Source organism: Protomyctophum bolini, assembly GCF_963924005.1.
Source record: "Protomyctophum bolini genome assembly, chromosome: 15".
Lineage (NCBI taxonomy): Eukaryota > Metazoa > Chordata > Actinopteri > Myctophiformes > Myctophidae > Protomyctophum > Protomyctophum bolini.
This window is the reverse complement of record NC_137876.1, coordinates 9,420,378-9,532,939: the sequence shown is the minus strand read 5'-3', so window position 1 is coordinate 9,532,939 and position 112,562 is coordinate 9,420,378. Positions and strand designations below refer to the sequence as shown.

The 112,562-nt window shown below is 40.9% G+C and overlaps 6 protein-coding genes and 1 pseudogene across 13 annotated transcripts; 5 read left to right on the top strand and 2 right to left on the bottom strand.

Moving 5' to 3' along the window:
* The first annotated feature begins 21,108 nt into the window (after window positions 1-21,108).
* nek9 (NIMA related kinase 9) lies at window positions 21,109-36,633 on the top strand. Its single transcript, XM_080784531.1, has 23 exons — window positions 21,109-21,762; window positions 22,231-22,408; window positions 22,500-22,555; window positions 22,635-22,705; window positions 22,896-23,001; window positions 24,344-24,475; window positions 24,588-24,698; window positions 25,085-25,149; window positions 27,993-28,043; window positions 28,735-28,927; window positions 29,629-29,773; window positions 30,160-30,360; window positions 30,691-30,737; window positions 30,908-31,069; window positions 31,188-31,296; window positions 31,396-31,557; window positions 31,932-32,099; window positions 32,197-32,250; window positions 32,445-32,632; window positions 32,857-33,018; window positions 33,581-33,685; window positions 34,658-34,711; window positions 34,815-36,633. Exons 1-23 carry the CDS (start codon window positions 21,577-21,579, stop codon window positions 34,986-34,988), a joined length of 2,880 nt encoding a protein of 959 aa, XP_080640657.1. The 5' UTR covers window positions 21,109-21,576; the 3' UTR covers window positions 34,989-36,633.
* Window positions 36,634-43,274: 6,641 nt separating this feature from the next.
* On the top strand, window positions 43,275-50,355 carry mlh3 (mutL homolog 3 (E. coli)). Of its 2 annotated transcripts, XM_080784706.1 has the most exons (12): window positions 43,275-46,607; window positions 46,785-46,886; window positions 47,062-47,141; window positions 47,266-47,370; window positions 47,476-47,560; window positions 47,672-47,740; window positions 47,925-48,033; window positions 48,880-49,039; window positions 49,158-49,181; window positions 49,287-49,365; window positions 49,829-49,980; window positions 50,228-50,355. In XM_080784706.1, the coding sequence occupies exons 1-12, from the start codon at window positions 43,508-43,510 to the stop codon at window positions 50,306-50,308; spliced, it is 4,146 nt and encodes a 1,381-aa protein (XP_080640832.1). In that variant the 5' UTR covers window positions 43,275-43,507; the 3' UTR covers window positions 50,309-50,355. The 2 variants fall into 2 exon arrangements, with proteins under 2 accessions (XP_080640832.1, XP_080640833.1); XM_080784707.1 differs by lacking the exon at window positions 46,785-46,886.
* A 70-nt stretch (window positions 50,356-50,425) lies between these two features.
* On the bottom strand, window positions 50,426-52,829 carry LOC308330063 (transmembrane emp24 domain-containing protein 10-like). Of its 2 annotated transcripts, XM_080784709.1 has the most exons (6): window positions 52,548-52,829; window positions 52,284-52,404; window positions 52,004-52,077; window positions 51,657-51,783; window positions 50,910-51,060; window positions 50,426-50,575 (listed from the first exon to the last, which is right to left on the bottom strand). In XM_080784709.1, exons 1-5 carry the CDS (start codon window positions 52,734-52,736, stop codon window positions 50,939-50,941), a joined length of 633 nt encoding a protein of 210 aa, XP_080640835.1. In that variant the 5' UTR covers window positions 52,737-52,829; the 3' UTR covers window positions 50,426-50,575; window positions 50,910-50,938. The 2 variants fall into 2 exon arrangements, with proteins under 2 accessions (XP_080640835.1, XP_080640834.1); XM_080784708.1 differs by having other exon boundaries at window positions 50,426-51,060; window positions 52,548-52,826.
* A 664-nt stretch (window positions 52,830-53,493) lies between these two features.
* LOC308329528 (protein c-Fos-like) lies at window positions 53,494-56,481 on the top strand (annotated as a pseudogene). Its single transcript, XR_013966236.1, has 4 exons — window positions 53,494-53,770; window positions 54,389-54,619; window positions 54,966-55,073; window positions 55,182-56,481. The product of XR_013966236.1 is annotated as a protein c-Fos-like (transcript).
* An 860-nt stretch (window positions 56,482-57,341) lies between these two features.
* On the top strand, window positions 57,342-64,014 carry LOC308329258 (jun dimerization protein 2-like). The gene is made up of 4 exons (XM_080783471.1): window positions 57,342-57,490; window positions 60,205-60,422; window positions 60,805-60,909; window positions 62,608-64,014. Exons 1-4 carry the CDS (start codon window positions 57,400-57,402, stop codon window positions 62,791-62,793), a joined length of 600 nt encoding a protein of 199 aa, XP_080639597.1. The 5' UTR covers window positions 57,342-57,399; the 3' UTR covers window positions 62,794-64,014.
* Window positions 64,015-77,754: 13,740 nt separating this feature from the next.
* Window positions 77,755-103,899, top strand: flvcr2a (FLVCR choline and putative heme transporter 2a). Of its 4 annotated transcripts, XR_013965427.1 has the most exons (12): window positions 77,755-77,789; window positions 82,974-83,637; window positions 87,043-87,184; window positions 92,170-92,310; window positions 93,576-93,643; window positions 93,962-94,065; window positions 96,308-96,418; window positions 97,031-97,136; window positions 97,610-97,721; window positions 98,834-98,898; window positions 100,063-100,181; window positions 101,606-103,899. XR_013965427.1 is itself a non-coding variant. In XM_080784532.1 (10 exons), the coding sequence occupies exons 1-10, from the start codon at window positions 82,981-82,983 to the stop codon at window positions 100,129-100,131; spliced, it is 1,575 nt and encodes a 524-aa protein (XP_080640658.1). In that variant the 5' UTR covers window positions 81,627-82,980; the 3' UTR covers window positions 100,132-103,899. The 4 variants fall into 4 exon arrangements, 2 of the variants coding, with proteins under 2 accessions (XP_080640658.1, XP_080640659.1); XR_013965428.1 differs by lacking the exon at window positions 77,755-77,789 and having other exon boundaries at window positions 81,627-83,637; XM_080784532.1 differs by lacking the exon at window positions 77,755-77,789 and having other exon boundaries at window positions 81,627-83,637; window positions 100,063-103,899.
* A 508-nt stretch (window positions 103,900-104,407) lies between these two features.
* Window positions 104,408-107,503, bottom strand: erg28 (ergosterol biosynthesis 28 homolog). Of its 2 annotated transcripts, XM_080783137.1 has the most exons (6): window positions 107,380-107,466; window positions 107,271-107,294; window positions 106,654-106,801; window positions 106,327-106,417; window positions 105,767-105,885; window positions 104,408-104,692 (listed from the first exon to the last, which is right to left on the bottom strand). In XM_080783137.1, the coding sequence occupies exons 3-6, from the start codon at window positions 106,784-106,786 to the stop codon at window positions 104,604-104,606; spliced, it is 432 nt and encodes a 143-aa protein (XP_080639263.1). In that variant the 5' UTR covers window positions 106,787-106,801; window positions 107,271-107,294; window positions 107,380-107,466; the 3' UTR covers window positions 104,408-104,603. The 2 variants fall into 2 exon arrangements, with proteins under 2 accessions (XP_080639263.1, XP_080639262.1); XM_080783136.1 differs by lacking the exon at window positions 107,271-107,294 and having other exon boundaries at window positions 107,380-107,503.
* Window positions 107,504-112,562: the final 5,059 nt, after the last annotated feature.

The following is a 112,562-nucleotide window of genomic DNA, read 5'->3' as shown; positions in this document are numbered from 1 at the left end:
TGGTGGGTGTGTCCCACCAAATTCTTCCTCCTTATAATAATAATACCTGATGATCATGGTTTATGGTGGAAAAAAATCTTTAACTTACTTGAACATTTCAATTTAATTTCTTCTACCAGGGATTCACAAACTGTGGTGCATGCTGCCTCTAGGGTGTGTGTGTGACATTAATAGTGTAAAGGCTCATTCATAGTCTGGATTTTTCGGTGGTGAGGTGACCACCGGAGCTGAAATAACGTTGAGTGGTGGTGAGTAAAAATAGAGAGAAGGCAGTGGTTTGCTCTTCACCGTGGCTTGTGACATCATGTTGTAGTTCGGTGGTCACCTCACCACTGAAAATCCAGACTATGAATAACGCTTAAGGGTGTTACTGGTGTTATATTAAAAAATATTCATATACATTTCTCTGTACATTGATCTTTGGTGACATTTTACTGCACCATGTTGGATAAATCTCACTACACAACTCAACACAGGTACATTAGAAGCTGTCATGGTTGTAAAGTTCTCACCAATTAGAGGGAGGTTTGCCCTTATTGCTGCATTTTCTCCCTGAATCTTTAAGATCTGGTCATTGTAGTCTCGCCACCTTCTCATCTGGTGCTCCAGATCCCAAAATATGATGTCCCGTTGATTGATCTGTCTTGTCAACATTACCCTGGCCTCATCTCGGTCATGTGTTGCAAACATGTAATCATCTTGGAGCTGTGACAGTTCATTTTTGATGTAGGATACATCATTAAGACGAAGGTATCGGTCTCTCACTTTGCTGTCTGTCAGTGATGAAGACACATATAGCGTATATAGTCACTCACTGTATTTAAGAAAATCATGAACTCACGTTTTTATAAATGTCAAAAAAATTAAGTACAGCGTACTTCGGATTTACAAGAAGCACACAAATAATGTCCCATAATCATGGTAACAAAATGAAGAAGGTAATCATTTTGCCTATTAATCTGACTGTGTTGATATCTTTCTCAGCCTATGGGTCATTATAACTCGTCAATTCTGATATGATATCTGTGTTACAGTATCAATCTTATATAGAAATTAGAGGCCAACATCAAAAAAAGAAAATGCTAAATGACGGAAAATGTAATCTGATGGTCTATATAGAGAGAGACTAGCGAGACAAATATTGTTATTGTATGATCTAGGTTTAAGAGCTATTGGCCAAAACATTAAGTGGGTTGTTGTAGCGCCATCATGAGTCGGATGTGAAAGATTTAGGGTGGAGGTTCTTCCTTGGCCTATTGTGAGTGTGCATGCAAAGTTTCACAGCAATCAGGAGCTGTATTCTTGATTTGTGGCATTTTGTGCAAAACAAGCCAGTCCTGCAAAGTTTGAAAGGTAATCAAAGCCAAGTGGAATGGAATGAGATAAATCTGACAGATACACCTTGATCACATGACTACAGGGATAGCCTATATGGTGTACTGATTTGTCTGACATTTGTCCAAAATCTGTGGAGTAATTCAATGTGTGTGTGTGTGTGTGTTCACAATTTCACCCGATCAATCCAATGGAGATTAAACAAACGGACAGTCTGGACTGGACAGACACACACACACACACACACACACACACACACACACACACACACACACACACTGCACATACAGTCACACACACAGTCACACACACACACACACACACACACACACACACACACACACACACACACACACACACACACACACACACACACACACACACACACACAGGTCAGACAGACAGATGGACAAAGGCAAACTTTTATACTCTTGAGTATAAACCGAACTTGTCATACACTTCCAAATGCCTTGTTTGTAATTATACAATGTAAAACATTATTCTCGTTTTCATGGATTTCTACACTTAATTCCTTCAAAGGTGCCATAACCTTTTGTGTTTTTGACATTGACTTACAGTAGATGCTTAAGCTCACATCAACCAGCAGTAAAAGCACACCCAGCAGCTCCAGGCACAGACACGGACACGGACACTGGACACAGAGAGGTCAAGGATTAGCGAAAACATCAGAAGAAGTACATTTCTAAATATTATATCTTATAATATGCATAATAATATAATATAACCATATTGTTGTCACATATTTGTATTTAACAAATTACTGCACTTTCCAAAGTAATTGATCAAACACAATCCATCTTTTAGTTTTTAGAATTACATTCAGTATATTTTTATAATTATTTTATGCTCACTATACCTTGATGGTCAGAGACAAAAGGATCATCTGTGCTGTCCTGAGCAAACCATTTGTAAGAGCCATCCAAACCACTGTCTGAAGTCCCTGTGTTCTCCATTATGACTGGCAAGATCACAGCAATCACAGAGTGAAGAGCTGTTTTGTAAGGTTATTGCACTGTCAACCCTTGCAAAATAACATTGGTGGAGAGTATGCGTGAGTGCGTGCGTGCGAACGTGCTGTGTTTTCAGTGCAATGAGCAAGAGCACTGATAGACATAATTAATTAAACAAATTTTTATTATTACAACTTGTAAATTGTATAATAACAAAATATGTTGAGTCTTAATTCATGTTTTTCATGCGTTTATGAGGTGTGTTCATTAGACCCTTTGGTGTAGTTATGTGCAATGATGTAGGTTGGAGGCTGAAACCTTTACAGTCGAACGTGCCAATGAAAAATAGTGATATAGTGACATCACAATACCATCCCCTCCCCTAATCCCTCCCCCTTCATACAGCAACAGCTGTGGGTTCGGCTTCAGTTCAGATGAATCACCACCCATCACCACCCACCAGGCAGACCAGGCATAGTTAATGAACTGGTGGGCGTGTCCACATAAAAACGACATTTTAACAAATACTGTACACTTTTTTGAAAATAAATCTTCCTCCTTATATAATAATACCTGATGATCATGTTTTAGGGTGGGAAAAGAACATGGCACTCCATCTTTAAAGATTATCTCTACCAATCTTTGCCATTCTATTGATATTATCAGTATGGTTTGCTCACTAAAACAGTGTATTTCCAGAGTTAATCAATAGTCATTGTGAATTAAAGTCAAAGCCTGCTTTAATACACCTTTTGAGAATAGAATATTAATATAACTCAATTCTAAACAGTGTCAAGAAAATAGAAAACCCAATTAAAAACAAAACAAAAAAAACAATGACATATAGTAGAAGCTGAGTAGTTCTTACAACAGCAACAACCTTTGGATACGATACATTAATAATAATAATTTGCAATGTATTAATTTTCATCTTTAATATACTGTACAGTATATTATATCAAAAACCATCATCATACAGCAGACTCTTCCATTTCACATATCCATCTGTTGGGATGGCCACAGGGGGCATCATTCCAGGTCTTCAGTGGATTCTGTCTGGCATAAGTGGCTGCACATTTCTCATTGACCGAATTGGGTTCTCCAGGCATCCAGAACCTAAACAAAGCCAGGGGTTTCCAAATTGTAAAGTTTGTGCTATTTGCAGATGACACAAATATATTTTGCTCATAGGATGGGGGGGGGGGGGTTCTGTTTTTGTGTGTGTATGAAATAAGTGTATGTATGTGTAGAAATGTAATATTTTTTTTATATATGTACAAATATCACAGATGTAGTTATTGCGAACGCAGTGAGCACTTACTATGAGACCTAGCAGATCATGTCTGTCTGTCTGTCTGTGTGTGTGTCCGTCTGTCCCGCTATCCAAATATGGAGTGTGTTGCATCAGCAATCACTCAGCTCCATATATGGGCACAAAAGGGGCCAGGTCCACTCAGCTCCATATATGGGTACAAAAGGGGCCAGGTCCACTCAGCTCCATATATGGGCACAAAAGGGGCACCATATAAGGAGTCCCCAAAGCAGCTATACGTCCAAAACCCAAATATGTACGAGCTGCGTTCGCTTCCCGCGTTTGCACGTCTTACTCGTATAAGTATAGAGGGTATGCGCATGCATATAGTAAATGGCAAATCGAGTGGCAAATCGAGTTGCAAAGTGACAGGCAAAGTGAGTTTAACATTGTTTAATGTCATTTAATGCAATTAGATATGACTTTTCTGTTTGTATGTATGGACTGTCAAGGCCAGAAAGTAGTTTTTAGCCACTAACAGCATAACTTCCTGGTTTGATGATGATGTCACGCGCATAGTCGCATACCCTCTATTTGGAATAGATTATTGACTGATATTTAGTATTGAAGGAGAAGGGGTGGGAGCTATAAGCCATGCTTCTTTCAACTTATTATTGAATATGCTTTTTTAATTAAAAATGTTGTACTGTTATTATGAATTATTTATTTACTTACTTAATCATTTGTTACTTTATACTTTATATTAAAAATAAATATTTCAATCAATCAAGCCAACTGTTTGACTCAAGACAATGCATATAGCTTTGAAACATTAAACTTGCTTTATACTTAGTTGCACTCCAGGTCATCTTGAGCTTGTAGATCGTCTACTTTTTTTTTGCCATCCAAGTATAAATCATGCATTAGTTCTCACCCGTTAGTGAGTGGGTTCCCATCGTGCCAGCTCCATGTTCCTTGTTCTTCTGTCAGACCAATCCAGAACCCACTCCAGGTTACAGATCTGGAATGTACCTGGTCCTCATTCATCACCTTACTTATTGACAACTGAAAACATGAAAACATTTAAGAAAGTCTGAATGAGTCCTTTCAAATCCATTACTTCTTGTGGCATTGATTTTTACATTTCCTGACTGAGCAATCGGATAAATTGCAGAGAATGGTTATTGATGGCGTGCTGAATATTGAATATTCCCACCTGCTCTTCTATACTATCTATGATGGCCAGGTCAGCTCCATGGGTTCTACAGTGTTCCCTGGCCTCACGCCAAGATCTCTGCGTCATTGTGCTCGAGAAAGGGAAGTAGTAACACTTTGAGTTCAGATGAATCCACCCTGTCATGCAGCGTCTACAGCTTTCATCTGTCACAAAACAAAATGGCCACATAATCCTGGGGTGATCTGTTTTTGCTACACATAATCATAGTCAGAAACAGTCCATCTGTAGGCCCTATCTGGTTTGGAAGAAATATTGACTCTGCTCCCAAGACCTGTCCTAGACAGTGAATTTGGTAATTTATTTAAATCGACTGGATCTAATAATGGTGTGGTTTTCATGTGACAACACACAGAAAGACAAACAGACACTCTTCTAGGTGATTCGGCACCTAGGAGCCACGCTGTAAAAAGTCATGTAACTTCGGAGAAGAATAACAATAAAAGCTCTCGTAGCCTGCAGCTTTTATTGAGAAAAATCGGTTTGAGGGAAAAGGAAGTTCGGGTTTGTTGTTCCTGCCTGTCGACTACAAAACAATACTACAACATGACATAACGATATCATCCGTTCCCGCCCGGATCATATACCAAAATGAAATGTTGCCCAAGCTAATCCAGACCAACAGTGGGGAGAATTGGGTGTGAAAGGGAGTGCAGGCAGTAGCCGCAGTATACACATGGCCCATGGGGTAAATGACTCAACAATTACTAAACTGGGGAGAATGAAATACAACAAACACTTAAAAAAAATAATGAAGTGAAAGTCATACCAGCGAGAATGATCAGTGATTGTAGAGCTGCCTTCTCACTGTTAATGGCTTCAAGCAGCTGGTTATAATCATTACTTCTCCTCTTCTGGTGCTCCAGGTCCCACTTGCTGACCTTGTGGTGTTTGAGCTCTCCTGCTAACCGTCTGCTGGCCTCATCTCTGGTTCGTAGTGCGGTCTCGTAAGTATCTCTGCATTTGGCCAGCTCAGTGCTGATCTGAGTTATGTTGTCTTGGAGGGGAAGGTGATCATCTCTAAGTTTGTTATCTGTAAGTATTAAAAATCTATTTTGACATTTGACTATTTCAGAATCTCTTGAATATGAATAGTTTGTGGATATTGAATGATCTTAGTTAATACTGGACTCACAACGAACCACCAGGCTGATGTCAACAGCTATCAGAACAACACTAAGCAGACTCAGGCACACTGCTACCAATCTGTTGTGTCTCCAAGTTTCAGCTCGCACTGAGGACATTGACACTAAACAGAATCATCATTATCATAACAAGAACAATATTTTGATTTAATTGATAACCCCCCCACACACACACACACACACACACACACACACACACACACACACACACACACACACACACACACGCACACACACACACACAGACTGTCACACACACACACACACACACACACACACACACACACACACACACACACACACACACACACACACACACACACACCCAACATACACATGCAAGCGTCACATGCAAGCATCATGTTTGTGTGTGTGTGTGTGTGTGTGTGCGTGTGTGTGTATATATATAGTTTTTTATATATTAGTTTCTTTTAATTTCACAATTTCCGAGAAATATCTATCACAATGCCCAGTCATTGTGATTTGTACGAATATTATATTACATTATACTTTTACTTCAATTTGATATAATCTAATGCAATCATACCTTCAATCTGTTCTTCGGTACAATCATCCGGATTAATCAATTGACTGAATCCTTTGAAAGTGTTTTCTGTATTCTCAAAAATCTCCATTTTTTCGTCTCTCTAGAGGAGAGGAATGGCTGAGAGTGGAATGACCAGGTATTTGTCAACCAGGTATTTGTCAAGCGATTGTCTTGTGTCAACATTTGCCAAAAGAACATTCTTGCCAGCTGTATTTTGGTCTATGTCATGCAGGTAGGTTACAGTTTGACAGGTCAAGTGAATTCAATACTCCTTTTGTATAGTATATGTACAACAGATAAAGATTACAAATATCTAGGTAATAAGGTACAGGTATGATAGAATTATGAGGATAAAATTATTATTTAACACTTAAAATAACTTGGCTCAGGCTGATATTATTTACAGTACGAAAGAACTAGCCAGTGCAAAGATACAAGAGAGAGGGAGAGATCTTTTAAAATGTTTTGTTGTTTTATTTTGAAGAAAGCTGAACACCGTGAGTGGTAGAAAAAGTATACTGTTGTATTGGATTGATTAATAATAAAGCATTAATGCGTTCTTCACTTTAATATTGCTGCTGAAGGTGGGGCTGATTTTTATTACTTTATTGCTGCTGGGTAGCAATTAACCTATATAATACTTCACAAAGTTCACAATTTATCAGTCAATATGTTTTGTAATAATTATCTAAATCTGAAAAGTAACTGCTAACTAAAGCTGTCAAATAATATAGTGAAGTAAAAAGTACAATATCTGTCTCTGAGATGAGGTGTAGACGCTGGATACTTTGTTGACCAGTGTTCCCCAGCGGTCTATACTAGGTCCCTGCACCTTTTCACTCTCTACACCAAATCTCTTTGCTGAAAAGAACTAATACAAGCTCACAATGTGTTTCAATGCCAAATGTTCGCCTCATAGGGACGCTAGGGTAGGCTACATAACATGTGGTTAAAGTATCAAGAAAATTGGAAAAGTAAAGTCAAATTCAGAATTGTACTCAAGTAAAAGTGAGATCAATTACCACCCCCCTGTCCTGCCAAAATGTTGCTAGCCCAATCCTGGCGCAACTACTGGTGTGGGAGTTCTGGCACTCCTTATTGCCACTTCACAGATCCAGTGATATTTATGATGGTTGCATTTGCCGTCATACCATGTCTTCCTTACGTCACTTCCTACTGTACTCCCCCTGAAATATGTAGCTGCACAGTTCTCCCCCTGTTCTCCATGGTTGTTGGGTTCCCCGTCTTTCCAGAATCTATACAGGATAAAACAGAATGTGTTAAAGAAAAATGCAAATTGTAAGAACAATGTAGCAGATCTGTTAGGTATATTCTCTTACAATGGTGCAAGCTGGGTCACATTGTTCACCCAGACCCATGTGCCCTCTACAGCTATGTCAGTAAGGCCAATCCAGAATCCATTTGCCCACCAAGCCCCAGAGGAACCTGTTTTTGGTAAGCTGTAACTCAGAAGTATCTGTGTAAAAAATACAAACAAGTTGATTATCAAAATGGTGAAGCAACTGAATTGTTCCTAGAATATAGATTGTTACATTAGTGCTACGAGATTGGTTTGTTGTAGAACTTCCATCTAAACTTCATGGATTCAACTGACCTGCTCCTCCCAGTCATCAATCACAACCAGGTCAGCCCCACGATTAATGCAATCTGACCTACTCTCCGGCCATGACTTCTTGTCACTGCCAGTAGTGCCAGACTCAGAGTAAGAAAAGAAATAGCAGGACGAGTTTATTAGAAGGAATCCAGATGGGCATTCGCCACAGCTTTCCTCTGTTGGCAAGGACAATGGAAAAAGCAAATGACTGTTACTTGATTAATTAAGTGAGTGGTTCTCACTGTGGAGTCCAAGGAACCCCGGGGGTCTTTAAGGGGGTTCTAGGGAGTCCTAAATGATTGACTCCTAATCGTCACCATTATACAAGTAAATACAATTTGTAATACTAGACCGGTGCCCCGGCTGTAGAGCATCAAGTCAGAAACGATGGACGTTGGAGATCCATGCCCCACTCGGCAATGCAATACCCGGTGTACCCATTCCACCCATCTGTCTGTGTCCCTTTTATGCCCATATATGGAGATTTCTGTATCTGTCTCTCTATGTCCCTTTATTCCTATATATGGAGTTCTGTGTCAGGCATACCCAGATATGAAGTGTGTTGCCTAATCTCAATGTGATGTCATGGAATCTACAGGTGAGGGGGCTTAAGCTCAGTAGGTCCACTGGCAGAGTCTGACCAGAGCATTTTGTGGTGGTTCTGGTCAACCGTGTATCCGACCGACTCGACACCAGACACTGCACTCCCTGCGGTGGTGTGGAACGTGTGTATCAAATTTGAAGTTGTAACTCGAGATCCGTTCGCCCCACCGACTTCAGATTTGACACACGCGTTACACACCATCACAGGGAGTGCAGTGCCCGGTGTCGAGTCGGTCGGACCCACGGTTGTCCAGAACCGCCACCAAATGCCTCTGCCCGAACTCTGGACAGGGCCCCTGCCCAGTGTCCATATATGGAGCTGGCCTGTTAATAAATAATATTTAATAAAATATTCCATATTTGAGCACGCCTGACACAGAACTCCATAGGAATAAAGGGACTAGACAGATACAGAAATCTCCATATATGGGCATAAAAGGGACACAGTCACAGACAGATGGGTGGAACAGGTACTCTGACAAGGCTACAATGGTATTGCATAGCCAGGTGAGGCATGGATCTCCAACTTCCATCATTACCGACTCTGTGCTCTACAGCCGGGCATCAGTGGTCTAGTGTCTTAAATTCCAGAAGGCTACATAGTCAGTAAAGGCATTCTGGACTAAATATGACAGACATACAGTATCAGACGAAATAATCTCTAACAAGAAAATGTTCTGCTTTCATGGTCCAAATGACTGAAATGAGAAAAGTAATTAAGTTAAGTCGTTTCCCTCACCGAGGGCAGTTTTATTGGCCTCCAATTTTGATTTGACAGCTCGTAATGTTTCAATTTGGAGCTGAAGCACGTCATTTTGTGTCTTCTCCTTTTCCACGCTTTTCTGCAGTATCGTTTGGTCGTTGAGCTCTCTCATCAATGCCTTCTGAGCCCCCTCTTTAGCTTCGAGGAGCTCACTGTGGTTGTTTTTAAGATGATGCAGCTCAATGACGAAGGGTGTTGCAGCTGAATGTTGAGTTGGACTCGCACCACTGAGTGTGCTACCTGTGAGAAAAGAAGATCACATTCACATTGAAAATCATCCAGTTCATCTGGTCTATTTCAAAGGGGGTCAGATAGGCAATTTTTCCAGAAGTGGTTTGTCTCAAAGTTACTTTGAAATTCTTTTTTTTGGCATTCAGAACATATAGATCAGCATGTGGATAGAATTACTCACAGTAAGCCCCGATAATGATAGCAGCCAGCAAGAGAACAAAGTCCAGCAATGCGAGACACAGGATAATGAGTCGGTACTGTGGAAAACTTAGCCCACCTTTTATTGCAAAAAGAGACCCTGAAAGTAGAGTACAGTACAGTATAGTATAAGACAGACAGACCTTTGTAACTCTCAAGAGTGTAGAAATGTAACCAAATCGACTCTTGCAAGTCCAAATGAGTGTACAAATAGAACCAAAAGGAACCTTGCGAGTCTATTTGAGTACATATTTAACCAAATGGAGCCTTGAATTGCAAATCAATTTGGGTACATTTGTACACTCTCAGTTAAACAAATTTACTGTGTACTGTAACAGAAACACTGGCTCAATAAAATAAATCATTTGAATAATTTCAAGGATGCCTGCACAAGGTCCCTGACTAAAACGTTGCGAGTAACTCAAATTATTTTCTTTAGGCAACTAAAAACAGTGTATGGGTGTTTTTATTCTTTGATCTGTATATAATGTGCATAATAACGTACGTAATGCTCCACCAGTGCACCCGTCGCATTGATTCCATTCAAGTGTGCATAAGACTGTGAATTGACTGCACTGTAAATACAATGTTATTGTTGTCTCTACCTTGTCCAACGGTCTGCTTCTGAGCATGGGAATATCCATCCTTGTAATCATCATCTTGAGAAATCTGTCCGGTGAATATTCTTCTCTCCGGTTTCTGCATGGCTCTGTCCAAGATGTGTCTATTGATCTGTTTGTCTGCTCTCTGCTCTGTGCCCCAGGCTCTGATGTACTGTGTACATGTGAGGTTTGTTACAAACTGTAGGCTACACGGGCTCCCTTTCACCTCCTCCATTTTCTATTTTCAGAGAACAGAATAGCAATGATCTATAAGCAGATTGTTTAATTGGCTGTCATGTATTGGGTCTAGCAGAGGACACAATTGTTCCTGTCACTTTTCTTGTGGTGGAGTGGTCAAGTGTGATATAAAGTTTATCAAGTTCCTTTCTTATAGAAATAAGACATTTGACTTCATGTTATTATCCTTGTTTATTTTTATTTATTTTAAATACATAAAAGCCACCATGCATCAATATTTTAAATTAAATTAAATTCATCAATTGTACCTCTCAGATTGACGAAGACATGCTCCAGTGGCATGCATGAACAAAACCAGAAAATAACCTTTACAGATAAAAAATACTGCATTTATTCTTTTAATAGCTGTTGTAACGTTTCTAACTCGATGTGACGTGGCTAATGTTGCCTTCCGGGCCTGTTCAAAATTAGGAAAGAAGTAAGTTGTGTAACGGTTTCCTCAGTAGCTTGGGGTGCCAGGCAGGCGTGTACCTACCAGAGAGGACTTAGCCTCTCCTTTTTTATGTGTAGCCAGGTGGTGTCAAGGAAAACGAACAAAGGACTCAATAAATTATAAAGAACCCTTCAATTAGATTGGAACAGTTTGTATTGAATGTTTAGAAGCAGGGATGGGTTAGATCACAACATTGGCTTTCAAAGAAAATAACAAAATCAAACATAGATACTATAGCATTCAATATTCTGTCATAAACTCCTAAATCAAAATATACTCAAGTTTTCACTCAAACTCAAAAACCTTCCAAATTGGAATAATTCAACCTTCAAAATAACCAAAATGAGTCTTCAGGAAATAAATCAGTTCAGGACTACCGGTAAATCAGTTCAATTCAAAACGAAGATCCTCAGTTAGTGAATGATATAGTCTGTTTAGGTAGTTTGCTCCGTCACAGTTGTAGGCTTTCCTATACAATGTCCACTCCTCACGTTTGTAATAAAACCCCAAACAACTCACAAAATGTAGCTTTAAATTATCATATTTTATTTATTTTTTTGATACAAGAGATGGAGATAACCAGGATATAAATAACATATATAAAAAGTACAATATTTGCCCCTGAGATGTAGTGGAGTAGAAGTATTGAAATTTGGACAAAGTAAAAGCACCAATTGAGACATTATTAAGTCCAGGTGTGCATTGGAATGTTGTGACAACCACACATTATCATTGCAATATTTATGACTATAGAAAAGGTTATGAATTATATTTCGATTTACTATAGCAGTAGGCCTACTTTGTTCACACTCATTTGCCAATACAGAGGCAAATTCTATACCCGATTTTAGTAAATGCAGATAATTGAATAAACATTTGTTATATAACAATGATTTTTGTAGGGAAAACATTTGACAAAATTTGGTAAGAAAATGGAAACATGAATTCCAGGACTATTTGGGAGGCATCTCACATAGCCATTCATACCGGTTTTTTCCACAATGGGCATCAAACCATGTTTTCCTCGGATTGCCCCTGTTGAAAACTACTCCACAATCTTCACCATCACCATGGTCATTTGGCTCCCCGTCTATCCAGTACCTAAAGACAGTACACCAGACCAGAGGTCATTGGTAAGACACTATAAATATTGTCAGAGATTAAAGGACCGGTGTCTACTCTAGATACATAAAAATATAGACCCTTTCCTGTTAATGGCTTTAGATTTAGCAGTTTTCTCCAAAGTCATACAAATGTTATGTTTAGACAACAATTGAGTCAATGTTGGCGAGACCTAATTGCTAATGGCTGTCTGGATTAACAATTTAAATATATCTTTTATCCAGGGACTATTCTCAGCGAGATTTTTCAAATGTATCTGTGCTTTAACATGCTTTATAACCCTACAATAACATTACTTTGACAAAAGAATACCTTTCGAGTCAATGGTCTAAACATGCTTAACAACTGGTATCGAACTTTCTGAAGGCTTTCTGAATGATTCTTAATATTCATCCACATTAAAGGCACTCATGGCAATTGAAATATTGTCTATGACTGTTGAAAAAGTCGATGAAAAAGAAGCTGTGCAGATATGAAGAATCATGACATTGTGACATTAGTGTACATAGTGAACCGACTATACTAATAAAAACTAATGCTGAAGGTATATGTGATGAAACATGGCACATGGCTCTTACCCGTCTTGCTGAGTCACATTATTGACCCATACCCAGATGTTCTCTGATTTCATATCTGTAATACCAATCCAGATTCCTTTGTATAATCGCCACCATGGGTGAAAGGATTGAGCCACTTTTGGCAGGTCCTCAAAGAGAAGTTGCTGGATAAAACATATATACATGCTTGTTAACCACGGTAATGTTTGCTTAAAATGATGTCATCAAGAGTTCAAGACAGGTAGCATTAGTGTTTAAATTCAAATGTTTGCAAATTTCTAATTTATTTTTAAAGATAATATGCACATGTGCTATATAAATCTAATGACCAAAAATCTCTGCATAATGCAGAGAGAGAGAGAGAGAGAGAGAGAAACCAGGAGCTGATTCATGTCTACATGAGCAACATGCCATCACATTTTGGCTTTGGTTTTGTATCATTGTTGCTAGCTTTGCCACTCTTTCTTTACACCACTGGCTGAAACACAGTGAAACATGTCAGTTTTTAATTGTTCAATAATGAACTTGGCAATCAATTAATCTCTTTTGTACTACCACTTTAGGCTTTCAGATTTGTTCCAATCCAACATCAATCCCCTCCAAAGACATGATTCCGCTATACCATTTGTGTGAAGTAGGCTACCCCAATGAGCGCTTTTATTTTCCTTTAGGATAAAAACCTGGATTCAACACACCTGTTCCTCCCAGTTATCTATCACAGCCAGGTCAGCTCCTCGACTGATACAATCAGCTCTGCTGTCATGCCAGTTCCTCCTCTGTGCGTCAGCATGGTAGTAGCACGACGAGTTTAAAAGATGCCATCCTGATGGGCAATGGCCGCAGTTTCTCACTGTTCCCAAAGAAAGAAAATGGTAGAGTTTCACAAAAAGAAAGTAGGCCTAGACAGGTATTCTTAGGTTCTGGCTATGTATATTTTCATTCAAGTGCAGTGCAAGTGTGCAACTGGTTGTCGAATAATGTCACATGTTGCCTTGCCTGAGGAAGGTTGCATGTGACAGAAACATTATCAATACATTTTCATATAGCGTGCAAGTCAAGCAAGCAGTGTGTGGGTAATTTATTATTGTTGATATGTCAAGGACTATGGCTGGAGACCCCCATCTGAAAATTAATTGTGCAAGGGATACAGTATGTCAATATTTTTCAAAAATAGCCAATGTACAAGCTCACAACGGGTCACCATTCATCTATTTTCGAATAGATGAAAAGGGGTTTACTATTTGCTGGGGACACCCTGGGAGCCCCTCATGGATCCCTGGATGTCCCTGGACCCCACTTTGAGAACCAGTGTATTGAGAAATACAATTGCAATATTGTCTCACTAATGTCAGATTTATTGGACACAAGCTTTGTTTTCTCCAGTCTCTGGATCTGGATCTGGTGTTGAAGGCCATCATTGATGCTCTTTTGCTGCTCCGACTCCAGCTTCGTTTGCTGATGGCTGGAGACCTCTGTCTCCAAGGCACTCTGGTCCACCTCTTGGGCTTTGATCAGAATAGTGTGCTGGGCTTGAACACGGTTTAACTCACTCAACAGCTCTGTAGCATTTTGTTGTAGGGGAGCATATGCTTCATTGACTTTGCCACCTGTTGGCAGAAGACAGTTGTAAGCCACATGCAATCTTAAAAATCTTAAAATGTCAATGTGATATTGGGAGAAACTTTTGATCATACGTATAAGCTTAATAAATCTGATGATATATGATTAAATTGTGTCTAATCTACCATTACAGAACAAATTAATCAAAAGGCTACTACTGGAAACCATCATTACAGAATCATTGGTGAAAAGGACATAATCCAATATGAGTCCAATGTAGAGGGGTGAAATTGTACTTGAACTTACAATAAAATCCAAGAGCAATAGCAGCTATGAGTAGAATAACATTCAACAGCGCCAGACAAAGAATAGCCAAAGGACTATGCAGGAAGATATGCCATCCAGCATTCACTGTGATTAGGAACCAAGGAAGAATCATCAGTGTGATCTTAAAATGGATTGCAGGTCATTCTCTAGAAAACATTTTGTGATGTGTCAATGAGGGCAATTTAGAATTGTGTATAGCCTACCTCTTTTTCTTGCACTATGATAGAATATATATCCCTCTGTTCGGTATTTGTCGTGGAACGGCATACTTGTAGGCTACTCTTTGGGTGTTCAGAGTTTTACCTTGAAATAGCCATTGCTTCACATCACTAGTTTGTGTCCAGTTGAGGTTTATCTGTTCTTTTGTCTGTTTGCAGGCTGCTATGTCAACATGACTACCGGTAAGTGTGTGTGTGTGTGTGTGTGTGTGTGTGTGTGTGTGTGTGTGTGTGTGTGTGTGTGTGTGTGTGTGTGTGTGTGTGTGCACACACATACATGGTTGTGTTTATTTATGGGTAATTTCAGAGAAAATAATTAACAGAAAATGACACACGCTTAGTCCAGCACGAATGTGAGTACTGTAGAGAGTTTATCATGGGGATGTAATCAAGACACTCAAGATCACATTATGTCTGACTAACAGGGTGTGTGTGTGTGTGTGTGTGTGTGTGTGTGTGTGTGTGTGTGTGTGTGTGTGTGTGTGTGTGTGTGTGTGTGTGTGTGTGTGTGTGAGAGAGAGAGAGAGAGAGAGAGAGAGAGTGTGTCAAGTCTCCTTGGCTTCGGAAGGAAGCCCAATGGCAATATGGACGTACACTCTGGTTTTGGTGTCTGGTCAAATTACCCTGACCTTAATGACCTCTGTGCAAGATCTAGTGAATCCCTGCATGACTGTGTTAAGTAGAGTGAAAGAGTCTCAGAAAAGGTCTATCTGTCATAGATGCTATATTGAACAACATTTAGCAACCAATGCAACACTGCAGTTCACCATTCAATACTGGAGAATGTTTCAGTTGAAAAGGACAACAATTTTCACAGTTAAAGCTAGATTGCTGGCCAGCCATAGAAAGATAGGTTGTCAGTTTGCACCCCATGCAGCTCACTGAGTCTAAGTCTATGCGTGTAGATTTATTTTCAGCTAATAGATTTTGTGTAAATGGGAGAAAGGAGTGGACCAAGTATAGACCTGTGGCCGTGAGGAACCCCAGTCAATGGAATCTATAGGGTTTAACCCATTCTGACCTGAGATCAGATTCTAAAAACGTCTTCTACATCCTGACAGTTTTCTGAAAAAGCTATGTTTCTATGTCAGTCGTTCTTCGATTTTTCAAAAATAGCAGACCTACAAGCTCGTAGTGCGCCACTCGGTGGCACGCTATGAGCTTGTAGATCTGCTATTTTTCAATAGCTAAAGCATCATTTGATGCTAACACCAAAAGGGGTTCCCGCCCAGAAAGGGTTTCATCCAGTCATTGAATATATATCTGTCACATATATTTTGAACGGCACCTACAGGAGATAACAAAGCATGACATAATCGAGTGTATATAGTGTATATAATCTCACATGCCAGTTAGAATCTAACACTGGCAACAGCAGGGCAGCCCAGCAATGCCCAAGTCAAATGTGTGTGACCGCAAATTGAGACAATGCCATTAAAACAATGTGATCTTTAACATTTTTATTGAGCATCAAAATATATTAACAGGGTAGGGATATTAAAAATTCATGCTGTATCTTTTCTTGGCCCATTAACAGTTCACATAATAATATAAAACATAAATATACATTCTAAATAAATATACACTTTTTTCCATGTTACATTGTTTTTTCCTCAGTCATTATGGTAAGAGAATCATGCTTAGTAGCCTAAATGGTGATAAGGTCCCAATGATGATGCAAGCCGCTGAATTGGTGAGCGCTGTTGACAGTAAAGATGATTATAAGATAAGATTGATGGTGAGTAGATGACTGGAAGTGATGAATGTGTGAAGTCATATTGGTACAGTTCTGGTTCCGGTGACTCTTTCCCCCCTTCTTTCTTCCACTTTGTGCGTCTGTTCTGGAACCATATCTTGACTTGGGTCTCAGAAAGGTTTAAGGTAGAGGCAATTGTAATGCGATCGATCACAGACAGGTAGTGACAGTTCTGGAAACTGTACTCCAGCATCCGGAGCTGTTCCAATGAGAACGCTGTGCGGATCCGACGAATTTTGGCAGAAGATCTTTCAACTTTTCTGCAGCATTTGGCATTTTCCGAGGGCACATCTTCTTCTGAACTGTGACGTTTGGTGCCCGATATGGGTTCATCTTTCTGACTTGGAGCACCTATAAGAAATAAAATGTATATTGTGTTAAAGATGGGACAAACTAACATTTCACGTTTTGTTCAGGTCATACATCAGGTTATATGGCTTCAAGTAATGTACAGTAGCAGTGGTTGTGTTAATTGATTCTTATGCCCTCAACAATGTAGATCAAAATCTAACTGTAAAAGAGTAGCTGTAGCCTACTTAAGTACAATTCTGTGGTAGGCCTACTTTTTGATAGGCTGCTTTATACTTATACTTTCAGAGGCAAATATTGTAGGCTCTTTTTTCCCCTCCAGTATATACAATTGTTTTGACAGCATTGTCACTTTGAAGATTTTGATGAATACAAAACATAGTATATACATCAACTGATCAGAATGTAGAAGATGTAGCCTAGCTACAGCCCCACCTTTACCATGCTGCAATATTAAAGTGATAAACATGAATATTCATGCATTAAGCTACTATAATATTAATAAATAAATCCACTGGCCCATAGCCCATGTCTTCTTGAGTAGGCCTACTTGCCAGGCTATGTTGGTGCCAATAAAAATAGAAAGCTGGCTTTTCTGCATTTTGGAAGTGATAGTAAGGAACGTGCACTCCATGAAACAGAAAAATACACCTATTACATTATTGCTATTTACCTGATGCCATTGCCAGTTCGACTGCAGTTGAACTTGTCCATCGTTGTCTTTGTGTAAATTTTGCGGGGTCCAATATATCATCAACAGAAAAAGCTGTTTGCTTCATGATATTATTTGGTAAATTGTAAGACTGCATCTTAATTTCTTGTGAAAACGAAAGAGACAGTGAGTGAGGTCGAGTCCCTGCATGCAGTGTGCTTTCGCTCCTCTCTGTCACACTGTGCCGATGTGCCCAGACTTTTATAGCTACACGTCCAGCACACACACACATATCATTTACATTTTCATTTAAAAAAAACTTTCACCAGTGAGTGAGTGAACCATTATGCAGATGCTGTGCGAAACAATTGCACGAGCTCTCTTCCAGTGCAAACACACAACACGCTCCGGCCTCATAGAACCCCTGCGCAGGGCTCTTAAAAATGCTAATGCGCGCGCTCTGCTGGGGATACACTGTTCTGTTATTTATTGCTGGGCATCTGGTTAAAATGTTCCCCTTTCTTTACAGTCATGTAGCTTTTTGTTGTTTGTCTTGTCATTATTTGCAAATGTGAGATTTTACGGTGGTAAGACACGTGAACGCTCATTGTGATGTTAATTTATGGGGTCCTATTGCTCCTCATTTTGCGTCTGAATAGAATTACAATAGTTCCATTGGTCGTGTAATATAAGTGTAAGTGTAATATAATCACAAAGCACTTTGGTTTATTGAATCCCACTAACAAGTTTATTGGAGTAATTGCCCATCTGATCAGTGGCTACTTTTCCCCACTGTGCCACCCATGTGCCACAATTAAAGAGTTGTAATATTTACACGCACAGCAGCATGTCAACGTTTTATTTGACTAGAACCAGTTGCTCACTATAGGCTAACCACTATATGGGTGTTTGTCAACTTTAGGCTATAGCAGCAGTGATCTAGACACATTAAAACTGAGTTGAAGCTTAACTGATTGTGCTTCAAAGTTAATTCAAAATAGGCCTATAATCATTAGGCCTACCAACACAAAATAAAGGTTTAATGGAATTCATGCACAGTAAACTCCAGAGTCTTCACTTCTCTGAGAGTGTACAAATGGAACCAAATAGACAAGGGTCCATTTGTACACTCTCATAAGTCACAAATAAATAAATCTACACTGAAGATGTGTGCACTACTCCAAAAAGGCTATTTTAGGAGTTTGATAGAGGCAAGTTTAAGAACAAGGCAATTCTAAGTGCTTTTTTAACATTATAAGATCCAAAAGAAAAGAAAAAAACTGTATGAAAAGGACATTTAAATCGAATAAAAATTAGATAAGAGATAAGCTCAAACAAAATAGATAGAAAATAAAAAGTTATGCCTACAATGCAGCACAATAAATTAATAATAATAAAAAACTCAACAAAACAAGCAAAAAGAGTTATACAGTATAGCTTCTCTACATTTTATTTCATAAAGCAGATGTGTGACCTGAGATTAATGTAGCCTACAGGGTCATCGCCATGCATGCTTGCTGGCTTATGGACATTTTTGTCAAAATATATATTTTGTTTTGCCACAGACAGAAAATGAGTAGACAATAATATTACCACATAAAGGGCTATAGCCCTGAATGACCATAACAGATCTGTAACTCTGAGAGTTCAAATGGAGTTTACAATAAAATGTGTAAAAAAAAAAGAAAATCTAAAATGTGACATGCATAAGACCATGCATATTGATGACCTCTGCTATACTTTATAAACCAACAGTAGATTTTTTATCAGCCTCAGTCAGATCCATGCATGTAAGGCAAGCGATACATTAGTTCATGAATCACTGAAGTGTGCCAATTCCTCAACATTGCACTCCTTGGTAGAGCCGAGGGGCGGTATGGGGCAGGGTAGGGGGTAAATAACCATGTCGTAAGCCATAAAGATATTGTAAAGTGCCAGCTGCCAGTGACCTCCCAGCAATAGATGCCCACGGAGGGACTGGTATTGAAAGTACGAGGGAGGCAGGCCCACCAGGACAATTAGCAGATGTCACCATGCAAACCTGACCCACTCTGACCCATGCAGGCTTTTGTTCATCACAACAGAGACACGGAAGGACTCAGGAGGATACTTTATGTGGACTGAAAAGGTGAAAGATGAGAAGAAAGAGTTGAGGAAGGAACTATACCGAATCAAATTGAAGAGATGGGAGGACAGAGACACAGAGAAAGTGTTAAAAGAAAGGGAAGGGGAAGGCTTTTTTTTTTTAAATTCTGACTTGCAAGAGATTCCTTGCCATTTCCATTGGAATGTTTCTTGTTATTTTGGGATGTCCTCCTTTGTGACAATCATATAACAAAATAAAAAACATGTTTGTGCAAATAAACATTATAAAATGAGTTATTATTTGTAGCTATTGTTTCATGTATTTCGGGGACCACTAGCACACAATTGCATATATAGGTGATGGTATGTGGGATATAAAATGGAAGGAAGAAATATTTAGTACAATTTAATTTAGTACAATTTAAAGTAGGCTATGTTGTAGAGGTAATTTAGTTGATTTTTGAGGTTTGGAGGGTTTTCTCATCTCTAAACCATGCATGTGAAGATGATCAAAACCCTTTAATTTCTAGTGCTTAACCAAACATGCACCCTTAAATCCCCATGAATTTTATGCACCCCTTACTTTTTTCAAGCTGGTATTTTTTAAATAAATTATATTGACTTCATGGGAAATGTCAAGGAAATAAGTGAATAATAATAATAATAATAATAATAATAATAATAATAACATATAGCTACACATGAGCTATATAAAGATGTTTTAGATTTGGTTAGATGTGTTCTTCATGGTCTAATTCTAATATTTGGCCCGGAATTAGGACTGTTTACAGTGAAACTGTAATCTGTATTCTTTATGGTTAATAGCATGTGTAAAAAAAGAAAATCTAAAATGTGCACAAGACCATGTATACATATTGATGGCCTCTGCTATACTTTATAAACTAACAGTAGATTTTTTTTAAAGGAGTCTACTTTCCACCACTGGTTTAGTAGCAGATATCATCCGCTGGGGACCTCATGGAACCAATAAACCTCTCAAGGACCCCTGGCCCCTGGCCCTGGGGGTACCTGGACCCCACGTTGAGAATGGTTTACAGTTTACACTATTCCTATTCGACACCCTTCTTATAGAAATTGTTCAACAATTTGGTTTACTTAAGTATTCATAAATCATACTGTCATGGACAGCAATGAACTATATTTTATTTTAACCACATTTAATTATTTGGCTAATTCTTTTTTTTTGTACAATGTAAAAGAAATTCGTCAGACAAAATATGAACGCTCTCCTGCTGATGAAGTTTACGTGCATAATTATGATGCAGCAGTGTAATCTGAGAGTGTTTCCGGGTCTGTGCATGGAAATAGAAAAGATGGAGTCCTTCTTGTACTGCGGTGGACTTTCACTGTAACGTTCTTGCGTTAAACTTGGTATCTGTGCGCTCAGAAAAGTCAACGTAATCTAGTTAAACCACTATTTGTCTATTTCTGTCAGCAGTAACTTTATCTGGGTTTGCGTTGTCAGTACGTGACAGTACACAGGGCTTATTATTTTGCGTATAAACAATGTTAATGTTTCGAACGGGATGAGCTCGAGTGGTCTGCATGCGACTTCCTAAAGTGCGGTGGCAACATTGTAACTGTTACGGTTACTTCTATTGTTCTTCGTGAGACTTGAACGCATTATGCTGTGTTTATGTCATAGAAAACAGCGATTTTACTGAATAGAATTGACATTTTTATACACGCGTGTATGCGACTAATAGTGTTGCTGTTGTTTTCAAGAATAGTTGCCATTTAGGCCTTGTTTATCATAACCAGTGTTGCAGAGTTTATGCAGAAATGTCACTTGAGGATTATGAGAGACATTATGCGTCGCTAAATTCAGATTTGGGTAGTGATTCGGTCGCCAGTGGACGATCCACGCCTGCTACTTACAGCGGCGAAGAGGAAAAGTTGCATTACATTCCTATCCGGATTCTTGGGAGAGGGTCGTTTGGGGAAGCGACCCTTTACAGGAGAACAGAGGTACGAATAATTCAGTTTGAACAGTCATAATGATCTGTATCACGAAATAGGCTACTGTATATTGTAGATCAGGCCACTGTGATTTTTCTAGCTGTGGTTGGATAATAAAGTTCTATTCTTTTCCAAATAAGAAACATGCCAGTGTTATTGCGACTGATTTTGCTTCTGACAACTACAGTGGCTTTCTGTTCCATAACCTTGTGAGAAATTCTTGTGTCAGAGCGAGATAAATGACACCCTCAATACCTCCCTTCAATGGAAAGACAGACAGACAGGCTGGCTGTATGTAGGCTACACAGTAAAATCCTAATTGTAATCTTAACTCTGAGAGTGCACTAATTTGTACACTGTGGGTGTGGGTTTCAATTGGATACATTGATGGTGATGATTTACAGTACACGTCTACATGTCTACTAGTCTATTATTACTATACAAATATCAGACATTCCTTCTATGTGATGTTCCCAGGACAACTCTCTGGTGGTTTGGAAAGAGGTGGATCTGAACTGCCTTTCGGAGAAGGAGCGCAGAGATGTTATGAACGAAATAAGCATCCTGTCCATCCTCCAACACAACAACATCATAGCCTACTTCAACCACTTCATGGATAAGAACACCCTACTCATCGAGTTAGAATATTGCAATGGTATGAAACATATCTCGGCTTTATTTGACCGATTGGTTTGAACGTTGGTTCACACAAGTGTCATAATTATTGTATGACTGCTCCCTTTCAGGAGGAAATCTGTATGAAAAAATCACCCAACAGAAGGGAGTGCTTTTCTCTGAGGAGGTATGGTGCAACACAAGTGTTTTACACATCAATGCTTGGTAATACAATATGTCTTCATCATTGATCTTATTGTTCTCAGGCGGTCATATGGTACCTGTATCAGATTGTTTCAGCCGTGGCCCACATTCACAAGGCTGGGATCCTGCACAGGTAAACTGCTTTAAAGTTTGGACTTTTAATATACTTTTATTATATTATTATGGTAATGTTTATAGTTGTGTTAGTTCTTATGTTGTTGTTAGGATAGCTGACTGATTATTTTGTGACTTAGCCCACAGTATTTTGACCTGGCAGTGGTACCACTATGTTTTCTGTCCCTTCCCTTTCCCTTATCTCATAGGGATATCAAAACGCTCAATATCTTCTTGACAAAGACTGACCTCATCAAGTTGGGTGATTATGGACTTGCAAAGAAGCTCGACTCCCAGTTTGCCATGGCTGAGACAGTACGTTTTTATTTGTTGCCCAATGCCCATATTAGCAAGGAAAATAAGTTATTTTTGTTGTTGTTGTTAGGTCGTCAGGCGTAGAGCTGTGTGTGGGCTTATACACTCAAGCCCTATATACTGTATACTGTAAATTCATTGAATGTCAAGTAGCGGAAATTTTCCATCATGATTGTGAGTTTTCAGATCTGCTATTTTTGCAAAACGTTTGCCACTTCACCTATTAAAATGGTAAATGGCACATTTATATAGCACGACACGTACAACGAGCATGGCAGCCATAGCGCATGACACTGAACCCCTGCACCCTGAGCCACTGCCGCCCCTATTTTCACCAACTGTTAGCCTATTTACACTAGAGAAGCATGCTAGGGTTCAAGTTAACGGGCCAGGGCTCACAAACATATTTATCTTTTAATTTAATTTAATTTTGTATTAAAAAGATAATTTAAGTATACACAATAAAACATGTGGAATGGCTTATCAATCAATCAAACAAACTGTCGCTGGCGCTTTGGCATGGGGGGTCAGATCAACATATTATGGAATGAATTCTGTACTGGCCATATATGGAGTGTGTCTTGAGTGTAAATGGTTTGATGAGGTCAGATCGGCATAATGGAATCAAATGTCAGAACAGGTCAGCTCCATATATGGAGATCTAAGGGTAGGTCAGATGTAGAGTTGCTGGCTGGCTACATATATGCAGATCTAGGTGATGATCCAGTCTTCTCCGTGTATGGCTATCCATGGTTTGATGAGGTCAGTGTCGTGATCTTCATAAATGGAGACGGCCATATATGGAGCGTCGGCCATATATGGAGCGTCACCATATATGGTGGTTTGACGTGTCACGACTCACGAGGCGTGATGTTTGTCACAAGGTACAAGTTGTTTAGTATAATGTGAAGGGCTAAGTGATTATGTGCACTGTGCACTGTGCACACTGCAGTTAAAAGAAGAGCCACTAGATGGCAGAAGGATACTGGATACAGCTTCAGTTTACTGTCCTGTAAAAAGCCACCAGGATGAGAACTGTCTTCTTATTTCTGCAGTGTGGTTCACAAAGTTAAAGTTGAAAGTGAAATTGAATCTTGGATTTGGAGAATTGTGACACCCCTACGGTTTCAAGGGGGAGTGGTTGAACCAGGCTAAATCACGACCATATTATGAAGAAACACCATCTGATGGGAGACACATTATTAGAAGTGTCTGTTTCTAATTGTCTGCTGTGACCTCGGCTTGGTGCTATTCTGGTCTGATGAGGACCACAACAGAGCAAGTCAGAGGGACTATATGAGTCTGCAGTGAATTTGCTTAATTATTATTTTTGCTTTCTTAGTGTGTGGGAACCCCATATTACATGTCACCTGAACTGTGCCAGGGTGTGAAGTACAACTTCAAATCAGACATCTGGGCCATGGGCTGTGTCATCTTTGAAATCATGGCTCTAACGAGAACATTTGATGCCACGGTAGGTTTGTTATTTGTTAGTAGAGTTTGAGACAGACAATTTCATAGAATTACGTCAAAATTATTGTTGGCATTGTTATAACGTTAACATTGTCCTGTTTGTGTCCATCCAGAATCCTCTAAACCTGTGTGTGAAAATAGTCCAAGGCAACTGGACTATGGAAGTGGACTCTAAAGTTTATTCTGCTGAACTTATCAAGCTGGTATATAAGTGCCTAGATCAAGTGAGTGAAAAGAAAGGGCAAATGTCTTCTATCAGACTTTAGAGAAAGGAATGGCCCAATGCATGCCATGAGCTAATGCTGATGTTTAACATAATGCTTCACAAAAGTTAACCTAACAGGTGTTTAATTTAATAATCAAGAAGCATGTTTATTGGAGATACCAATATCAGAAACCAGAGAACCAAACAATTAACCACAATTTTATATGCCATAGTATGCAAAAAGGGCAAATATGGGGAAAATAGCCAATCTTCAAGCTCACAACGTTGTGTGAGCTTGTAGCTTGCTATTTATGAAAATTCTATATTTCATAGATTATATTTTAATAATTAGTTGGTTGAACTGTTGCACCCCCGTGTAAAGTGACTGATGGATTCATCTCCCAGGATCCTGTGCAGAGACCCACATCGGATGAAATTCTGGACCAGCCGATCATTTCCTCCTGCAAACAGTAAGTTGGTTGCCAGGGAGAGAATGTGGTTAACATAATGGCAAGCTGCACTGCAGAATATTCACACTTTACATGAGTGTTTGTACACTGGTTGTACCAAATCACTGAAGCTCATTGCACATTATTTCATCTTGGTCGATAGTAAGTGATATGTTTATGTTAAAATTAGTGCTCCCAAAATGGCAAAAGATCGACGTCTCGTGGGTACCCGTGAGGCCGCGACGGCACATGTTGACTTGGGGCGATATGAGTTACGATTCTGTCCATATCGGGACATCATTCGAATGTTGCTCAGTCGGCCTAGTGGCTCGCTCGGCATTGGAGTAATGGAAGTAATGACACAAAGAAATGAGCAGACAAAATTGGAACTCGAACTCTATCAAATTTAAGCTGATAAATATGTACACTCAAACGATTGGATGAAATTTTCTGTTCATTAAGGACCACATAAAATTGGTCCTCACGAATGTTCATGATAAAATGCCACAATTGTTTTCTACTCTGTCTGTCTCATTCATGGGAGTGCTGTGGGCACCCGTCCACCAGTGACATCATCGATGGGAAATCCAAGCTATTAAAAACTGCAGGCTTTCTATTCCTGAAAAGTTGCAATACGATAATGGAAGCCATCGTTCTCACGATAATAAAAATCTAAATCTAAATTTAACAAAAAATCGTGTTTATAAAAAAACAAACTACCTTACGATGACGTCACTGGTGGGCGGTTTCTGAACTGCCCACAGGCCTCCTATGAGACACAGACTGAGTAGAAACAATGGGCCTGATTCACAACGGCGTTTACGGTGATAACATGACGTGAAGCTAGCGGAAAGGCATTTACGTGGATTTCCCACATTAATTTGGAATTCATGGAAATGGCCGTGAACTTGACGCTCACGTACGTTGGTCGGAAACTCCGTCAATTCCCACGGGACGTCTTTAGGTGGCGGAGACGGCCCAGACGGGAGACATTTGCGGAAGCATACACGTGAGATTTATTCAGAAGGCTTTAGTCTTCATGCTGAATCAATAAATTGTTCCCAAATCTCAGATAAAATATGTAGGCATGTGTCCCCATGACATATTGGTCGATCAGCACAAAATAAATGATAGCCTATATAATAAAAGCTGAGTGCACTTGTATGCCTAAATGCATGCATTTCCCCATACAGAAACTGCCCCTGCAAGCCCGACACCTTTTTATTTATTCATTAGGATATTACTATAGCATGCGCGATTGCGCTTCTCACTTGACAGCTTTCTACTCGCAGTGCAACGGTTGTGAGCTTGTAGATCGGCTCTCGCGCATGTTAAAAAACAAACTCACAATTATAATAAGAACACATAGGCTTATCTGCATTCTGCACTACGAATCCAACATTGTTTAGTGTAGTAATGCCTGCAGTAGGCGGCAGGCCTATTGAAATTGTTTTGTTACGGAGCTCCTTGAGTCAGTTGACTGTCGGTCGGTGTGTGTGTGTGTGTGTGTGTGTGTGTGTGTGTGTGTGCAGTGTGTGTGTGTGTGTGTGTGTGTGTGGGGTGGGCAGACAGCAGCGTGCTGCCGATCCGATTCACATTGGAAAATGAATGGGCTATATAGCCCTGTATAAAAAATAGAAGACCACATTAGCCTGGGAGGCGGCCTTTTTTCCGACAGCATTCTAGCCGACGGGGCAACGGTCCGCTCCGCAGCTCCACATGCGCTGCTCCCGTGCTTGCAAATATGAAGGACAGACTTTATAATCATGTATTGATATTGATCACATGCATGGATGCCACACACAGAATATAGTTTAACTCACTGGCTAAACTCACTGGATTATAATTTCTTAAATTCTTCAGACAAGAGGATCCCAATTATTCACTTATGAATGTATAGGCTTGTAGGCTACTGTTCTTTATCGCGCAAGCCATGCCCTCCTCTCTCTCTCTCTCTCTCTCTCTCTCTCTCTCTCTCTCAAAAGACGACTTTTGCATTGACATATATCTGATATTTTAAATATCGGATAGGATAGCCTATGTTTTACCTCTGACTGCAAAGTGCAAAGGTATGAGTGCAGCACCCGCCTTGGTCCCGAACTTAATTAAATAAATTATAATTATATTGTTTCAGCAGCGGAGCACGCACCGTTGTGGACATATTAATAGAGTGCGGGCTATATTCATGCATTGACCGCGGCTGTGAAGCCGCATAGTCTGCGGCTGCAAAGCCTTTTTTCTTTTTTTGACAGACCAAACTGCTGTCTGCTGAGTCATGCTTGAAGCCTTTTATGGTGCGATATGGGGCGTGGATCAATGCAAATGAGGTTGTCGGGTGCTTTTCCGATCACTTTGCACCCACTGCATTCAGTATGACATACACCTGCGATACGCCAGCGCACCTGTGGTACACACCGCTCTCTGAATAACACGTCATCTCAACGTAGCTTGATCGGACGGATAAATACGATATCTGTTTCCACCACAGTGTAACGGTGGCGTATTTCTTTTTAATGAATCAGGCCCAATGTGTGGTATTTTATCATGTAGTAGGGGAGGCTGAACAAACAGTCAAAAACATTAGTGAGGACCAATTATATGAAAAGTGGTGAAGTGGCCCTTTACAGAGCTGGAGAGACAGGGAGACCCCCTATTACTGAACACGCACTACTACAGAAATGATTACTATCTGAATGAGACATGAGGTTGAAACTTTAAAATAACACTTAAACTACCTTTTAATAGGTTTTCAATCCCTCGTGTGATTTAGACAATCATATTAACGGTGAAAATGTAGTGAAATATGTTGAAATGCAATTGATAATGTTGACATGCTGATTGTCTGTCATCAATCCCTCATGCAGGGAGCTAGAGGAACGAGTTGCCTTGCTTAATTCTGCAATGAAGAAACCAAAGTAAGTTGACTTCTACATTGGACCGTCAGTGTTGAGGATAATCAGTTGCAACACTTTATATAATAATAACACAATCTGGGAACCCATTCAGTATTTTTGCTTCTGAGTTAGGGCTTTTCTTAGTCCACTTCCTCCCGGGTGCTTCTGTGTTTATTTCTACTAACAACAATACTACATGTTTCGGGCAGTGGTGCTGACAGATTGAGCGATTAGTAACAGTAACATGTCTTGCAATAGTATATCATTACTTTTACAAACTGTGTAATTTATTATTGTTAATACCAGTATAACAAGTAACACATTACTTTCAGAATCACTTATTTATACTTTGTAAGCTTGTAATGAATTCATTTGTCTACCATTTGCAACCAATACGTGTGTTTCATCATGACATGAACTGTAGGCTTCTAAAATAACATTGTAATACTAACAACATTATTGTGGTATTGATAATCCATATAGCCTACTCTCTTCCATTTAATATTATGTCTAGTCCCTTTGCACTTAATTTGAGGCTGTTTTGAGGGAATAATGTAGTAATATAACATATTACTTACAGATTATGTATTTTTAAAGTAATACGTAATATATTTCATTTTGAAAATAACTTCCCCAACACTGTTAACTAGTCAACATTTACACTGTGTTGTGTTTTGTTTCTTTATGGGAAATGTTCTTTTTTGCATTTTAGGCTGAGCACAGCGACAGAGAGCCCTGTTGCAGTGGTGACCACCCGCTCCAGGGAGGTGTACTTCTGGGGCGGGGGGAAGTTCACCCCACAGAAAATGGACTCGTTCAAAGGGGGAAGCATTGCCCAGCATGTGTGTGCTGGAGAGAGCCACTTTGCAGTGGTTACAGTGGAAAAAGAGCTCTACACCTGGGCTGTGAGTGAATTGACCCATTTCAGTCAGATATCTCACAAATAGATTGAACAAATATTTATTATACAATTACAATTTACAAGTTAGGCATTAAGCAGACGCTCTTAATCCAGGCATTTAGCAGACGCTCTTAATCCAGGCATTTAGCAGACGCTCTTAATCCAGGCATTTAGCAGACGCTCTTAATCCAGGCATTTAGCAGACGCTCTTAATCCAGAGCATGGCAATACATCATGAAACATGTGTAAGATAAGAACTATATAGTATATACTATACTATACTGTATAACATTTTATCTTGGCGTTCGGCTCTGCTATATTTTTCTCCCTGCTCGGCACAATTATACAACCATCATTAACCATTAAAAGCAGGGAGATAGATATACACGGATAAGTGCTAGTATGGTGGTATAAATTAGTGGTTCTTGGGACCCAAAGGGTTCCTTGAGGGGTTTACAACGGTTAACAACTTCTTACAAATAGCGAAAATAGCCAGTCTACAAGCTCAAAAATGTGTCACGATGCGACACGTTGTGAGCTTGTAGATCAGTTATTTTAGCTATTTTCGAACATTCATGAAAATGTTCGGGGGCTGAGGCATACATATCGATTTGTGGGGTCCTTGAAAATATTTGAGAACCATTGGTACTATAAATAGAATGACAAATTGATCGTACAAACTCCTGCTCTGCTCTCTGTTGTCAGAATGTCCAAGGAGGGACCAAGATGGTGGGCCAGCTAGGTCACGGAGACCAGGCCTCGTACCGGCAGCCAAGGAAGGTGGAGAAGCTGCAGGGGAAGGCCATCCAACAGGTGGCCTGCGGGGCTGATTTCACAGCCTGTGTCACTGGTGAGTCTGAATGGTGACCAAAGTAGAGAACAAAATATTAGAAAGGTGTAGTAGTAATATTTCTTTACTGCTAGGAGAGTGAATATATGCCCCTGGGGGACCCTGGTGAATGAATAGGGTATATTTGGTTGCTAAATAGCTTTTTATCTTGCAAAACAACAATATATAAATTAAGCCTTATTCTCATGGGCCGATGAAACTACAGGCTACACACACTTCCGTGTTGTTGTCTTATCCCTGGAGTCTTTATTCTAGCACTAGCTGCAAATACAGCAAAATGAGATAAATCTTATTTGATCAAACAAGGCTAATGTGTGTGTGTGTGTGTGTGTGTGTGTGTGTGTGTGTGTGTGTGTGTGTGTGTGTGTGTGTGTGTGTGTTTGCAGATGAGGGTCAGATGTACATGTTCGGATCAGACTACTATGGCTGCATCGGAGTGGAGAATGAGGAGGGCATGGAGGTTCTGAAGCCTGTCCTTCTGGAGTTCTTTGAGGAGCGGCCTGTTCGCTGGGTGTCGTGTGGAGACAACCACGTGGTGGTCCTGACTCACAGTGGAGATATATACTCCTGGGGCTGTGGAGAACATGGTACAAAGCAGACAGGGCTGTTTCCGCAGTCCCTATTTTGGGCATGTTATTATAGTCAAGAATATTCCAGATATATCTAAAACATTTTTTAAATGACCCCAAATAGCAGATCTATGAGCTTGTAAATGAGATATTCACTTAAGTGGTTAAAACTGCATGTAAAATTGCAGATTTCAAATGATTACACTCTGCCAAACTCACTGTTTTTGTGGTACTGGCACTGACCAGCAGATAGAGGCTTTGTTCATTCCTTTTGATGCACAATGAAAGTTCTGACCCACAGACTGTTGGTTGTCTACTTTTAATGATTTCTATGATCTCCTGCCACAGGGCGTCTTGGCCTGGAATGTGAGGATGATTTCTCTTCTCCGATGCAAGTAAGAGACCATGTTCATATTGCTATTATGTTGCTATAATATTTATTGGAAAAAAGAAAAGAAAAATAGAAAAAAGAAAGAGGAAAAAATGTGTAGCCAAGACAATATTAATCACATTTGTTCTTTCTACATTATGATGTCCTACGTTCCGTCAACATTTTTCCGTCAAGGTGGAGCTCCCTAAAGGAGCCATCATTTCCTCTGTGTCATGCAGCAGTGATGGAACCTTCTTTTTGACAGAGGCCGGGAAAGTTTTGGCCTGTGGGAACAATGAATTCAACAAGCTTGGCCTAAACCAGGGTATATCTGGCCTCAAGAACCACCCCGGAGAGGTACTTTGTCATATAATAATTACAATCAATCCATCTCTTTAAGAGAGATTCATGTCACAACCATGAACAATTAAGTCAGAATAGTCCATTCTTAAAACACATGTTTCTGCTCCATCAGGGCTTCCAGGCCATCCCGTATACCACCACACTGACCTTGGTAAAGCAACTAGCCCGATTCAAGATTCTCGCCATCTCTCCGGGGAAGAGCCATACTGCCGCTATCGACGGTATTGCAAAAGAGAGTCTCTTTTTTTTCGGAAAGTACATATTTTATCTCACATTATGATGTGATGAATAATAATTCCAGATGATCTTTGGCCTTTCAGAACGGGGTCGACTGATCACCTTCGGCTGTAACAAGTTTGGCCAGCTGGGAGTGAAGGACTTCAAGAAACACCAGTGTGTCCAGGTCCTGGTGGGACCGTTTGGAGGGAAGGTCGTGACCAAAGTGTCCTGTGGAGACGGCTTCACCATTGCAGCCATCGAGGGTTAGATAGATATAATGTTATTTTATTTTTGGGCGATGTCCACCTTTTAGCGTGTGTGCTAACACAAACTTGCAACAATGAAATTGATAAAATGGTCAACACAAGTTTCTCCATACTGTATTATCCTATATGGATGGCCCTGTAGCCTCCAGAGCAACAATGCAGTACACTCTGACATGGTTAATATCAGTCTCTGATTCTGATCCGGTCTGGGAAATAACTTCCGTCATCAGGCGGCCGAAATCTGTGAGGGTTCCCCTAGGTTAAAATGTGTTTAGTTTGGTATAATCGTTTCGTTTCTTTTGGTATAATTTTGGCCCTGTGACAGTAGTGTCTTTGGATCAATACGAGTTATTTCTGTGTCATCCTTGCAGACAATCAGATCTTCGCGTGGGGAAATGCAGGAAATGGCCGCCTGGGGATGCCCGCTGACAAAGGCTTTGGCTCAGAGGTTTGCCCTGCATTACCCAGGCCCATCTTTGGTTCTCTTCATTATGTTCCAGACCTCTCGTGTCGTGCATGGCACACCATTATCATAATGGGTAAGACATCACCTCCACTCACCCCTACTGCAGAAAGCTGGCCACAGCTAGCAGCTTATTGTTTAATAAAAACAGTTGCCTTTGTTCCCCTTTACAGAGAAAGTTCTCAACTCTAAGACCATTCGCTCTAACAGTAGCAGCCTTTCAATAGGTAATTGCAAATTATTTTCAATGAGCACCACTTTGTGTATTGCTGCAAATTCTTCTCTCTGTGAGCTAAATAATCTTCTGAGCTTAGTCTGCATTTGTGTGTGTGTGTGTGTGTGTGTGTGTGTGTGTGTGTGTGTGTGTGTGTGTGTGACGCGCGCGCGTCCGCTTGCACATGTCTGGTTCCGTATTATTCAGGAGCGGGCCAGGAAGCGTCTACATCCACGGTGGATATGGACATGGAGCCGGGCGCAGCAACAGCGTGTCGTGACCGGGTTCTAGGGGGCACAATGGAGGCTGACACCGAGGGCCTCCGCAGGGGCACCTCTATGATGTCACTGGGAAACCAGACCGGGGACAGCTCCTGTCCCCTCTGGCTTAGAAAGGTGCGTTGCCCGGCCTATAACCACAGAATATTGCCAGATTGGAAAGCTTCATTCAATCCACAGGGAAATAATTGGCCAGATTCTGACACCTGGTATTTTGCTCTTTATGTCACACTCGTGGGAAACGTTACCACCTGCCTGAGTATGATAGATGTATGTAGAATGTCACCATGTGAATAATGGTCTCTAACCTCTGCCTATCGTCCACTGTTTCTCCCTGCCAGGAACTTCAAGATGCAGAGTTCATACCTATGCCTGTGGATTCCCGCGGCTTCACAAAAGACCCGCTGTCTTCATTCAAAGACAGTGTGACTCTTCCCTATGATGAGCTACAGGAACTGAAGGCTGCTGCAGCCGCAGCAGCTTCCATTGACAAAGGCCTCTCTGTAAGATTAACACACATGGTGTTTTTTATAATGTCCTCATCTTCTAGATGACATTGTAACCCTTAATCTTTTGCATGTAAAGCTGTCAGTATTTTATAAATAAATTTGGATAAGAAGGTCTGAACTTAAGTCTAGACAGGTAAATTGGACAACTATATCAGACCAGTAAAAGAAACAGGTTTCCATAATACTAGTGTTCTATATTTAATTTCATTTATTGAAATCACCATAATGTTACAGTAGGCCAGGGGTCGGCTGGGGACCTCCAAAAATACTTTGGCCATGTCTCACATCCACTGCAGTAGGCTGTGCAACTTGCATTAACCCATTCTGTACGGGAACCCCTTTTGGTGTTTTAACTATTGAAAAATAGAAGATCTACAAGCTCATAGCGCGCCACCGCGCTACGAGCTTGTAGGTCTGCTATTTTTTTTAAATCGTGAAAATGCGGCACAAATCTTTGAACATACCGTATATTCTTTAATTATTTCGCTGTCAGGCCTAAATGGGTTAAGATTAAGAATGTTTAATTTCTCCACTTAATCCATGGGTTTGTTCACAGACTAAACGGATGGAATGTGACAAGGTCAATGGGTTGGAGGAGACTGGAGGCTGTAGGAAAGGAGAATCCATGTCTTGCTGTAAAGCAAGCAGTGTCGTAGCACAGGTCTGTTGCACACGCACACATACACGCACACGCACACACACACACACACACACACACACACACACACACACACACACACACACACACACGCTCACGCTCGTGCACGCACTGCTCTCTGGGAGCATCCAGGCTGCACTCTGACCGATCTTGAGTGAAAAGCCTGGTTGTTCCGAGTGTCTGAACAATGGCAGAGTTTATCATGGCAAAATGCTACGGTTTGTCAGCTTGTTTGGTACTCTGTCTGGACAGTATATTAAACACACATCTACATGTAACAAAACAGGTAATAATCATGCTTATACTACATGGGATGAACTTAATTTGAATTAATTTTAAAAGATGAAAATGTTAACGTTTATAAAGACTATGTACTGTGACCGTTCATAGATAAGAGTTCTCTGTGACAGTGGATTTCAACCCTTTTCATATCAAGGCCCATTATTTATTTGGCCTTTGAGCAACGGACCACCATTGGATGAGATTTAGCCTCGCAGACCGAAAACTAAAGAATATTTTGTTGTCGTCAAGGATAAAGATTTTGTCCACAATTCCATGCTTTATTGATGTGGTACCATAGGAGAGATAACAGGCAAATGTTGATCGAAATAACAATTATTTTATATATTCTAATTGTGTAGAGTTCTTGTAAATTAAGTAATGCAGATGTTTAACAATAATTTAACTCTTGAGAGCATACAATTACGGATCCATTTGTTTTCATTTATGCTCTCAAGAGTTAAAGATCTATAAGGGTCTATTTGGTTACCAACTCTCCGTCATTTAACTGGGGACCACCTGGTACCCCCTCAAGGACCCCAGAACACTGCTCTATGACATCAATACTCTGCCATTGGAACAGATTCTCAGAGTGTATTTCTGAACGCACACACGCACCCACGCACGCATGCATGTGTATTGTGTACACACGCTAGTACGTTTGAGTTAACAGGTTTATGCCTTATTGATTTACAGCTGCGAGAAACAATCAGTTGTCAAGAAGTCAAGATTCAGATGCTTGAGAAGCAGGTGGGATGTTCATTCTCAAATGCCATTATGCCACTATAATGCCGTATTTGACCTATTTGTGTTATCTATATGACCATAAAATGTGTGTTTTTGCTCTGAACAGGTAAATGACCAACTCAAGGAAAACGAGAGGCTCTGGGCAGCCATTGGCAATCTAACGCTGAGAGAATCGGACAGTAACGGGCTGTACCGCTCGGGTCGTGCGCTTGATGATGGTGGAGGAAGAGGAGGGGGATTTACAAACCATGGGGGGAGATCGGCAGGGGCTAGTCCGTGAGCTTCAACCTGCAGATGTTCTGATTACTGAAGAAGAAGACAGAGCTCTTTGCACGTGTCAAACCACACAGGATATGCCTGTTGGGTGGTGGAGACTGGGCTTCAGTCTGGGCAGGACTAAAGGCTAATTTATACGGAATGGCCGTGTAGCTTGACAAAAATGACAGATTTGAATAACAACGCATGTTTTTTCCTATTGAGAATCCGTTGTTTTCGCCGAGTGACAAGGTAGTGCCATGAAGCACAGTATAAATTAGCCCTAAGTTGTCATGTTTTAGGGATGTCGGAGATGAGGTGCAGAACTCAGTACTCAAATATTACTTAACACAAGGTAGGCTAATGTCCACTCACAATGCGTTACACCATACACACTCAATGCATGATGTTTTATTTAAATATGTAAGACAATACTTTCACGTATGTCACGTTTGTACACATCAATAGAAATGGGTGCAGTGATCTGGCTATGCAGTAGTTTTCACAGACAGATGTTGGCTGGATTCAACATTAATTAAAGTGACCCTGACACCTGCGACAGGCAATCTGACTAGTGTTACTTAGCAATGTGAATTTAACAGGGTAGTACAGCATATCAAAATAGCAGGGGAAGCATTTTTACTAATATATATATAGGCTAATACAGAGTAGGTTTATTATATTCGGCTCTTGAAATAAGAATGATTTATCATACTATAAGAATGACAAAAGCTTGGGTGACCGACAAAATGTTCACATTTATCTAATTATTCATGTCAATGCCGTCATGTGAAAATATTACCTTTTTAATCACTTTATTTTAGATTTACAATTAATGTGATGAGTCAAAATGCCAAATACAGTATAGACTTACAAACCGTCTTGTATTGATATTAAATATAGCTTATTTTGATACAAAGCCATATTTTAACTTTCCTTTGCCGATATTAACGTTTTTGCATGTTGCTATATTTACAAAAGGCGTTTACGTGAAGCATAAGACTACTGACTAACTTCTGACACATTTTATCATTGCCTTAAATTCTTAATTATTGTTTTAAATCAATGATGTCTTCTTGGTGACATGGTTGTGTGAACACTTAAATAATGCTTAGACTGTGCTAAACGGTGCCTTGTGAGACATGGTATATTGTTGTCTACCATATTTCTGTACTGTGTGGACGTTTTTTACAATTTTATTTGTCTTTGGTACCTGTGTATGTTTCTGAAAAATGTGTTATGGCCTTTTTGCATAATTTGTGAAACCATAGTATTAATCACATTTTGTGTAATTTTCAGTGTCTTATTTGGTTTTAGGCTTGCGTGTAAACATCAAACATAAATTTTAAACAGTATTTTATAAGCTATCATGTCTTGTTTCACAGCTGTAATATCAGACACTAGAACTCTGACAATGTTTCCATTCAGTGCAACACAAATGTATTCATGGTTCAAGTGCATTATCCCATTTAAACAAAAAACGATATAGTGCAAGTATGGCAATGTACCGGTATGAATGTTTTTTTTACAGTTTGTTTTCAGCCTCAGCATTTCCTTTTAAACCAAATATTGAGTATATGTTGCAGTTGTCTATAATGATCGCCATTTCAAAGATATTATTTTATTGTTCTTTTATGCTATTTTATGCTTTCATTAAAAACATAAAAAAACGCATTTGCGTCAAATTAATCGATTGTTGTTCACAATCAGAAATTTCTTTATTGCCATTTGCCAGATGTGTTTGCATTATACAGTATAGCGTACTAGGAATTTGTCTTAATGTACAGCATGAACAGGTGTTCGCAGAAGTCAAACAGAACATTACACATAACCATGAAACATTAATAGACCGAACCTTAAGTACAGCGATGTAGACAATTGCAAGATACTAATATAATACTGTAAGTAACATGTAGACTACTGAGGGAGGTTAATATTGTCCAGAGGGTAGGTGTGTAAAACAGTTAGTAAAATCCTCTGTGTGTAAGAATAGAAACAAATGAACTATAGTACTATTCAATATTGACCTTAAAATATCTTCTAAACTAGTAACACCACATCATGGTTGTGTATGCCTCCATGCACCAACTAGTTGTGTAATGAAATTCCCTCGACGTGTTCCGGAGACATCGCCTTTCACAAGATTGGAACAGACATGAAGCCACAGTGACCCTGAAGTGACCTTGACCTTTAACGTTTGGCCACTCACTACTTCTAATCAGTTCAGCCTTGATTCAAAGTAGACATTTGCACCAAATATAAGATTTCCACAAGGTGTGTGTTTCTGACATTGCGTTCGGGACATGGTTGCCGGCTGGCCAGACAGACAGACAGATGGACAAACGGACTATAATAACAATAATAATATTGCTGATGGAGGCATACACAAGTTACACAACACACCAAAGAAGAATGTGGGGCAAAATAAAAAACAAAAAACGCGCGTTCCTAACTTAAATTAACTGAACTTTACCATATTAATGATAAACGTATAACCGAAAACACTATTTGCGACAACGGGGAGGTGGGGGGCGACTTTTGATGTTCTGGCACATTGGGATGTGTCGTTCTGCTGCGTTTGGGGCAAACCGGCGTGTACAGTGAGGGCAGGTCACGTAGACTACGTAGTCGGGGGTCATCTGGGTCATCGGCTGATGTTTCTGTTTCCGCTTGCTCTTCATCTGGAAAATAATCAAGATTGAATGTTGAGCTTTTCCTTTGAAAAGGCATAAATTAAATGGAAAACAAATTATATGTTTTTAAATTTGACCCTATTATGTGTCTATGCTGCCTTCTTGGCCAGGCCCCCTTTGAAAAGTGATTGAAATCTCAATGTGGTATTACACTGGTTAAATAAATGATATAATAGCCTATATAAAGAAAGTGTAATATACAGTATGTTCAATAACTGCAGCTGAAAGTTTCTTGGCCTAACAATACCTCTGGCGTCTTGCTTCTTGTGTTGGTCTTCAAGAACTCCTCATTTTGTGTTCCCTTGGCCCTGGCACTGTACATGTCATAAACTTTGCGTTGAGACTGTTGAAGCTTTTTGCAGACTGTCAGGTGCTTCTGTAATCGTTCAGCCATAAACTTTCTACTGCAGATTTCGCAAGGGACAAGCTGAAGTTGCTTGGACGTGTCTGGTCTCTCTCTGAGGCTGTGCTCCACCTCCTCTCTGTTGGTGCGGTACCGTGACCTGTCCTGATTCCTCTCGTTCAACTTGGTGTCCTCCTCGTCTTCCTCTGATATCCTCTCAGCTTGTCCTCTGCCTTTTGTTTTCTGTCTTCCACTGTGTGAATTATCTCTCGTTCCTTCCCCTACCTCACTTTTATCTTTCCCCCTACTACTTTTTCTGTTCTGTTCTTCCGCATCTCTGCGCTTTGTTTCCCTTCTTCTGTCCGGTTCTCCGTCCTGCTGTTGTTGATGTCCCCCAGTGACCTCCTCCTCAGCTCTCCTGTCTCTTGTTGGCTGTTGCTTCTTCACAGTAACCCTCTCTTCTGTTCTGCCTCCTCGTCTGTTCCACTCTTCTTCACGCACACTCTTATTCCTATCTCCGTTCCTTTCCACTTGCTCCTTCTTTCCCTGCCGTCTCAAGTCCTCTGGTGTCTTTTCATATCTGGACATCTCTGGTGTCTTTTCATATCTGGACATCTCTGTGCCTCTGACTGATTCTCTACTCCTTCTTTCAGCAGGAGGTGCCATCGTTACTTTCTGCCTTCCCTTGTCCTGCTCTCGTTGTCCGCTGTTGTGCCTCTGACTCATTATATCCTCACCTGAGGCAGCTCTCTCCCTTTGGACATTTTCTCTCAATTTACCCCCAATTCGGCATAGCTTCTCGTACATCATAACCTTTGTGTTAAGTATTTCTTCTTCAGTAGACAACCTGTGCAAGTCTCTTTTTGGCTGCTGGGATATAGGGACATCTCTGTAATTTGAAAGAAGCTCTCCTTGTTGGGACAATAAAGGACATTCCAAGGGCTTTTTGTTGCAGGTTTTGCCACTGTACTCATTGTTACCTCTTGGCTGTGGAGAGGGTTTTACTAATTGATGTGGATTGAGTGAGCCTTGTGTTCCGAGGCAGAGAGTTCTTCTGTGGTAAACAGGCTTCACTGGAAATGGCATGTCTACTCTGTGTGCTTTATGAACTGGTACCTCTGTGGAAACTTGTCTTACAGAGTTGTGCTGCCTTTGACGACTAGAATGTGACTGATCAGACCTCTCATCTGTTTGCTGTTGCTGCCATTTTTTACTTCCCATCATCTCTTGGTGTCTGTTATCCGAGATGAAGCTGCCCTGGTGCTCCATGGATTGGCAGGAGATACTTGAGCCCTATTTGGACTCTGGGGACTGCTGGAGTTTTTCCAGGAACACTCCTATTACAAAAGAAAATACGTTTTAACCCACTTAAAGACCTGACGTCGAAATTTAAAAATGTTTTCTAAATCTGAAATACCTATGTTTCTATATCAGTGGTGCTCAATATTTCATGTCAAGGACCCCAAAAAAGTATGTAATTAGCCGCCGACCCCATCTGAAAATGGGGTTCGAGGTTAAAAATGTTCGCTCTGAATATATATTCCAAGATTTACGCCACATTTATATAATTTTTCAAAAATAGCAGATCTACAAACTCATAGCGTGGCACTTGGTGCTGCAATATGAGCTTGTAGATCTGCTATTTTTCAATAGCTAAAGTATAACATATCGTTATATAACGTGACATGGCTTGCTGTAATTGATTAATGTTGTTAGTTATGTCAACTTATAGATACATTCACAATTGTGTCACAGATATTCAAGTAGGTAGTTTGTAGCTAGCAATAGCCATTCAATTGCAGTGTCTCTCATCTACTTACAGCTCTGAGCTCTCCCTCTGACACTTGTTCTCAGTTGTACAATTCAGCTTGCATGTCCACTGTTAAACGAAATCCAATGTTTTTCATTAGGAAGAAAATACCAAAACTTTCTTTTGTTAATTGCAATGTGCCGAATAACAAATATATCTTGCTTGCTTATGAACTGCGTCTGCAACCTGTGTTGTTGACGTTCGTTGCCTAGAGACCATAGACTGTAAAGCTAGAGACAAGGCGTTTTAAAGCCGTCTTCTGATTGGACTACGTATCACTTCCGGTAGCAGAGTCCCGTATGTTTCAAACAGAAGTGTCAGAGTGACAGAAAAATCTGGATGGTCATCATTACACAGTTTACTACTCTGTTCTTACTCATCACATTTAGGTAAGGATTTGTTTTATGTAGCGAAATATAATCGTTTCATGAATTAATACAAAGTCATTTTTCTTTAGCTCGGGATGTTTTTGAAGTGCAAGTGATCTATACTCGAGTCATTTGATATAGGGGGCGGCTAATGGCTAATGTAAACTGCATAGCATAGCCTGTGTTTAGCCCTATATTATGGCTGTGATATTACAATGACATACATTTCATGTATGTATTCCAATGACACATGTGATGTATGTCACAGCCATTGATTCTAGGGCTAAGCCTGCTGTGTGCAGTGCATGGTTGTTAGGTCAGATATTAGTTTTTATAACACTGTCACTCACTATTATTATAACATCACCAGCAGCAAAAACACATCATTCATGTTTTTGTGTTGTTCTTTTTTTTAGGTCCATTATGTCCTGTGAGGAAGACCTAATTTCAGTAGATTATGAAATATTTGGTAGAGTGCAAGGGGTCTTCTTCCGAAAATTCACACATGTGAGTTATCTTATCTCTCTCTCTGTTGCTCTCTCTCTCTCTCTCTCTCTCTCTCTCTCTCTCTCGCTCTCTCTCTCTCACACACACACACACACACACACACACACACACACACACACACACACACACACACACACACACACACACATAATTCAGCAGAAAAAAGTCCATCTGTCATGATCTTTATGTCTAATTCAGTTTGTTTGATTTTTTTAGGCAGAAGCGAAAAAACTAGGCTTGGTTGGCTGGGTGCAAAATACGGACGAGGGAACCGTTCAAGGGCAGATGCAAGGCCCAAGCTGTAAGGTGAAACAGATGCAGGAATGGCTGAAATCCACTGGGAGCCCAAGCTCAAAAATCACAAAGGCAGAGTTCAAGAATGAAAAGAAAATTCAAGCTCTTGATCATTCAACCTTTAAAATAGTTCGCTAGATGTATTATTTATTTTTATTTATTATTTTTTATTGAATGGAATGTACTGTATCACATTTGCTGACTGTTATGGTTCTTATAGTAGCCTAAATATAGGCTAATAGCCAAAATGAAAGGGGGGGGGGGGATAAATATAATTAAATGCAATAATACATCAATAAATGCATAATTTTTGGGCTCTATACTTGGTCAGCTCGTTTTTTCCATCTACATCAAATCTCTTTGTCAAAAATAGCCAATCTACAAGGCAAACTCGCCTTGTGACGTGAACTTGTATAGCTAATATCTACTATTTTCTGTGAATGTTTGCCCCGGGAATCGGGATGCTAGGACTGGTTAATAAATAGCGGTGAAAATAGAAGATCTACAAGCTCACAACACGTCATGATGCGACACATTGTGAGCTTGTAGCCTAGATCTGCTATTTTCACTAGTTTGGTTTCCGAATTGAGTTTTCTTTGACGGGTGGCTGACATCTCCCTTAGAGAAGGTGAGAAGTTCAGTCACACGAGAGCGACTTGGAGTAGAGTCGCTGATTCTTCGCCTGGAAAGGAGCAGGCTTAGGTGGTTCGGGACTTTGGGCATCTGGTTAGGATGCCTCTCGGGAGGAGACCCCCGGTCAGACCAAGGCACAGATGGAGGGATCACATCGACTCACTGGCCTTGGAACACCTCTGGATCCCCCACCCCAGGATGAAGTTACTAATTTTACTTTTTTTGTACAATGTTCCTTTAGAAAATCTTGAGGGAAACAAAAATAAATGTATATTTACTTAACCAACCCATAAAAATGTGTCTGCGACACAGAAATAGGTCTCGACACAGTGTTTGGTAACCAGTGCTATAGTAATCCTACCGTCCCTATTCTGAGGTGAACATGTGCAGAATGTCCTAATAGGATAGAGTTTAGGACTTTGACTGAGCTTTGCTTTGACCTTGGGATCATTGTCCAGCTGAATGGTGAACATTCTTTACCTTACTGACTTTATTGTCCTTCTAGCAAAATGTCTTTTCTGTCCAAAATGTACATTGCCGTAGCAACAAAGAGACAGCAGACACAGGCTGGCTGTCCAGCATGATGCTGTCACCGTATGTCACAGCAGGTTGATCCTGTGCTCCAAACACCTTAATCTTGTAGCCTTTTTTATTATATTAGGTTTTTTTTTATAGACATGACAAAGTTATTAGTTTTAATCTTGTAGCCTTTCCCTAATACTTGCATTTGTCTACGATTATGTCAAACATTCAGAATGGTTCAAAAATAGGAATTGGAGAAAAAAAATCCCAAAATATGGTAGCATTTTATTTATTTTGTATACGTATACTGGATTTTGGGTCTCGTACTCCACTGAGAAAAAACATTAATATATTTTAAGTGCTTTAAATTTACATACAGGCATAAAAGGCCTTTGGAGGCATAATAGGCATTTTTAAAGAATATAAGTTGTATTAGTTCTTAATGTTAAAGAATAGAACTTTATTAGTTCTTAATTAGTTGAGACTACCGGTATGTTAGTCTCAAAGGGCTCTACATGCCCACATAAGTAACAAAGGAAACGAAGTAACGGGTTTGATCCAGCAGGGCCTGCACAGTCTTTGATTGATTGATTGATTTTGATTGAAATATTTATTAACAGTTTGCAGAATTACAGTACATTTCAAGCACAACTCAATACAAAGTCTGTGTGTCAAAGTATCGGTGAGGAAGACACTTAACCCATAAATGCTCCCCAGCGGCAGTGTACAAATAAAGTAGCCACTGCTCATTACAGTTAGAATAGGACATGCAAATGCAGAGGACAACTTTCACATTATGAGCAAATTTACAATGACAAAGCATTCATAGTGAAAATAGCCAAACTAGATTAACTATTTTCACACATAATTCCCCAAATAAGGACCCCAGGATGAAAGTAGTTTCCTTTTTTATTTTTTATTTTTACATTCAACCAATGTCCTTTTAATTTAAATCAATAAAAATGTGAACTCAGATTAAATGGCTGACTGGTGTCATCGTTGACCACTCCACGCCAGAAGGTGGCAGTGCTTGCTAACTGTAGCGTCTTAAGCTAACAAGTTGTTTTTGTCTTTCAACTGTAGAAGTAGAACCTAGAACGGAAGGTAAACACTGGAGCACCGTGGGCATGCAGGACTGATGCAGGATGGTTCGTTAAACGTTGTAGAAAATAGTAAAATACATGATCATACAACTACTTTGGACGTGGTCACCCGCAGTAGCTCAACCGAAATGTTTTGCCATTTTGATCTGTCCAACACCACTGACGACCAAAACATTTCTGTCGGTTGGGTAACGTTACGTTACGAAAAAGGAGACAGTGCAGGGACCCTTTCGACTGAGATCGAGGACATTACTTCCATCTGATCTGAACAATGATTAAGCGTCTGTCTAAAGAGGTACAGGGGAAACTTCGTTCCGGAGTCGCTATTTGCTCTCTTCAGCAATGCGTTGAAGAGCTTCTTCTCAACAGCATTGATGCAGGGGCGACATGCGTGGGCGTGAGGATGGACCTGGAGGCATTCAAAGTCCAGGTGATTGACAACGGTTCTGGGATGGACCTGGAGGATATGGAGCAGGTTGGAAACCGATACTTCACCAGCAAATGCTCTTCTGTGGAAGACCTGGATAACCTCAGATTCTATGGATTCAGAGGTGAGGCGGTTGCCAGTATAGCCTCCCTTGCCACGCTTGTTGAAATATCATCACGGACCAAACGGTCCGTGAAAACACACGTGAAGGTCTTCAAGGATGGCAAGGGGCTAGATGTGTTCGAGGCTGACGCCACTCGACCCTCTTGTGGGACCACCACTGTGATTTGTAACTTCTTCCACAACATGCCAGTCAGAAGGAAGAGGATGGACCCTGTCCTGGAAGGTGAGCGGATCAGGCAGCGCGTGGAGGCCATCTCCCTCATGCACCCTTCTGTCTCCTTCACACTGAAGAATGACTGCACTGGCGCCATGGTGGTGCAGCTGTCCAAAGCTAGAGACACCTATAACAGGTTTGTTCAAATACACGGCTTAGGGCGAGCACAGAGACTTGGAGAAATCAGCTACACTCGTGGACAGTTTGAAGTGAGCGGTTACATAGGAAGAGAGGGCCATTACAACAACAGTGTTCAGTACTTGTATGTAAATGGCAGGCTCCTCCTTAAAACACGGATCCACAAACTGCTGAATGTTGTTCTTCGCAAAGTGAGGAGTTCAACTAAAAAGAATGACAGTCCAGATGTGCAGTCGTCTACCAGGAGTCCTAAGCACACAAGAGGCCATGATTTGCAATGTGGTATGTATGTACTCGACATCAAATGCCCCTACTCAGAGTATGACATTTGCCTTGAGCCTTCCAAAACTCTCATTGAATTCAAAGACTGGGATGGTGTTTCACTCTGCATCGAAGAGGCAGTGAAAATATTCCTCAGCAGAGAGAACTTGGTGAGTGAGCTATCACCAGAGGATTTGGAATATACAGCTCCAAAACTGTTTGGGATAGCAGCCACAGAACAAGAGGAGCATGACAATGGTGACCAAGGCATCCAAGCAACTTTAGCAGAGTCCCCATTGGAATGCAATATTCGGAGGACAGTAGCATCTGTACTTGTTCATCGCAAATGTCAGGAAGTCTCTGTTCTTGAAAACAACATCGGCCTGACATATGGTGAAATCGAGCCCAAAGTAGAGGTTGATGAAGAAAGGCTTGGAGCAGAAAGCATCCTGTTGAGGGATCTGGAAAGGAAACAAGATCATAGTTATATAGACAAGGAATGTGCGTCAAAATCAGATGAAACTAGCCAAGAAGGGATGCAGTACGATTTAGTCACACTAACTGACAATAACATTACTAACATCGATATGTCAAATTCCCATGACAAGAGGGAAGAGTCACAGAGTATTGAATGCATGCCTAGTTCAGTCAGCAGGGCACAGCAAAGTGAACAGCAGAAAATAAATAAAGACCGACTGATGATAATGAACAATATTGTCACACAGGAAATTCAACCCAATTCAAGCTCTTTCACACAAGTTCGACATCATTGTCAGGACACAAATGGACATGGACAAACTTCAGTAGATCACAAAAAGATCAGTTTATCAGATCCATATGTGCATGATATTCTGCAGGCTCGGGACAAGGGCCAGTACAGTAGACCACGATTTCAACAGCACATTTCAGCATTGGAAGGAATGGAAAATTCCTTCCCATCAAAACGAAAATTCTCCCTTATAGAAGGCACAAATCATAGTCAAGCTCAACAAGCTTTTGAGGACCTTCCACCTGGCATGACCTCCAAGATGCCAAAGGTTACATTGGGTCAAAGGTTGTCTTTATCTAAAGACCCAGGGTCTCTGGACCAGTTCAGAAGAATATATGGAAAGTTTACTGAACTGAAACCATCCTCTGAGGAGGCTAAATGCAGTGGCTTACTATCTCATGCCAGAGTGTCACAGACAGACAACTTCCCTTTGAATCCACAGAGTGTTCCAGTCAGCCAGGAAGAGGTACAGGAGAGTGATATTACAGAGACACAAGAAAAACAGAGAGACTCAAAAAGCCACATGTCTCTTTCTATGTTCACCAGGATAAATCCAATCTCAGATCGGAAGAGACAAAGTAGAGCATCCTTAGCAGCAAAACTCTGTAATTTAAAACGACAACAAAAGACCAATGTCAAACAACGTGCCCTCAAACATAATGCAGGTACCACATCTGAAAATAATGTTTGTTTCAGGATTGCAGATGACAATATCCATGATGGCAACAACAATGATCAAGTCTGTGGTATGGCATCGAAGGCTGAGTGTGTAACAAGTTGCAGTTTGAGTCTGGATCAGTTCAGAAGAATATATGGAAAGTCAACTGAACGGAAACCATCCTCTGAGGAGGCTAATTGCAGTATCTTAATAACTCATCCCGCCGTGACACAGACAGACCATTTGCATTTGAAACCCCAGAGTAATCCAGTCAGCCAGGAAGAGGAACAGGAGAGTCATATCACAGACACACAAGAACAACAGAGAGAGTTAAAAAGCCCCCTGTCTCTTTCTATGTTGACCAGGCTAAAGCCAATCACGGATCAGAAGAGAGACAGTGGAGCATCCTTGGCATCAAAATTCTGTCAATTTAAACAGAGACAGAAGACCGGTGTCACTCAAAGCACACCAGTGAATGATGTTTGTTTCATGAATGCAGACGACAATATCCAAGATGGCAACAACAATGAACAATCCTGTGGTACGGCATCAAAGTCTGAGTGTGTCACAAACTGCGATGCAAGTCCTCAGTTGGCTGAGAAAGAAGAGCTCACAGCATGGGGAGACTGGCTGCATCATTATGATGATTCTGTAGGGAAAACAGTCTATGTTAACAAAGTGACCGGTCTCAGCCGATATGAGGACCCATCGACGGAAGAGACGCAGGTGCGCTGCACATCAGACATCACCAACATGGCGGTCAGTGTCATCTCTAAAACAGGTAAGTGATGCTTTGCTTCTAGTTTGTTTGTGCTTACAGAGACAGTAGACTTGATGATAACAGGAAATGGCTATAGAAGAATGATTGCCAACCTGAACCTACACAGTGGATATAGTTTTTTTTGCTGTGAATGTTAGTAAGTGCATGTGTGTCCTTGCTCTCTTTCCTGCATTGTAGGGATGGAATACAGGTGTTACCCTTTTCAGATGGATCTAGTGTTTCCCTTCCTTCCTAAATCCAGGGCAGAAAGAGTGATTAGTACAGGGCCTGACAACAGAGGTACACTTAGCAAGAGTATTGGATCAGAATTACAGTACATGGTATACTGTTAGGGCCAGCCACACACACACACACACACACACACACACACACACACACACACTCTCTAGTACGTGAATACATATTTACATGTGAATGTTTGTATTTGTAATGTTTTTATGTTGTGTCTTCTCAGAGGATGATGCTCAGACTGTGAACTCGCTTTCCTCAATGTACTCAGAATGGAATAATCCTGTGTTCGTCCGACCTCCTATGGTAAAAGAAATCTTGCTTTTGTCTTTTTGTCTTTCCAATGTTATTGCATAATTTATTTAAATGATGGTGCTTTTCAATGGGCATAATCATTAAATACATGTAACATGGGTCATTGTTTCTCTAGGTTGGTATTGATATATCAAGTGAACAAGCTGATGGATTGGCAGTGAAAATTCACAACATCCTGTTTCCATATCGCTTCTCTAAGGCTATGGTGCACTCAATGAAGGCAAGTTTGAACTTCCAAGTACATTTAGTACATTTCTCTTTTTAAAGCTCTGGCTCAGTTAAAAACACTAAAGTCTGTTGCCATGATGGTTCCATTGCCATGTAGGTTATTAATCAAGTTGATCAGAAGTTCCTTGCTTGTCTAATCGATACGAGAGACCAAGGGCCTGCGACAAACGGTGAACGTGAGGGTACGTTTATTATTATTATTGTTATTCAAAATGCATCTTCAACTGTTCGCCCACACTTTATGTTCAGTACATTTAAAGATGTGCTCAAAATTCATATCCATTGAACTTTAGGAAATCTTCTGGTGTTGGTGGATCAACATGCGGCCCACGAGAGGGTTCGACTTGAGAATCTAGTCGCAGGTAAAAAAGCAGAACACAGACCATGGGTTGTTGATGTCAACAACGCCGGACAGTCACACTGCTGCTGTTGTCCTAGCTGTATCAAGTCGTAACTTGGTCGTCAAAACGACAAACCCACTGTTTTACACATGTCAATATGTGATGTGACAATAAATTAGATCTGACTGTCTGTGGTTTACTGTAGATTCCTATGAGGATGACCCAGAGGCACCGGGGGAGAAACGTCTGTGTTCGTCAAACATTCTGCCACCATTAGAGATCAGTGTAACAGCGGAGGAGCTGAGACTGCTCAGGTTTGTGACAAACATGCCAATGATAGAAAATATAATATAGCTTAAAGGAGAGGGAAGAATCTACTCATAATATCTGTAGTAAAGTAATGGTAAAATCTGAGACTGATTACATTTTTTGGGACTTTCTTTTAGCTTTTATATCCTAGTCATTGCTGTGCACTAATCATAGGGGTTTTATTCTAGAAAACATACCTATTGTATGTAAATTAAATGTATTACCTTATCAATAATATCTTATTGTGGGCTTTTACACATATAGCAGTATGACATCACAAAAGGCTGATCAATCTCTCAAACTGATCAGCTGCACAAGGAAATGTCTCCTAGAAATGTCTATTTACTTTAGCTTATTGATTATTTTGCCTAAACGTAACAATCTCTAACGAAGAAAATTAAACCGTATATGTAAACTTGACCACCCATAATAACTATTCATAACCATTAATTTATATTAAAAAGAAATCTCTTGAAGGCACCAAATACGTACCGTGATCACAGGTGTTTCTAACTGAACTATCTGTAAGCTATAACCATTTGATCGGTCAGGGGCGTTGAATGCCAGGGTGCTATGAGTCTGAGAGCAGTTGTAGACTTCTAAAAATGTGATACTCCTTGTTGGTCGGTCAATCAACCAAGCTTTCTTTGAAGAGCAAAGAAATTGAAACCTAGCCTACAGAATCAGACCTGCTAACTCACATACATTATTTCAAACATTACAAATTCAACTTTCTCACAAAGAAATTCAAACTTATGTGCACTAAATCTATCAATTTCACCAGCAGATGTCACTGATGTGCACTGTGCTGAATGAATCTTCTGTGTTATGTATTGTTTGTGTGTTTCTAGGTCTTTTCAGTCATGTTTGAGAAGGCTAGGCCTGGAGGTGGACTTTACAGAGAACGGGGGTCCACGGGTGCTAGTGGGGAAGGTCCCACTGTGTTTCATAGAGAAAGAGAGCAATGAACTCAAACGAGGGAGACCGTCCATCATCAAGTCCATAGTTGAGGTAAGTCAGTCACATACAAGCCTCTGGCTAAAGGGTGTTTTATCAGTCAATCATGATATGGCGGCTGGCCTAACAAATGTATTGTCTTTTAAATTTTCACTCTACAAATTCCCTTTAGGAGTATTTTCAAGAGCAGACTGAGGTGAGTCATTTCTCTTTACTCACTTAACTCTTAATTACTTAACTTAATGTGAGGAGAAATGTCTATCGATCAGATATGGGTAATTCTTTGGCCTATTTCTCTTAGTTTCTCCGCTCAACTGGCAGAGTGAGGGGAACACTGCCACTCACGGTCCTGAAAGTCCTCGCCTCTCTAGCATGCCACGGTAGGTTTCACATACTTCGCTATCCTCCAATAGAGTGCTACTACGGGTATGTCTTATTGTAGGCTAAATGGAAGTTACTCCCACCATGAGATGCTAGTGAATTTGCATTCAGTTTTGGATTCATTAAGAAAATAAGTAGCGCTTATGTTACCTTTGTTCAACAAAATTTCCACAAATCAATACGTAATTTTTGATTATTGAACCACACACACACACACATGCACCTAGCTACTGGATGTAATTTCTTTTGTAGAACCAAATGTTCTCTTAAGCTTATGTTAATCACAAAATTGAAAACCCCGAATCTCAATCTGATGAGGGAACCTATTGTGAACTCATTTCAGTTTTAAGACCACAAACTAGCACTCAATGAATCTTTTATGTAGTGAAATTACACTGTGTCAATCTTGTGTACAGTCCATATATTGATACAACCAGTTGCTATGCTTGCGTATTGGAACAGGTGCTATCAAATTCAACCACAGTCTGAGTAAAGAAGAGTGTTGCAGCCTGATAGGATCCTTGTCCTCCTGCCAGTTGCCTTTCCAGTGTGCACATGGTCGCCCGTCCATCGTCCCCCTGGTGGACATCCTCCACTTGGACAACGATCAAAAGGTACATCACACAGAAAAGACCTCACTCAGTAACTCTGATTCTCTCTCTAGTCTAAAGGGAGTAGTAAACTAAGGCCTGATAGTTCAACAAAAATAGCTTATCTACAAGCTTAAAATGTGTTTTGTTGTAGACTGCCTGTTTTTGGCACACAGATAGTTGCAATATCCACAGCAAAGTTTGTCTCAGTCTGTGCAAAAGATAACACATGTAACACTTAGTCAAAACTATGTATTTTTTATCCCCACAGGAATTACCAAAACCAAACCTCCTAAAATTGAGAAGGATGTGTAGAGCGCGGGAACTTTATGGAATGAAAGAACATTTTTAGTATATATTTGTATACTGTCTGGTCAAGATTTTACTTATTCAATTTCCTTCATTAAATGAGACAACTTGTTAAAAGCTCTACTTTCCTTGTGATTTAGACAACTCAGACTGGCACATATTTAGGAATATTTTTTAATCAATGTGAATCTTATTTTACACTTATAACTGGAAATTATTTAAGTATTGACAAACTTGGTAGATATACAAAATTACATATTCTTGCCATTGTACAACAGGAGAATTGTCACTGTGTTCAGCATACACTTGCCTTTAAGTAAAAAAAGAAAAAGCATTAATTAAATAATAGTACAACTGCACTGGAATAAAACGGGCAACCATTGCAACAAATTACATTGGTGGTTTTCTTTTTTTAACCACTTAAAATGCATTTCAGAAATGGCTAAAATAGCTAATTTACAAGCTCACGTGTTGCATTGCTACACATCCTGAGCCTGTAGATTAGCTATTTTCACTATTTATTTAATTTGTACAAATAATTATCACATGCCATAAATAGGGACACCAGGTTGAAAGTTGTTAAAGGGGGTGGATGGTCTGAAAAATAGAAAGGTGTGCCTCAAATTGTCCAGTAAAATGTTTACCGAATCTCCAGTCGACTTGGTTATCAATCTCACTCGATCAACTTCTTTGCCTTGAAGAATGTTCTCAGATAGAAAACTTGCCATGTCGCCAGACCAATCAAGCAGCACATAGAGAAGACGCTAAAGTACAGCACTCGAATGTTGGTGGATTCTGTAAGACAGACAGAAATTGACACCTTAATATCAGTAAACCTTGGGCCACCACTAGATGACTGTATAGTGTGTTAACTACATATTTACATCCCCAGTTTGATTCCAAATGAAGACCATGTCTTTCTTTTCCCCCTCTGACCATTTAAGTTGTAGGTTTACATACATAAAACGTATGGGCATTACAATAATTACAGACCCTGGCATTTATCCAGGCGTGAAGTAAGGAACTAGATTAGAACATACTGCAGTAAAGAGTGACTTTCAATTGTTCACAGAATGGCTGGCATTTTTAACCAACTCACCCACACTGGTGGGGAATCACAGCAGTATTGCTGCTTGACGGTAACATTGATACATTCAATTACATTGATGACCACTAGTATTGCTGCTTATTGACCAACGTTGATCCATTCAATTAAATTGATAATCAGAACTTTCTTGTAGTCTGTAAATAAGGGTTGGGTATGAACTATGTAATAAACTACCATCTGGCATTTGCCACTCAGGACCCCTGTGTTCAAGCAACGATGATAATCTACATCTGTTTTTATTTATTATTGAACCTGATGCCATTGGGCATGTTAAGAACCACACCGTTTGTATCTCGCATCTCTTCCTCTCGCTTCTTCATATAGGCAAAGTCATTCACGACCGACTCTGACAAATCCTCAAGACGTCTCAGCTCCACCTCCAGGGGCTTCAGCTTCTCTACTTTTGCAATCTGATAAAGATGTTACAAGAGAAGAGTTTAATTAATTATGCCAGATGTTAATAGATTATAGAATGACCAAAAAGACAGACATGCACAGCCCAGGTGCTGAGTGAGGTCAGTGCAGGATTTCACACACTGTAGGGCTCCAATGATAAAGTGCTGTATTGTATTGCACTGATTTACAGTGCAAGCGTTCTATTTTTTCTATAATTTCTCAATTCGCCCTTACCGCCTCATAGTTCTTGGCCTCCACTCCATGCTTCATGTCCAAATTGACCAGTTGGTCTGGAGGTTTTACTGTGCCTGATGCCAAGAAATTATGTAATTAGTTACAACACAGGAAATTAGTAGGCATACATTCTAGTAGTAGCCTCATCTCTAGTCTCCAATGGGCCACAACACACACAAATAGAAAGTTTATTTTGTGTACATTTGTGAAGTGAACTATACAGTGCCATTTTGAATCACATTAAGTGCTCAAACACAAACAAATATGAAGTTAAACCCACCCATTTGAGATTTACTTTCAAAGCAAACCTCAAACATGTCATAATCCTCTGTTGTAAAGGCAAATTTTCCCTTTGAGGCGCCCTCCTTGGAATACAAAGTGTGGCCAGCCGAATCTGTGATCTGGAGGAGAGAACAGCGGTTTAGTTATCTGGAAACGACAATCTGTTGACATGCACACATAACATGCGCAACGGCGATCCGTTAATAATCCAAGATTTCATTAGGGTACACTGAGATACTGCACTGGGTGAGCGACGTGTTACCTTCAGATTGGTTCTTGTGTCTGGCTGTTCGCTCATTTCGTATTCGCCTGTAACCAGCACGTTTTTGTGGATCTCTTCTTGCACGCATTTCCGAATATTAGCCGGCAGGTAGAATGTGATGGGAAGCGCAAAGTCAAAGAGAAGAAGAGGAATCAAAATCAACACACACATCCTCGACATGTTGTCCATTGCTGTATTGTTGTCAGCAGCAGCAGACGCGTTGGCAGTGTCACACTCGCTGTTTAATACATAGTTCAGTTCCGGGTTGTATCACGTGATTTCACCGCCCACACGAGGATGAGTGGGTGTTGCTTGTCAAAAAGAACAGATCTAGTATTCTACACATAGGCTGTAACTGCCATGCATGCTTTAGTTCGCAAATCTGTTGTTGGGCAAGCGGCAGCGTCGTAAAGCAGACATTAGATTGAACATGCCTGAAGTTAAGATAATATCCCAAATCTGATTGCATGGCACACGAGCAGGTGTGGCGAAATCGCCCTATAAATGCCTTTGCTTACTGTGTTTAGATTTACGAATATTCAGATGCTGACTAATCTGTATTGCTTTATTATAATTTGTATCACTTAAAGCATATTCACTTTTTTAATGTATTATAACTTCATGCGAAATTGTCTGTAGAAGTGAGTGTGCACTTAAACAGGCGTTATAGCAACTATTAATTGGTAGTAGAAACCCTTTGTTTTTCATACGCCCACGTTCATTGTATACTATAGCACACTTCATTTCGAATGAAGCTGACCTGATTGTGCATGGGCTGTCTGTCAGATCTGATCTCAGCAGTTTTGTTAAAGCCAATGGTGTTTGGTCGCGCTGTACACGGCAGAGAATTTCCTAGGAAACTAAAAATGCTTACATCTCAGGATGAAGGCCTATTTTTTGATATTTCTGTATTTCATTCATGCGATGATGCGACACCCCCCTGCAGATGGTACAGCCTCGGTTCATTCATAAAATTCTAGCAGAGTATAAAAGGAGGGGCTTGCATTCTTGTCATCCAGTTACCAGGTATATACCTGGAGAAAGACCCTCATAATTTTGTTTAACAAAAGAGGAGGATAGCATTATTCCTTTAGTACCCCAAAAACCTGACGCCTGACATGGATACAGACTCCACCTGCAGTATTGAATCTCCTGTCGGGGACTCTTGCCAGCAGACTCCAGACGCAAGCTCACCAGCGTCCTCCTCGGAGAGCAATGCAAAGGTATGGATGGCTTGGAATCTTGGATCATTATAATAAAATATCAATGAGAGATACAAATCGATGTAGCACATGGGGGCTGTTTTTGTCTTAAATTAACGCGGAATAACAAATGCTATATATCTTGAAAGTGGGAATACGCAATTCGATTAAATGACAATGTCCTAGTTTTTACCCAATCTAAATGTTATTGTTTGATTATTGGATGATTGATTCGGACAGACGTAAGGGGGAAATGTCGGCTCGGATTGTTGTGATTTCAGCGTCCTGGGACCAAACAGGAGCGTGTCGAACTGTCGATGCAGCGGTTCATTGAGAAAAATAAATCCATTCAGGAGACTCCACAGCATCTCTGCGTCAGTGTTGACGTCAGAAACTATGATAAAGTCAAATATTGATCCGGAGAAAGCTATTTTGGGATGGATGTATTTTTAAGCTATCCATATAGCCTATACACCATGTCTTTCCTGTAAGTTGTGATTTACATATTAGCAGGTTGATTCATGGGTCATTATCGTATAGGATTTATATGAGCGCACTATTGTGGAGCAACAGTTTGGTGATTAAATGATCCGTGATATATATATACTGTATATATATATATTGTATTTATTTTTTCAGGACCTCTGCCAAGATATTATGAACATACAGGACGCCCCTTTTGTCCCAACGGTTACTGCGATTTCCTCCACCCCAGATTTCCAGTGGATGGTCCAGCCTACCATCATTACATCTGTCTCCCCGTCTGTGGGCAGCAAACAAGCCAATGAAGCACAGAGCAGTCACCAGGCAACACCCAAAGCAGGCGGGAGCAAGGGCAGAAATACTGCCAGGAAAGGGAAAGCAGAGCAGGTAGGTTATAATATAGCTCACACATCATGAAGCATTTAGCTTGCTGTAGCCACAGAGCACATTTACATGCAGTATGTTATAGTCTCAGTTTGATGTGTACAGTGGCACTTTCCTGTGCATGCTCCTCAGGAGCTGTTTGCTGGTGGTGTGCCTTCCTCACAGGCAGTCAATTTGTATTCAGGTCACAGCAAGTCTGCAACAATGGTCTATTTTTAGACGCATTGCAGAGAAAGATGCTTTTGCCACTCTTCAAAGGGTGAATTGGCAGCGAATGTGGTGGACCAACAGATACAAAATGGCCAGATCTATCAAGGTAATGACTGGATGCTTTTCCTAAACCTCCCAGCTCTCTCCAGAGGAGGAGGATAAGAAGAGAATAAGGAGAGAGAGGAATAAAATGGCTGCAGCCAAGTGTCGCAACCGACGGAGAGAGCTCACCGATACACTGCAGGCTGTAAGTAAACAAAGCTGTTTGTTCAGCTGTTATTTGTCATTTCATATTATTGAACTGTACTAGCTATACTTCCTTTTTGGCTAAATTTGGATACTAATCTTTTTGAAGGAGACAGACGAGCTTGAGTCGGAAAGGGCAGCCCTTCAGACAGAAATAGCCAACCTCCTTAAAGAGAAAGAGAGGCTCGAGTATGTCCTCGCTACACACAAACCTGTGTGTCAAATCCCAGAAGAGCTGGAGTCCATGTTCCAGGATCCCACTGGGTCCCCAGAGCTTCAGCCTAATCAAGATGATGACAAGCCTCCAGATGATGGCACCCAGGAAGCCCCGTCACTCCAGGACATGGACATCCCCAGCGACCCGTCCATGGCCATCTCTGGGAACTCAAACATCTTGCTGTGTGCCAGTGCCGAAATCAACATCTGCGACCTCGAACCGTCTTTGGACATGAAGGAGGGTTTGCTGGACAATCTGATAGCCAGTGTGGAGGAGAGAACCCCCATGGAGACAGCCCGGTCTGTCCCAGACATAGACTTGAGCAGCTCTCTCGGGCTTTCGGACTGGGAGACCTTATACAAGTCTGTTTCAGGTGATCTGGAGCCCCTAAGCACTCCTGTGGTCACCTCGACCCCCACCTGTGGCAGTTACTTGTCTGTATTCACATTTTCGTGTTCCGAACTGGACTCCCTTGCAGAGGAATTAGACAGTCATAAAGGTGGCAAGGCTGAATCTGTTGATATCCTCAACTCTCCAACTCTCCTTGCCTTATAATTTACAGAGGGAAGCTATTGGTCTTATCGCTGTGATTTATTTTTCTCTCCGATTCCTATAACTTTGAGATTATATTGATCATATATGCCACACAGTATGCTGTAACACTTCAAGGAATACATTCATGAAATGTCTTGTTTGAGACTACGCAAAGTATAAAGTTTCTCCTGATACATACTGAACGATGTAGCTCAAAGCATGGCAGTTAATTTGACAGATGGGGTTGAAATAAGTTATGGTTTTGATCGCATGCTGAGAAATTCAAATAATTTTCAAAGCTCATATATCTATATATTTGATCTATTATGAGATCTAGGCTGTATTGTGGAATTTAATGTTATAGTATGGTTTTGTGTATTGATGTCAATAACATATTGATATTTGTGGATGTTGTGTTAAAGAACCCATGTTAAGTACATGCATACCTCAATGTCATCGACTGTGGTTTTACCTCATTGTTAAAATGTTTAGAGTTTTCCATGAAAACATCCAGTGCTATATCTATCAAGATGTAATTTATGATGATTTATTTTTTTACCTTTCAGATTTTGACTTATTTGTCAAATTACAACAAAAAACAAAAAAATGTTAAATGAGCATTGATTGCTTATTTATGCTGAATAATCACAATAAAGCATTCTGAGTGATGTATGCATTTGATGCTGGCCTTTGCAATCTCAGTTTCAGTTAAAGGCTTTATTCATTATAGCTTTATTACATTATAGATGGTTTAGAACTTTAGGCAAATGCTGTTTGTTAAACTTGTATAATAGGTGGAGGGACAATGAACCAGCATAGCACCCTCCCTCCATAAAGGTTATTCAAATATTGATCTTTCTTTCAGTATATCCATCTTTATATAGCTTTATAACTATCACCATTTGTCTATTTAGGTAAATAATAACATAGTTATTACCTCGCTTACGAGGGAAAGGTTGCACCAGACCAGGCATTCAGTGGTGGAAGGTAACAAATAATTTTACTCAAATACTGGACTGCAATTTTACTTGAGTATTTAGATGTCTTTATACTGTATTCACTATCTCAGAGGTAAGGTCATCTAGGGGTATAAATTAGGGTCCTTCAGGCATCGCACAAAGAAGTGCATATCTGATTGTGAGCATATAGCTTCATAAAATGTATGTCTATACCTTGGCTTTCAGATCAGATATGAGCATGTACTCACTGTGCACTTTGTGGGCTGCCCCCTTTCCCTTTTTTGGAATCATCAAATTAGGTTAAACAATTTATTATGATGGGATTTTCTGCACAATGAGGCTTGAAACAGTTACTGTAGGTCTAAATACATCTTCACTCCATGTCCTCCAGAGCTGGCACTGGTTCATCATCCTAGACTAGAGTGACATTGTGTGGGTGCGTTTGTTTTGTGTTTCTATGGGAGGAGGAGCGGTAGGACTTCCCTACTTTCTTTCTCTGCCCCCACTTCTTCTTGTACTTTAACATCCCCTCTCTCTTACGTTTGGTTGGCATCACTAACCGAATTTCCGCATTCCCAAATCCTCCCAGGCTGGGATCACATTTTATAAACGCGCTGATGCAACGATTTCCACTTTTTAAAATCTACTCTCGACCTTCTTCATCCGACCAGAAGAGAGGACATCTGTTGCACCTGGGATCAAAGTCAGGTCGGTGACAAAAACTTCAACTGTCTGGCTGCAACTAAAATAGTTGCGATCTTGAGAAAAACCCAGTGCATGTTGGCGCGCCACGGTACGCATGCACGGGTCCCACTGACTGAGCCCCATATTAAAAACAGCACCGATGACCGATCTCTTGTTTTGCATTCAGTGCATTCATCTGATCTGTGTGAATTTTCGGCGTTACAGCAACAACATGCTCTTCTTGATCTTGGAGCATGCTGGAGTGTTGCATTTTCTTTTGTTTGCAAGCTGTTACATGTGCATGACTCACTCACACTATATTCTGTACAAAATGTTCTTATTCCGTGTATGTGTTATGTGTCGTGGTATTTGGAAGTCGCTTTTCAGGATGCGATCAGCCAGCCACGGAGGAGAAAAAAAAGAATCCCCCGAAACAAGAGCCTCTGACGGGTTTATGGCTGCAGATCAGCTCTCGCAGGGAAAGACAGCCCGATCTATACTTCGTCGCTCGCCAGTGTCGCGTGACGAAAATAGCCGATCTACAAGCTCACAACGCGTCGCGGTGCGACGTGTTGAGTGCTTGTATACCGGCTATTTTCAGCGCGCGACACCGGCGCGACACGAAGTATGACTCAAGCATTTAAAGTTACGTAAGATCAGATGAATGCAGCACTGAAGAAAAACTTCCGCTTTGAAATTGACCCATGACTCAAGTCTGGCGCGTTATAATAGTGCTGTTATCCTTATTATAGGACTGTTATGTATCATGTCGTATTGTCGTTGACTCGTTGTCCTTAACTTTTTAAGATAATACTGAGGTGGAAAATTATTTGCTAAGTAGGCTAGGGGAAAATCAAGAATCAGCAAAAAAAAAAGAGAGCGAGAGACATACATTCTTTTAATTTGAATGTTTCATATTTCCTCCCGCCCGGCGCCCGCCACCCCAGTTTGACCAAGTTTTCACTGGGTTTGCTTCACCTTTATTTTGGTGAACTTTAAAAAGACATGTTATTATGTCAGATAATTTTATTCTGTATTATTGATTGATTGAAATATGTATTAACAGTTTGCAGAATTACAGTACATTTCAAGCACAAACTCAAAGACTGTTAACTGTGAGTGAACGACCCAATTAAGCATTACACTTGTTTACAAGAGGGTCCACCTTGTTCAATTCATCAAAACATTTAGAGACGTAGGCAATGAATAGACACTTCTATATAGTCAAAGAACAGGAATGAACAGGAATTCATCATAAGGGAGGTAAAAAGGGAAAAGAAACATATACAGTGAGGGGAAAAATGGGTGGGCGGTGGGGATTCAGATTTGACAGGGGCCAGTTTATTGCAGCCGTCCGTAGGTGCCCTTTGAGAGCAGTTTTGAAGGAGTCAAGGGATTTGCATGTCTTAATGACTGTTGGTAGGGCGTTCCACATTTTGGTGGCGAAAATAATTTAGTCCCTTGTTTGTGCCGAATCTGGGTTGTACATGGTTCGTTGCACTTCTCATGGTGTTGTGGGTGTGGACTTCGTTAACATTAAGGAAGTAGGCTATCTAGACAGGTACATGGGTATCTTGGTGGTGTATTGAATTTTGGCTACTGTTTTACAGCTAAGAGTTATAAGCAATTCAATTAAGTAAAGTAAAAACTAAATCTGACATGAAATCAGGATAAATGACTTTGTTGTGTATCAAGTGATATTTGAAAAACTTGAACTGTAGCACAAGCGTCCGAATGGTTAATAATAATAACCTAATACTACTACAAATCATAATAGTTTATTTTATTTTATTTTTTACAAAACAGGAAACATAATTTATTCCTATATCCTGTTTACCTCTTAGTTTTCACACATTTCTCACTGTCTCTGGTCTGACTCTTGGACCTCTTGGTTATAAGGAATTAGTGTCTTGAAATTAGGGCATTTCACAGCTAAAGTAGGCCAATGTGTGTAAGTTTAAGCAGGTGCTATAAACCCTGTAATTAATAATTGTGTGTAGGTTTGAGCCGAGCCCGTTGAACTGAACTCTAACTCAATTCTATAACCATAGCATGAACTTTGTTAGTAATTTCTTGGTATTAAATATGGCATATTATGCTTTGGAACCATTATCCTTTATTCCAGCAGCCACATTCCCCTTCCCTGACATGAAGAGCCGGCCTCACAGGGAGGAAAACATGGGTGACGGTTGTTTCTTGGCAAGGACCATGCTTTAGCCCTCTATGGGATAGGGGAATTTGTCTGAGTGTACTTTTGTGCAGTGCTGTACATCTCTGTCTGGGCCTCTTTGGGGATAAAAAAAAGGTAAACCTTGCCAAGATCTCTGTAAATGGAAGTATACATCCATTCCAGAAAAAAGAGAGGCAAAAATAATGAAATGGCCTAATGGGAGACAGCCTCTGCCTGCTGCTCCTACAACAGGACAGCGATTCATTAGAGTATATGGCCAGTCCGACTGCCAGGAAGACTGAGTGTACCTTGGAAAGAACCTCCTTTAAGCCCTTTAACAGAGTGAAGTTGAAGGGGACCGATTATACCTGGCTCCAATCCCATGTCTAATCCATGTACATGCATGCTATAGAGATAAAGGTGTACATTAATAGCAATATTGTTCACAGTACAGAACTTTGACAGTGACACGTTAGTCAAAGGAGAGCATGCAGAAACACACCTTTTTGATTTGGCACGTTGCTGGTTTTAAGTGCCTTACTGAAAGTTTCTTCCCATTTTCCTCCAGCTGTGGTCACGACCGAGCCTGACACGATGCCAGGACAAATCCCAGATCCATCAGTAACAGCTGGCTCTCTGCCCAGCCTGGGTCCCCTGGCTGGAATCTCAGCCACTACGTTGACTGACCAGTTCAAATTTGGTGACCTCCAGGAATTTGGGACCATGCTTTCCCCTCTGCACTTCTTGGGCAAGTTGGGGAAGAGACCCCTGGCCATCAAGACAGAGGTGAGGAGTGCTTATTGTAGCTCCCTCTAGTGCGTGCAGCAGAGTATGCCTTGCCTGCACACTGGGGATATAAATCAAGTCTGGGTTAATGGCATGGCTGCAAGATTATAACTGTAAAACAAAAAAAATCACAGTAGATATTAACATTGTTTCTGATGTCAATACCAAATAACATATTTCTTACACAGACAATATGCTATTAAAACTAGGCCTGCTGTGACAGTTATTCTGTTTTATGTGAAAATCTTTGTTGTCAGAGATGTCTGATATGAACCAATAGCACCACATACTGGGCAAAGGGAGAATTGCGACTAACATTTAGTGACATTTTTTATCCAACTTGTATATTACATCTTGTGACTATTTGATTTGTTCTTTTTAGAGAGATGAGGAGGAAGATAGGAGAAAACGAAGGCGAGAGAAAAACAAGGTGGCTGCAGCACGATGTCGAAACAAAAAGAAGGAGAGGACAGACTATCTACAAAAGGTGAGAAATTAATATTTTTGTCTTTCTGCTCCCATTTTGAGTACAACTGTTATCCTCTTTAACCAGCCTTTATTTGCCTGTTGTATTATATCTATGTATTTTTTCCCCGTACCTCCTTGGTCACATCAAATCAAATCAAACTTTATTTGTATAGCACAGCCAAAGCTGACCAAAGTGCTGAACAGAGTAAAACAAGACAGTAGAGCATAGCAATATAAAACAATGAAAAGAGAGACAATAAAATATAAAACAGAGCATACAATAGCACAGAGCAGGAAATCAATATACAGGTAGTGCAGTTAAAGGCTAGGGAGAACAGATGAGTTTTGAGGAGGGATTTAAAAGCCCTGATTGACTCGGCAGAAATATGGAGGGGCAGCATGTTCCAGAGTTTTGGGCCCGCAGCCGCAAAACCACGATCACCCCTGCTCCTCTTACTAGTCGTGAGTTCGACCAGCAGCAGCTTGTCCGCAGACCTTAATGCTCTAGATGGGACGTAGGGCGCAATTAGGTCAGAGAGGTAGGAGGGAGAGAGACCGTGAAGTGATTTAAAAACAAATAAAAGCACCTTAAAATCTATTCTGAACTTAACAGGGAGCCAATGGAGAGAGGCCAGAACTGGGGTGATGTGGTCTCGTTTATATCTATATCTATTCTACCCTTTGAGAGCGGATTCTGCCAGTGCATTTCAATGGGAATGGAGCGGTTTTCTGCCATTTGCAGATTCCTGCAAAAAGACGCTCCATTCCATTCCATTGAAATGTAATGGCAGAATCCGTCCTCATAGGTAGAATAACAGTGAGGTGTGACTGTGCCCTAAAGCTGCAGTCTTTTATGACTTACCCGGGATTCGAAACTTCCAGGTCCAGTCAGATCCCCATGGTCAGTGGATAAATTACACCTATGAGCATTAGGCAACTCTACTCTAAAGATCACCCCCGTGTGAAGTGAGGGGCGCTCGCCGCTAATATATTAAAGTCTAACTCATGTTGATTAGGTGATGTAATGGTGATGTAAAACAAACTGTGCAAAAACAAAAATTAAACGCCATTAACAATAAAGAGACAATTTGACGTAAATGACACATTATGACGTAAATGTTCCCTTCAATTGTCAATGCGTCACAAAACAAACATTGAACCAACTAGAACTGCACTCTAACGAGTGCCTACTTGCTTGTTGCACACAAGTAGGCCATTTAGGCCTACTAGTGCACAAGCAGAGCGCGCAAGTACTGGTGACGTATATGTCGATCAGTGTCGGGTGGATTAAAGGAAATGCCTCTATGTATATGTAATTTGTAAGTTGATTAGCGGTATACTGTGGTTACTTTGCGTATGCGTATGTATCGTAGCAGCATATGACGTCAGGGTATAAATCGTATAACTAGCTCTCAATGATGACGTAATAAAGATGTGAATTAAAGGACCCAATGCCAGGGTGTAATAGGTTTTCGATGGTGACGTAATGACGATATGTTTTAGTGTCGGGAGGATTAAAGGTAATGCCCCTATGTATACATGTATGTAATCTGGCACCACTGCCGTATCTGGCACAAGTAGTCATTACGTCATATGCTGGGACGGTGCATACGCATCGAACATCGTCCTGGGCGAAACTAGTACTTGCGCGCTCTGCTTGCGCAAGTAATTACCTTCAGTTTTGGTTCAATAATTATTTTCCTCTGCCATGTGTTAGGAGTCAGAACGACTAGAGATGATGAACTCTGACCTAAAAGCCCAGATTGAGGAGTTGAAGCACGAGCGACAGCAGTTGATCGTCCTGCTTAACCGCCATCGTCCCACATGTATTGTCAGGACGGACAGCGTCAAAACCCCAGAGAGCGAAGTAAACCCCTTACTGGAACAGCTGGAGGCCAAGTAATGCTTTATTTTTGCTCCATCATTTGATGGCATCACACAACTAATATAAGTATGAATCAGGCTTTAAAGTGCGACAATTCGCCACAGGTTCTGTTTAGAGTCAAGAAACAGCACTTATCTCCAGGTCTTGGCCACAGAGGAGGCCCAGCTACTGTAAGCACTCCAGCCTTGAAACACAGGTCTAAAACCACATGAGATCAGACACTGTACTGGCAGTTGAAAAATGTCATTCTTTCTTTTGCTGTTCAGTGTGGTTCTCATTCAGGGTCACATAACTTCACCCACTGTCAATTTAGCCTGAGTAGTAGGCTGAGTCAACGGGCTATTTCATTCTGATCTTGCGTCACTTTCCGTAGTTGTGGAAAGTGGCAAGCCTGATTTCTATTTTGAATGAACCAATCTGTTCCGGTCTAGAACCCACATACTGTATCCGGTAATTTGCACACACAGACACATAAGATCTAGACATGTCAACCAATAGCAAAGAAGAGTGTGGATGACCCCACTTGACTGTCATTGGCTGCTGTTTTCTAAGTGAGCGCCCTTGTGTGTGAGCAACCACCACATCCACTCAAAAGGACTACAAACCAGTCAATTGATTTCCGTGTGTCATATTCTGCACTGTCCACATTCAGCACGATATGATAGGAATTTTGCCTCGACGGGCAATGGTCATTCACCTGTCGCAGATGTGTGCCTCTATCTCACATCTATCTTTGTTCTGTCTGTGGCCGTCTTTCTGCAGTGGCTTTCAATGGGAACGGAGCGGAAAAGCCTTGTAATGGTAGCAAAGAGCAAAAAAATCCGTTTGCATTGAAAACCATTGCAAAAAGACGGACACAGGTACAGAGTTAGGTGTGACCATACCCTAACTCAGTAAACATACCAAATTTTCAAGCACAATTTATCTAGCCCATAAGCACAGTCACAACTATTATTAGACATACAGTCAGTCAGTCTTTTTTCTTTTGGCCTTTTGTGGTACATTGATTGATCAGTTGTTTTTTGTCTATCTTGAATGACGCAGGCGTCATTTATGCACATACTGTATGTACTGTTTACATTATAGTAGAATTTATTCCTGTTACCATATCTTTGCTCCCATGTTTATGATTTTTTATACTTTTTGTATATGATGTCATATAGTCGTATAAGCTATCACAAGATGTGATGCATTTTGGATTTCTGCAAGAAATAAATGTATATAGTTTCTTTTCTACTTGTTGATGTTGTTGACTGGCTAATTGATTCTATTGACTTTATGCTTAGAAAATGGATGTCACATACAGTGCTGCTTTTGAATTATTTATTTTCACAGGATCAAAGGTTTTATGTTGATTCTAGGCTTAAAATAATTGATATAATATATAATACAATATTTTTTTAAATGTGGGAAAAAAATGAATGGACGATTTTTCAGTGGAACCGCCCGTTTTAACAGCCTGCCTGTGTCCCTTTTGTGCCCATCTCTGTATCTGTCTGTCTGCCTGTGTCTGAAGAGTGCCAAGAATAGTGCAAACTTAACCGACTGTGAAAAGTGGGCTGGTAATCAAAGGGCAGGTGTGTGGGGTTGCCGCTTGCCACCATGGCAATCAATTGGCTGTAGCTACAGGTGAGGGGACTTATTTCTCATTAGGTCCACTAGTCTGGCAGAGCCAGCCTGGCCAGAGCTTTTTGTGGCGGTTCTGGACAACAGTAACTGATCGACTCAATACAAGGCCGGGCACTGCACTGGTGTGGAACACGTGTGTAAGATTTGAAGTCGGTGGGGCGAACGATTCTCGAGTAACGAGTTACGTGGATTTTCAGACCTACAGATGTAGGCCTACACAGTACACACAGAGATACGTGGTGCATTTTATTGTAAGATTAATAGCTAAAACAGTCTACTTAAAACTTCCAAGATGCCAGTAATTGATGTCAAGGAACAAATTGAAAGTACCAGCATCGTAGGGCAGAATGACTCCACGGTCACCACTCTGTACAAGAAGCGATGGGTGATTGTGTTTCTGTTCAGCGCGTACTCTCTGTGCAACGCATTCCAGTGGATCCAGTATGGAATAATCAACAACATATTTATGAAATTCTATGGCGTCAACTCTTTCGCCATAGATTGGTTGTGTATGATATACTTTCCCACCTATATCCCGTTCATTTTTCCTGTCATATGGATTCTTGATAAAAAAGGACTGCGAGTTATTGCGCTTGTGGCGACCGCAGTGAATTGCGCTGGAACATGGATCAAGGTCGCCAGCGTGAGACCCAACATGTTCTGGGTGACGATGCTCGGACAGTTTGCGGGAGCTCTCGCCCAAGTGTTCATCCTTGGGATGCCCTCGCGCATAGCATCGGTCTGGTTTGGCTCGGAGGAGGTGTCCACTGCTTGTTCCATTGGAGTCATGGGGAATCAGGTGAGGTTATAATGATACATCCACATTTAAGACATTGGATCCACGATTCCACGTTTATTTGGCTATGTGAAGTAAGAAATGAATTCAGGCATTCGTTGACCGATTTTGAAGTATATACGCATGTGGACGTCTTGTTGGCTTTATGCGCCCGGCTTTACGCACGCATGCCATAGTTTGTGAGAAACGTATGCGTATATCAAATAATTTGAAATGGGTAAATTGCTATAGGCCTAAGTGTTCTTAAAACACAAATATATATGACTGAGTAAATGGGTAAAACCATTGAAACGGTGATGGCCAATCTTGACTGACTGAGGTTTTGCAGGTTGCGACCTCGCAACTATTATTCAATGTAGGCCTAATAATAGCCGTAGTAAAAATGTAGCCTACTATTTCCAGTGAATATCCTATGCATATACTTTCATCACCAATTCATATTTGGATATCCTATGTATGTATCTATCTACAGTCTATCAGCAGTGCACTAATTAGGTACAGTGTCAGCCGGATTTCAACAGTGGCTGTGGATAATGTCTGTATACTGTAGAACCTATAAACGGTGCATAATAACTTAAGACAATATACCAACAATGAATGCGTGTCTCACAACAATACCCTTAATATTGAGAGGCATGATGTCATGTGTCTGTCATGGATCAGCTGGCTGAATGTACAGTATATATGTCCCCACTACTAGCTAGGTTAGGGTCCTGCATGCTTCCTCTTTATCCTCCCCTCTAGTCTGTCCAGTTTAACTCCAACTATGAGCTATAGCCTTCCTTACCATCCCTTGTGTTGACCACCTCTCCCAACAAGCCCCTGCAAAGAAGAGGACACATGTGGCTATTGCAGACCGGTAGAACATAATGCAGCATGCCTGTTGCACAAATTGAAGAAACAAGGATTGAATTGCATAGAATAGATATAGATTTTTTTTTATTATATAAAAAAATATATAAGCCATATAATCTATTATAGGCCTACTCTAAAAGTGCAATAAGAAAGTGAGTAGCCTACTACGGGATGGCAGGCTGTAGCCAAAAGGAAGGGAGGGGAAATACTGGCATAACACAACCAGGTGCCCTGCACACACACACACACACACACACACACACACACACACACACACACACACACACACACACACACACACACCTTAAGAGGAAAAGCTTAAAGATGGAGTGACATAGTTTTGTATTTTTCTGTTTTGTATGTGTCTATATGCAAAAGAAACAAGGTTATATTCACTGTAATAGGACATACAACAGCGTATAATGAGTTTAAATACTTTTTGGGGGAAATACAATAATTGTTACAAAGAATAAACCATGTGTAAAAGTAAGTTGCACTAATAATGGCCACCAAATACTAAAGTTGAAATAAATCGTATCAATAAAACCCAAACAAAAACAGCAGTGGTAGTATCTACAAAATAAATGTATGTACACATTACATTAGAGTCTAGAAGCAGCACTTATCTCCAGGTCACAGAGTAGGCCAACCACATGAGATTGGACACTGTACTGGCAGTTGAAGAAATGTCTTTCTTTCTTTTGCTGTTCAGTGTGGTTGCCACTCAGGGTCTGGGTCACATAACCCACTGTCAATAGTAGCCTGGGTCAACGGGCTATGGGCACGGTCACACATGTGCGAACAAAATATCCTCCTCCTGTTCACTTTCGTTCTAATCTCGCATCACTTTCCGCAGTAGTTGTGGAAAGCCTGATTTTCTATTTTGAATTAACCAATCTGATCCGATCTAGATTAGAACCCACCTACTGTATCCGGTCATTTGCACACACGCATACCACAGACGCATATGACCTAGACCTGTAAACCAATAGATAAGAAGTACCGTATGTGGATGACCCTACTTGACTGTCATTGGCTGCTGTTTTCTAAGTGAGTGCTCTGTGTGTGACCAACCAACACATCCACTCAAAAGAACTACAAACCAGTCAATTGATTTCCATGTGTGTCATATGCTGCACTGTCCACATTCAGCACAATATGATAGGAATTTTGCCTCGACAGGCAATGGTCACTCACCTGTCGCACATGTGTGACCTGACCATGTCCTAAGGGTGCAGTCAATCTAACTTTGTTCTGTCTGTGGCCGTCTTTCTGCAGTGGTTTTCAATGGGAACAGAGTGGAAAGCCGTGCAATGGTAGCAAAGCCCAAAACACTCCATTGAAAACCATTGCAAAAATAAATGTACCAAATTCTCATGCACAAGACATAGGCATAGTCACTCACAACTATTCTGTGGCCTTTTGTGGTACATTGATTGATCGGTAGTTTACATTTACATTATAATTTTGTTGAATTTCCATATCTATGCTCCCTTATGTTATAATAACGTTTTGTATATGATGTCATATACAGTAGGCGTATATGTTGCATTTTGTATTTTTGCAAGAAATAAATGTTTAGTTTAGTTTCTTTTCGACTTGAAGAAGGTTGTTGAGTGACTTTTGTGATAATAGAATTGACTAGTGGTCAATAGCAGCATTGGCCAATTGATTCTATTCATGCTTATAGAAAATGGATTTCACGTGCAGTGCTGCTACAATAATAGAGTCAAGATTGTAGCAGTTTAACCTTCCCTCCACACTGGGAGGGTGGGATAAGTGTTGACTCTTGAGTCATACAAATATTGATATTGTTCCTCTTTGCTGAAGTGCAGGCCAACAGTGTCATTAGACCAGAAAAACAGGAGTAACCAGGATCAAGCGATAAAAAGGTGACTATAGTCAAAAGTATATAAACGTTCAAGCCATAGAAAAAACAGATGATCCGGGCACTCAGGTAAAAGGAGGAAACTGCTATCAAGTGATCCACTGGGAAGGTAACTAAACGAAAGTGATACAACTTGATTTGAAGTCATGGACATTATTGTGGTTAATTTTTCAGTCTGCAAAACAACCAGTTTAATTAATAGACTACTGTAGACTTTTAAAAAAAAAAGTACCTACAAATTTCAAGATGCCAGATAACCCTGACGTTGAGCACAAGGATGTCAAGAATGGTTTGGAATTGGGACCAAAAGAGGCTAAGAATGACTCCCAGGTCACCACTGACTCCACGCCGTCCACGGTCACCGCACGTCTGTACAAGAGGCGATGGATGATTGTGTTTCTGTTCTGCGCATACTCTATGTGCAACGCATTCCAGTGGAACCAGTATGGAATAATCAACAACATCTTTATGAAATTCTATGGCGTCAGCTCTTTCACCATAGATTGGTTGATGATGATATACATGCTCACCTATATCCCGTTCATTTTTCCTGTCATGTGGATTCTCGATAAAAAAGGACTGCGAGTTATTGCGCTTGTGGCGACCGGAGTGAATTGCGCTGGAACATGGATCAAGGTCGCCAGCGTGAGACCCAACCTGTTCTGGGTGACGATGCTCGGACAGTTTGCGGGATCTCTCTCCCAAGTGTTCATCCTTGGGATGCCCTCGATCATAGCATCAACCTGGTTTGGCTCGGAGGAGGTGTCCACTGCTTGTTCCATTGGAGTTATGGGGAATCAGGTGAGGTTATAATGATGCATTCACATTTAAGACCGACATCCGTCATTGTGATCCACGTTTTATTAATTGAAGTAAGAAATTAATACAGGCATTCAATGCTGCTGTTCCCCTAGTTACAAAACTCCAGAACAAAAACCAAGAGCATTAAGTGTATGCAAAAAGAAATTGGCATTGTAGAGTAGTGTCTTTTTTTCCAAAGATTTGTTTATTGACAATGCAAACATTATCGACAGATTACAGAATCAGATTTTACGGGGGCCAGTTTCGAATTGCAGCCGTCCATAGGTGCCCTTTGAGAGCGGTTTTGAAGGAGTCAAGGGATTCGCATGTTGGTAGGGCGCTCCACATTTTGGTGGCATAGGAGCGAAAATAATTTAGTCCCTTGTTTGTGCCGAATCTGGGTTGTACATGGTTCGTTGCACTCCTTCTGGTGTTGCGGGTGTGGACTTCGTTAACATTAAGGAAGTATCTAGACAGGTACATGGGTATCTTGGTCGTGTATCGAATCTTGTGGACCTGACCCATTGCAAGATGCTGTACTCTGTCGTCAACCGTAAGCCATTCCTGCCTGTCAAAGTGGGCAGGAGTGAGGTGGGTTCGGGGGGTGAGGCCAAGTAGGAGCCTGACCAGTTTGTTTTGGGAAGTCTGGAGCCTAGTTTTAAGGGCCTTTGAGGTGCTGTGGTACCAGGAGGTGCATGCATAGTCAAAGAAACCTTGTATGAGGGCTCCTGTTATGGTCTTCAAGGTGTTTTTGTTTACCAGTGAGGAGATCCTGTAAAGGAATCTTGTTCTTTGGTTGACTTTTTTGATTACGTTGGTGGCCATTTTATCACCGGAAAGATTAGCCTCCAGGATGGAGATGGAGGCTGACTTCACTGACTATGAAAAGTGGACTGCATGGTTAAGTAATCAAAGGCCAGGTGTGTGTGGGGATGCCATGGCAATCAATTGGCTGTACAGGTCAGGGGACTTAGGCTCATTAGGTCCACTAGTCTGGCACAGGTCTGGCAGAGCCTGGCCAGAGCTTTTTGTGGTGCTTCTGGACAACAGTAACTGATCGACACAAGGCCGGGCACTGCACTCCAACTTTTTTTAATAACGTTTTGTGTCATATACAGTAGGCGTATATGTTGCATTTTGTATTTTTGCAAGAAATAAATGTTTAGTTTAGTTTATTTTATTTTCGAAGAAGGTTGTTGAGTGACTTTTGTGATAATATAATTGACTAGTGGTCAATAGCAGCATTGGCCAATTTATTCTATTCATGCTTTTAGAAAATGGATTTCACATGCAGTGCTGCTACAATAATACAGTCAAGATTAAATATTGTATAGCAGTTTAACCTAAAATCTTGAGTCATACAAATATTGAATTGTTCCTCTTTGCTGTAGGTCAACAGTGACATTAGACCAGAAAAACAGGAGTAACCAGGTACAGTAAGGGATAAAAAAGGGTGACTATGGCAAAGTATATAAAAGGTGCTCACATGGATCAGACGTGATCAAGCTATAGAAAAAACGGATGATCCGGACACTCAAAGGTAAAAGGAGGACACTGCTGTCAAGTGATCCACTGGGAAGGTAACTAAATGAAAGTGATACAACTTGATTTGAAGTCTGGACATTATTGCGGTAAATTTTTCAGTCTGCTAAACAACCATTTTTCCCCCTCAATTTGGTTAATTAATAGACTACCTTTAAAAAAAAGTACCGGTACCTAAGATTTTCAAGATGCCAGATAACGCTGACGTTGAGCACAAGGATGTCAAGACTGGTTTGGAATTGGGACCAAAAGAGGCTAAGAATGACTCCCAGGTCACCACTGACTCCACGGTCACCGTGCGTCTGTACAAGAGGCGATGGGTGATTGTGTTTCTGTTCAGCGCATACTATATGTGCAACGCATTCCAGTGGAACCAGTATGGAATAATCAACAACATCTTTATGAAATTCTATGGCGTCAGCTCTTTCACCATAGATTGGTTGTCTATGATATACATGCTCACCTATATCCCGTTCATTTTTCCTGTCATGTGGATTCTTGATAAAAAAGGACTGCGAGTTATTGCGATTGTGGCGACCGGAGTGAATTGCGCCGGAACATGGATCAAGGTCGCCAGCGTGAGACCCAACATGTTCTGGGTGACGATGCTCGGACAGTTTATGGCTGCTCTCGCCCAAGTGTTCATCCTTGGGATGCCCTCGATCATAGCATCAACCTGGTTTGGCTCGGAGGAGGTGTCCACTGCTTGTGCCATTGGAGTTATGGGGGATCAGGTGAGGTTATAATGATGCATTCACATTTAAGACAGACATCCGTCATTGGGATCCACGTTTAATTAATTGAAGTAAGAAATGAATACAGGCATTCGTTGCTGCTGTTCCCCTAGTTACAAAACTCCAGAACAAAAACCAAGAGCATTAAGTGTATGCGGAAAGCAATTGTCTGTCGGATAGCAGCAGGGACATGGCCCCTTATGGGCCTGGAGGTTATACGAATACAACAGGATCTCGTCATCATGACATGGGCTGCATGTTCACCTCTCCCCTCTATTCCTGTTAAAAAGCTCCAAGCAAAGGTCTCCCTTCCACACTCCTCCAACCTTGCCTAGACATGTATATTCCCCATAAGCGTGCCACGCTCAGAATCTGGAGGCTGGAGCTTATCAAATCTGTACAGGGGAGAGAGACAACCCAGGACTCCCTCTATTTACAGCTCCCTCTCACCCCAACTCCCCTCTATCCACCTGGAGTGGGCCACCTCACCCCTCCCAACAGTTCTGACCCCCTCACTGACCTTCACAACAGCACCCACCCCTCACCTCCAGATGTAGCATGCCCTATAGGTGACCTTGACTTCTGAGGCAATTGGCATTGTGGAGTAGTGTTTTTCTTTTTATTTGTTTTGTTTCTTGACAATTCAAACATTATCGACAGATTACAGAATTACAGACAAACTGAAAAACAAAAACAGCAAAAAGAAAAACAAAATTACAGAATCTTTTTTTTCTTCTTTTTGTAAGAAGACAAACTGAAAAACAAATGGCAACAGGAAAAACAACAGTTTTTGAAAAATGCAGTTCTGAAAAATGTAGTTCTGAAAAATGCAGTTCTGAAAAATGTTTACTTGTGATAGATGCAAATAGATCTGTGACCCAAAATGTGTCTCAGCCCATTGTTTGGCAAACACCAACAAACAAACTGTTCTAGAGGAGATGAATTTCATTATTTTATTTATTTATGTCTTGTCTTGCTAGACACGTTTATACTTCCCTCACATTTTGAATTTACTTTTGTGATAACATTTCCATCTAGTGGCCAATAGCAGAATTGTCTAATTGATTATGTATATGCGTGCGCGCGCGCGTGTGTGTGTGGTCCTATTAACAGAGGGGATTCCAAGCACTCTTGTGTTGCCGACTAAATACGAAGTGTGTGTGTGTGTGTGTGTGTGTGTGTGTGTGTGTGTGTGTGTGTGTGTGTGTGTGTGTGTGTGTGTGTGTGTGTGTGTGTGTGTGTGTGTGTGTGTGTGTGTGTGTGTGTGTGTGTGTGTGCGTGCGTGTGTGTGTGTGTGCGCCCCCCCCCCCCCCCCCGTGGGGCATTTTACGAACGGAACGGCAATAAGTGACTGAAAGAATAGGCCTATTAAATTCACACAACAGTGCACACATTATTGAATACCCCCCCCCCCCCTCAATCCCTTTTCTTTGCAAAGCCTTTGAGTTAACTCCCTGTGTCAGTGGCAGTGCCGGTGCTTTTCTTATCATTGGTTCAACTTCCAGTTGGGTGGAGTTAGAGTTTGGACACCACGCACGCAGTGATATAATACGATATTTCTCATTTCGGACACAGCAGTGACAGTACAAATATAAAAATCATGGTGGAATGATTGCTACAGTTGAGACGTTTTTGTTCGAGTAGGCCTATATTGTCACGCACTTGAGCAAACAATATAAATATTTGTAGGCATCAGGAGAGGCGAGAGGGGGTCTCAGAACAGAAGTGAAACATTCCTATTGCTGCCATGCCAAGTGATCGACTGGGAAGGTAACTAAACGAAAGTGATATAACTTGATTGAAGTCGCTGAAATTATTGCGGTCATTTCTTCAGTCTGCTAAGCAACCCCGCTCAATTTGGTTAATTAATCGCTTAAAAACGGTCTACCTAACCTACAACTTCCAAGATGCCAGATAACCCCGACGTTGAGGACAAGGATGCCGAGAATGGTTTGGATTTGGGACCAAAAGCTTCAATAGATGATGTCAAAGAACAAATTGAAAGTACCAGCATCACAGAGGCTAAGAATGACTCCCAGGTCACTGCTGACACCACGCGTCTGTACAAGAGGCGATGGATGATTGTGCTTCTGTTCAGCGCGTACTCTCTGTGCAACGCATTCCAGTGGATCCAGTATGGAATAATTAACAACATATTTATGAAATTCTATGGCGTCAACTCTTTCGCCATAGATTGGATGTCTATGATATACATGCTCACCTATATCCCGTTCATTTTTCCTGTCACGTGGATTCTCGATAAAAAAGGACTACGAGTTATTGCGCTTGTGGCGACCGGAGTGAATTGCGCTGGAACATGGATCAAGGTCGCCAGCGTGAGACCCAACCTGTTCTGGGTGACGATGCTCGGACAGTTTGCGGGATCTCTCTCCCAAGTGTTCATCCTTGGGATGCCCTCGCACATAGCATCGGTCTGGTTTGGCTCGGAGGAGGTGTCCACTGCTTGTTCCATTGGAGTTTTTGGGAATCAGGTGAGGTTATAATGAATGAATCAATGATACATCCACATTTAACTCATCCATCATTGGGATTCGTTGACCGATCGCATTCTGAAGTCAAATACAGATGTAGCCCTGGTTCTTGACTCTCGTATTAATTATCATGGCAGTCATGTATCGGGGCTAATACAGATGGTTCACGTGCCTTTTACGCATCGCGCATCTGGCATTACGCACACCATTGCCATCGCTTTTAATGTGTGAGAGTGAGACTACAAGTTTATTCCTCTAGGCTCTTATAAAATTATTTGAAATGGGTAAATTGCTCAATTGTTCTTAAATCAATGTTGCTTTATCACGAGATTAACATTGACTTGATAGATGGATGGATGGATGGATGGATAGATAGATAGGCCTACTTTATTGATCCCCGAGGCCGAGGGGAAATCCATAATTATGATCCATCGGTCATACTATAAGGTTAAGAACACTGCATCACAAAAAGAGGGGGCACGGTTTAAAAATGACAATGGGATGTGGGTAAAACGATTAAAGGTGATGGTCATTCTCAGTATAGCTACAAACCTGCAGTAGCCTAATGATAAGATAATACAACGTTATTGGTCCCTGTGTAGCAGCAACAACACAAAGAGTGGAACAGAGAGATAAAACCAAATGAATAAAACATCTGCACTTTGTTTGCATATGTATACCATTATTATCTATATCTATTTTCATTGCAAAGCCTAATTATGTGTATAGCAGTGGCTCAGAGCCTCTGCCTGATGGCCTCAAAAGTCTAATATCTCCCCAAGTCCATAGGGATATCCCTTTGGTTGGTCTAGTCACTCTAGTGGTTAAGATGTTGGACTTTCACGCGGGAGGCCCGAGTTCGAATCCCGGGCGTCACATATGCATGAATATACTTGACTGTCCTATGCCTGAATTTGTGTATCGCCAATGAATATTTGAATATCCTATTTGTATAATGTAGCTATACAGTATCAACCGTGCATGAGACTGCAGGGTACAGTGTCAGATAGATTTCAACAGTGGCTATATGGATAATGTATGTAGAGTCTGACTATAAACAGTGCATAATAATTGTTGTGATCTCTCATTGGACCCTCGTCTGGTTCTAACAGACGGGTAGTATGTGCAGGCTGGGTGGTGTGTGATAATCCGGTTGAAGTATTCCTTTGGTACGGCGACTGCGGCAGCGGGCCCAGGAGAACAATAACGCGACACAAGACAGTATCACACTACGGTTCACAAAGTTTATTACACAACAGGAAACATAATAGTGTTGGATCATAATGACGTGACATTGTTGACAATAAGATATACATAAAAACGTGACATGATAATGACCAATGCAGCAGGGCTGACCGTGCTGACGCTGAGATGTCTCTCGTAGCCTATCCATAAAGTAGGCTATAAGTACAGGCAGTACACAATACATATCAAGTACACTGTATCTCAAGTTCCAGTACACAGACTAAGATGTACTGTACATGGACTCATTATAACAATAATTATGGTAGATGTAGACAATCTAATGAATATTTGTCTCACAACAGTTAACTGTATATCATATGGTTCAGGAGGCTGAATATCCCGCTGTGATGTGCCCAATAGCTCCCCATTGTGGGGCTCAGGGGTAGAGTGCCTGGATGGGAACCGCAAGGTTGCCAGTTCGAACCCGGGCTCCCCCAGAGTTACTGTCGAAGTGTCCTTGAGCAAGACACTGAACCCCTAATTGCTCCCGATGTGCTAGTTGGTGCCTTGCATGGTTTCCGCTGCCATCGGTGTGTGACTGGGTGAATGTAATGCACAATCTATGTAAATTTACCATTTACCCATAGAGCAGATGTGATGGGTTCATCAGGATAGGGCCCTGCTTCTCCCTTATCCTCTCCTCCGCAACCACCTCCACTCCAGTCTGTTTCTGTCCAGTTCAACTCTAACTATGTGGAGCTATATCCTTCCTCGCCTTCCGTTGTGTTGACCTCCCAGAGGGAGCAAGGTGGACCCTCTTGTAAACAAGTGTAATGCTTTATTGGGTCGTCCACTCACAGTTAACAGTTTTTTTTATTGAGTTGGGCTTCAATTGTACTGTAATTCTGCAAACTGTTAAATACTTCAATCAATCAATCAATCTCAATCAGGTGTTGGCGGAGGTCACCTCCCCCAACAAGCCACCGCAAAGTAGATGACACTGGAAACTGAGAATCCTCAGGAAGAACAGCTTGCTCTGCCCCTTCCTGTAGAACAATGCTTCCCAAAGTGGCGTCCGGGGACCCCCAGGGGTCTTTGAGGGAGTTCCAGGGGGTCCCCAGCTAAATGATAGTTTGGAACCAAAATTGACCCGTATGGGTTTGTAACTCTGAGAGTGTACAAATGGAACCAAATGGAGCCTAACAGGTCCATTTGGTTCCATTTGTACACTCTCAGAGTTAAATTAACATTGATTTTACAATATAAATTGGGGGTCCCAGAGATAGAAAATTAAATGGGGGTCCGTAGACTAATGCATGTCAAACTGCAGGGGGTCCTTGAATTTAAACAGGTTGAGAATCACTGCTAGAGCCTTCTCTCATGCGGGTCCTTGGCATATCTTTTCAAATGGGGGTCCGTGGGCTAATTAGTGTCAATTTGGGGGTCCTTGACAGCATGAAAAAGTTTGGAAACCACTGCTATAGAGGGCCTCAGTGTTGTAAGTCCACAGTCCAGTTTATTGTTCATGTGTAGCTGAAAGATAAGAAATCTGAGTGAGGCTATTAAAATAGCCAAAAAGACCAGATACCTCAACCTTATAAATCTTCACTGGAAAAGTGAGAACCCAAAGTATCAAAAACCCAAAAGAGGAACTCTAGTGAAACTTAGAGTAGTGCAAAAGACCTGAAAGGATTTTGACACAAGACAAGTTCTTAAAGTATTTCTTAAGTTTAGTTAGTTTTTCTTCAGATCCAGAGCGTGTACAAATGTAAAGAATAGCGGAGAGAGAATTCTCCTAAGTGCTCTGAATGAAAGTCACATCATTTTTCACAAACATATATGAAAAACATGTCATAGATTCAGAATAGGTTTCAATAGGTTGAAAGGTCCCATCAGAGTAAGGTGTCATCAAGCTGTCATGGGCGTCTGATCGTCTGAATCCTGTTTTTTACTTTAATCATGTTCCGTGATTCTGTTGATGACTCTTTATCTCATGGGGTGAGAGTGTATTGATATATATTGATACGACATCACTGGGTGACAGGGCAGTCCTGTGCACCAGATACAAGAAGATTTACAAGGTCTTTTTTAACATAGTAATAAGATCTGAACATAAAATATGAAACAATAAATCATAATTAAGAAAATACCCATCAGTAGCTTACTTTAAAAAAATCACACCCGTGTGAAGTGAGGGGCGCTCTTATCATCTTACAACATCGAGGAGGGAATTTAAATTCTAGCGCCCCTCAAAAATATGTCCTTGCTACCTCCTCCCCTCTGACCCCTCAGATGGTGATGGGCGTTGGGGGGCCTCATTGTGCTCTGCCGGTAGTCCATCACCAGCTCTTTGATCTTTTTAATGTTCAGTTGGAGGTGATTGTTGTCACAGGCTCATATAGGATTAGTAACTTTATACATTTCACAAGATAGGCTACACCTTTATTGACAGGTATAGCAGAAACCGAAGCGAGAATGAAACGGGTTACGGGCAGGGACAGATTAACCCCTACGAGGGCCCCTGGGCCGGTAATATTTGCAGGGCCCCCATAGCGCGCGTGACATATTCGTGTTTTTATCATCTTTTTAACCTAAGTTTAACAGCTAATGAAGGGCCTTTTCAGGGCGTCAAACCTAGTACCTCACGGTCCAATTTCCCAGAAGGCCCCCATGGGTTGTGTGTGTGTGTGTGTGTGTGTGTGTGTGTGTGTGTGTGTGTGTGTGTGTGTGTGTGTGTGTGTGTGTGTGTGTGAAAATAAGATGAGAATATTAAAGAAAGATTATGTTAGATAGTCTATTTAGTTGCTCAACAACTGTATTAATATTGTTTTCCATAATTATAATACTGTAAACATCTAATATTCGTAAATTCACGCCTCTTGCATGTTTTGAGAACAGAAATGGCCAATAAATCCACGGTGCATGACTGAAATTACGCACACACGGGTCAAGACTCAAGAGTTTATTTTAGGGAGCAGCTGTGAAAAGTGGCAAACGAAGGGAAATGACGTGTGTGTGAACAATTCCGCCATCTTCTGCTCGTACAGTGTATCAGTGTATATATGTAGCCTAGTCAATGCAGCCGTGCTCAGGTATGTGTCATTGACGGTCTTTGTTTTGGTTGTGTTTCTCCCATGCATTTAGAGGGTTCATGTCATGGTAGGATCATGGGAAGTTAATTTGTAGCCTAGGTTAATTTGTATCTCAGCAGGTCAGTCACGTCTTTGAAAGCCAAGCGTGACATGATTATGATACATATTGTTGCGCCGAGTGAAGAAAACTTGTGAAAAATATATATGAGACTACCGTCAGATGGCTTTGGTTTTAACAGCCTAATGTGTCTTTATAAAAATCTTAACTTAGACCGACGTCCTATATTGTTTTTCTTAATATGGATATAATGCGAACAATCTGCATGTTTTAACTTCCATTCTAGACTTCAATACACAATTATTTATTATAATAATACAACAAACAAACAAACAACACAATGTGAAAGAAAGCTATAACAAATGCGTTTGAAGTGTTGCTTTCGGTTTCATGGGTATGGTGTTCCCATTCATGTCTGATGTTTGCTCGAGCTGTGTCAGAACTTAGGCAGCTTGAGGACAATAGCATATAGCACATGATACATCGTAATATTATTATACCATTGGAATTTTCCACTGTGTGGTGATGACTGGCGAGACAGACTGCGTTTGGCATTTTATGTGACTGTTGTGAATTTGTGACACGATCGAATTAAGTTACTCGCAGGAGCGTCTGACTGTCCAGTGTCCACGTATACAAGCTGGACAGCGGCTCCGTCGTCGTAACGCAATGCAGACTTGAGGTGATAAATTATTGCAGGCTATTTAACTCCGAGTGTGTACGGGCTCATTTGGTCACATTTTGTAGCCTACACTGACACTCTCTTGGGACCTGTTACTTGAAACAACTTAACAAATTAAGCCACACTGACCGAGGACTTTACGCGTCTCCACGATCCCACTCCACGCATACAGTAGTAGCCTACAGTGTTCTTCTAATCTACGCGACTCCTGTCCCTGTCACTCTCACCTCGTTGCCAAGACAGTTAGTCACAGTCCAGTCAGTCACAGCTCACATGAGGTCGCGATTTTGTACAATCATCATATTAAGGCTTGGGTGCTTAGGTTAGACTTTGAAAGGATGAGAAGGAAATGATGTAGGGCAGGCTATCAATGGCACATGACATGAGAAAAACAAGATGTGTAATAGTTTTATCAAATGATCCAAGGAGGCATTTGTCATATCTGACAAATCCATGCCAGAACTTGTGAACCTATGCCATGTGACACGGAAAACTAAATATTGCAGAATCAAAAGAATCTTTATTGTCACACATAAGGGGGGGTGTAAAAAAAAAAGAGAAAAGCCCCAGTAAAACTGTTCTCAAACTAGCAACAATAGCTTCTCTTATGGGGGTCTAGCTGGCACTAAATCTTTTCAAATGGGGGTCGGCAGCCTAATTTGTATCAATTGTCTTTGACATGGAAAATGTTCTTTCTTCCTTTCAAAGTTATTTTTTATTTAATCAACAGGGTCTAATGCAGTTCAAGACATAAGTTCAGATAATGACAACCATGAACCCACACAACCTATAATAACCATTTAAACTTGTAAATCGTCTATTTTAGATTTATTTTCCTTAAATGGTCTTAAGTAGTTAAATCAATTAAAATTAATTTCGTGTTTGTTATCTATCAAAAGTTTTATAGGGTATGATAAAATTTATCTTAGACCAGCTTTTTTTCAGCAAAGAATATATTGTCATTTTTCCCATTTATTTGAATACCAGTGGACCAGTATTTTTGCATTTGTGATCCATTACCTCTTCATGAAGTCTTGGTGTGTGCGACCCACTACCTTTATTTATTTGATCCATTACCTCAAACAGACGAGGTCATGGAGTTTTTAAAAATAAACTGGTCTGACAGCCATGTATGTAATATGTATGTACAGTATGTGTCATGGCCTTAAGGGCCCTGAACACTCAACGCCGTACACCTACCTACACTAGTCTGGTTGAAGCTGAGTAAATATATAATGACAATTTTATGATGTGACAAATAGAGCACCGAAGTCCTGACGTAACTCGCTCATCCCTTCGATTCCCCTGGTTCGCAAAAGTAATTTCTCTATGGAGAATAACATGGGGTGATCTTTATTCTTAATATCGTCTACTTGTGGTCCAAAAATAAACAAGCTGTCTCGGTGTTATTGTCGTTTGCAACAGTCAGTCACTCATATATGATACAGTCTGCTTCTAGCGAAAATGTAACTAATTCAGTAGCAGTAACATTAGCGTTTTCTCTCAGTCAGTTGATTCTTCATATCCATATGAGTGAAGCGGCCGGGATGACATGTTTATTTTTCAAACAAAGTTCTTATATGAGGCGATCTAAAATCCTCCTATGGGGATTATAATGCAAATAAAAAGTAAATTAACCTGTGGATTTGCGCCCTCTACCGATATTGACGTCAGACTTCGGTGCTCTATACCTATGTACCAATAAGTATGACAAATACTTATTGAGTAGTAAATAGTGTCAACCCCAAAACAAGTTAGTGTTTTGCACTGCTTGGTTCTGTCTCTCGTTTTTTGAATGGTTACTACTACTAACGAGCCATATGGCCCATAGGTCCTGTTTCCTTAGTGTGAGGCACCTTGATGTTCAAGTACATGACGTTAGTAGTATGTCCCAGGGACCAAAACACCCCTTTATGCTGAGTTTCAAGTTAGTTAGACTATGAACATGGTACGCAATGCCTCCCTGATTGGGTACCATTTTCATAGTCTTATGACTCCCGACCGCCCAGTCTCAGCGCAGACACTCGGCTGGTAAATTATTGAATGGGTTTTTGGTTTTAATGCCTGAAATAAGGTCAGCAGTTAACGGGGGCTTAAGGGATTTTCACATTTTGTTTTATGACATAAAATTAATTGGTAAATACACCACTTCTGAATTTTGAAAGCTTTTCCATCTTACAGGCTATTGCTAATGGCTAGATTAAATTAAACTACATTATCAGGGACAGTACGTCCATTATGCCAAACACAAGCATTCGTGGCAGTGATGTCAATACATGCGACCATGGTGTAGTTCATAATTCATAGTGTATTGTTAACTTTTTGCATTTAGGCTTAACCTTTTACTTCTGTCGATTCAAAAAATCATACAATTTAGATTCTCTTGCAGGAAAAACGTGTATCATTAATCTTTATTTGCAGAGAGATCCAGAAAGCTAGTATAACTTCTTACTTCCGACGACACAAGTACACAGTCATCCCTGGCCACTTTATTGACCTGCCCTGCCCTTATATTATAATTTAGGGGTGCAACAAACTGATAGGACTGTAGTTTGTACCTGAGAAGATGTATAAAGAACCAGACTTACTTAATTGCTTGACCTGTATGAGTGTTCAGGGCAGACATTGCATTACACTCAAGCCATTGTATGAGGCAAACTGACTAAAAAGGTTTATCGCTCGGTTATTGCTTAAGTGAAATTTAATTAGTCAGGTTTAGTATAGCAGCATTTTCAATGTCAAGGAAGACCCCCCAAGATCATATCTACAAGCTTGTAGTTTTGAAATAGCTGACATATAGGGTTAAACTGTACAGTACATATATTATTATTATTATATTATAAAAGTTTGATGCTATATTAACCCATTTAGACCTGAGGCCTATTCTAAAAGCCCCTTCTAAAACCTTACCTAAGGGTTTTCTTAAAATTCTTATTTGTATTTTTTAGCACACTGCTCCGGGCAGCGCACTCCCCGCGCCTCCACCTCCCAGTTCTTCTGCCCCTTTTTCCATACGGTTGTCACATTTTCGTTTTACATTATACCTGATGTAAAGAAGCCTTAGTGCTTTTCTGGTTTCATCCTTTCAATCAAGCTTGTTTGTTAAATGTAGGCTATATAATTGTACATATGCGGTAGACTATATTAATGTCTGTAGTTATGAATGCTGCATTTATATGTACATAGCCTACTTTATCCGCAGGATTCAGCGTTTTAGCCAGAGCGATAATTTAAGCATAATTATAATATAATTTGAAATTGTATAGATGTCTCTTCAACAAATGGGAGCCAGCGGCAGGCTTTTTCCAATTGCGGTCCTTTTCATAATTCAGTGTTTTGGGCAAAGCGATGCAGGCCTAATTATTATATTATGTTCATTCCATACCAAAACTCTGTCACGTGACAGTGAGTGTGTGTGTGTGTGTGAGATTCTGATCTGTCATCTCTGTGTGTGTTGACACTATACACAGAAGAATAACTGAGAGGTGGTCTCCTATATCCTGTGTTATATCCTATGTTATCTCTCACCTGTAGCACTGTATTAGTGTCAAAAAGGTCTCAATGTTGACAGAACAGGTCCTATATCCTGTGTTATATCCTATGTTATCTTTCACCTGTAGCACTGTATTAGTGTCAAAAAGGTTGACAGAACAGGTTTGGAGACACATTTTATATTTGGATAAGGGTGAAATTGTTTTCATTATGTAGTATCATCTATACTAAATTACTATAATTGACTCATTTTATATTTGAGATGACTTAATATTTTGAATAATAATAGTGGTATCTTGTCTTTGGATATTTGCCCGGGAGAGAGGAGAGAGAGAGAGAGAGAGAGAGAGAGAGAGAGAGAGAGAGAGAGAGAGAGAGTGTGTGTTTGTCAGTGTCTGTCAAATGTTTGTCAGTGTCTGTCATGTTTGTCAGTGGTGTGGTCTATATGGCCACATGTGTGTGCCACGTGTGTGAGTATACTATCTGTACTACCCAGTCAATACCTAAAACAAATCCAGTTCATAGACATGATCCTGAATATCAGGTATTCATACATAATGTAACCTGAGCTGGGAGGAGGAGTTTGTCTCAAAGGAATACCATCACATGACTGAAGAGCAAAAGGTGATAAATACCAGAACCTGAAGGCAAGCCTCAACACTGGCAGACTCAGGCAGAGCAACTCAGGCATGAAAGGGTTGTCTGGAGCTATCCAACACCACTCGCTTGATTTAAACTGCAACTCAAATGCACGTCGTCTACTAAAATAAAAGAAACGCCAGGAATGCTAAAGCAGTTAAATGTGCCTTAAGCACAGAGGTTGGTCTGTTGTTTACCTGCTGATACAGTGTAGGTATGGTTACAGTAAGGGAGGGACAGGGCAGGTAAATAATAATCGCTGTTACAGAGAGAGGCCTCACACACAAGGAGAATTTTGTGTTCTTCTCTCCAGCTCCTAAATGCTGCAAAAGGCAGAAGGGAGAGACTGGAGGAGCATGAGCGAGTTTCAGCCAGACTGGATGGACCACCACCAGAAGCCCCGCGGAGTGTCCTGTCCTCCGAGAACTGACCTATTCTCCCCGGGAGACCACATACCCCACCTGCCGCTGGGAGACAGCAGACTGGACATGGATTCTTCCCAAAGCCTGGACACCGTGCCCATTTACCCGCTCATGGAGACCCGCTTGTACAAGCGGCGCTGGGTGATGCTCTTCTTGTTCGCCGCATACTCCATGAGCAACGCCTTCATGTGGCTCCAGTACAGCATCATCAGCAACATTTTCATGCGCTTCTACAACATTGACGTCCTTGCAATTGACTGGCTTTCGATGATCTACTTCCTCACCTACATCCCCCTCATCCTGCCCGTCATGTGGCTGCTGGATAACCGAGGCCTCCGGGACGTGGTGGTGGTGGGTGCTGCCTTCAACTGCATCGGTGCATGGATCAAGACGGGCACGGCTGCACCCAGCAGGTTCCCCATGACCTTCTTTGGCCAGTTCATGTGCTCGGTGGGCACGGTGTTTGTGCTGGGCATCCCGTCCAGGATCGCTTCCCTGTGGTTTGGTCAGCAGGAAGTCTCCACTGCCTGCTCCATTGGAGTTCTGGGTAACCAGGTGTGTCTCTGTTTACCTAATTAGGCTTAAATGCTGTGTGCCGTTTTAACAATTGCCAGTTTATATCGGGATTAGGTGTGTTTGTGTTTGTGTTTGTGTTTGTGTGTGTGTGTGTGTGTGTGTGTGTGTGTGTGTGCGTGGCTGCGTGCACACGCGTGCGTGAGTGCGTGCGTGCAGTGTACATATCGTCTTCCATGATTTCTTTTCTACTAGCATATCTGTGTCAGCAAACGTTATCTCCTACCCTGTCAGAGCTTTTCCTCTTGAGTCAGCAGGTTTCAGGAAGTGAGTCCCTCTTGCTGCTTTGGGGTTGCTCTACGTTTATTAATATGGTTTGGTTGCACAATCTGCAACACTGAGGGATCTTATGAAGTCCCAGCTATATGTGCCGTCAGAGCCAAATTAACATACCCGGTCTACACATGGACATTTCTTTTGTGAATGACTTGATGAAAGTCAGGTTTTCATGTCATGTGCCCACTTAAATCAGTGTTAATACACTGAACCTTTTGAATGAATATTAACAACTTTCATGTATGTGATGTTTTGCTCACAGCTTACATTCAGTGCATTCATGGTAATGACCTCTTGGTCCCTGCACACTGTGCAGGGGCGCGTTTTCGGATTTTTAGCTGCGTTTTTCCGTCGGTTTTCCAAAAAAAACGCGTCCAGTGTGCAACCACCTTTAATGTTATATTTGCTCAAATTTAAGGTATTGTTTGATTCACAGACAAATGATTGAGATTAGATTGGAATGAAATGGTCTGTCCTGGGAACCTGCCTTTGTCTTTCTGTAACAAGTCCATGCAGTTTCTTTACATGTGGGGATATTTCTTCTTTAAAGGGAGTGTCCTTAAGAGCTTTTTATAGTTGACTGGTTGCATAAGTAAACAAAATGGTTTCTAGAGTGATATGATTACAGTGAGCTAAATATAGATATTCATGTTCAACATCAGGCCTGTTGGGCCTATAAATATGCAGAAACTCGACTCCTATAAGTCTTTATTTTTACACCAACATTATAGGGCTTGGTGTAAATGCACACATGCAACAGGTGTGTCAATATAAGATTCTCCCTTTGGCAGGAAAGAGAGGAGAACTCAAAGGCCCAGATAAGACTTATTGTACAGTAGATCACAATTTTGAAAAAGCTAGATGGAGCTTTTTAGAGAAATGTTCAAAGTGATTTTTGTGTGTATGTGTGTGCGCGCGCGTGTGTGTATGTGCGTGTGGTTTGTTCTTCCTAGCCTGGGGAAATTACGGGAATTGGCGGGTGACTTCCACCACTCGAACCGTCTGCTTCCGAACAAACTCCCACAGCTTGGGTAAATGATCTGTACAATGAGATAATACTGAGAAAGCTTCATGACAAGATAGTGAAGGCTGATGCAGAGCGTAATCATTAAAATATCAAAAATATATAATATTGACTAGGCCATTACTAGGCCAGCTGGAATACAATTCTGTTCCCTACCATAAGCTATAAAAAACATTAAAGAAGGTCCTCAGAAAAAGCTATGATGTGGCATATTCTAACACACACGGTAACCACAAATGGAGTCACTACTACAGAAGATGACCCACAACATGTCTGTTAAACTGTGTGACTGGTTTGGATTATAGACAATCAATACCAGTAACAGTAACACAATGCATGAAAACCACGGAGTAGGTGTATTATAACTTTAAGGCTATAGGCTAAGGTCTTCTGAGAGCTTTTGAAGTCTGAAGAAGAGCATTAGCTCAAAACGTCCCTTGTGGTGCATAAATTGCACTTTCATGTTTTTGTTGCCGTTGTTCCATTGGTCCAGCACCTGCTTTAAATGGTGTTTGGATGTGAGTAACTATGTATTGTTTGCCTTTGCCCTACCATAAGCTCCCCTTCGTTCATATGTTTTGCTGATGAAAAGAAATGGCAGAAAAGGTCAGTGAGTCAAAATAAGTCGTAGCAGCACACAAGAAAAATAAAAGGCCAAAGGTTTAAGTGAAATAGTTGAGGAATACACAGGACACGCTGAATCATGACGTGAGGATTCATGCAGCCTTAGATGCTCTTTCTTAGGGAACTAAGTGGTTAAAGCCCTTCTCCTGATGCAGGACATGGATGACTAGGGTTCCGAACACACATCTTTGGGAGGTTAAGTGACACTAAACATGGTTGTTAGAGTACATTTAAGTGACTCACCATGTAATGCCACTGAAATGCCACGTAAGCAAAACATGTAGGATAAACAAACACTGTTTTTGTTGTTTACTAAGTTGTTCATAGCTACTCCTTTGGTTCTGGTCCCAAACCTCATACTAACAAACATCTAGGCTGAAAGCGTTATCTCCCCGTAGACGACCATATGCACAATGCTAAACTGGTTATTGCACCATGGCATGTGATGTTCCAACGTTCAAAATCGTTTTTATCTCAGTTATTTGTGTTCGAAGTGAAGACTGTTTTGGACTATCTAAGACTTTATTGTTTACCCAAATTGTTTTGTGAAAGAAATGTCAATGGGTTTTGGGGATAAAATTCAAGCTATTTTGAGTTGGCATTTCTCTTCATTTACTTTGCTTTGACTGATTTCAACAATATTACCTTTCAGCTGGCTCATTAAAAGGCTTCTGCGAGTCTTGTAAAAGCTATCGCTTGTAAAATGACCACAAGGTAGGTTGATCCACTTTTAGTAGTAAATATTAGTTTTGTAGAAGCTGTGGGCACAGTGCATCATCTGTAGTAGTAGTAGTAGTAGTAGTAGTAATAATAATGGATTTTATTTATAGTGCACTTTACATTCCTCAGAATCTCAAAGTGCTACAGTAGACAAAAATAAAAGCAAAAAAAGACCAATAACGCACACAATTTAGCATCAAGGAAAACAGGATAACAGTTATTGAACATGAGGGCATGTTCAATAATAGGTAGGCAAGTCCCAAACTGACTCAGATAAAGTAGTGAGAAGAACATTTGAAGACATTTGTATCCTTTCAGGCACATCCTGAACAATGTGTTCAATACGACACACTATTTTAACAGTCAACAGATTATCAAGCATGCTCTGTTGACTTTCTCACAGTAGCTGGTATAGACGATATGTAACAAGTTTTGTGAAGTCAAATGCCTGTGCTGTAAACCATTACATTTGTTTTCGCATGCACCACATTTGAGTGTGTTTAACAACAAAGCTGCATATGGGCCAATTGTATATTTTCTCTAACGTGGCTTGTATAATGCCTTTTTTTAATCCCTTTCTTCTTTCTTGAAACTTTTACCCTTAAGATGATGTCCCCTTAAGATGACCCACATCCTTTAGTGTGTGGGTGTGGGTGGGTGGGTGCGTGCATGCATGTGTACGGAAACGTTGGGAGAAGATGACACCTCTTGATGCTATATGCGTTTGTGTTTCTCGCCCACAGCTTGGCATTGCCATCGGGTTCCTTGTGCCACCGATTATAGTGCCTAATGTGGACGACTTGGACGAGCTGGCGCACCACATCAGCATCATGTTCTACGTGACCGCCGGAGTGGCCACGGTCCTCTTCATCCTCGTGGTCATTGGTAAGTCTAATTAATACTTGGGCTGATTTTCAGTTGAAAAAATGAACAGCAGCTAAATCAGTTACTTTATTGACATTTGGACAGGTTCAGGTTCATTTATTTGTTTGTCCCCGAAGGGCGATTTGGTATACAGCAAAGCATAACAGGCAGACACATGAATCACATAAAACACAGTAAGAAAAAGAACATGGTACACAAAGAAAATAAAAACGGGATGGCAGTTCAAGGTTTCAGTGTAGCAATGGAAATTCATAAATTAGTTACCTCCTCCTATTGTCGTTTAAGGCCTGGATAGGCACAGGCACGAAGGAGAATTTATACTTGGCCCCTGGAACCTTTAGGCGAAGGCCGGAAGGAAGCATCCTATAGAGCTGAGGGGATGGGAGTTGTCCGTACAAATGGAATTGGCTTTGCACCTGGTTTTTAAAGACATGATCCTGGCTACTGAAATTTACTGAGGCTATCTTTGAGGCCGTTATCACAATCCTACCACGGTGGGTTTTGTCCTTTATGTTCAGACTTAAGGTTAACCCCCACTACAACTCCCAGAAAACTATTAACTACATTGTGACACTACCTTCCTTTTTAGCATTGGCTGTGAAAAAGTCTGTGCTGCCGCTGTCCATTACAGTTATGCCAAAATAAGATTTGTGTTGGCATTTTCATGTTTCTATTCAGCACCAGCGAGGGCTCAATGGGTGGCTGTGTGCATTCATTTTGGTTCATAATTTGCTACTATGAACTCCTCTCTTCTTCTTGGAATGGTTTAGTTGCTAAGCTAACCTCCACTCCTCAGGCAGTGTTAGTGGAGAAGTCAGTCCTCCCAGAGTCGTCGTGCATGGTGAGATGTGCTCTCCACTGGGACTCAGTTTCCACTAGATGAGCAGCCGCAGTAATTGTTGTAATGGTTTGCCTTTTGTGATGAGATCTCTTAAGATGTGATGCAAAGTGGAAGCAGGAACAAAAGAGTGACATGACGTGTTTTATTACATCATCTAACCCTTAGGCTCCGTCAAATACGCCTTTGACTTCCTCATTCCTCAGTGATTTAAGCAATTGGGGAAGCATCACCTCTAATGCTTCCTCCAGAAGTTCTGTCTATGAACTTATGAAGCCCTGGTGTGTCCCTTTGTAGTAATGGAAGGCTGGTGGGGCAGACATGAACACATGATTGAGATTATGTCATAAAGCAATAATGACTTTTAACGATGTTGTATGCCTCTGCCAACCAGTTGCAGTTTATATCTGTGTTTATCCTGATTCCCGGATTTAATGAATGTATTTTGTGAGGTCACATTGACTGTGACCTGGTTTTGACCGCCTACTTCTAATCAGTTAACATTTGTCCTAAATGTCATGCAATTCCCTCAAGGCGTTCCTTAGAGATCATGTTCAAAATGTTGGGACGGGCTGATTAGATTAGATTAGATTCAATTTATTGTCACTGCACATAGTATACAAATACTTTGACAATGAAATGATGACCTGTCAGATCTGCCAGATCTCCTCAAGTGGTGTGGGGTGAAACCAGGGGGGTAGTCAGACAGATATTTCGTGAAGCCACTAAGGAAATCGGGACTTCCTGAAATTTCATATAATGGCCTGTTGTGGCGCTGTCATTGGGCCCAAAAAAACCCATAGCTCCATAGCGGCCCATGTATTTGGGCCCAACTTCTCCTAGACTGTATTACCTTAATAAACATCGTCATGAATACTTTCTGCTTCCAGTCACTAGTTTAAAGTCTCATTTCTCATGTCATAATATTCTTTTTGGAAAATTATGGTCCCATTTATTAAAAAAATGACCATGAAGTCACGTATGTTCTGAGGGGAGTGGCTACCGTTACAGTCCATGAACGGGTGCCACCCCCCGTTCAGTCAAAATAAAAACCAACGAAGAGTAAGGAGGGAAGTCCCGCCTCGTTGTCTGGGCCAGCCAATGGCCAGCTGGGCCCAAACGGAGCCAGCCAATGGCCAGCTGGGCCCAAACGGATCTAGAAATATGGCGACTTACAGTGCAAGGAATTACAGGCTTCATTTTACGTCCATGTTAGACCCGGGGAACGCTTTTTCCAAATTTGTTAGTCTATGGGTGAAACGCGTATATCTATTTTGCGTCCGAGCATAGACATGGTAACGCCACCACGGAGTAACCTCACATCAGACTATCCAGCATAGCTATATCCACCTCAGTGGACAGTCAAGACGGGCAGTGTTGGTAGGCCAATCAGAGAGAGGTAGGCGGGTGTTACCGTGTCTATGCTCGGACGCAAAATAGATATACGTGGGTGAAACCAGCTGTCTTTAAGGCTAATTTATGTCACAGACAAAGAAAAAAAACACACATTTTATTGCTGTTGAGTGGAAACGTAATGTACAAAACCATTACTTTTCAGGAAAATGGAAAAAATAATCTGTATTCGAATGAATCAACGTGGTTATTAATTAGCCACAAGTTCTTGTTAATACTTTTCATTGATTCAATATTTATATATCTCAGACAGACTTAACCACTTTTTTAGGCATCATAACATTGTTCAAAAATAGCACAAATGGCAGAGTTCACATGTACTCATACACTGTCATACAACAAAGTATAAAATAATATTTAATATGAATAAATATGAAAAGATCTAATCTGTAGGTACACATGTTCTGACCGGACAGCGTTGACTTTCAACTGAAAAAAGTGTTGACGTTATAGTATTTTGGCACGTCTCACTGTAGGCTATTGTCACCCTCAACTCAATGAGTCTTTTGTATTCCTCCTGTTCTTCAGTCTTCAGTTCCAAATTTGCATTTCCACTTTGTTTACAATGTCCACCAATTCAACTTAAGAATTACAACAACTATTTACCATACAAAGTGCACTCTAAGCTAACTACTTTTATTGGACCCTTTCACACTTGACAATGATTATTTCCTGTTGCAGTGCTTGTTAACGTCAGTAGCTGACAAGACATAATCTTGGACCCAAGCTGTTCCCTAGCAACGCAATTCCACTGACAAGGTCTATGGATGCAGATAAAAACAAAAAATTTAAGCGTCGAACACGCCTACAGTCCAAATAGAGAACACATGGAAAACAGCCTAGAGGAAGACAACCTAAAAGGAAGATGGACTCAAATCTATCATGTTCTTGTTCAAACAAGATTTAGAATTTAGACTTTAATCTAAAGTAGGTTAGCCTATGATAATGATATTCTCAGGTCTCACCCAAAAGCTATGAGATTGCTACCGCTCATTCAGAAAGCAGCTGCTCTGCTAGACTTCTAACTGGAACTAAGGAAGCTGAACGCACCAATTGTCAGACTTCTTAACTTTGAAATATTGGTGATTGTCTTTAAATCACTCAATGTTTAAGGACAATTTATTTACTAGGCCAGCACAGCCACACATACAGTAGTTGGAACAAAATTCCAGAGGATCCAGGGCTTGTGCAAGCAATCCAGAACAAAAACACTTATGTTCTCCACTGAATTTTAATTGTTGATTCTGGTGGCGCATAGTGTTCCATATCAAGTGCTCAGTACACATTTACAGAACATTTAAAAAAACAAACATAAAAGCAATAGTGACATCACCGGTAAGTGCCACGTCTTACAGACTTACAGAGTGTCTATCTTATCTCCCTACTCTGCCTAAACATGCCTTGCTATTTAGCTCAAGCTGCACACTCACTCACACATGCACGGACGCACTCTGCAATCACCTCGCAGTGTGAAAGTATTTCAGCAACAGGAACAGACGATTGATTGACAGATGTTGGATAGTGGATCTCTCCACTACTAGGCTTTCACTGTCACTGTAAGCCAGCTGACGTGTCCGTTTGCTTTCCTCAGATATTATCAGTTATCAGTACATTTCCTCATTTGCTTTGGGAAGTCCAAAGGTATCCACACCCTCATTTCCATCAAAGGGTCATCTGTCGACATAGTTGATAACTTTAAATTCCTGGGCATACACATCACAGACACATTCACATGGTCACTCAACAACGAGTACATCCTCAAGAAGGCGCAGCAGCGACTGTACTTTCTGAGGCGCCTTAAAGAATTCGTACAAAAGGACTAGTGAACATTTATCGCTGTATAATTGAAAGTGTCTTAACTGGCTGTATCACAGTGTGGTACGGTAACACGACCGCTCAGGACTGCAGCAGGTTGCAGAGGACCGTTAAAACAGCAGCTAAAATCATCGGCAGCACAGAATGACCCAGTCTCCATAACATCTACACCACTCGTTGTATGAAAAAAGCCCACAACATCATGGAAGACACCAGCCATCCCACAAATACCCTGTTCAAACTACTCCCTTCCAAAAAACGCTACCAGAGTATCAAATCTCGTACCACCCGTCTCAGTAACAGTTTCTACCCCCAGGCAGTCAGGCTGTTGACCTTAATTAAACCTTGAACTGTATTGCACTGTTTTGTCACTTTTCTGTTTTTTTGTCTTTTTCTTGCACTATAGATGTTTGTTTATGTCCTGTGTATGTAATACTGAGAGTGCTCTGAGCAAAATAAATGTCATTGTATTTATACTCTGTATCTATACACATGACAAATAAACCTGAACCTGAACCTGAAGGTTCAAATAACGGTGTGGAAAATCATGGCAAAGGCCATCTGAGATGACAAACGGCAAAAAAACAGTTTATTGGGGATATTTAACAGGCCAAAACAGAAGGCACAAATAGAAAAGTTCAGCTATCTGGATGAACTTTATTTGACATTGAGAGGTGACTTTTAGTTTAGTGTGTCATTCGTTGAACACACAGCTAAACGGGTTGAAATGATTTCACAATGGATGCTTGAAATGATCTATCGATCCATTGAATGATGCTTCTTATCTTATCTGCTCAAATGTGTTTCTTCTCTACATGTTTAATTTGTGTGTTTTAACGCATTGTATTTGTATGGAGCTTTTAAGAAATCTCAAAGTGCTTTAGAGTCATTATTATGTATGTATGTATGTGTCCACCAGTGTTCCAGGACAGGCCAGAAATCCCTCCAACTCAAGCCCAGGCCCAGGCTCGATGCATCACCCCAGATGACTATTCCTACATGGCCTCCATCATGAGACTGCTGCGCAACAAGCCCTTCATGTTGCTGGTGGTCAGCTATGGTGGGTCTCTCAGCTTAGAATCAAGATGGTCAGTGACTCACAACTAAGCAAACTCAAACTTGTTCATGTCAAGGACCCCCCCCAAATTCATGTATTTGCACCGCAGACTCCAATGTGCCAGGGACCCCATACATTAAAATGTTTAAAATATATTTAAAAAAGAAATCAATATCTTCAACACAATTTCCTCAATTCCTTACCAAACATACAAATAACAGTTCAAAGATACTAATCCATTCCAATCAGAAGAATATACACCATGATGTAACAGGGTGTCAGGGAGTGTGTTTAGGCCAGTGAGGCGTATACTGTAAGACCATGTGAGTGCCAAGTGCCATAAAGTGTCATGTCAGATGAGCAGAAACAGGTGTCCTACGACTAGGCTATGAGAGACTGTTATTTAAAGCTCTAGGCAATTAAATTAAAAGTATATTAAGATATTTATTTGAAATCTTTTTAAGCACATTCACTTTTTCTCTTCTCTCCCGGTCTCAATAGCACTTCCAATAACCATAATTTTAACATAATATTGCATTGCTTGCAGATACAGTACAACCGTTTTTATAGAGGTGAAAGTTTATATGGAGTAAAAACAGATCTGGTGATTTGGAATCATGATGTCATTATATTAACATGACTCATGGGTCATATCACCTGACATCATAACTGCAGCACTGTAAAGTGGATGTTTCATTATTGATGCAGATAAGCAAAATTGTGAATCACTAGTTCTTTATCAATCACTGTAAACTTGCAGCTTACAACAACATACAAATACTCAAGGAGCTCAATGTAAATGTTCTTAAACGGTCACAAATAACAAGGCAAAATAAGGTTAAACATAAATAAAGAAGAGGAAGAAATTGAAAAGAGAAAACAATTAGTCGTATTGCGCTTAATCCATTAAAACGGGGAAGTTTTTAGATTTTAGCATTGGCTATTCAAAAATAGCAGATCTACAAGCTCACAGAATCGGCCCCAGGTCTTACTGGGTTAAAATGTAATGCCGCCGTGATGGCAACAGAAGTTTCAATTCATAAAACATGTCCAGGAGAAGACAAAATGCTGCAGCTTTCCGGAGCAGTTATTTGTTTTTCCCCAATTTACAGCTATGGTGGGTACATGCAGTGACAAATTACATTTATAATGGCTTCCCTCCACGACCAATAAAACCCTACACTCTGCAGTGGTGGGCAGGTACTTTACTACTGCATCACCCGAGTTCTGGAGATGTAAACTTCTGGTTTTCTCTCTGTTCTTTGCAGGGCTCAACGTTGGATGTTTCTATGCTGTTTCCACTCTGTTGAACCGGATGATCATTGAACACTACCCTGTATGTTCTGTAACCTCCACCCACCATTCTACATCAATCCTTCCTTCCTTCCTTCCTTCCTTCCTTCCGTCCTTCCTTCCATCCTTCCTTCCGTCCTTCCATCATTTCTTTCCTTCTTTCTTTCCTTCCTTCCTTCCTTCCTTGCTGCGAGACCTTTCTTTCTTTCTTTCTTTCTTTCTTTCTTTCACAACCCAGTCCATCTCAGATAACATAACTGTTATGTGATGTCATATTGTCTAAATCTGGACTATAGCACCATTGAAAAAATAGTTTTTGAAATGTTTTTTAATGGCAAATATCTTGATGATCTTGTCCCAGGGTGAAGAGGTGAATGCTGGAAGAATTGGTCTGACTATTGTCATTGCTGGCATGGTCGGCTCCCTCATATGTGGCATCTGGCTGGATAAGACCAAAACATACAAGTAAGCTACATTACTTGATTTTAGTTTGATCTGAACCTAATATAATAGACCTACAACTACTAGAAACAAGCTTTGATGTGAGCTGGGAGTGAGCTCCAGAGCGGAGGTATGGGGGGTGGGGGGCAACTGAAAAGGCCCGGTCACCCCAGGTTTGGCACTTTGTCCTGGGGACCACCAGGAGGTTGTCATCACCAGACCTGAGGGAACAATGGGAGGGGGGCATGATGGTGGAGGAGGTCAGAGAGGTAGCTGGGGATGGGTAATTGAGGGCTTTGTAGGTGCAGGGGTCCGCAATTTATGGGAAAATGAATGTGGAAAAATGTGGAAAAGTAATCAAACAAAATGTAATGCCTCAACTCCTGCAATTCCAAGTACTTGTCAGGATGGGGGGTCCCCAGTTCAAATATGATTTTTGAGGGGTCGGCGGGGTCGCAGCCTGAAAAGGTTGAGAACTGCTGCTCTAGAACAGGTTCTGGTGAGTAGCCGGACATCTTGTTAGGAGGGCCCAAGCACAGAGTCCTGGGGGACAGGAGTTGTAAATGATTTGCAGTTGTTTATGGAAATGAATCGATGTCTGTCACTCTACTCCAGTGTGTATCCTGTGTTTCACTACTGCTGTTACTGCTGCGAGGCCTGATCAATAAAGATCCACTTTTTTAGTGGATAGATGCAATTTAGTATTCGAGATGATTCAGTAGCCACAACCTTTTTTCTCTAATACATTTTCCCTTCCATTCTCATGAGCAGAATAGGGAGCATCTTTTCATTAATACTGAACAACATCACACAGCACTTGGGTGACTATGTTGATGCTTTAAGAGGTAAACCTTTGTTGACATATGGTCATTTAGGCACATAGGCCTTTTATTTGTCCCCGGGAAATGAATGTTCTTTTGGTCATGTTTCTTGGAACTTTACTTTAGTCACTGGTGCCACAGGCCTTCGTCAACAAAGTTAAATACAAATGAATAAGCATGTATGTATCATCTCCTCTGTTAATACCCTAAAGCCTTGCATATGCCAGTCAATGTGCATGGGATCCTTTTCACCAATTCTTCCTGATTGTTATTTATTTTCTTCCCTCACTGCTGTGGCCTCATGCCCTTCAGACAAAAAAAATGGGAAACACGATGTGACTGCATAATAGGGGATGCTCTCCAGCATAAAGGTTCTCAGACTTCAAACTCAGTTTAACCACATGTAAAGGAGTATACAACAGCCATAGCTTTGTACTACAAGGTCTCCTTGTTTTTAAATCGGTATCTATCACAAAGCAAGCCAACGTTGGCTTTTGCGCACAGTTTCAATTTCAGCTGTGCAGAGTTGTGTGTTTGATCTGCCTCTTCACATATCTGAGCTGACAGCCTTTCTCTCTTCATTAATCGTGGAGACAAGTAAGTAATAGTAGAACTTGAATAGTGAAGCTGCATCACACAAAGCTACAGCCTTATTTGTTAATTGATCCAATAATTAAAATATATTAAGCCTGTGCTCTGCATTGCAAAGTAACCACTTCTCTTGAATGGATAGTCATTCATATTAATGAATAGTTTATTCAATGGGAGGCCCTGGTTAAACCTATGGTCAAATATTATAACAAAGGTGGGGAAAAACAAAACAGTCCTCAAATTCTTAACATGCCATTAGCTTCCCTAAATTTCCATTGTTGACACTCACATCTCCGTTGTCCAGGACGGGCGACAGGCAAAGGATTGTGTTATATTAACAAAAACATTTTGGAGAAATAATTTACGCGTGGTTGTACAAGAGAGCGCTTCACCAGAGTAAGCTTGTTTGTGTAGAAACTGCCTGCGTTATGACAAAGGGTCTTTTGGGAACAATATGATTGTTCTTTTGCAGTTATTATAAGGCTGTTGATAGTCATAGCCAAGTCCTTTGGAGGGATAACTACTGCATGTATATACAGTACTACAATTTATATTATTTACATTGTTGTACTGCTGTTCTACTTTATACTTTCTTATTGAAAAATGTTCAACACTGGCGTTCATTGTAGAAAGCTTACAGTAAGTATGGTCTTAAGACTTTTGTTTCTTAAATGCAAATGGAAAGCCAAATCAGATTAAATACATGTCTAAGCTGATTCGGAATTATAATCGCCTCTCTGTGTAATGGCGTACAGTACACCCTAGGAAGGAGTCGGAGTGTGAAATCCCGCTGATGTGAGCTAAATAGAATGGTCGACTATCTATTGAATGATTTTCTTATCGTCTCTCCTCAGGCAGACCACTCTTGTGGTGTATCTCCTCTCCCTGGTTGGAATGGTGGTCTACGCCTTCACCCTCAACCTGGGCCATCTTTGGATAGTGTTTGTGACCTCAGGAGTTTTAGGGTATGTTTACTGTGCATTAAACAAGGAATGGTCATGATGGTCCTCCTCATTTTACCGTTTACTGTCTAGACACCCACAGACCAAAAATCTGTAGTATACTGTGATAAGTAATGTCTGAAGATAAGGCTTAAAGTCAAAGGTCTGAGGTCATATAAACTTTGTTATGTTATGTCTCAACACTGAGTACGTGTTCTACTGACCGCGAAAACCTTTCCTGCCCTGCATGGCTATCGAGGTTATGCCTTTGTTTCTCTGCTTGATTCTCAGCTTTGTACAGGGCAGAATAATACTCCTCTGACTCCCCAGTCCAGAGCCTTTATCCCCACAATTATTTGTATTTATAGTAAGCTGGTTATGCCATTATGGTTTCCATAGCAGTATCTTTGTTAGAATACCAGAGAACAGTTATTATACTAACAGTATAATAACTACAATGTCAACAATGTCTTACCAATTGCTTGTTTAGGCGTCCCTATTCTGGGTAGAACATTTGGAAAAAATAGCGTTGTGTTGCCATGCGTTGTGAGCTTGAGATTAGGTGTAGAGGAAGAAAAGGAGTCAACTAAACAAAAGTGGTTAAGCTTTACTTTGATCGTCTTGTTCTGTCTACAGGTTTTTCATGACAGGATACTTGCCTCTGGGTTTTGAGTTTGCAGTGGAGCTCACGTACCCTGAATCTGAGGGCACCTCGTCAGGGTTGCTCAACTGTTCAGCACAGGTCAGTAGACATGGTGGCAACTGAAGCTTGTCTGTCTGTCTGTCTGTCTGTCTGTCTGTCTAACTGATAGCAGGATATCCCGAGCAGTTCTAAATGGATTTGCACAAAACGTGGTGAATAGTTTGTAATGGGCCATGGAAGAACTAAATGCTTCACTGTGATTGGCCAAAGGTATATAGTGTATACAGTGCTTATACTGTAACTTCTGAACGGATGAACATGCCACAGTATTTTGAAAAAAGGTTGGTGAGCCCGGGATGAAGTGATTACCTGGTCACATGCATCATGGCCTTACAGGTCATTGGCCAAAACGTAGTGCCGGAAGCACCGCAATACTTTATAGACATTGATACCTTGGCAGAGGCATTTTCTAATTTGTGATGCAACTGTGGACTCTGTAGTTTAGGGTGTTGGGGTAAACATATGGAATAAAGGATGACACTGCTATCAACATTTCTCGATTCTCATTCCAGATTTTTGGAATCATTTTCACCATCTCCCAAGGGAAGATCATAGATGCATGGGGCACATTAGCCGGCAACATCTTCCTGTGCATCTTCCTGCTCATAGGAACCGTAATGACAGGTAATGTATTTAGCTCCTCGCTATGTTTAACCACATTGATTGATTGATTGAAATATTTATTAACAGTTTGCAGAATTACAGTACATTTCAAGCACAAACTCAATACAAAGACTGTTAACTGTGAGTGGACGACCCAATTAAGCATTACACTTGTTTACAAGAGGGTCCACCATGTTCAATTCATCAAAACAATTAGAGACGTACAAATAGACAAATGTAGTCAAAGAACAGAACAGGAATTCATCATTAAGGAAGCAAAAAGGGAAAAGAAACTTATACAGTGAGGGGGGAAAAAGGGGGGGGGGGGGGATTCAGATTTTCCGGGGGCCAGTTTCGAATTGCAGCCGTCCGGACCGTAGGTGCCCTTTGAGAGCGGTTCTGAAGGAGTCAAGGGATTCACATGTCTTCACATGAACCCCACCATCCCTATTCTGGTGTGAGCATTAAGTGAAAATAGTAGATGTATGAGCTAAAGCGTCATGAGCTTTAAGATCTGCTATTTTCAGCGAAGAGGTTTGGTGTAGAGGGGGGAAAAGGGAGCGTACCTAGGATAGACCCCTGTGGCACTCCGGTCAACTATGTATAGGTTCAAACCTGACTCCCCCTCTAGTTTATGCCTGACCTCAGATAACACTATGAACACAACATCACTTCACTGAACATTGGACTCATAAGCTCATGGGATTTTTAAGCAGTAAAATAACATAGCTTGCAAAAAACTATGGTTCATAATTGTACCATGTTGGTCCATCATAGTCCCATACTTAGTTCCACAATCCACACTCAGTTAGTCAGATCATTAATGCAATGAGTATGACCCCTAGTGTCTGAACAGAGTATCACTGCTTTATCTTTTAACCACAGGAACCCTAGCATTGCTATGAACATGATCGGCTATTAAGATGTTTAGTGTAGAGCGAAAACATGAGAGGGAGTCTGGCGTTGGGTTTAAGTGCTTAACGAAACAATTTACACTTTCTTCCAACATTTTGTTGCTCGTTCTTTCCAATGTTACATATTGTCTGACTGCATCTACTCATTTCACCAGGCAAGTGCCCTGAGCCTTCACTCATATTCTGATGTTCATCCTTCCTTCTATGCGCTTATTGCAGGACTCATCAAGTCAGACCTACGACGGCAAAAGGCCAACCAGCTGGCTGCGGCGCGAGCAGGGAGCGTAAGTTTATCGGACTTCTGAATGGCTTCTGCAAAGAAGGAGGTGGTTGCTGCTTGTTCCGCGGAAAGGGAACGTGTTGGTTTCCATGGCTGGCATGGGGCTGTGCATTCTCCATGGGTTCTGCTGCCTGTTCCTCTGCAGTCCTCACATTGCTCTGCTCTGCTCCTAGCATGAATAGTGAATACAAGGGTCATACTGGCATCACTGTTCTCTCTTTATTCACTAAACGCACTGCATCCCCCAAACTCTGTCTGCTGAAAGCATTACTCTACACACGCTGAAAGCTCTACAAATCGCTGTGCACTGCCGCATGTCTTGAAAATATTTGGCTTGCAAAAGGTCTCATTCTTTATTATCATGGCCACTGTTCACAGCTGTCGAACAGATGTCATGATAATCTAAATCAATAACAAAACACTGTAGTTCACAATCATTAAAACAAGATATACAAGAACACAAAATAATAAAATGCTGAAAAATAAGTTGAAATAGCACTGCACTTATGCAGAAAGTTAAAATGTAGTCCTGTATATGGAAAACATTTTGGTCATAATTATGTAAGATACATAAAAGCAGAACTCGGTGACCTAGTATGGACATCTTCCAAATGTTACTTTCTAACAGATTTATATATGCTTATGCTGTGATGGCAAGCCTTTACCTTTTCTTCTAAAACTGGCAATGTTTGTCAATACTCTATACTGTCTTTCCTCCTCATTTCTATGCTTGTAATATTACAAAGAAAATGCTATGGTTGCTTCCAATAACACTGCAAAACTGCAGAATTCAAACACAAGCACATTCAATACTCATTCTGCTTTCTTTCAACATAAAACTATTGGCAATTAGATAGTTTAGCTTGAATAATGAATAGTTAAGATATGCTGTAAATGTTTTAATAATAATATTTTTCAGTTGTTAAAGAACAATCTTTAACCACATTAATCCTGGCATCCCTATTTTGGGCATGTCATAACTGGAAAAAAAGAGAGAAATTAGCTCACGTGTCATGATGCGACGCGTTGTGAGCTTGTAGATCGGCTATTTGTCGTTATGACAGCTTGCATGTTCATAGTGTAGGCAGTCGGACTACAGTAATAGTGGACAGTAAGAAGAAGAGATGGTCCCCTGGGCCCCTACGTGACACCCAAGCTATCATTCCAGCCTACAGGCTCCCTGTCTTCAGTGCAAGATTACGGGGCCACGTCATCCATCTGGCAGCGGCAGTCTTGACATTAACCGCACAACCCCCACTAAAACCAAAACACACACCTATGTCAAAGGTATGAACACAAACACAAATAAAATGTCACAACCATGAACAATACAATATTTTGTATACATTAATTATGGTCAGTCATGAGGGTGACGTTCATTCAAAACAGAAATGCACCTTTGGAATTGTGTCGATAATTGTGTAAATGCTGTTTGATAGGTTTTTACTTTTAATTTACTCCTACAATGTAGTGCTCTCGAATTAATTTAACACACTCATCAAAACAACGGCACACTGTTTTGATGTGATTTGATGTCCCCTACGATTCCCACTGGGGACGTTGTGGGCGCTCGGGGCGTGTTCTCTCCTCCGCGTCATCAGTGCCCATACCCGAGGCGGGGTTGGCGAAAGGGCCTTTCTGTGTGGAGTTTGCATGTTCTCCCCGTGTCCCCTAGGGTAGGTACCCTCACAAAAAACGTGCAGTAATCCTGGTCTCTAAACTACCTCCCTCTGGCCAGCCGGGGCGCCTGATGGAGGTGAAAGGAACTGGTCGGAAATAACGTCGTCCTTCCACGCATCAGGTGAAAAGAAGCAGCTTGGACACCTCATGCATAGAAGGAAGCATGAGGCCAGTCCGCTGCCCCCCCAGGTTGGCAGAGGAAGTGTAGTGCCCAGGAGTAGATAATTGACACTGGGTGAAGAAATGGGTTGCAAAATCGTGGGATTAAAATAAAATAAAAACAACGGCACGTATTTCTAAAAAATAAATGGCTATATAGATTGTCTGTGTAAATCAACTGAAGATAATTGTATAGCTTGATAGAAATGTCTTAATGGTACCGGTCACCAGTTATGAAATGTAAGTCTTTGCAGAGTTTCATAGTGATGTTGTTAGAAATGTTCCACATCTGTTGTGTATTATTCCTTAAAGGTGTATTCAGTGATTTCACTCAATTCAAATATCACTTATTTTTTTGTTTTGTGATAATCCTCCCTACTATAGAGTTTGCTGACCATATAAGATAATCACGATCGAGCGGGGCGGGCCTTGTTGTGTGTGCTGTTGGCATGTCGCGTGTCCCCCCCACTGTAGTGCGTGCATGTGCACATCTTGTTACCGGGGCGGACCGGGGGGTTTTCCAAATCACCCAAATCACTGAATGCTCCTTTAAATCCATATCAAGATAAAACTGTTTTCATGAGTGGCCACTGGCTATTGATTTTAATATTCAAGAGGGTTCATTTGTAACGGTGTTTATATAAGTGTGTGTGTATGTATGTGTACAGTATACAAATCAAACCCTGCTCATACATTGATTTTATGTGAGATACGTTCATCGCATGAGATTGCATTTCTCCAGGTACTGTACTGTATGTCCTAATGAATGTTCAGGATGTCCGGTTAACAGTAATGATGGCCTGTTGTGATTTTTGAATACCAACACAGGGCTAGAAATGTGGACCCTGATTTTTGTTTTGTTTATGTTGCAGAGAGAGGCGGCTCGTCTGGACGGAGGCAACTGTCTACCCGTGATCCTGAAAGAGGTCAAGTTATAAGGAATGTGTGGTCCAACCGGATCATCACACACTGACGATAATACAGTGAGACATTACACAAGTACTGTACTTCTTACGGTACAGCACACATGTAGGCCTACAACTTTAGATTTTTTTTCTTGGTGATTATTCCATCAATAACTTTTTCGATTAATCAAATAATCGCGAAGCATTTTTATTATTTTTAATCGTCGATTAGTTCGGTTAACTGTTGGTGCAACAGTTCTTTGCCGACACATCGGTATCCTGAATGGGCTTGCACAAATGGACGCTCTAGGAAGGCTCAATAGGCCTACATACAATGTACTGTACATTATGATGTACGGTACTACGAACTGCTCCGGCTTGAAATCCAGAGGTTGCACAATCATGTCAGCCATGAAAAACCGTCATTTGGAACTTCGAAGACTTTAACTCAGTGAGAAACTATACAGGAAATCATTCAGCTGAAGATGATCCATTGATTGCCTGATGATGGCGACTGTCATTGCAGAGCGAATATTACTGTAGTTATGCCAACCAATATTGCATACTTTAATATATTTTAATGTTTCCGTAGCTTTAACCGTCCCTCTGATTAATGTTAATGACATTCTTTGCAACCTAATATTTAATCTGATTGTTTTCCTCATAATTGACCAATATTGTATGATTGAAATCAAACTTTACATTGCTGAAGGTATTCGTGTAGGTGTTCTATTTTTAGAATGTGTATGTTAAATGCAGACTAAGGATTCTGTGATTTCTTTTTTCCTGCAATGGCATTTTGTCACGAGTGAAGTTGCTTAAGTCTTTTAAGCAATACCAGTGTTTTTGCCCACTTGACTACAGTAAAAATCCTCTTCTGAAGCATAAGATTGGCCAAAACAAATATAGTGCTTCAACCATTTAACAAAACCTGTTTTGTTTTAACCAAAAGATATCACTCCCTACCTTTAACTGTATCTTCACATTGCCACTGACTGCCATACTGGATTACAAGGAGAGACTACTTCAGAGTACTGCAATTTACCATGAATATAGTTGATGCTGTGCATCTTAGTCTGAATAGTCATTGTTTTATCCCAATAAATTGTAACTCATCATTTTCAGCTGGGTACTCTAAATCCTGAATGTTACTTTGACTAGTATACAAAACAAACAAACAGCATTCTGTTAAATTAACATTTAACTTGGATTGTGCTGTGTAGATTTAAACTATTTCACATGGTGATACTGTTTATCTACGGATCAACATGGTAGAGTGTTTTGAATGAGTTACTTATACATTTTAAGTCAAAACCGCTGATGAGACAGAAGACCAGTCATGCTTCACTTGTTATTTTGCATGAGGAAATAGTAGTGTATTGTTTTTTCTGTGTATGACACTCTTAACTTGTACATTTGTTTGACAAATGTAGTTAATACTAAAGTGCTAAAGCTGGATATACGAAGAATATCCTATAGTGCCGTGTGTTATCTACATCTTACACTTGATATACATGCTTGTATTTTCCAGTGACTATTCTGAAACATTGATTTTATAGATTTAAAAAATATATAGGTTTTAGCAAGCCTGTGATTGATTGATTAAGTCAGAAATGTAAACAGCACAAGGTACAGTCAGACATTGAGGCTAAAAGGATAACTGGGGACTTGTTTCCATTGTGGTCCTACAGTATGTATTCAATTCATCAACCTAGCATTAAAATAACACTAATACATGTCAACAAATATAAGGCATATGTACAAAGGAGAAAGGGAAACATGTCGGCGGTGAATGTCAAATCCTTTCTATGGGAAGATTGAGTTTAACTCCCCTTGTGGACTCCTGATAGATGGATTTTCAGGCCTGTTTTGAAAGAAGTCAATGATCCACATTTTTTAAGGGATGGTGACGGGGTATTCCACATTTTTGTGGCAGAGTAGTATAATGTTTTATAAATGGGTGGCACTGGTATCAAATTGTTGTCGCTAACTGAGAGAAAGCCATGCTGTTTGACATTACAGTATTAATATTTTTCTGCCAAAACTTTTGCTATGATACAGGAGTTTGGGATTTTCCCGGGCTTATAATCATGAAAAGCTTTTTTCACCCCAGTGTTTTGTAGAACAAATGAAGAAATGGTGATTACATTTTTTAACTACTTGTCATACTGACAAACAGTACATAGTACATATTTTTGCCAAATAATCTGAGTAGTGTAAACTGTATGTGCTAGTCTCATTAAATGAATACATAAACATTCTCCTGTAGCTTTCTCTAATCATTTTATCAGTCAGCACACAACTTTATACTCTGGTTATTGAATTCCAAAGTTGTATTAATAAAACCAACATGTGGCTTGGATACATACAGTTGAGTTCTCATTCCATGGCAATATGTATACCCGTACCATTCCAGCAACTGTTTTTAGTTTATTTTAGAATTAAAGAAGCTGCAATCTGTATGTACACAGCCTCAGGGAGACTGATTGCTTCAAGCAGGTACTTAGGTCTTGACTGACAGTACACCTGTGTGTGTGTGTGTGTGTGTGTGTGTGTGTGTGTGTGTGTGGGGGGGGGGGGGGGGGGGATAAGGGAGAAAGTGTTCTAGATTTTCAGACTTATTTTCAGATACTGACATACTGTATTAAATATTTAAAAAACACCATGAACCACATCAGAACAGATCAGAACATTGAAGACTGGCGACTGCATAACCCCCCCCCCCCCCCCCCCCCACACACACACACACACACACACACACACACAGAAAAATATTAGAATGTACAGCAGGGTACAATCCAGTCCAGGTATGTAATCAATGAAACGTTTTCGCAATATGACACAAAATTACACCTGCATGTCATGTTCTTCAAGGCCAGAAGCAGCAAGACTACTTCACAAGTGTGTCTGGTAAGGTTGTATAGGATTAGGCCGACGACAAGAGCTTTGTTTGGACTGTTTGGGTTTAATTCCGTTTCTTCTGTCGTGCACCCACCTCCTCCTGCGTGTCTGGAATACACTGGTATCCAATCAGCATTCCCATGATGGAAAAACCTGGAGAAACACAAGACAAACGTTATGGCTGAATCTGACCGTGGTCAATTCCAACAACACTACAATTCTTTCCTGCCCCAACCCAAGTCAGCACTGCCAACCCCTATTTTATACCATTATTATTCTTTGACCATACTCCCATTTCTTCCTTATCTGGCAGCAGTGGCTCAGGAGGTAGAATGGTTGCCTGGGAATTGGAAGATTCCCAGGTCGATCAGCATTCCTCGTGTTGAAGTGTCCTTAAGAAAGTCACTGAACTCTGCTAAAACTGCTCCTGACATGAGCAGGTCGGTTGGTTTCTTGCTTGGTTGTCTCTGCCACTCGTATGATGAAGGTGTGCAATGGGTGAAATGTAGGGCTAGCCGATTAATCGATTTTGGCCTCCAACGATTATGACATTAATCAGCAGTTCCAATTTCCGCAATTTCCGATTTCCGCAATTTCCGCAATTTCCAATTTCCCCAATTTCCGCAATTTCTGCAATTTCCGCGATTTCCAATTTCCAATTTGCGCAATTTCCAATTTGCGCAATTTCCAATATCCGCAATTTCCAATATCCGCAATTTCCAATTTCCGCAATTTCCGGTAATGACCATGACCTTCTTGTATGGTCTTGTGTTATAAATCCAGTGCTCCCCGGTGTGCTGTTGCCATAAGATTATGCTACAGTATGTCTCTCTGGATACTGATATAATATTAATAATATCAAGAGAGAACCCCACAAAAACCATTAATGCCGTTTTAGTGTTACACTTAAAATTTCATTTGTTTATCTTATCCTGTATTAGTTCTCCCTCTTGATTGATTGGATAAAATTGGTATCCCAACCTGAAAATGTATTTTCTTTTAACTAAAGATCTGGAGAGAGATCCCCTGTTACTGAACAAACACTCTGCAGCAAAGTTTGCTAACAAAACAATCACTTATACACCCCCTTTAATTGTTACATTTCTTTTGCAGGCTACAACTCAATTTTAAAGGGACTGCTCTGCATATCACAATAAATGATTATCTTCAAATATAGTGGGGTTACTAAATATGCCCACACTCACTGTAAGGAGTTGAACTACTCACTTGCCACAATGAGAGGTGCCATTACACCAATAGTTAGAGGTGCAGTTTTATAGATGAAGGCTTCGGAGAGGAAGTGTCCCAGAGCCAGCACAAAGGTCCACAGGGTAATATGGTACAGCCTGCAGGGAAAAGTAATGATACAAATCATACAATGCAACCTGAAGCTTAATTTACAATCCATCATACGACAGTGTCACTTGCCAACAAGAACTGAAGCTTGAAGATTACACCACAGGCTAGGGGTTCAAATCCACCATCCATCTGATTTGGCTGGGCGTATAAATACGAACATGGGGGTGGAATCGGATGGAGGCTCTATGTCCTCTGGGTAGGGTACTAGGGGCTTCTCACTGACAGCTGAGCAAGTAGGGTAAAACAACCATGTGCATGATGACTAGAACAAGGGGTAATACATAATTGGCTACTCTTAAAAAAGGATTAGATCTTGTTGGCAAGTGACACTGTTGTACTACTACAATGTATACGTACAGTAGTTAGGCTATATCACTTCCAGTAACGTATAAGAACAAAATCAAGATCCTCTATTTGAAATGCCTTACGTTCTATTCTGGATGTCAATCGCACAGGCACACCGTATAACCGATGATAGTAATGTCCAGATTCCAAATGTTCGCGCTTGGAGGCCATTTACTGAGGAACAAATAAAAATCACAATGCAGGCAGCTCTTCACTACTGTCCATTCAAGTAACAACAGACAGTAATAATAGTAATAGTTACAGTACATGTTTAATTCAGTTTTACAGATAATTTACATATCGTCTCTGTCAGGTGGAAACTTGTACTTTTCAGGATTCAAATTCAAAACATAGTGTATAGTAAAATTAAGTAAATATAGTATTGCCATTCCAGCCTAATTGATGCTTACCAAACTCAGGTGTTCCAGTGTACAGTTTCTGTGATAAGAAGCTGTGGTCTCTGAAACTCTGCACAGTGTTTCCCATTGCGATGACAGAGACCATCACCAACCAACTCCGCAGGACATTCAAGAAACGACTCATCTTTGATCGATGCACCTGCCAAACAAAAAATAACAACACATTAAACTCTGCTGCAACTTTAATTTCCAAAACTGATCACAAACCGTTTTAGAGCACTCTACCTGCTGTAAAACCACATTAAACTCTGTACCTGTCAAAAAACGGTTTATTACTGTTCATTTAACTGTTCAGTACAGTAGGTAGAACAATTAGTATTACTGTAGCTCTACTCATGTAACCTGCATGTGTAAAAACAACACAAACTGTATACCTGCCAAATATATTACTATACGGAAAGAGGACAATGGATCGAGCTTCACAGGCTCCGAGGCTAGGAGCTTGGTTGCTCACAAATATATCTGAACTGTCATACGGTCGCCGTCAGTTCCATGATAGCCTCGGAGACCACAGGCGTTTTGTTGTTTGTTCTTTTGTCATGACATTGATGACAATGACATGACACTGGACTGACTGTCTGACACAAATGAACGTTACATATCGTTACCTGTCCAGTGCTGTCATTGTGCGGCTGTAAACAGTTGTCGTTTTAATAGTTATCCATAAGGTATAATATGACAAAATATGACCAAAACATGGAGGATGCATGCATTTACCTGATTACCCGTACCGTATCAAACTACAGAACAAAAATAATCCTGTACATTAATTAAATTAATTACTGATCATTACTGAAGAGGAGCTGCGGTTGTATGTATGGCAGATTGGCAGTGTGTGTGTATTACCGTGTAACAAATTAAATACAATCTGACAACAACCCTGTATATCTGTTTATCCAATCAGAAAGCTCGTGGGATGGCGTCATCGAGTCGCCCGAGCTGGTGAATGGGCCATTCGAGGTCAGGTTCCGCCTTATTTCAACTTCAGCCAATCCTAACCCACGAATCCTGATCACCTGGTAGGTTCCTGCTGCTGCTCAGGCAACCGTTGACAAAGGGAAAAGTTTAAACTCAAGATTACCATCTTGTGGCCAAAAGACTGCATTGCACGGTGCACCTCCATATTTTGTGTGCGTGTGTTTTGATTGATATTATTTATTAATAATATTTATTAACAGTTTGCAGAATTACAGTACATTTCAAGCACAAACTCAATACAAAGACTGTTAACTGTGAGTGGACGACCCAATTAAGCATTACACATTACACTCAATTCATCAAAACATTTAGAGACATACAAATAGACACTTCTGTCACAGTCACAGACTCTGCCTGTCTAGCTCTTGTAATTCTATGTTATGTTCTAGTTGTTTTGGTTCTATGTTGTCTTCCCCAGGTGTTTCTCATGTGTAATCACTAATCAGCCCTCCTGTGTATATTAGTCCTGTTCCCCAGTCAGTCCTTGTCCAGTCATTGTTTGGTGTCACTCCTTGTTCAGTTCAGTGTCTGTGTTGTTTTCCCAGTTATTTTATAATAAATCACCCATCTTGCATCTTGAACTCTGTCTGCTTGCTGTCCTGCATTTGGGTCCTCACCACACCACCGGAACGTGACAACTTCTACTGTATGTAGCTAAAGAACAGAACAGGAATTCATCATATAGGAAGCAAAAAGGGAAAAGATACATATACAGTGAGGGGAAATGGGGGGGGGGGATTCAGATTTTACAGAGGCCAGTTTCGAATTGCAGCCATCTGTAGGTGCCCTTTGAGAGCGGTTTTGAAGGAGTCAAGGGATTCACATGTCTTAATGACTGTTGGTAGGGCGTTCCACATTTTGGTGGCATAGGAACGCATAGTTTGTGCCGAATCTGGGTTATACATGGTTTGTTGCACTCCCTCTGGTGTTGTGGGTGTGGATTTCGTTTACATTAAGGAAGTATTTAGACAGGTACATGGGTATCTTGGTGGTGTATCGAATCTTGTGGACCAGACCCATTGCAAGATGCTGTACTTCAAGGTGTTTTTGTTGACCAGTGTGAAAAACGAAACGCTTTTCCCACGCTACAAGTTGAAGCCGCACACTAGCATAATTTCCATCAACCAGCTGTTTAAAAATCTGGAAGAGACACCTGGTCTAGGTGTTTTCTTGACGCCACTTAACGCGACTGTGGTTATATACCCATAGGGTAGGCCTACATCTAGATAATAGCGTCAAGAGGTGTCAACTTATAAGCGGCACAAACGTGATGCAAAGCTGAGCCAATCAGTGAATCCAATGGTGGGTCAGGTTGGTCAATCAGGGAGGCTGGTGCCACAAACGGTGAGTCTCCCACAGACACCCGCACAGACAGAAACGAGAACCCATTGGTCCCCGGTCGTATGGAACGGAACACACATGGCAAATGTTTGTTTGGTCAGACGGAACCCAAGTTAGCTGGTTTTGCCCTTTGTGACGTAAAGGTGACGTTGCAGTGTTGATTAATCTGATCTTTTAAAGACAAGTCACAGTCAGACAGATGTCAGTATGCTATCAGCAGACAAGAGAAGAATAAGGAACAGAAAAGAGCAGAAGAGAACTGTGAAGAAGTGTTGAATACAGCTCAGATATCGCTCAAGATAGGCCTATAACTTGTATTTTTCACCACGATGTTGGTGATGGAGAAGACAAGTTCCCCCTCTGCTCCAGAGGAAAACAGCCCAGTATTATGTGCAACAGTCACAAAGAAGAAAATTCCTCGGCAAGGAAAGAAGGGGGAGGCACAGGTACGGGGACTCAGGTACCCTAATGCACACCAATTGTTTGTCGGAAACATCCCTCACGATGTTGAAGAGGCCAAGCTCAAAGAGGTCTTTGAGAAGTATGGGACAGTACTGAAGCTCATTATCAAGAATGGTGGTAAGTTCTCTAACTTTGGCTTCGTGGTGTTTAATGACTCAGAACCTGTACAGAACATCCTCAGCGACAGGCCCATAAAGCTTAGCGGTGACTGGCGTCTCAACGTGGAGGAGATGACAACGCGCCCGGCACGTTCAGACAAAGCCCCAATGACTGCCAGCCCCGGCTGGCAGGCACGTGGTGAGGTGTTCCTCAATGTGGAGGAGGCAAGCTTGGCACGTTCTGACAAACCTGCAACAACTTCCAATGGAGCGGTGAAGTCAAGAAGGGAAGGAAAGAAGGTGGAGACACCGGTGTGGGGAGTCAAGTACCCCGACACCCACCAAGTGTTTGTGGGAAAGATCCCTCATGACGTGGATGAGGCCGAGCTCAAGGAGCTCTTTGAGCAGTATGGGACAGTTGTGAAGCTCAGTATCAAGTGTGGCGGTGGGAAGCAACTTAACTTTGGCTTTGTAGCATTCAATGACGCTGCACCTGTACAGAACATCCTCAGCCACAGGCCCATAAAGTTACGTGATGAGGTGCAACTTAACGTGGAGGAGATGAAGACAACCTCAGCACGCTCAGACAAGACTACAATGACTGCCAGTGGAGTGATGAAGTCACGAAGGGAAAGCAGGAAGGGGGAGACAAATACGTGGGGAGTCAAGTACCCCGACACTCAGCAACTGTTTGTGGGAAATATCCCTCACGAAGTGGATGAGGCCGAGCTCAAGGAGCTCTTTGAGCCGTATGGGACAGTCATGAAGCTCAGTATCAAGTGTGGTGGGAAGCTCCCCAACTTTGGCTTTGTAGCATTTAATGACGCCGCACCTGTACTGAACATCCTCAGCAACAGGCCCATAAAGTTACGCGGTGAGGTGCTACTCAACGTGGAGGAGATGAAGGCAAGCTCGTCACGCCCGGAGAAGGCCACCGCAACCACTGTCAACGGGGCGGTGAAGTCAACAGCACAGAGATCTGGATGCCCTGCACCTGCGCACAAGAGCCCTGGTGAGGTATGTATCACTGTGGAAGACACACGCTCACATAAGAGCCCCGGTGAAGTGTGTCTCAGTGTAGACGAGACACACTCTGACAAGGCTACGACTGCCAGCCTTGAACCCGAGGTTCAGGAGGAGGTGAAGCCTGCTGAGATGAAAGCAGACACCCTGCACGTCCCTGCTCCAGTGTTTGTCAGAAACATCCTTCCTCACGATGAGGACACTGCCAAGCTCAAGCAATATCGGACAAACTGTAAGTTCAGTATCGATACTGACAGCATTTCGATTAGTTGACTTTGGCTTAAATGGCATTTATGAGTCGACAGATGTATAGAACATTCTCAGCAAGATGCACATAGCGTTCCCTTCCATTCCATTCAAAGGACCACAATGTCCTTTGGACAAATAGATTATGTTCATTTAATGTATATTCATTTTGTCAATAAAAATGTCAATCAATCCGTGGTGAGCTGTGCCTCAACATGCAAGAAATAAGTTAAGGGTGGGCCCTCAATCCCCAAACTATATATAAATAAATGTATATGGTTGGCTAAAACTACAAAATCATAACATACAAATCATAATGCACATAAAATCTAACTGATACAATCATAAGCAGACAAGGTGAACGCAAATGCAGAGGTAAGGAGAATCAGTTCAAAGTAATTTATTCAAAAGGGGGCGAACACGGCAGGGCAGCAGGCAGGAAAGAGGAGTGGGTGAGCAACGGTTCTATTGTAGAGGGAAGAGCAATGTATGGCAAGCCATGGTCACAGGACAGTATCGAAAGTATACGTCATTACACATATGCATATGTTTTATCGAATATATGGTTTGGTACTACTGTTTTTTTATTTTATTTTGTTTTATTTTTTGTTTTTTATCTTTTCTCTCCTTTTTCCTTATTTCCTTTGGTTTTTATTGCTGTTGCAATAAGTCAATTCCATTGGTGGAATTGACTCTTAACTTACGATTTAACAATAATAAAGAAACCTTGAATATAGGTATTAGCAAGCTGGCAAGAAGCGGGATATTAACAGGGCATGTGTTAAGTGAGGCAGGTGGAACCGGCAGGTACGCCAGAGCTGGAGCTGCTGGGAGAGCGAAGCTAGACACACTATGCAGTGACCAGGCATCCCAACCACAGGCTCTTCCAGATGCATCAAGCCGCCCCATGGAAAGTGGCCCCGCAGCAACAAGGCCACTGGCAGTAGGTTGCTATAGATAGCTATTTCCGACCGCCAAACGAGAAAAACCTATAGCAAATACCAGAAACGTTAACCCCCAAGCCCTTTCTCTTACTGTGTTCAGTGGAAGCCAAGCAAGTGTTATCCTGAACCCCCTCACGACTGCCCTCCTTGAGGTCAGAGCTCTTAAGTGTTATACAAAGCTACGGTCACTGGCACAGATAGCTATGTATAACTTAGGGGTAAGGAACCTGGCACACAGCACCTTCAAGCACCTTGGATAGATAGAGCTCTGAGTCTTGATTACTACTTTTTTTCTTGTTTCCTTTTTATTTCTTAATTGTTTTGTTTCTTTATATTGTTTCGTTAGTTAGTTTTTTGTTTCTTTATTTTTTTTTCCTAATTCTCGGCTGTATGTTTACTATTATTATTATTATTATTATTATTATTATTATTATTAGTAGTAGTAGTAGTAGTAGTATTACTAGGCTGATGCCCATTGGGAACAATGCCAGTCAGGAATGCATGCCCGGTAATATGCAATACCCGTTTTTGTAATTTAATTATACTTGGAGGCATTCCGTTCAGAAAATATGGGCACATACTGTACAGTAGGCTACACATCCATTCTGAACGGGAGTATAAATGGCCTTTATGTACCGGACTACTGCGGTACACAATGGAGATCAAGACCCCCCCAAATATCAATTGATTTCCTGTGTCTATGTGATGTGGGTGCCTGCCCCTTGAGGAAACCAGAGGCACATAACATCCACAGCAGGTGAGCTCACCAAATAGGGTTGGGAGAGATATAGGGGCGGGGAGAGGCGAC

Excerpts from the sequence above, each read along its gene's own strand:
- mlh3 (XM_080784706.1), top strand. The coding sequence starts at position 43,508 with ATGATTAAGCGTCTGTCTAAAGAGGTACAGGGGAAACTTCGTTCCGGA. Across the intron at positions 47,741-47,924 it reads ACTTGAGAATCTAGTCGCAG|ATTCCTATGAGGATGACCCA; the intron begins GTAAAAAAGCAG and ends GGTTTACTGTAG. Across the intron at positions 49,981-50,227 it reads ACTTGGACAACGATCAAAAG|GAATTACCAAAACCAAACCT; the intron begins GTACATCACACA and ends TTATCCCCACAG.
- nek9 (XM_080784531.1), top strand. The coding sequence starts at position 21,577 with ATGTCACTTGAGGATTATGAGAGACATTATGCGTCGCTAAATTCAGAT. Across the intron at positions 25,150-27,992 it reads ATCATTTCCTCCTGCAAACA|GGAGCTAGAGGAACGAGTTG; the intron begins GTAAGTTGGTTG and ends TCCCTCATGCAG. Across the intron at positions 31,297-31,395 it reads CCATACTGCCGCTATCGACG|AACGGGGTCGACTGATCACC; the intron begins GTATTGCAAAAG and ends TTGGCCTTTCAG.
- erg28 (XM_080783136.1), bottom strand. The coding sequence starts at position 106,786 with ATGAGTCGTTTCTTGAATGTCCTGCGGAGTTGGTTGGTGATGGTCTCT. Across the intron at positions 106,418-106,653 it reads CACTGGAACACCTGAGTTTG|TAAATGGCCTCCAAGCGCGA; the intron begins GTAAGCATCAAT and ends TTTGTTCCTCAG. Across the intron at positions 104,693-105,766 it reads GGCACCTCTCATTGTGGCAA|GTTTTTCCATCATGGGAATG; the intron begins GTGAGTAGTTCA and ends GTGTTTCTCCAG.
- flvcr2a (XM_080784532.1), top strand. The coding sequence starts at position 82,981 with ATGCTGCAAAAGGCAGAAGGGAGAGACTGGAGGAGCATGAGCGAGTTT. Across the intron at positions 96,419-97,030 it reads GTGACCTCAGGAGTTTTAGG|GTTTTTCATGACAGGATACT; the intron begins GTATGTTTACTG and ends TTCTGTCTACAG. Across the intron at positions 97,722-98,833 it reads CATAGGAACCGTAATGACAG|GACTCATCAAGTCAGACCTA; the intron begins GTAATGTATTTA and ends CGCTTATTGCAG.
- LOC308329258 (XM_080783471.1), top strand. The coding sequence starts at position 57,400 with ATGCAACGATTTCCACTTTTTAAAATCTACTCTCGACCTTCTTCATCC. Across the intron at positions 57,491-60,204 it reads GCACCTGGGATCAAAGTCAG|CTGTGGTCACGACCGAGCCT; the intron begins GTCGGTGACAAA and ends ATTTTCCTCCAG. Across the intron at positions 60,910-62,607 it reads GGACAGACTATCTACAAAAG|GAGTCAGAACGACTAGAGAT; the intron begins GTGAGAAATTAA and ends GCCATGTGTTAG.
- LOC308330063 (XM_080784709.1), bottom strand. The coding sequence starts at position 52,736 with ATGGACAACATGTCGAGGATGTGTGTGTTGATTTTGATTCCTCTTCTT. Across the intron at positions 51,784-52,003 it reads AGGCCAAGAACTATGAGGCG|ATTGCAAAAGTAGAGAAGCT; the intron begins GTAAGGGCGAAT and ends CATCTTTATCAG. Across the intron at positions 51,061-51,656 it reads AGAGATGCGAGATACAAACG|AATCCACCAACATTCGAGTG; the intron begins GTGTGGTTCTTA and ends TCTGTCTTACAG.